The 124,600-nt window shown below is 46.6% G+C and overlaps 2 protein-coding genes across 9 annotated transcripts; one reads left to right on the forward strand and one right to left on the reverse strand.

The window, feature by feature from the left end:
- Positions 1-11,286: 11,286 nt before the first annotated feature.
- PRC1 (protein regulator of cytokinesis 1) lies at positions 11,287-44,612 on the forward strand. Of its 8 annotated transcripts, XM_077263556.1 has the most exons (16): positions 11,287-11,422; positions 21,235-21,367; positions 23,596-23,718; positions 25,396-25,629; positions 27,338-27,508; positions 27,594-27,743; positions 28,740-28,887; positions 28,992-29,128; positions 29,332-29,427; positions 30,540-30,686; positions 30,837-30,947; positions 33,925-34,032; positions 36,487-36,672; positions 39,747-39,773; positions 41,162-41,176; positions 42,253-42,476. In XM_077263556.1, the coding sequence occupies exons 1-16, from the start codon at positions 11,412-11,414 to the stop codon at positions 42,322-42,324; spliced, it is 1,869 nt and encodes a 622-aa protein (XP_077119671.1). In that variant the 5' UTR covers positions 11,287-11,411; the 3' UTR covers positions 42,325-42,476. The 8 variants fall into 8 exon arrangements, with proteins under 8 accessions (XP_077119671.1, XP_077119667.1, XP_077119668.1 ...); XM_077263552.1 differs by lacking the exon at positions 41,162-41,176 and having other exon boundaries at positions 39,747-39,787; positions 42,253-44,443; XM_077263549.1 differs by lacking the exons at positions 11,287-11,422; positions 41,162-41,176 and adding an exon at positions 11,473-11,612 and having other exon boundaries at positions 39,747-39,787; positions 42,253-44,443.
- A 12,362-nt stretch (positions 44,613-56,974) lies between these two features.
- Positions 56,975-120,405, reverse strand: UNC45A (unc-45 myosin chaperone A). Its single transcript, XM_077263557.1, has 20 exons — positions 120,249-120,405; positions 118,008-118,166; positions 117,181-117,217; positions 116,744-116,919; positions 114,162-114,254; positions 107,996-108,163; positions 104,992-105,160; positions 104,733-104,903; positions 102,447-102,618; positions 95,768-96,068; positions 95,594-95,688; positions 95,364-95,505; positions 88,039-88,179; positions 87,819-87,946; positions 79,633-79,699; positions 76,519-76,632; positions 75,823-75,938; positions 75,589-75,706; positions 66,273-66,428; positions 56,975-59,623 (listed from the first exon to the last, which is right to left on the reverse strand). Exons 1-20 carry the CDS (start codon positions 120,270-120,272, stop codon positions 59,351-59,353), a joined length of 2,820 nt encoding a protein of 939 aa, XP_077119672.1. The 5' UTR covers positions 120,273-120,405; the 3' UTR covers positions 56,975-59,350.
- Between the last annotated feature and the right edge of the window lie 4,195 nt (positions 120,406-124,600).

Consider the following 124,600-nt stretch of genomic DNA (forward strand, 5'->3'; position numbering starts at 1 on the left):
AGCAGCAAAAACAGGAAAACAAACAGTTAACTATTTACAGTTTCAGGTTTCCGAGGTTTATTCTCATAATTCAGGAGGCGGCCTCCACCAGGGCCTTACCGGACACGTAGCCCTCTGCTGGTTAGGAAGACTCGCATCCAAGTCTACTCCTGGCGCCAGGTGTACTCCATGCGTCTGTTCTTTCTGCACGACCAGGTCGTGCGCGACAATAAAGGTCTGGATGGTCCGGTGAATGATGCCAGGGACGGTAGAGGTTGCTGCGGCGGCTTCAGCGGCAAGTTCCTCCTCCAGGGTCCTGGATACCGCCAAGAGGGCTGTGCACCACTGTATATCCCGGGCCCACCAACCGTTCCCCTTTTGGTACCGGCGGTAGGTGATGGCGTCTCCGGGTTTCACGATGGGATCCGCACCGCCTCCGCTCAGGCAGGACTCCACTTCCTCCCGGGTGATGTGGACCCTCACCGACGACCCGATCTCCTGCACGAACCCTTTTCCTCTCTGGGTTGGTATACGATCACGACACCCCACTTTGGCAAAGAGCCATCCAGCAACTCGCCTCGAACTTCCTGCTCCACTTCTCTCACGTACTCAGCAATCAGATGCCTCCGGTATTCCCCCCATGGGAAGGGCCCAAAGTCAGGCCTCCCCGGTGGTCTGGGGTCAGGTGACGGGAACGCCGGGGCTCCAGCAGTCACGGCGACGAATGGATCAGGTGCGGAGGGAAGACGGTCCTCCTGGTAACCGCGGCGCCTGGTACCCGCGCTCGAAACGGCTCCTTCAGCGCCACTCCACTCCTCTGAGGAAGGCGCCAGGGTCAGTCGCGATGCGGGCAGCGGAATCTCCGCAGGCAACTCCCAGGGGTCCAGGCCTTCCAGCGGTGGCATGTTGGAGTAGTCCTCTGGTGACGAGGGTCGGTGCGGGGCCATTCTTTTTCGGAGGTCCCCGCTGGTCTCCAGCCCCATTCCTTCTGAGTCATAGTTTTGTTTCTTCGGTTTCCGCCCACCATAGAGAATTAGGAGGCAGACCTCGGCTGCTGACGGACACGTCCTCAGAATACAGAAATATTTAGACTGGGCGGCCATTGTTCTTCGCGCCTCTCAGTTCGTTCACGCCCACAACTCCACACCCTTCTTCTTTTTCTGCGCTCCTCGTAGCGCTGTAATGGCGGCAGTTTTGGTGGGAATTTTTGGCGGCAAATGGCAATACACAGTCTTTAAGAAAATCACAGTTCAAGCACAATTCTGGCACAGTTCTAAGGCACACATGACCCGATTCTCGGGCTTAAGTAGATCCTGTTCGTGATGCCAAAGTTGGATCGCCCCCAGGCGCAGGGCAGTGGGGCACTCGGTAACGGGTCCCTCTGTCTCGGTTCTGGGGATGTCACGGTGGCCCGACCTGGTCCTTGGCCCTGCTAAGGGGCGCCCAATTAGAGGTGTAGTTTGTCAAGTGTTCGTGACGCCACCTGTGGTGTTCGGTCAGGGTGACCGACGCTGCTAGGGGTCCGCTGGGGTGATGGAATGGCAGCTAGATGTTATACCTTCCCACAGGTGAAGTATGTCCCCAGGGCTTCCCTTGAAGAGTAGGTAGTAATGGTGGATGTTGTAAGGCGCGATGAAGAACAAGGACACAAAGGTTGCAGTCTCTTTACCTTTTATTGAAGACTTCAGCGTCCGCAGTCTAGAGTACCACTCACAGGGCAGGCTAAGTCCAGCCGGTCCGAAGGCACATCCAGAGTTCCCTTTGCTGGTGGAAATCAGTAGCCTTCCTACTAACGCCTGTGTGTTGTAGTACCTCCCTGCTGAGCACCACGGGAAAGTCCTCACAACTCTCGTGTATATTTCTGATGTTCTCTCTCCTTCCCCCAGATGGTATGGCTAGGACGACCCGTATGACGGGGTAGGCCTGGAGCTATTTTATAGGGACCCTAGAGATGCCCCTCTCCCACAATTTGCCTCCGTTGTCTTCATTAGGTTAAAGGTCAGGCAGCCAACTTGGAATTAGCTGTCCTGCCGTGTTTCGAAGTAATGCGTAGAGCCAATTATTCCCTCGGTGTTCCGGCCACCGGCTACGCGCCTCAGAAGGATGTTGCCGGTCTTAAGGCAAGACTCCTCCTGGTATTATCTCCTTGTGCTGTGATCTCGTTTCTCACTTCTCCACAATATACTTCACTTCTTGTCCTTTCTTAGGATGCTGCCGCAATGAGGTGCAGGCGCAGCTCCGTAACGTTCTATCTCTTGCTATGTCTCTGTCAGGATCCCACCCCTGACAGGGACCTCTGTCTGCAGCTCAGATGTTCCTCCTTTTCTCTCTCTGTCTGCCTGACAGGTCTTCTCTGAGTCTCACCCAGGCAGCTTTCTCCCTAACTTCCTATCCAACCCCCAGTTTTACCCGAGTGTGAGGAGTGGCCTAATAGATAGAACCTTTTGCTCCCCCTGGTGGCTGGAGTGTGAAGTGTAGTGTGTGACTGTGATACCTGGTCAGGAGAACTCCTTTAGTACCATCAAACATACCATCACTCCCCCTGGTGGAAGACCGACAATACTGCAATGACCAGGACTCTGGGGCGCTGCACATCCATATTCATCACCTTAATGAGCGGTACCACGTGACCGCTCACACAGGACAAGCTGCCAGCGCTGAGACAAGGCATCGCTGGAGTAGGGCGAGTATCGGCGGTCGGTCGGGAGGTGCGATTATGTTGCAGCGCAGGTGACACAGCTGGCTCCTGCCTGCAGAAGGTTTTTTTTTTCCAGTATGTGCATATATTCCTTATGTAAACTGGGGGGCAGGTCAGTGAGGGAGCAGTGACCTGTCAGCAGTCTGCATTATGAATACCTAATCAGAGCACCACAAGAAGACCCCCCACAGGCCGCCCCAGAGCACGGGCATATCATTAACTAAAAACTGAAAATAAAGATTCAACAACAACCACAAGACGGATTTCATCAACCAAGGTATCATTTTAATCAGTATATCGGCTACGCCCTGACACTATCTGTAGGTTACTGTGCACAATCCTGCTGACAGGTTCCCTTTAATCAGGTCCTCCATACAGCCTGACTTTGTCTCTTGGCTTGTGGCCGTCTTTACCCAGGACATGTGGTTTGTCCACAGCTGTACACGTGCTCCTGGAAGGTTGCCCGCGATTGAAACACCACCTGTAGTAGATCGGCTCCCTCGGCTGCACACTGGGGTAGACACTCGTACAATGCCTCTTTAAATTGTCCTTTTAGTTTTATTATGCAACCATGAAAACCCCAACAACAAACCAGCAGGCAAAGTATCCAAAACATAACAGAAGGTGAACTCAGAGTGAAGTGTTCCCACTTCAAGTATGAATTCCATCATTATCAGCTGGACAAAGTTCTGGAGTAACAGTGTGTCCTATCAATGGCGGCAATTTGAACGTGTTTTTCCAACCTAACTGTCCCTAATCCTAATATCAGGACCAGTCCTCAATCAATGACGTTGGCAGCAGATTTACAATCAGTGAAACCTACTGGTTCTGGAAAAGTAATTTCACATTCAGCAGTACTTTATCTGAGGAGTAAAAAGGTACCTGGAAGTCTGAGTGACCTCCTCAACAATCACCCAGACTTAGGTTGTATGGAAAATGCCTGCTTGCTTGAGGGTGTATGGGAGCAGTCCTTTAGAAGATACCCAGCGTGACCGCAGTAGAAGTATTGTCCAAGATCACGCCAACGTCTCCTCTCAATTATCCAAGAGCTGGCATCTCCAAATTCCATCGGTTCTGCCTCTGCTAGGTGAACAGCTTGGGAGAAAATTACCAAAACCTCCTGTCGCATATTACGCCTCCCTGAATGCCGTGATCCAACCGAATGGCCTGAGTCATGGCCTCCCTCAAGGAACAGAGTGGAGTATGCAGAGCCAAGGTGTCCTTAAATATATCCAAAAGGCCTAAGCAAAACTGACACGAGAGCTGCATTATTCCACAAAATTTTAGTGGACCACTGCCAGAACTCAGGTTCATAATCTTTGCCTCTGCAACCTGGACTCCATCAGGTTCGTCAAAGATTAACCCTAAAGCGTATTAAAAAAAAGGCAGATTACCATTCTGGGATTTGGGGGGTGGAAACAAGGGAAATGCCCAAGTTTGAGGATCCCCTCGCAGTAAGGGCATGATTATTCCCACCCACTGGGACTCATTCCCTGATGAACGTGGGTCGCATGGTAAAATATAGCCTACAGCTCTACCTGAACACCCTAAACTGATTTTTCTCCACTGAAAATGTATCAGGAAGGGCCATTACTGGTTCGGGAGAAATTAACTGCACATCAGAAGATACAGGCGTCAAAACTACTGCCGGCAGTGCAGGGTCTGGGGCGCCTCAATCACACTAGAAAAGTGACCCTGCAACTGCAATGTTTCAAACCTCTGGTGTTTCCGGGCAAGATTCTGACCCACCTGGGTAAAGTTCGTCACCTGATCACACAGTGTATGAATAGGATCCATACTGGTGCGAAAAATGTGAGGCCAATGTGACACTAGTCACTACTGAGGCTGGATAGTCAAGAGGTCTGAGGTCAAAAGCGTACATCATGGTCAGAGAGTTGAGATGAACAAGGTCAGAAAACAGTCCGAGGTCAATATTCCAAGGTAGCGGACCATGACAAAAGGGCTAAGCAAATGGATGGTCAAGACAAATCCTAGGACAACCAGAAGCAAGGATCAGAATGTAAGGGGTTGTAATATATGTATCACCTTTTCCCCAACCCCTTTTAAGTATATTTGCCATGCTGCTATCATGTGTTACTACTATGTAAAATTTGTATAATATGGATGTTATATTTGGGGAAAGTGTGTTACTCCGGGTTGGCCACTAGATGGTGAATTATAGTAAATAGTTAAACATAGGAGGGGCATGGTGAATAAGACAGGAGAGACTTCCTGATAGTTCTCAGTCAGAGCAAGGGCGCCCATTAGCTCAGGACTCGGGCTGGCTAGCCCTGGGCAACACCGTGCCACGCAACGTTGTTAAGGCACAGAACCCAGCAGATATTCAGGACCTGGATTGTCACAGAAGGGAGATACAGCAGCAGCGCTGGAAGGCAATTTAAGTGGGTCTGCAGTTGCTACAAAAAGGATAAGCAGTACGGGCAGGTCGCTTATCATGTGGCAGATAATTGTGTAGGCTGATGCCCTCGGAGCTGGGGCGAAGCAGCGGTAGAGGGAACCCCCACAAGGAAGTGAGCTTAGCGACAGAAAGAGAAGGAAAGGGACAGAAGAGGAGTTAATTGCTGTAACCCCTGATGGTGATGATACTGTAAAGAATATGAATATGCTGTGCTCAAGTCCTAGAAAAGAAGTTCTTGTTAAAGTTGTAATGGACTTTGAATCTATTTATTCCAAAGTTGATCCAGAGAACCTCCTGAAACATGCTGAGGTCCCTGATGGAGTTGAAGAAGACGCTGCTGGTATGCAGGATGATGGGCAGCGTGTTTTTGCGATGGGAGGCCAGGGCACACTGTTGCAGATGCTGGTGGCCACGACTACTGCCCTGACCGTCCCTCACAAGAATACCAGACAAGGCGTACAGAGCAAAGCTACAACTGACAGCAATCAAAGGCAGAGAGCTGGTTACTTAGCCAAGTAATTACTCTGGACAAGAAACACATGGATGAAGTCCCGGTACACCCTACTCCTGATTGGATGGCTAAACTGTCACTCCAGACACAGACAGCTCAGCACACCCCAGCATCAGATTGGACGGCAGAGCTGTCCATCACCGCACTGACAGCTCAGCACATCTCATTCCTAGATTGGACGGCAGAACTGTCACTCACTGCGCCCAGATGCTCAGGAGGAATCATGACAGAATGGGCTAGAATGTATGGGCTCCAGTCAGGATGTGGCAGGAGCCCATACATTCTGGTGTCCTCACCTATACTACCCGGAGCCCATACCTTCTGCTGGCTCCAATACTGTATACCTGACAGGAGCCCAAACCTTCTGCTGGCTCCAATACTGTATACTTGACAGGAGGCCATACCTTCTGCTGGCTCCAATACTGTATACCTGACAGGAGCCCAAACCTTCTGCTGGCTCCAATACTGTATACCTGACAGGAGCCCATACCTTCTGTTGGCTCCAATACTATATACCTGCCAGGAGCCCATACCTTCTGCTGGCTCCAATACTATATACCTAACAGGAGGCCATACCTTCTGCTGGCTCCAATACTATATACCTGCCAGGAGGAGCCCATACCTTCTCCTGGCTCCAATACTATATACCTGACAGGAGCCCATACCTTCTGCTGGCTCCAATACTATATACCTGACAGGAGCCCATACCTTCTGCTGGCTCCAATACTATACACCTGCCAGGAGCCCATACCTTCTGCTGGCTCCACTATATACCTGCCAGGAGCCCATACCTTCTGTTGGCTCCAATACTATATACCTGCCAGGAGCCCATACCTTCTGCTGGCTCCAATACTATATACCTGACAGGAGGCCATACCTTCTGCTGGCTCCAATACTATTAACCTGACAGGAGCCCATACCTTCTGCTGGCTCCAATACTATATACCTGACAGGAGCCCATACCTTCTGCTGGCTCCAATACTATATACCTGCCAGGAGCCCATACCTTCTCCTGGCTCCAATACTATATACCTGACAGGAGCCCATACCTTCTGCTGGCTCCAATACTATATACCTGACAGGAGCCCATACCTTCTCCTGGCTCCAATACTATATACCTGACAGGAGCCCATACCTTCTCCTGGCTCCAATACTATATACCTGACAGGAGCCCATACCTTCTGCTGGCTCCAATACTATATACCTGACAGGAGGCCATACCTTCTGCTGGCTCCAATACTATTAACCTGACAGGAGCCCATACCTTCTGCTGGCTCCAATACTATATACCTGACAGGAGCCCATACCTTCTGCTGGCTCCAATACTATATACCTGCCAGGAGCCCATACCTTCTCCTGGCTCCAATACTATATACCTGACAGGAGCCCATACCTTCTGCTGGCTCCAATACTATATACCTGACAGGAGCCCATACCTTCTCCTGGCTCCAATACTATATACCTGACAGGAGCCCATACCTTCTCCTGGCTCCAATACTATATACCTGACAGGAGCCCATACCTTCTCCTGGCTCCAATACTATATACCTGACAGGAGCCCATACCTTCTCCTGGCTCCAATACTATATACCTGACAGGAGCCCATACCTTCTGCTGGCTCCAATACTATATACCTGACAGGAGGCCATACCTTCTGCTGGCTCCAATACTATTAACCTGACAGGAGCCCATACCTTCTGCTGGCTCCAATACTATATACCTGACAGGAGCCCATACCTTCTGCTGGCTCCAATACTATATACCTGCCAGGAGCCCATACCTTCTCCTGGCTCCAATACTATATACCTGACAGGAGCCCATACCTTCTGCTGGCTCCAATACTATATACCTGACAGGAGCCCATACCTTCTGCTGGCTCCAATACTATATACCTGCCAGGAGCCCATACCTTCTCCTGGCTCCAATACTATATACCTGACAGGAGCCCATACCTTCTGCTGGCTCCAATACTATATACCTGACAGGAGCCCATACCTTCTCCTGGCTCCAATACTATATACCTGACAGGAGCCCATACCTTCTCCTGGCTCCAATACTATATACCTGACAGGAGCCCATACCTTCTGCTGGCTCCAATACTATATACCTGACAGGAGGCCATACCTTCTGCTGGCTCCAATACTATTAACCTGACAGGAGCCCATACCTTCTGCTGGCTCCAATACTATATACCTGACAGGAGCCCATACCTTCTGCTGGCTCCAATACTATATACCTGCCAGGAGCCCATACCTTCTCCTGGCTCCAATACTATATACCTGACAGGAGCCCATACCTTCTGCTGGCTCCAATACTATATACCTGACAGGAGCCCATACCTTCTCCTGGCTCCAATACTATATACCTGACAGGAGCCCATACCTTCTCCTGGCTCCAATACTATATACCTGACAGGAGCCCATACCTTCTCCTGGCTCCAATACTATATACCTGACAGGAGCCCATACCTTCTCCTGGCTCCAATACTATATACCTGACAGGAGCCCATACCTTCTGCTGGCTCCAATACTATATACCTGACAGGAGGCCATACCTTCTGCTGGCTCCAATACTATTAACCTGACAGGAGCCCATACCTTCTGCTGGCTCCAATACTATATACCTGACAGGAGCCCATACCTTCTGCTGGCTCCAATACTATATACCTGACAGGAGCCCACACCTTCTGCTGGCTCCAATACTATATACCTGCCAGGAGCCCACACCTTCTGCTGGCTCCAATACTATATACCTGACAGGAGCCCATACCTTCTGCTGGCTCCAATACTATATACCTGCCAGGAGCCCATACCTTCTCCTGGCTCCAATACTATATACCTGACAGGAGCCCATACCTTCTGCTGGCTCCAATACTATATACCTGACAGGAGCCCATACCTTCTCCTGGCTCCAATACTATATACCTGACAGGAACCCATACCTTCTGCTGGCTCCAATACTATATACCTGCCAGGAGCCCATACCTTCTCCTGGCTCCAATACTATATACCTGACAGGAGCCCATACCTTCTGCTGGCTCCAATACTATATACCTGACAGGAGCCCATACCTTCTGCTGGCTCCAATACTATATACCTGACAGGATCCCATTCCTTCTCCTGGCTCCAATACTATATACCTGACAGGAGCCCATACCTTCTGCTGGCTCCAATACTATATACCTGACAGGAGGCCATACCTTCTGCTGGCTCCAATACTATTAACCTGACAGGAGCCCATACCTTCTGCTGGCTCCAATACTATATACCTGACAGGAGCCCATACCTTCTGCTGGCTCCAATACTATATACCTGCCAGGAGCCCATACCTTCTCCTGGCTCCAATACTATATACCTGACAGGAGCCCATACCTTCTGCTGGCTCCAATACTATATACCTGACAGGAGCCCATACCTTCTGCTGGCTCCAATACTATATACCTGCCAGGAGCCCATACCTTCTCCTGGCTCCAATACTATATACCTGACAGGAGCCCATACCTTCTGCTGGCTCCAATACTATATACCTGACAGGAGCCCATACCTTCTCCTGGCTCCAATACTATATACCTGACAGGAGCCCATACCTTCTCCTGGCTCCAATACTATATACCTGACAGGAGCCCATACCTTCTGCTGGCTCCAATACTATATACCTGACAGGAGGCCATACCTTCTGCTGGCTCCAATACTATTAACCTGACAGGAGCCCATACCTTCTGCTGGCTCCAATACTATATACCTGACAGGAGCCCATACCTTCTGCTGGCTCCAATACTATATACCTGCCAGGAGCCCATACCTTCTCCTGGCTCCAATACTATATACCTGACAGGAGCCCATACCTTCTGCTGGCTCCAATACTATATACCTGACAGGAGCCCATACCTTCTCCTGGCTCCAATACTATATACCTGACAGGAGCCCATACCTTCTCCTGGCTCCAATACTATATACCTGACAGGAGCCCATACCTTCTCCTGGCTCCAATACTATATACCTGACAGGAGCCCATACCTTCTCCTGGCTCCAATACTATATACCTGACAGGAGCCCATACCTTCTGCTGGCTCCAATACTATATACCTGACAGGAGGCCATACCTTCTGCTGGCTCCAATACTATTAACCTGACAGGAGCCCATACCTTCTGCTGGCTCCAATACTATATACCTGACAGGAGCCCATACCTTCTGCTGGCTCCAATACTATATACCTGCCAGGAGCCCATACCTTCTCCTGGCTCCAATACTATATACCTGACAGGAGCCCATACCTTCTGCTGGCTCAAATACTATATACCTGACAGGAGCCCATACCTTCTGCTGGCTCCAATACTATATACCTGCCAGGAGCCCATACCTTCTCCTGGCTCCAATACTATATACCTGACAGGAGCCCATACCTTCTGCTGGCTCCAATACTATATACCTGACAGGAGCCCATACCTTCTGCTGGCTCCAATACTATATACCTGACAGGAGCCCATACCTTCTGCTGGCTCCAATACTATACACCTGACAGGAGCCCATACCTTCTGCTGGCTCCAATACTATATACCTGACAGGAGCCCATACCTTCTGCTGGCTCCAATACTATATACCTGCCAGGAGCCCATACCTTCTGCTGGCTCCAATACTATATACCTGACAGGAGCCCATACCTTCTGCTGGCTCCAATACTATATACCTGACAGGAGCCCATACCTTCTGCTGGCTCCAATACTATATACCTGACAGGAGCCCATACCTTCTGCTGGCTCCAATACTATATACCTGACAGGAGCCCATACCTTCTGCTGGCTCCAATACTATATACCTGACAGGAGCCCATACCTTCTCCTGGCTCCAATACTATATACCTGACAGGAGCCCATACCTTCTGCTGGCTCCAATACTATATACCTGACAGGAGGCCATACCTTCTGCTGGCTCCAATACTATTAACCTGACAGGAGCCCATACCTTCTGCTGGCTCCAATACTATATACCTGACAGGAGCCCATACCTTCTCCTGGCTCCAATACTATATACCTGACAGGAGGCCATACCTTCTGCTGGCTCCAATACTATACACCTGACAGGAGCCCATACCTTCTGCTGGCTCCAATACTATATACCTGACAGGAGCCCATACCTTCTGCTGGCTCCAATACTATATACCTGCCAGGAGCCCATACCTTCTGCTGGCTCCAATACTATATACCTGACAGGAGCCCATACCTTCTGCTGGCTCCAATACTATATACCTGACAGGAGCCCATACCTTCTGCTGGCTCCAATACTATACACCTGACAGGAGCCCATACCTTCTCCTGGCTCCAATACTATATACCTGACAGGGGCCCATACCTTCTGCTGGCTCCAATACTATATACCTGCCAGGAGCCCATACCTTCTGGCATTTACCCTAGTGAGCGGGTGGTATGTGCAGTCAGGACCTGGCAGGGGCCCATACATTGTAGGCTCACCCCACCTGGCAGCGGCTGCGCACTGTACACATACACACGTCGCTCAGACAGTAATAATACCATACAGACTGGGAGTTTTGAATGAACACCCACCCGCCCAGTGACGCATGCGCAGTTTCCCATTCCTGACTGAGGCGTGGAGCTTTGTAGCTGTCATTCCAGCCGTTACCTTGGGAACCTGTGATGTCATCGTCACCCACCAATCACAATGCGGAGAGCTACGTTCTCGAGGCAAATTTGAAAAGTTAGTTACTGTCTGCGACTGAGGACTGGAAACGGTTGTGTCAGAAACGGCTGAGCCTCGTATACAGCGCAGAGCGGAGCGCCGCCGCCGCCATGAGGAGAAGGTGAGCGGTAATTGGCTCATTAACATTTAACCCGCTGGGTGCCGGCCGGTCCTGTGTCTGTATGAGCTGCCGGACACAGAGCATATAGGTGTACGGGCACGGTGCAGGTGTGGGACATGGTCACGTCTTGTGTCACCGACAGCTGTGATGGTACCAGGGGCCTAGTGCCGCCTCCCGCCGTGCTGGCAAGGTGTGATCATAGTACGGGGCTGGCATCTCCCGGTTATTAACTTCTGGTGGTCAATATTATCCGTGTATGTGGCCTCGAGTGGAACCACAAGTCCCAGCACGGGCACGCATCATCCTGGTGCAGGTTGTACGCTGTGGGGCTCCATGCCACTCCCCCGAAACCGGGGCATAAAGAGGTGATTGTATACAGGGAGGCTGCATTCTGTGCTAATGAGGCCGGGAGTCGCCACCCAGGCAAGGTACAAAGGGGGCTGGGCAGGAGGGTACAGTGTGGGGGTCACAGGGCAGGAGGATGCAGTGTGGGGGGGCACAGGGCAGGAGGGTGCAGTGTGGGGGGGCACAGGGCAGGAGGGTACAGTGTGGGGGGGCACAGGGCAGGAGGGTGCAGTGTGGTGGGGGGCACAGGGCAGGAGGGTGCAGTGTGGTGGGGGCACAGGGCAGGAGGGTGCAGTGTGGGGGGGCACAGGGCAGGAGGGTGCAGTGTGGGGGGGGGCACAGGGCAGGAGGGTGCAGTGTGGTGGGGGCACAGGGCAGGAGGGTGCAGTGTGGTGGGGGCACAGGGCAGGAGGGTGCAGTGTGGTGGGGGCACAGGGCAGGAGGGTGCAGTGTGGGGGGGGCACAGGGCAGGAGGGTGCAGTGTGGGGGGGGCACAGGGCAGGAGGGTACAGTGTGGGGGGCACAGGGCAGGAGGGTGCAGTGTGGGGGGGCACAGGGCAGGAGGGTACAGTGTGGGGGGCACAGGGCAGGAGGGTGCAGTGTGGTGGGGGCACAGGGCAGGAGGGTGCAGTGTGGGGGGGCACAGGGCAGGAGGGTGCAGTGTGGGGGGGCGCAGGGCAGGAGGGTGCAGTGTGGGGGGGCGCAGGGCAGGAGGGTGCAGTGTGGGGGGGCACAGGGCAGGAGGGTGCAGTGTGGGGGGGCACAGGGCAGGAGGGTGCAGTGTGGGGGGGCACAGGGCAGGAGGGTGCAGTGTGGGGGGCACAGGGCAGGAGGGTGCAGTGTGGGGGGGCAGGAGGGTGCAGTGTGGGGGCAGGAGGGACCAAGGGTTAGATGGCACAAGGGGAATATGGGCATGATGCCACTGTGCACAGGGGGAATATGGGGGGAGGGGGTCACCTGTTGCCCCGGGACAACATGGTCCCTGTGTGCAGAATGTAGAGGCGCTGATTGCAGTCCCTGCTCTGCCCTGACTTTCCCTGCAAACATTGACCACAGAGGCAGTCACCCAGCTTTCCCAGAGTCCTGAATCTGCTGAGGGCTGAGTCCTACAGAGGAGACCCCACTGTGCAGCTAACAGCACGTCTATAGGGGATGGCCATCACTGCTCAGGAATCTGACTCCTGGGTAAATATTAACACTAAAATGTACTTTGCAGCCTGGACACCTTGTGCGGCCCTGCACGGTGTTTGATCAATGTCATACTGCTTAAGGAGAACCTGTCTACAGATTTTGTCAGTAGGCACAGTGCTGCCACTGGTAATCGGCCCTCTGAGTGTGCCCTCAGTACAGTCACTCAGGTCAGGCTGGTACAATGTGACTTGTATCATTGTGTTGGGTCATGCCTGGAGTCACTGTGATGTAACCTGGGCCTAGATGTCATCACGAACTGCCCCGAAGTCCTGCACATGCAGTGAACCGTTGAGTATCTACCTAAGATCTAGTGGTGGTCTACCCATCAGTAGGTGGTGGTCTACCCATCAGTAAATGGAGGCACTTTGTTTAGGATGTCACTTTTGTCACAAGCGCCATCACTTTTCCCGGAAGTAAAAGCGCAACTTACAGCTGTTTCTTTCTGTTAGAATGATGGACAATAGTGATGAGCGAGTATACTCGTTACTCGAGATTTCCCGAGCACGCTCGGGTGTCCTCCGAGTATTTTTTAGTGCTCGGAGATTTCGTTTTCCTCACCGCAGCTGAATAATTTACATCTGTTAGCCAGCATAAGTACATGTGGGGGTTGCCTGGTTGCTAGGGAATCCCCACATGTACTTATGCTGGCTAATAGCTGTAAATTATTCAGCTGCGGTGAGGAAAACTAAATCTCCGAGCACTAAAAAATACTTGGAGGACACCCGAGCGTGCTCAGGAAATCTCGAGTAACGAGTATATTCGCTCATCACTAATGGACAACCTGAAGGGAACCACATAGACTCCATTATAGTCCATACAGCCCATCTGGCTCTGGTCCCATCATAGGACATATCCATTTTTTTTTTTATCAGTTAAAGAGAATCTGTCAGAGCGTGATTGTTCAAACCAAGCACAGCACCTTATAGGGGACATATCGCTAATACAAGTTCTACCCTTAGGGCCAGATTCATCAAAGCTTTCACTCCTGAATTCTGGGGTAAAAGTTTTAAAAAGTCACAAAAAAATTAGGCGCAACTTGGAGCTGCTCCTAAATTCTGGATCGTCTGACTTCAGCCCATCCCATCATCAAGAACGGTGTGAACATTGCCGGTCTGAATGAACGAGGAGGGTGGAGATGGGTGGGAAGGTGCACGGATCTGTTTGGCCATAACAAGGGTGCACTGAGCGCCTCATCACATCTAAATAAAGAACGATCTCTGGAAAACTCACCAACAGGTCTGGACACTAAGGCTATGTGCACACTTTGCGGAATTTTCCGCAGCGGAATTCCAAAATCCGCAGTGAAAACCCGTTGCGGTTTTTACTGCGGTTTCTTCGGCGGATTTTCATCTACAGTTTCCTATTGGAGCAGGTGAAAATCCGCAGAAAAGAAGTGACATGCTGCGGAATATAATCCGCTGCGTTTCTGCGCGTTTTTTTCCGCAGCATGTGCACAGCGTTTTTTGTTTCCCATAGGTTTACATTGTACTGTAAACTCATGGGAAACTGCTACGGATCCACAGCAAAATCCGCAAAGTGTGCACATGGCCTCAGGCTATGTGCACACGTTGCGGATTGGGGTGCAGAATTTTCTGCACAAAATCTGCATCTCCTGGCAGAAAATGCAGGTGCGGATTTGACGCGTTTTTTTATGCGGATTTTGTGTGTTTTTGTTGTGGATTTGACGTGTTTTTTACCCCTGCGGATTTCTATAATGGAAGGGGTCAGAAACGCTGCAGTTCCGCACAAAAGAAGTAGCATGCTACTTCTTTTGATCCGCTGCGTTTTTAATGTGGATTTTTCCGCACCATTAGCACAGCTTTTTTTTCTTCATTTATTTACATTGTACTGTAAATCACTTTGTGGAACTGCAGCGTTTCTGCGCGGAAAAATCCTCTGCGGATCTGCACTAAATCCGCATCGTGTGCACACAGCCTAAAGGTCCATAATTGTTTTATTTTTATTTTTTAATTAGGGCTATGTCTCTACAAGGTGCTGTGCTTGGTTTCAGCAGTCAGTTTGTGTTCACACACTCCACAGAACTCCTAGCATTAGTGTGAACCCGGCCTTACTATGGAAGCCGAGTGCCTCTGGGATAATGTGTTTTAGGAACGGTCTCTGTAGCCTGATAAACACTGTGACTGCCTGTAGCAGCCATTATTATGTTTCGTATCCCTGGTAGCTGATCCATCCATCCATCTGCTCTGCAGGGTTGGGTAGAGGAGCAGGGAGAGCTGAATGTCTCCAGCCTTGTGCATTGTCCCTGGTGAGACCCAGCACAAGTGGTTGGGGTGGGTGCAGAATCCCAGAGCTGACCTTACACATTGGCTAGCCATTCTGCAGCGCTGCCGCACCCAGGTACTGGCTTATCTAGGGTGAGATCCCACACTGCGGAGAAGAGCACACGGATGACATTTGATCTGTCTGTCATTAACATTGTCATTTATTTACTCTTTATACTAGAAAATGACTGGTGGCAAAAACTGATGAAAGTCAGCTTCCAAACACTGATGATCAACGGTCTGTGTTTTTTACCTATGAAACAAATCACGGACATCTGAATAAGGCCTCACTAATTAGAGATGCAGGTTTTTGTTTTTTTAATGACCGGTGACAAGCACACCCCTTCTTAAAGTGTGGACAAAGCCTGAGTGTTTTCCTGTAGGTTTCCCCAGGAGGCAGCCATAGATGCCACTTACAGGTGACACATCTGTAGCAGAAATCTCTGAAAGAAATCTGTTCCTTACATCAGAACAGGGATGTTTCTGCAGCATATGCACAGGTTTTTTGTTTTTTTTCTGCAAAGTTCATTCAGATGTATTTGAAAAACACCAGAAATTTCTGCAAATGAACCCTCGGACTCTGTTCACACCCTTATTTTTGAGCAGATCGTCTCCATAATCCTCCTCAAAAACAGTTAAAAAACACTTCCCATTCTTTTCTATGGCACATCCACTTTGCTTTCTTTCAGATATGGAGTTTGTTGAGGTTTTTTTTTTTTTTTCTTTTTGTCAAAGAATTTTTTTGACAAGTGCTTGGTGGGGAAAAAAAAATCCATATATTTTCATTGATGCGGATGGAACCTGCTCCCAGGTGGGCACTGGCCAATCAAAAGGCTGCACTAACAGATTCAGGAAAAAAAATCTTCTAAACCTCTTCAGGAAAAAAACAAACATTTTTTTTTTTTGGCTTCAAAAACTGTGAATATAGCCTAGGTCATAAGGATATTTTTTTTGGACAAGTCCTCAAGGAGCGAGGTGGTTATTGAGAATCTTGGCTATTTCTCATTTTACGTCTGGTCTTTTTTTATGTTTTCTGTGTTTCTCAGTAACTAAACAGTGCCTTTAAGTTCCAAACCAAAATCTCCATGCATTGCTGTATGTATGGTGGCACATAGCTCTTGTAGATCCTTACTATGGGCCTGTAGGCCTCCATGTTCTGCCATGTGGGGCCTTAGTTGGAGATGTCTCAGCAAAAAACTGTTCCCCTAATCTCTCCTTATTATGTAGTGCAAAGGTTTTAAAATGGTAATGGTTTCTTCCCTGGTTTTCAGCTTCGCTCTCGTGCTCTTTTGACCACGTAACCTGAAAAACTAGCCAGGTCACACAGTTTGTGTGTGGAGCTTTCTCAGTGTGAGCCTACAGCGCTAGCATTAGGTTCTCATAGACCTAAAACTGGAAAAGCAGCACTGACCTACACAGTGTGAGCTGGCAAAGCTGAAGAGTAGTCATGTGGGCCAGAAGAGGACTGGAGCGGTGCTGGAAACTGGGGAAGCGGGCAAACTGGAAGTACCGTAGTGTAATACTTATTCATCCCATACCTTACATACGGTAATTAAGAGGATTTAGGGGCCAAATGTCCTGATACTTCTTTAAGTATTTATTTCTCCTATATTCTATTATTTCTCGTATAGAAGAACTTTTTAGAATGTTGTGGTGCTGCAATTCCATGCATTTTAAGATCCCAACAATCGGACCCCCACCAATTAGAAAGTGATTACTTATCCTACTAGGGCAACCTCTACTCATTCCCCATGTTTGGCCCCGTTAAAACATGAAAAGCTTATACTCCCCTCCCATGCCAGTGGTGTCGGCACTTACATTCCCGGGTATCATTATGACCCGTGAGCCCTGCGCCCAATCTGCTCCGGTGTCGCTGTCCCTTCCTTCGGACAAATTGAACTTCGAGTGGAAGCGAGAGAGCAGCCGCAGCCCTGACAGCCTCTTGATCACCGCACTTATAAGTCGAGAGACAGGGCTAAACATGGAGAGTAAAAAGGGGTTGGCCAAGTAGTGAACAACCTCTTTCATAAAAAATAAAAATGAAAGATTATTGACCTAATAAAACTGCTTCAGTGCTCCCCGTTGGTCCGTCCTCCAGTGATATGTCTGGCTACCACTGGCACTGCTGTGATGATGTCCTGGACTACTTGCGTGATTATCACAGCTGCTCACTGGTCTCACGTGGTGCTGAGGCTGGTGATCGGATAGAAATCTAGGAAATCCGAGGCACCGACGCAATCTTGTGTGGAAAAACGTAACTTGTATTCCATCCTTAAAATTACTTGGCAGCAAGAAAAAGCAACCTTTCAGCCATATTTGGCCTTTTCAAGCCAGAGTTACAATGATGAAAAATACAGCCACTCATTGTATCTTGGGGCCTCCGGATTTCTACTGCGTCTTTTGATCTGGTGGGAGGTCAAACTGAGTAAGCAGAAAAACTCCGCAATAATGCCTGAGATCTGCCCAGCAGAGAGCACCGGGGTGTGGTGGATTTATCAGGAAAGCCATGTGTTACTGTTTTCTGTAAATTTCCGATCCTGCATCCTAATTGGGGGTCTCTGGGGGAATAGCTGACTCTGCGGTAAATGACTTTCAGCTCAGGCTTTAAGATCAATAACTCCCTTTTGACTTAACACGTTTACTCATCATGGCATTTGGCCCTTTAAGACCATAAGCTTCCAGTGTAGTCGGCCTTCACCTTCTGCAGTGGACTGTGAATAACCTGTGCATTAAAGGACTTTCCCAACCTTTCCAAATTCTGCTTCAATGAACGTTAAATAGTAAGTCAGATACCTACTGATGGATTTCTAATGGCTTTGGTGCCCTGTTGCCCTCTGAGCCTTGATACACTCGGTTGCCTTTCGACCATCCTGCTTATTTTCATAGCTAAGCCAGCACCTGTTCTGCAAGGTATAAACCATGAAGAAGGCTCGCCTAGCTATTGAAATTAGCGGTCAGCCAGCCCCCTTCACTCACTGCTTCTGTCACGTTCCTGCCCCTGTAGTGATCTCGCTTTCTATCCACGTTGGAGACAGGTTAGACCCGTGCTATGGCTGTCTGAAGGTGGCCTCACGTTGTATGGTAAGGGGATCTACAATGCTCCTTTTCCCAGGTTGAAAAATTGTGCGATGTGAAATTGTCAGCTCCAATGTGAGAGGTTATTTATAAACCTGAATAGATCCTTCTCTGTAAGACGTAATGAAAAGGGAATGGGAGATGACAGTTTATGTATTACAAAAATAAACTGGTGGAATATTCGGAACATGGGTAATTTCATTGTTTGGTCAGCAGAGGAGCCCTGAACAATGACTTTGATATAGCTTTTTTGCAGGAAAGTGGACACATATTCTCTCTCCTGAGGTTTGGTTGGTTCAGGTGTAAACTGAATATAAACCTTTCCAGACAGACAATGAGGAGTGACGTGACCTTGTGTTACGGGTGGAGCAGAGCGCTGTTACAGTGTCAGTGCGGCCGTTACATTCCTGTGTCATGTGCTCATGTTCTGTGCACAATGTGATTAGTGTGCGCCGTCTTGTATCATTCCTTCCATTACTCATGATCTTCACTATAGTTCCACTATTAATTCCTCATTCAGTCACGAGTCTCTTAAATATTTTCTGCACAGAATGTTTTGGTCCACACACACACAGGCATCCACCTGGCGTCTAACAGACTGCTTTCTTATATACAATATATCACCTGAGAAATGGCGATGTGTGTGTGATGTCGGCTCCGACCCAGATGTGATCATAGTCTGATGCAGGTCTCACAAGCAGAGACCTAAACGTTCCAGCAGGGCGAGCGCTGGCCCGGAGAGCTGACACTGAAGTATACAGGGAGGACACTAGAGAGATGGCAGGAAGAGGCTTTTTGTAAGGGAGGACTCTTCAGCCTTTTTCTTCTGTGGCCTCACCAGCCTCTCAGCATTGCTGATTCCTAAGCTTCACCATTGCCAGTAGGCCATGACAAAATAGTTACCCAGATTTTTCTTAAAGGGAACAAGTCGTGTAAAAATTAAATGCTAGTAACCTGCTGATGTGGGGTTAATCTGCAGGTTACTAGTGTTCTGAAGCTGCCCAGCTACCAGGAGATGAGCTTTAGGCTATGTGCACATGTTGTGGATTGGCCGCTGCAGATTTGCAGCAGTTTTCCCTGAGTTTACAGTACCATGTAAACCTATGGAAAACAAAATCCGCAGTGCACATGCTGCAGAAAAAAAAAGCGCGGAAACGTAGCGTGGTATATTCCGCAGCATGTCAATTCTTTGTGCGGATTCCGCAGCGGTTTACACCTGCTCCATAATAGGAATCCGCAGGTGGAATCCGCAAAAAAATCGCAGTAATTCCTCAGGAAATCCGCAGTGTGGGTTACCTGCGGATTTACCAAAATCAGTCCGGAAAAATCCTCAAGACTTTCTGCAAACGTGTGCACGTGGCCTTATTCTCTGTGCACACGTTCAGGATTTTTCACATTTTTCTTCGCTATAAAATGCAATAAAACCGCAAAAAAAACGCATACATTTAGCATCCTACTATTAGAATGCAATCCGCAATTTTTGTGCACATGTTGCATTTTTTTCCACGGCTGAATCGCATTCTGGAAAAATGCAGCATGTTCATTCTTTGTGCGGAATTGCGGGGATTCCGCACACATAGAAATGCATTGATCCGCTTACTTTCCGCATGGGGCTATGCCCACCATGCGGGAAGTAAGTGGATCATGTGCGGTTGGTACCCAGGGTGGAGGAGAGGAGACTCCTCCACGGACTGGGCACCATATAATTGTAAAAAAAAAAAAAAAGAATTAAAATAAAAAATTGTGATATTCCCACCTTCCAGCGTCCCCCGTAGGCTTCCAGCTCCTCGCGATGCTCCCGTTCCCAATAATGCCTTGCGACAATGACCTGTGATGACATAGCGGTCTCGCGAGACCACTACGTCATCTGGGGTCATTGCCTTGAGGCATTACTGGGAAAGGGAGCATCACGAGGAGCTGGAAGCCTACGGGGGACGCCGGAAGGTGAGAATATCACAATTTTTCTTTTTTTTTTTTTTTTTTTATTATTTTTAACATATCTTTTACTATCGATGCTGCATAGGCAGCATCAATAGTAAAAACTTGGTCACACTTGTCAAACACTGTTTGACAAGTGTGACCAACCTGTCAGTTTTCCAAGCGATGCTGCAGATCGCTTGTAAAACGCTAGCATTCTGCAAGCTAATTACGCTTGTAAAACGCTAGTGTTTAGCGGGAATGCGCATGCCAATTCCGCATGCAATATACCCCAGCGGCAGGAGTTGCGGAATTGCTGCGGCAAGTCTGCAACGTGTGCACTTAGCCTTATTCCTTCCGGCAGCATTTGGCTCTCAGTCATTGGGATGCGGCCGGCGTTGCTTCAATCACCGCGCAGTATACAGTGAGCAGCAGCTGTAACCGCAGCCCGGCACTGACTGACAGCCGGCGCTGATGCAGGAGTCCCTCTGTGTATAGCAGAGACTGTAGCTGCCATTCTCCTCTCACCAACTCATTCAGGTGAACAGATAAACTGTCATGGAGAGCCAAGGACCGCACATGATCTCTTTATAGCCAGTGTGCCGATGCACATGGACCGATTTCTGCCTGGAAACAATCAGCATGCATTACTCTTGTCCTTTTTATGCCCCAGAATAACACCTGCAATGTAAAGGCCGCTCGGGCACCCGTCCGCTGTGCACATGGAGCCAGTTCAGTACTACTGAATGAGCAATAAGGAGCCACTACGTGACGAAATAAGAGATTTGTAAATCCAGGGAAGGCAGCAGTTTTGATAAAGATTGACATATAATCCTATTCCTGGGTGTAGGCTTGTCGGAGGGTCATTAAGTGGGGCGAGTCCTGTGAATTCTGGCTGCCTTTCCTCTCCTGGTCACAGCACAGTTCTAGCTGCTCTTGGTCATGGCGCTGTCTCCACGTCGCTGGCTGACAGGTAACCTTCTTATCTCTTGTGTGTTGTAGCGAGGCGATTGCTGCTGAGTCTGTAGCCTGCTTAAATTCTGCATTAGCGCGTCTTCGAGATATCTGGGAAGAAATTGGAATACCAGAAGACCAGAGGTTGCAAAGGACAGATACCGTCAAGAGACACATAAACGTAAGGACTAAGTTCACTTTTATTAAGAGAGAATACTCACAAATTTATTGTAAATTTGTATCTTGAGGTTCCGACAGGAAAAAAAAAGTTGTCTTATATTTAATCATCGTATTACAGAGGATTCCCCCCAGGAGGATTATATTAGGGGAGGATATCTCCATAATACGGGGGTCATACAATCAGGTGTAGGGGGGCTATGCTGTTGTATAGGCTCCATGCCACTGCTTGGTCACGTTAGTTAGGCTGGAGTCACACCAGCGTATGGCATCGGATGCGATAAGCTAAGGACCCTCGGCTCCTGCTCTGCTGCGAGTGTGAACCGTGTGTCTGTGCTCTGAGCACAGGTGGAGGAGACGGAGAAAGTAATTCTGCGGTAATCGCACTGCACTCTGCTGACATCCGAGTGCAGTACGATGTTTCACACACCCACAGACTTGTATGGGTGCATGCAGTCCAATTCTCGCAGTATGCTGTGATTGTTTTCGTAGGCTGAATCAGCATGAGAACATAATTGCAGATGTGCACTGCCCCATAGTGGGCCGAGTGCAATCCGATATTTATTTTTTTTTAATCGGATTGCACTTGTCCGATTCATTTGCTCATGTGACCCATAGGGTGATTATCAGAGTTTGATGGATTAGTATTCTTATTACATTTTAGATATAAATCCTTTTAATGGTCATGACTGGATTTTGGGGAGGCCGTACTATCATGCGGAATTGTCGCCTCTCCTGACATGTCTGCTTAGTAACTACTTGTATTATTTGTGAGATAACAATTGTGAAGTCTCTATTCTCAGACCTCTGTGCTGTGCTGTTCCTCTGATTGTCCTCATAGAAATGTATGAATGAAGTGACAAGTTTGGGTCTGTCCAGCATAGCCTGACTGTGAAAATGAAACGGGGGAGGTAGGAAAGGATTTCATCCAGCACCATTTATATAAGAACATATTGTTTATTGTAGAGTTTACGCTATTAAAAATGGAACAACTAGTATTCAGTCCGAAACGCGCAAGGTTCATATGTTCGCTACTTTGACAATTTTTTTAATGGACCACTAAAATTCTGAAAAGAAGAAAGTAATAGGAAAAAACCAAAGCGCTATCTAAGTGTAGTGAGTGTGTACCGGTGTTAAGATAAATGCTTATGTATTTGCACTCCCCTATATCCATTGTGCTAATAGGCACAGATCTAGGAATGGTTTGAATGCCACATAAAATCCTTCATCGTATGCTGCCATTCCAGTAGGTTATACAGGTCATTATATTAATTTCAAAATATTTCCATACCATGAGATGATTAACAAGAGGAAAATTTTGCTAGGTCACACAGGCAGGTTCCCAGCAACAAGGATCGCCTTATCGTGGCTGCTGGGTACACGTGAATTGGCCAATTTATGCGCTAACCAGAATTTTTCCTCTTGTTAACAATTTTTTAACGGCGTAAGCTCTACAATACACATATTTATTTAACTGAGGCTATTTCTTCCATAGTGCTGGATGAAATCCTTTCCCATCTGCCTTGTTTCATTTTATCTGACCAATCAGTGCTGATAATGTTGAACTGTGCAGGGACAAGTCCATATGACAGGCAAAATGGTAATGCCCATGTGCATATTTATAAATAAAAACCAAAGAGGAATAACAGAGGAACAGCATAATGTAAAAGAGTACTTCAGAAATGTTGCTTCATAAATGGTCATTTCTTCTCTTTAAAGAGGACCTGTCACTTGCACAATTTCCTTGAGCTCTCAGATTCTCCTGTTCTTGTCCATTTTGTACTATATTGCTCCATTGCAGAGATGTTCACGTTTGTTGGTTCTAGAGTGCAATATGTGAAATCTCTGCTTGCGGTCCAACTGTCAGTTTCTTCAGTCTTTTCTTGGGGGCATGCCCTTTCAGCCCCTGGGGGGCATGCCCTTTCAGCCCTCCCCTGCAGATGCTGTCAATCACCGCATGGCAGATGATATAGCAATCCTAGACACTACCGAACTATGGCAGCATCTGGGAGGGAGCGGTGAAAGTGCATGTCCCCAGAAAAGTAGTAGTAGTAGAAGTACATAATACCCTGTCGGTTTACACGTAGTGTGATCCAAAAGCAACAAATGAGCAGCAGAAACGGGAGTGCGGGGATTTTAACTCAATATTTTTGAGCAATTGCAAGGTCCTTTAAAAGATTATTTCAGATGGCGGTAGAACAAGTGTTTTACAGTATGACCTCTATGTATTAGATCCTTCTAACACAAATGATTAAAGAAGAGGAAAGCTTGAAGGATCGTCTGCAAAAAAGCATCGATGTCTGCCGAAAAGAACTGAATGATCTTTGTGAGGAGCTGCACCTTCCTCCATTTGAAGTAAGTATATAATGTCTAGTATGGGAAATCTGTTCTTAAAGGGAACCTGTCACCCCCAAAATCCCCCAAAAACGAAGGTGAGCTAAGCCCACCGGCATCAGGGGCTTATCTACAGCATTTTGTAATGCTGTAGATAAGCCCCCCGATCTATCCTGAAAGATGAGAAAAAGGTTAGATTATACTCACCCAGGGGCGGTCCCGCCCAATAGGTGTCACGGTCCGGTACAGCGCCTCCTATCTTCATCAGATGACGTCCTCTTCTTGTCTTCACGCTCCGGCGCAGGCGTACTTTGTCTGCCCTGTTGAGGGCAGAGCAAAGTATTGCAGTGCGCGGGCGCTGGGAAAGGTCAGAGAGGCCCGGCGCCTGCGCACTGCAGTACTTTGCTTTGCCCTCAAAGTACTGCCTGTGCCGGAGCCGCAGCGGGAAGACAAGAAGAGGACGTCATCGTATGAAGATAGGAGGCCTTGGACCCAGACCGTGAAGCCCATCGGACCCGGACCGCAGCGGGAACGCCCCTGGGTGAGTATGATCTAACCTCTCTTTTTCTCATCTTTCAGGTTACATCGGGGGCTTATCTACAGCATTCCAGAATGCTGTAGATAAGCCCCTGATGCCGGTGGGCTTATCTCACCTTCGATTTTGGGGGTGACAGGTTCCCTTTAAAAGGATTGTCCACTACCTGGACGGCCCCTTCTTGTTCTGAATGTTTTGTGCCGATTAAAAAAAAACAAAACACATATACTCATTTTGGTGCTCGCGGCGTTCCAGCGGTGTCGGCCCTCGCACTCCTGGGGCTCATGTGGTTGTTATGACATGAGCCCTGCGCCCAATCAGCACTGGCATAACAATCCCCGCCATCTGACAAGTCGAACATCAAAAGGTAGTCAGGGCTGCTGCTGCTCTGACCTTATCGGCTCCAAACATTGATTGAGAAGAGTTTGTCCAGCAGTGATCAACCCCTTTAAGAAATTAATTGTAGACCTCAATAACATCAGCATGTATGACTTGTCTTGGGCTGACCTAAAGATCGTTTTGTATCAGCCCAGGATATGTGACCACCAATAAATAAAATTAGTACTGCAGAAATCAAGGCCGCTTGCTCCATTTCCCCCTCTGTAGAGTTCTGCCATTCCACAGAAATGAATTTGGATACCACTGAAAGGTTTCCTCATTAAAACATTGCTATGTTAAAGGGGATGAACAAAAAAGTTTACTAGTGTTCTAAATATAAATATATAAAACTTGTATTATCAAAGCTGTCCTCAGTAGCTGCCATTGATGGATCCTGTCCATTCCACTTTATGCTTTAGCTCGACACAGGAGAAAGTGTCGTGTCCTCACATGATCAGTTCTGTGTGTGACGGGGTCGGCCTCCTTCTTTATTACCATGGCTGCATAGACAGAGACCGGTCCTGGCTTATTAGCCCCCTTCACAAGCAAGAAAGAGTTTTCTATGTCCTTGCGTCATCAGTCTGGGATGGGCAGAATATCCCAGATCAGGACATCTATAGATTATTAGCTTCTATATATTTTCTAGGTGCTGACCCTATTATTACAGCAGTCTGAGGGACACCTGCTCATGACGTTTCACATTTTTAATGGTTTAATTACATTTTGTTCTGAAAAGCATAGTTGTGAATTGGTGTTGAGACCTAGGTTCTTTCTTTTTTTTCTAGGAAGATGAGGAAAGCACCATCTTGCAGGTGGAGAAGGATTTACGTACACGAGTAGAAGTCATGCTGAAACAAAAGCAGGAAAGAATGCAAGAGCTAAAACAGTTAAAGCAGCGTGATCAAAGCTTGTGTGACATCCTGTGTACGCCGTCCTACTTTGTAGAAGGCCACCGCGTGCCAAGTCTGGACGAGCTGGATCAATTCAGGAGACATTTGTCAGCACTTTCTGCAGAAAAGGTTCACACACATACTTTATGACAACATTTGTATATACAGTACAGACCAAAAGTTTGGACACACCTTCTCATTTAAAGATTTTTCTGTATTTTCATGACTATGAAAATTGTACATTCACACTGAGGCATCAAAACTATGAATTAACACATGTGGAATTATATACTTAACAAAAAGGAGTGAAGCAACTGAAATTATGTCTTATATTCTAGGTTCTTCAAAGTAGCCACCTTTTGCTTTGATTACTGCTTTGCATTCTCTTGATGAGCTTCAAGAGGTAGTCACCGGGAATGGTTTTCAATTCACAGGTGTGCCCTGTCAGGTTTAATAAGTGGGATTTCTTGCCTTGTAAATGGCATTGGGACAATCAGTTGTGTTGTGCAGAAGTCTGGTGGATACACAGCTGATAGTCCTAGTGAATAGACTGTTAGCTGCTTTTTCTTGCCATAATACAAATTCTAAGTACAGAAAAACGAGTGGCCATCATTACTTTAAGAAATGAAGGTCAGTCAGTCCGAAAAATTGGGAAAACTTTGAAAGTGTCCCCAAGTGCAGTGGCAAAAACCACCAAGTGCTACAAAGAAACTGGCTCACAAGAGGACCGCCCCAGGAAAGGAAGACCAAGAGTCACCTCTGCTTCTGAGGATAAGTTTATCCGAGTCACCAGCCTCAGAAATCGCTGGTTAACAGCAGCTCAGATTAGAGACCAGGTCAATGCCACACAGAGTTCTAGCAGCAGACACATCTCTACAACAACTGTTAACGAGGAGACTTTGTGCAGCAGGCCTTCATGGTAAAATAGCTGCTAGGAAACCACTGCTAAGGACAGGCAACAAGCAGAAGAGACTTGTTTGGGCTAAAGAACTCAAGGAATGGACATTAGCCAGTGGAAATCTGTGCTTTGGTCTGATGAGTCCGAATTTGAGATCTTTGGTTCCAACCACCGTGTCTTTGTGCGACGCAGAAAAGGTGAACGGATGGATTCTACATGCCTGGTTCCCACCGTGAGGCATGGAGGAGAAGGAGGTGTGATGGTGTGGGGGTGCTTTGCTGGTGACCCTGTTGGGGATTTATTCAAAATTGAAGGCATACTGAACCAGCATGGCTACCACAGCATCTTGCAGCGGCATGCTATTCCATCCGTCTTGCGTTTAGCTGGACCATCATTTATTTTTCAACAGGACAATGACCCCAAACACACCTCCAGGCTGTGTAAGGGCTATTTGACCAAGAAGGATAGTGATGGGGTGCTACGCCAGATGACCTGACCTCCACAGTCACCAGACCTGAACCCAATCGAGATGGTTTGGGGTGAGCAGGACCGCAGAGTGAAGGCAAAATGGCCAACAAGTGCTAAGCATCTCTGGGAACTCCTTCAAGATTGTTGGAAGACCATTCCCGATGACTACCTCTTGAAGCTCATCAAGAGAATGCCAAGAGTGTGCAAAGCAGTCATCAAAGCAAAAGGTGGCTACTTTGAAGAACCTAGAATATAAGACATAATTTCAGTTGTTTCACACTTTTTTGTTGAGTATATAATCCCACATGTGTTAATTCATAGTTTTGGTGCCTTCAGTGTGAATGTACAATTTTCATAGTCCTGAAAATACAGAAAAATCTTTAAATGAGGTGTCCAAAGTTTTGGTCTGTAATAAATATATAATTATAGAATTTGTGTTTTTATGATTATTTTTAACTCCTAACACCATAGGACCTGCGTGAAGCTGAATTTGTGAAAACCAAGAAACACATAATTGTGTGTATGGAAGAATTGGATCACTTACCTGACACAAGTTTCGAGAGGGATGTGGTGTGTGAAGAAGAGGAGGCCTTCTGTCTCTCCAAAGAAAATCTTGAAGCTTTACATCAGCTACTTTTTCAGGTCAGAGCCTAATTTTTCCCTGTTTTCTTTTAAATTCCAATTATCATTTTTATGGCAAACAATGGTAACAATGTCTTGTTTGCAGTTAGAGGAACAGATCCAACAAAATAAGTCCTTATGTGAGGAACTGCGGGCCAAAATAACTGAATTATGGGAAAGACTTCAGATCTCTGAAGAGGAAAGGGAGGCTTTTTCAGTTCATATGACTGGATCGAAAGGAAAAACCATAAAAGCGGTAAGAATTCTTTCTATAAATGTTGTTTTTAATGTGTTAGGTTAATAACTCCTATCTTTTGGCCAAATATGGACAGTACTTTTTATTTTATCGATTAAAGGGAATCTGTTGCCAGGTTTTTGCTATGTAATCTGAAAGCACTATAATATAGGAGCAGAGACCCTGATTCCAGGGATATCATTTTCTAGACTGTTTGTATTGAAACAGCAAATCGGTGTTTTGTAAGCAGTAGATTACTACTACAGGACAACTGCCTTCATGCCTCCTAGTCCTGCCTCGCCCCCCCAGCACTGATTACCAGCTCTCTGTCACTATGCATTGTACACAGAGAGCTGTCGGCCAACAACGGAGATCTGCAGCAGAGAAAACTGTGACTCTATCATTACGGCTGCACCTAGTACACTAAGTGACACATTACTGGAATTGGGGTCTCTGTCATTACCTAATGTTACTGTCAGATTTCATAGTAAAAACCTGCTGACTGATTCCCTTTAAATAGAACCTGACAGCTGGTAAATACTGCCTGATCCACGGGATGCATATATTGGAAAGTAGCTGCGTGATTTCGGCTATATATGTTTAACTCTGAATTACTAGCCGGACATGCTGTTCCCGGCAGCTAGTCTCCTGTCAATCACTGGCAGCAGGCGGGAGAGGCTGCCGCCTGTCCGACATGTTTTTTGTGCGGCTCCGTGTCAGAATTAAACATGTGGCTCAAATCATACAGCCAGTGATACATGATGCCCAATCCAGCTGTCAGGTTCCCTTTAACAATTTGAGAAATCTATTTGCTCCATTTACCCCTTGTGTACCTGCTTTATCTTCTTGGCAGAACATGTTCCTCTTTACAAATTGGTTTCTTGCATCCATGATCCTTCTGTATTGAAGAGTCTTGTGCCCAAGATGTTAAAAATTCGGGAAAGTGAAACCACACTGCAATTGTACACAAAGGTTTCTTCGCATAGATGAAATGTAACGTGGTTGTGTGTTTTCCAGTTACAAGATGAAGTGGATCGTCTACAGGAGCTGAAGCTGCAGAATATTAAAAATGTCATTGAAGTCATTAGAGCTGAGCTGTCGTCCTACTGGGATAAATGTTTTTATAGCAATGAACAGAGGCAAGCCTTTGCTCCGTTTTATGACGGTGAGATTGCTCATCTTGTTGTTTTCCCAGCTTTTTAAAACTATTTTAGTTTTGGATTATTCTAATTGCTGGCAGAATGTAACTGAAAGCTACTTGTCTCTTAGAGGACTACAGCGAAGAACTATTGTGCCTTCACGATGCCGAGATCGAACACATCAAGCAGTATTATGAGACGCACAAAGAGATGTTTGAGGGGGTTCAGAAATGGGAAGAAAATTGGCGTCTATTCCTGGAGTTTGATGTAAGTAAATTCTGCTACTTGTTTAATGGTGTTTGCACTGTTGATCCCCTTATAGATCATTGATGCATTTATATGTACCCCCAAACTTGTTATAGTTTTGATGGTTTTTTGTTTGTTTTATGAGAGATTTATAAGTTTAGTAGCTAATGTAGCTATTAAGATGGATATTGATTATTCAGTTTTGTTTTGTTTTTTTAATTTAGAAAAAGACGACAGACCCCAACAGGTTCACAAATCGGGGAGGGAACCTCCTAAAAGAAGAAAAACAGAGGGCAAAGTTGCAGAAAATGCTTCCAAAAGTAAGGAAACCCACATTAACATCTATTTAGTCCAGTAGTCTTTCTCATGCACCGTTGGCACTCCGTGCTGACTTGGTTAGACCTCCCCCACACACACACACAAGGTCCAAAGCCATAGAAAATGCCAGATTTTGAAACACCAGAAATTCCAGCCTTAAAAATCACATGGTGAAATACAGTTGAGGTAGACAAGTGATGCAACGTTTCGGCCCAAAAGGGTACTTACAATTGCTCATTTTGCCTTTCTACCCAGATAATTCTCTTTTTTTCTCTGATTTATGTAGATATGCCTGACAACTCATACAGGCAAAATTGACCTCCTGTTTCTACATAGAGCTTAGAAGGATTCAGCTAGTCAGTTCTTAATCACGTGATGTCATAGACCTAAAGGAAAAGAGAAGAATTAGCTGGGTAGAAAGGCAACATGAGCAATTATAAATACACAGTGCTATATAATATTATGATTTCAATTTATTAAGAAGATAAAAACTTTGATGGGAGTGCTTATTTAAAAGGAAGTTGTCATAAAGGATATTAGACCCCATAGCCAAAGGAATGTGTGTAAATGCCCTTTCATGCTGACTAAATCCATACCTTGTTTGTAGTAGTTTTAATTTGGAAATTCTAGAGAAATCCAGGCTTAAAGGTTTAATTGCAAGTGCAGGGGGAGTGAGCACTACACTCCCAGCTCTCCTGTCTCTCTCCCCATTTCCCTGCCGGCCTTTGGTTTCTGGAGGACAGGTCTCTCGTCTTACCAGAAGGGACAGCACATGACAAGTTCCCTTTGTGTCTTCTGAGGCCAGAATTAAAATCAAAACAGAAGGAATCCGTTCCCAAATGATTTACTGCTGTGGCCATGGATTGGCTGCAGTGGTCATGCGCCAACCTTATTGAAAGAGGAAGGGGGGGAGACTGACGGGGAACCTAGGCAGTGCTGGGGAGGAGCAGCAGAGGATCGGTATGTAAGCATGTGTTTTTGTTTGTTTTTCTCACCAACCACTCGCTGTGCTAGCTAGTTTGTGAAATTAGAACAACTAAATGTACAACCCCTTTACTATAAAGCACATATATCATTTATAAAATATCTAACCATCTGGCTTGTTTCCTCTTAGCTGGAGGAGGAGCTGAAAGGTCGCATTGCAGCGTGGGAGGAGGAACAAGGGAAGGAGTTCTTCATGAATGGAAAGAAGTTTATGGACTATGTCTCAGAGCAGTGGAATCAGCTTCACATAGAGAAAGAAAGAGAGAAGCAAGAGCGGGTGAGAAGACGTATTCCTCAGCATAGTGCGCCCATGATAACGTGGCTTCTCCATACCTTTAGTATCCAGCATGCTGCAAGGCGCCATGTACAGAACATAGGTGATTTGTTTAGGTTCATGTGTTTAACAATGTGTTTTGTTTTGATGCAGTTAATGAAAAAGAGTCGTCAGCTAGAAGAGGAAATGTATTATGGAAGCGCCCCGAGAACCCCGAATAAGCGAAGAGTGCTTGGGACAACTACACCAAGTAAAGTGCGCAAGGTCCGCTCCGCGCTGTACTGCGCTCATGATAGTGTAACCTTCCGTGTAGTGACATGTAACACTCTCCATACAGTGTGCAGTGAAGAGAAGGGTTTTTTTATCTGGATGAGATTTTCAATGTCCAATTATTCAAATCCTATGAGAGGATTATTATTATGGTGCTTGAACCTCCTAGGTTCAAGCAACATATTGTAATCCGATTTCTTATATTTTCTTATTCTTCGCCGCGTTTTCTGCAATTAATGCGGCCCGAACCGCTCGGCGCAGAGACCCCGTTCAGGCGGCGTTTCGAAGGCCTCGGTGGGGACAGGTGTGCTATGACTTTTATAGTCGATTTGATATGTAGATTTTATTTAAATCGCATTTTTTTAAAAAAAATTCCCATAGGAAATAATGGCGAACTTTCCATTACCTCCAACTTGACCTTCCAAAGATGGCAGCTATGCAAATGTACGGTGTCCATTTTAGGACATGATCATTTATCAAAGTCAAACATCAGAATAAAGTGACTGACACCCTCTCGTCCCGTGTGTGAAAAGTAAGTGCCCCCCCCCCCCCCCCCGGCCCCGTGTGTGAAAAGTAAGTGCCCCCTCGGCCCCGCCCACCAAATCGGAGGCCGAGGGGCCCCGCCCACCAAATCGGAGGCCGAGGGGCCCCGCCCACCAAATCGGAGGCCGAGGGGCCCCGCCCACCAAATCGGAGGCCGAGGGGCCCCGCCCACCAAATCGGAGGCCGAGGGGCCCCGCCCACCAAATCGGAGGCCGAGGGGCCCCGCCCACCAAATCAGAGGCCGAGGGGCCCCGCCCACCAAATCGGAGGCCGAGGGGCCCCGCCCACCAAATCGGAGGCCGAGGGGCCCCGCCCACCAAATCGGAGGCCGAGGGGCCCCGCCCACCAAATCGGAGGCCGAGGGGCCCCGCCCACCAAATCGGAGGCCGAGGGGCCCCGCCCACCAAATCGGAGGCCGAGGGGCCCCGCCCACCAAATCGGAGGCCGAGGGGCCCCGCCCACCAAATCGGAGGCCGAGGGGCCCCGCCCACCAAATCGGAGGCCGAGGGGCCCCGCCCACCAAATCGGAGGCCGAGGGGCCCCGCCCACCAAATGTAAGTGCGCCCCCGGGTGCAAAAGTAAGTGCGCCCCCGGGTGCAAAAGTAAGTGCGCCCCCGGGTGCAAAAGTAAGTGCGCCCCCGGGTGCAAAAGTAAGTGCGCCCCCGGGTGCAAAAGTAAGTGCGCCCCCGGGTGCAAAAGTAAGTGCGCCCCCGGGTGCAAAAGTAAGTGCGCCCCCCAGTCCCCTGTGTGAAAAGTGCTGCTGTAAAGCTGGCAGCGCTGTTCAAGCACCATGTATTTCCTTCAGGAAATGCCCATCTAGTTATTTATTATTATAGCGCAATTTATTCCATGGCGCTTTACATGTGAGGAGGGGTATACATAATAAAAACAGGTACAATAATCTTGAACAATACAAGTCACAACTGGTACAGGAGGAGAGAGGACCCTGCCCGCGAGGGCTCACAATCTACAAGCATCCCTTTTAGAAGACTCCATTTTATTTTATATTTTTTCCCCAACAGAATTTTCTCAATTTGTGGCTATGACCAGACTTAACACTGGCATGAGTTATAGGGGAGTTTCTGGAGATAAAAAATTATTAAGTTTTCACATGGAAATACTTTTAGAAATCTAAAACTGACATCCATAGCACAGTTTCCTATCATCTGCTAACTAGTGGGTTGCTGGTTTTGCTCCTTAAAGGGGTATTGCGATCATATCCCAATATGTAGTAGATGTAATAATAATATTAGCAAATACCTCCACTTAGGCTAGGTTCACATTTGCGTTCAGGATGGCTGCATACTTCCTCCCTGAAGCTCCGCCTATGCCCTGCCTACTTCTGTATGCGTCCTGCATACCTATCTTTAACATTGGGTACGCAGGGACATGCATTGTATGCGGATGCATCCATAGTTACATAGTTAGTAAGGCCGAAAAAAGACATTTGTCCATCCAGTTCAGCCTATATTCCATCATAATAAATCCCCAGATCTACGTCCTTCTACAGAACCTAATAATTGTATGATACAATATTGTTCTGCTCCAGGAAGACATCCAGGCCTCTCTTGAACCCCTCACCTGAGTTCGCCATCACCACCTCCTCAGGCAAGCAATTCCAGATTCTCACTGCCCTAACAGTAAAGAATCCTCTTCTATTTTGGTGGAAAAACCTTCTCTCCTCCAGACGCAAAGAATGCCCCCTTGTGCCCGTCACCTTCCTTGGTATAAACAGATCCTCCGCATGCGGCGATTTGACGTGTGTGGCGACCACATGGAAACGCAAAATTTTGTAGAGCAGAGCTGTGTCATTGCAAGCACCTCTGCAGCTCTCATCTCACAGCACTGTCTGTTCAGGTCTCACACAGAAAAAGCCAGGTCTGACCATCTCTAGAACAATTTTTTTTTTTTTTTAAAATCTCCTTAATGATGCCTCCTGCTTTTGATTGGTCATACTCCTGCTGGGACAAACGCAAACTTTCGCTGGTTGAAGGGGAACTTAGAATCTAAACTTTACAAGCTAAAATCTCTACAAAGGAGATGAGGGAAAAAAAAATAAAAATGACTTTGTTAAACTCTGCAGCCAGTATTCCATGATTTGGTCAGTTTCACATGCTCAAACTGGTAAAAGACCCTCTTTTTTTAAAGAATAAGGGATCCACAGCACTATTAGCCACCTGATGTGCTGGGAAACGACATCACAACTCTTTTTAAGAAAAGTGTATTTTCAGGTTATAAGAAGCCCATTAATTAAACCTGATACCTAAGCTGCGTTCTTGATGCTGACAGAATGCTCGCACTGCCATCCATCCTCCACCAGTGTAGTGAATACGGAGTATGACTATATATTAACAAGTCACGTTGCGATGCATGTGCAGTTTGTTCCTACCTATTCTTTGCACTAACTTGCTTGCTTCTTCCCCCTCAGCTTAATGGCACATGTGTTACCAATTCTACCAACACCACGCTACGTTCTGCATTCGGTGGAACAGTGTGCCACTCGCCTGTGTCACGTCCACCTCCCAGTGGCGGGAAGGTCAGTTGATCTCATTAGTATAATTTTAGAGTCTTATTATATTTATCTATCACCTTCAGCTGCCTAGCTTTGCATGTCTGCATTTCACGAAGCTTATGCTGTGTTTTTACATATATATGTGTGCCTATCCAGTGGTGTACCTCCATGGGAGGCCTGTGCCAAATGGCCCTGCCCGACTTCTGCCCACTTCTGTAAGCCTGCTCCTAACTTCTAGCCCAGACCTCCCTTGTGGTCAGCAGATTTAGTTGGCCAGAACATCTGATTCTTGGCCAGCCAAGTTTTCTGATGTTTCTTTTGCAACCTGTTCTGTGACCGCTCCACTCCTTGCTGTGACCCTAACGACTCAACATAGCTCTGCTGAAAAACCTCCACTCTCCAGACTAATTTAGTGATAAGCAAGACAAGCCACTTTAGATTTGCACCAAATAGAATTTTCTGGAGGAAAAGGGATGTCATCTGTTTATATCACCTCTCACCTAACAAAAATATTCAACCTTTCCCTCACTTCCGGTATTTTTCCCTCCTCATTTAAGCATGCCATCATACATCCACTACTTAAAAAGCCCTCCCTCGATCAAAATTGTGCCGCTAATTATAGACCTGTCTCTAATCTTCCCTTCATCTCTAAACTCCTGGAACGCCTGGTCCACTCCCGTCTTACCCGCTATCTCTCAGATAATTCTCTTCTCGACCCTCTTCAATCTGGTTTCCGCTCTTTACACTCTACTGAAACTGCCCTCACTAAAGTCTCTAATGACCTACTAACAGCTAAATCTAATGGTCACTATTCCATGCTAATTCTCTTGGATCTCTCCGCAGCATTCGACACTGTGGATCATCAGCTCCTCCTCACTATGCTCCGCTCCATCGGCCTCAAGGACACCGTTCTCTCTTGGTTCTCCTCCTATCTCTCTGGCCGATCCTTCACTGTTTGTTTTGCTGGTTCCTCCTCCTCTCACCTTCCCCTTACTGTTGGGGTTCCTCAAGGATCAGTCCTAGGCCCCCTCCTCTTCTCTTTGTATACTGCCCCTATTGGACAAACAATCAGTAGATTTGGTTTCCAGTACCATCTCTATGCTGACGACACCCAATTATACACCTCTTCTCCTGTTATCACGCCGACCTTTTTAGAAAACACCAGTGATTGTCTTACCGCTGTCTCTAACATCATGTCCTCCCTCTATCTGAAACTGAACCTGTCAAAAACTGAACTCCTCGTGTTCTCTCCCTCTACAAACCTACCTTTGCCCGACATTGCCATCTCTGTGTGCGGTTCCACCATTACTCCAAAGCAACATGCCCGCTGCCTTGGAGTCATCCTTGATTCCGAGCTTTCATTCACCCCCCACATCCGATCACTGGCTCGCTCTTCTTATCTGCATCTCAAAAACATTTCCAGAATTCGCCCTTTTCTTACTTTCGACTCTGCAAAAACTCTTACTGTCTCACTTATTCATTCTCGTCTGGACTATTGTAACTCTCTACTAATTGGCCTACCTTTTACCAGACTCTCCCCGCTCCAATCTGTCCTGAATGCTGCTGCCAGGATCATATTCCTCGCCAACCGTTACACCGATGCCTCTACCTTGTGCCAGTCATTACACTGGCTACCCATCCAATCCAGAATCCAGTACAAAACTACTACCCTCATCCACAAAGCACTCCATGGCTCAGCACCACCCTACATCTCCTCTCTGGTCTCAGTCTACCAACCTACCCGTGCCCTCCGCTCTGCTAATGACCTCAGGTTAGCATCCTCAATAATCAGAACCTCCCACTCCCGTCTCCAAGACTTTACACGTGCGGCGCCGATTCTTTGGAATGCACTACCTAGGTTAATACAATTAATCCCCAATCCCCACAGTTTTAAGCGTGCACTAAAAACTCATTTGTTCAGATTGGCCTACCGCCTCAACGCATTAACCTAATTATCCCTGTGTGGCCTATTAATAAAAAACAACAACATAATCACGTTCCTCCATCATGTTCTCATACACTTTATGCAGTTAATAGCCTCTGTGTCTGTACTGTTACATACTTAGGCAGTTAACTGGTTCATGCAGCTTTACATGAACACCCGAGCCTTACACTATGGCTGGTCCAAATAACTAAAGCAATTGTTACCATCCACCTCTTGTGTCTCCCCTTTTCCTCATAGATTGTAAGCTTGCGAGCAGCAGGGCCCTCATTCCTCCTGGTATCTGTTTTGAACTGTGATTTCTGTTATGCTGTAATGTCTGTTGTCTGTATAAGTCCCCTCTATAAGTTGTAAAGCGCTGCGGAATATGTTGGCGCTATATAAATAAAATTATTATTATTATTATTATTATTATATTATACAAGATATTACATAAGATAACTGGGTGGATTGAAATATGCTTATCTTAAATTATTTTTGTGTTTAACACGTACAACATACATACAACTTTGGTTAATGATATCACTTCTTTTTAGCCTGGACTGCCTATCCGAACTCCAACCAGATCGTTCAAGACTCCACAAGCAAGGAGACTGGAAAAGAATAAAGAGAACATGTCGCAGTTAAATGGAACCGCCATGAGCGGTGGGTGCCAACTCACAATTCCTGCCCAGCGTAACCTCAGCGTTAATTCTGTTGCCAGCACCTATTCTGAGTTTGCGGTAATTCACCTTTTCTTAGACAAAACACAAATAACAGCAGCAGAACACAGTCAGGGAGGGGGGTCTTAAAAAGAAAACTAGCATCAACCAACTATTTAAAGAAGTGCAGAGTTGTCTGTGATACCCTAGCCAAATTTGTAGATTTCTCACCTTCGAAGGGGTATTCTTATGTTATTAAATTGCTTATAGTTAGTTAGGCAGCATGAAAATAAGCAAATTTCAAACCGACTTGCTTTTTCTGTCTGCTGTCATTCCCCTGCAATGAGAGCTTTTATCTTACGTAGTGTACAGTTTGTTTCCATGGAGGTCGGCCACCAGGGTTTGGCCATTGTGTGCACTAGCTACATTACAGGAGAGGATAATATTGAAGCAAGCATATTAAATAAATGTGTAAATTACAAATCTACCATAATAAGAATAGTAAGTAGTAAATATGCATCAAGGACAAATGGGGGCCAGCTGCCAAACATAACTCAAGAAAAGAAGAAAAACCAAGCAGCCATAAAGTCCCATATAAAACTATAAATTTTATTAAACAGCATTAAAACCACCAGATAAGGTACAGTGATGCAACACGGGGGAACAGACATGCATTCCTATTGGCCATAATTAACAGGCCAAGGCACCAACCCATAACCTGCCTAGATATAGCAATATGCCTCTATAATGAAAGACCCATAGCTGCTAGAAAAAATAATAATGGAGCAGTGCCATAGCATGGGAGAGGGTAGATTACAGCTCAGCATGAGTACATACTCGGTATAGGCAGGATGGGTAGGTGAAATTTGAAACCGACTTGCTTTTTCTGTCTGCTGTCATTCCCCTGCAATGGGAGCTTTTATCTTGCATAGTGTACAGTTTGTTTCCATGGAGGTCGGCCACCAGGGTTTGGCCATTGTGTGCACTAGCTACATTACAGGAGAGGAGTTAACTCCTAAGATCCCAGTTAGCTTTCTCCAGCAGTTAGATGCTCCCCACCCTCTCCCTGCATTTCAGCTCCTGACCAAACTGCCTTTTTCAATCCTGCATAATCACAATCCCTTTTCCCCAGTCTGGCCAGTTTCCAATTTTGTAATGTAAAGTAAAGACATGATTGTAATGACTTTTATATACAGATACAGATTAAATGGATACCCTTGTTGAAGAATTCCACTTTGTTGTTCTTTAATCACCATTTGACGTTTTCTGTTAATTAGATTTCTGTGCACAGGGGCTGGAGTGTACTCCTCCATGTCTGTGCTTCCCTGGCCCCTCTACCTGCCTCAGGTCTTTGAATGACAGGTCACTGCTGAGATTTCAGAGGAGGCAGATGGTTCACAGACTGTACGCAAGCTGATGGGATGGGGAATCGCAGACAGGAGAAGATCCAATGCACAGTCCAGACTCTGCACCGAAATCAAATTAGCAGAAAATGTCAAAAGCTGATTTAAAGAACAACAAAGTGGATTTCTTCACCAAATATATCAATTTAATCTGCATTACAGTGCTATTACAGGCATGTCTTTACATTGCAAAATCGTGGTGATAGGTTTTCTAAATGTACTGTAATCTCTATATGCAAATTTAATGATAACTGCGTAGACTCAGAACAATGAAAGTAGCAGCAGGAAACTGACCAGAACTGTCAGTCAGGGAGGAGTGCCCCCCAGCAACCAAGAAGTAGGGGGACTGCAGAGCCATGAACGGCACAAGAGACAACTCGAGAATACACCTTTTAAGCATTTATAATATTCACAAAGAAGTAGTAAATATATTGAGCGGTCATTGTGATATTGCCCTTCTAATGTAGAGCAGTAAGTGTTTTACTTCTAAAATGCTCCCTTTTCTGGAGAGAATCCTACAGACCCCGGAAACACTGCTTACATTCTTGTATACTATTTGGGTAGACTTGCTCTTAAGTCCGGCTTGCTACTGTATTACTTAGATATAACTACTTTATGAAGGTTTCATAGTGGAAAGGAAAATATAAACCAATGGCTATTGCGACCTTTTAGAGGGGGTTTCTGGTATTTACCAAAATTAGGCTAAAGATAGTATTTGATATTAAATAACAAGAATCATTACATACGTGGTGAATCCTGCCTGGTTCTCCTTGCTGATCCCCGTTTATCTCCGCTGCCGCCAATCATTGGTCTTAGAGAAGGGCACTAAACCACCAGGATCAATGTTTGGCTACAGTGGAAGACTGCATTTGTCTGCTGTAGGGAGGTGAATAGAGACCGGTCAGGAATGGTGGAACAGCAGGGAATTCACCAGGTAGGGAATGGTGCTTTCTGCCATTTTTCTACCATTTATTTAAATTCTACCTTAATAAATTTATGTTTTGTTGATCCCTTAAAACCTATTTGAAATGATAAAACAATGTAAAAAAACACATTACTATTAGTAATACAGAAGTTAGGGTAGGCCACTGATGACCACCTCCGTTTTACCGTAGTATGTTCACTCATGGCCCCGCAAATTAGTCATCATTCAGCAACATCCACAAAAATGTTTTGCTATGGAGCTGATAATTTTCACGTTTCATTATGTCGGCACATGTTGTAGCATTGTCCTGTCCTGGCACATTATGGACTGATGACTTGGAGCAATTCCTAACCTTTCTGGTGCCATAAATCCATTTTGAATTTACTAGGAATGTTTGAGGTCACAGACCGAGCTAAATGAGAAATCAGTCCCACAGAGTAGACCAATGCTCACAGCAATGGTAACAAGGGGTAATCAAACGTACAATGGGGATGAATTCAATGTCCACCGTCCATAAGATAACTGTGCCCCCTTAGGGTAAAGGCCCGGGGCACTGCCATAGTACTGTGTATTCTTCTATTAAGGTAGTTCTACCCAGCATAATAATGGCGATAATGTAAATCACATAATAAAATAACAGAACCCTTCTATAGACTAATAAAATGGGCGAGGGCATTGGCACGTAGGGGTTCACAGACCTGCACGTTTTACAGTTGACATCAGGTATAAGGATATTACATTATCACACAGAAAACACATTGTAAATTCACAAGACCAAATGTGTTGGCTAATCTCTCCATGTTCTCACCCGTGTTCTGTGTTTATAGAGGGACTCCACACATATTGACTCCACAGCCATAATCTCCAGGTCTGTATCCACCACATTACACATACCTGGTGCATGCAGGTGGGATCTCCCTGTCCTCGGAGCTGCTGTTTCCCCCGAAGGTGTCATCTAACCTGTCTAACCCCCTCTCTGGCTACCCACAGTGGTGGAGGGATATTAACAGTGACCTCCATCTTTAACTCCAGGCACATATCATATAAGGCAGCACCCCACCTCCTCTGCTCACCGCAGTGACCTTCATTATATTGTATGGAATGTAGATTATTTCTAGGCAGAGTCTCGGACCTGACTGTGTCGCTGTTTTTGTACCATGAGTTTTGTTTGCTGTAGTATTAACCTTCTGTGTAACGGCTCTATTAACATGACTACCTGTGTTACTGTGTATTAATACCGCTCTCTATTGTCTTATCTCTGCTTTTCTAACCATCTTTCACGTCATCGTTATGTCCATTTCTCTTTTTGCTTCTTTGCTACATTGCCCCTAACCCCCCTTACCACATAACCAACTCAGTGTATTAAACCTGCCCTTATAAAGGAATCTGTCAGGAGGTTTTTGCTGCTGATAGATTCCAGTGATGTTACTTAATCTGATGACAAAACACATTTTATATGGAAACAGCGACACAGAGCACGTTGTCACTGCAGGACTAGTTGTCTGGTGTCTCCTAGTCCTCCTGCTGTGTAGCCCCGCCTCCGCCACTTATTAGCAGCTTTCTGTCAATGCGCGTTGTGCACAAAGCTGCCAATCAGTGGCGAGGGCAGAGTTATCTAGTTCTCAGCATTCAGAGCACTGCTAGATCTGCAGCAGAGATGCGATGGCATGCAGACCAGCCAGTGAAACATCACTGGAATCGGTTTCTCATCCCCTACATTATCTTGCTTTCAGATTACATAATATAAAACCTGCTGATTGATTTCCTTTTAAGCACTGTTTTCCATTTTTTACCACCTATATTATTGGCCTAGGCTTATATATATATTTTTTTTATGTACCTATTTCTTTCTCATCAAATTCATTGTTAGAATGAACTGTTGTTAGCACCACCGCCATATCATTGCTTTTGGTAAAAGTGACAAATCTGCAGGGTGCTGGGTTTTAGAACGGAGTCATCACCATGAAACTCAACAGATCCAATCATGTCATTTGTCATACAGGGGATCCTCCAGATCCTCAGGCCTTCTCTTATAAGTAGAGTGAACACAGTCTTGGGCTGCATTCACGCGCTGTGTATATTGTTATTATATATTTTGTTATTGGGCAGCACACCGATCCATTGAGTACATCATATTCTGATCTCCAACAACAGATCAGTATAGCGCCTGCCCCATGCTCGGAGTTTCCCAGATCTCCTTCTCGGGTCCATCATTTTTCCAGACATGTGATGGATTTGTGAGACTCTGGGTCTGAGAGTAAATGCTCCATAAGAGGGGAATTACCTGTGACCTAATAGTGCTGACATCAGTGTTATCTGGAAGGTTTGTTAGACACGTGTGACCATTGTGTATGTTATTTCCCCTTGTCACATTGGTACATGGCTCTGCAGGATTTGATCACAAAGTCCTACAAAATCTTTGATGTAAAGATGGTGGCAACATCTGACCTCTTAATACACATGCCTGCTTTACTGTACTGTCTATAGTCCCTGGTCTATTACAGCAAATAATCAGTAAGACTGCAAGAAACGGAGAGCCTTATAACATTCCTGAAAGGACTATCCAGAACCGCACATTTCAGAAATGTTTGATGTACAAATCCCCCAAAAGAAATAAATACAAAGAATCTTTCTGGAACAGAAAAGTTAGGCTCCGTTTACTCTGCTTTTGGATGGTCCGAATATCATTCAAAGAAAAAAAAAACACTCAGACTTGATGCACCTGTATGGTTCGATGGGACCTTTACCGATTGTTCCATTAGCACATCCCTAATATCAGAAGCCACGACTGCAGGGTAAACGGAGCCTAATTCCTTCTTGATATTTTATGTTTCTGGTAAGCTGTTACCAATAGCTTAAAAGGGGTTGTCTCATCTTTGAAATTCGAACCGCTTGCAAAGTGCTTCTTATTTTACTCTTAATTTTATAATTTTCTGATTGTTGCCTAGGTTACCGGCCTCCCCTGCATTCTCAGTGGTAGCCGGCCTGCTAGGCCCTTTCAGCCGCTTTGCTATAAAGCGTTCTTGTGCGGCTGTGACGCTGGGGGGCTGCTTCCTGCCGGCTTCAGTGCCCCCGGATCCTGTAAAGCTGGCTTTGCTTGCAGGATCACAGAACCAGCAACTCAATCATATACCGATGGTCCAAACTGTCAGTCGTCAGGAGCGGCCCACCCCGGCAAGCAGCTCCTGGAGATAGATGAGAAGACCCCTTCTAAGCACCTGACCCCAATTTCATGAGCATTTTCCTATACCTGCTTTGCATGCCCCCTTCTATCATGGTGCTCTTGTACTTTTTGTTCAGCAGTAATTTATTTTTTTTCCTCCTCTTTTACAGCGAGAACTTTCAAAAGCTACAAGACCTAACGCCAACCCCCGAGTTCTGAACTCCACCATAACACACATGTAACATGCTGTCCAGACATCGGAGGACTGAGCTGGCCCTAACGACACGTGTACATTCTGCATCGCTATGAGGGGCCACAGTGTATATATTAAGGTGGTCTCCCAGGATGAAGGCTGCTTCCCAGGACTCTGCTTTTGAGGGGGAACCTGCGCCAAAGTCCTTGCTAAATTTTGCACTGTAAATTCATCTCTTTAGCTTGTGTTAATAAATGGCGTCTGATCTTTCGGTGACCTCAGAAGATTGGCCGATCTCCCAGCCGGTAGTTAGCAGTGATATATTCTGTACTCCGCTTCTGCTTCTGCCGTCACCACGAGGTTGCATATTATATTTTGTTTGTATATACGGTTCTTGGTTCGGCGACTATTATGAACACTTTGCACATGTATTTTCTTTTTCACTACAGAGGTGTCACAACATGGTTTTTATTTTTTTAAATGTTAACGTCTTGTGGAAATGGCGTCTTTGGACACTTTAACACTACTTTATATACCGTTTAATTTTTACCTCTCCCCCCTCGGTGCCGGGACAGATCTAAGCTAGAAGTGACAAAGTAATACTACGCTGATCGAGAAGTCCATAGAGATGACTGGACCTAATGGGAATATACAATACAAAAACATTGAATAGTCTAATTAATTTTAATCCTTTTTTTATTTATTTATTTTTACCGCAAATGATCCCAGGTTGGCTGCAGCAGTGCGCTCAATATGTGAGAGTCCAGGTCCCATAGGACCGTGATCACGGCTGGAACAGATCAGCGAGGGCCGTCCATGATCACCAAGGACCTTTATTTTATAAGCTGGCTTTTTATACAGCAATTTTTAACTCTGCAATACTCCTGATTTGTAACTCTTACACATTGTTATCTAGAGCTGATGCTACATTAAGAAATGTCTGACGCTGGGTAATGAATGTTGGAACGCTTATCAGTGCAGGCCCTGATCACATCTGTTCAGAGTCTCCTTCACAGATCCGGCCATAAAACTGGTCAGAATAGCGGAGCATGACTGGTAGAACAAATGAAACCAGACAGACCCCTTTTATAGTCGAGGGGTCCAGTACTTTGGTTATTTTTTTATATTTCTGTTCCCATAATGGAACAAGAATACAGAGATGTGAGCAGAGCCTTATTTTACACTTAAAGGTATCCTGTCAGCCCCCCAACACAGCAACATTCACCTATGTATGAGCAAATTCCCAGCCTGACCAGCCCTGTATAGGTTATTACGTGAAAACAAGGTATAAAAAAAATATAATGTCTCCGTTTGCCATGATAATGAGGGCTGTGACTAGTAGATGGGGTGTTGGTTGCTGCAGACTAGTCAGCCCTCTTTCCATGTTATCACGCCCCTGTAGATGTGATAACATTTTGCACAAGCGGCTTCATTGCCACTCATACTAATCTCACACATGCACGACGCTTATTCCAGCAGCGCCATTGTGTCTCCGAAGTCAGGTGTATGCTTCTCCGCTTCACACTGTGCCTGACCGGAAGCCATCTTCTAAACTTCCGGACAAGCACCGTGCGTCAAGCCCTCATTCTCATAGCAAATGGGGACATATACCTTGTTTTCACGCAGTACCATTATACAGGGCTGGTCAGGCAGGGCACTTGCTCATACATGGGTGAATGCTGCTGGGTTGGAGGACATGGGGGGGCTGACAGGTTACCTTTAAACAGAGTTTGTTCAGACATTTCTTAAAATCCAATTATGAGAAATCATGTGCGTACACCCCCCAGCCGGGCCGGATACCTGGCGCAGGGTGTGACGTGACATTGGGACTCTCTCTAATTGGTGTTTTCCATTCTCTGGCGTACAGGTTCTTCATAAGGCCTGCACAATGTGTCCACTTCGCCCTGGGTTTTAATGACACATATAGAAAAATGTAAATATCTGGCCCCAGATTAGGCTTTCTATATCAGTAGGGAATAAGTTACAAATGGCAAAACTTGGAAATGTTATATAAAAAAAAAAAAGCGTATTCTTCATGGCTTTGAAGACCCATTCCACAGCATCATTTAAGGAAAAAAATACCTATCTTGGGGTAATGTGCCTGATGTATTGCTTTGGACATTTTGTACAGGTCTTGTATAGTAAATTAAATGTACCATGTTAAAGCGATCTCTGGTGATGAGCATTTGTTTCCTGTGTGTACGGTCTTCTCCCATTACCGCTGCTCTTCTTTATTATCGGTGTCTATGGGTATTTAGCCTTTTAAAGAGCTTCTGTGATCAGGTCAAAAGTGACCCGCTCTTACTTTATTCCTGCTACTCCTCCGAGTAATACTTTAAAAAAAAAAAAAAAATTTAATTTTAGCCTTCTTACTTACAGATCATTTTTATGGTCTTTACCAAGGGAGCGTGGCTCACAGGGCTCTGGGAACGTCTTTAGGTTGCTCTGCATAATTAGAAGAACGCAAACATTAGCAGCAAATAAAAGGGTCCATATCTCTGGAACAGTATGGCAGCACTCAGGGGGCAGAGGGTATACAATAAAAACTGGCCTGTAGACCTGATAGCAAGTCCGTTGTAATACTAACAGATACAGATGTCATATCTGATTCCAGAATTGCTCGTCCAGAACTGCCACCCCTTTTACATGTTACCCCGGGGCGTTTGCACTGCCCCCATATTGTATAGCAATCTTTACTAACCTTTAAGTTCAGTAGTAATGCAGAAAAGGTTGTTATCTTTCTATGTTATACTTGTATCATGTCTGAACTAGTGCTGAGCCCTCAGTTTTTGGAAGCTTTGTGCACGGTAAGTGGAGCACAATCCGACTATTCGGGATGAAACGATGGCACTCACACATACAATATTCATTAGGAGCTTTCCATGTAAAATCTGTAGTTACATTGTTTCAGAGCAGCCACTCTGCAGAGCAAAAGTTTAGTGTCTTGATTGAATTTATCAAAGACCAGATCTAAGCTTTGAAATCTCTTGTGAATTGTGCATCACAATGAAATAAAAAAGGGGGAAGGTGGATGGGATAATTCCATCTCTTGGGGTCTCATGCTTTAAATAAAACTGAACTGCTTTGTTTTTGTTACTTTTTGTTACTACTTGGTATTTGGCTGTGACAAACCTTTGATATAGGTAGGTGCGGATTACATGCTTTTTTTTTTTATGCATTTATGCCACGAAACACGCATGTGTGTTGTTTTTTTTATATATAAACCTGTGGACTTCTGTGTCTAATGCAAGTCTATGGGGAAATTTACACAGAAAACTCGGCGTAACTGCAAGAGAAATTGACAGATTTAAAACACGCACCACAGGTCAGAGGCTCCCTGAAAAATCCCCACAGGAAAATTGCCAATTGCAGCATCACAAAGTTTCAGCTCTATGATATTTGAGGTGCAAGGTGAGGATGTTCACATGATGTGTGACACATGATGTGTGATCAACTTGTGATTTACAGCTGACCTAGTGCAAAACTGCAAACATGCTGAAGATCTGTGGTTTGTAGCAGTCTGTCATTCTCAGCAATAGATAGATCTAGTCTGCTCTCATCTCTCACTGATTCTGCCTTACTCCTCCCACCAGCCCAGAACAGCAGCACATGCAGAACCAGCAGCAGTGTGATCCAGAGGAGCCATCACTGCTATCAGTACCCGCAAAAGAATCACTGTATTATCTCTGGAGTTACATGGGACTGCAGGTCAGATCTAATACATTATCATCTCAGTGGGTGCCCACCAAAAGCGGGGTGCTGCGGGCTGAGATAGATGGTCCTGGAAACCCAGAAGGCACCGCAGAAAGGTGAGATTCTGTCAGAGGAGCCAGAAGTCCCATAGCAGTGCCGCTCTCCCATTGATTTCAGTGGCAGTGAAACTGGCGCCTGCACTTCCTTCCCTGTCCACTTATGGCTACCAAGAGTAAGAGTGAACAGATCCCACCTAGTTATGTATCATACACATATACTGCAGGTGCAGGCAGGCATAGGATGGAAGGAAATGCAGAGTGGATTGGAATAAGGGTCTCTAGGCCCAGAAACACCACAATGAGAGTGGAATAAGGATCTCTAGGCCCACACAGAGTGGAATAAGGGTCTCTAGGCCCATACACACCACACAGAGTGGAATAAGGGTCTCTAGGCCCATACACACCACACTGAGAGCGGAATAAGGGTCTCTAGGCCCACACACACCACACTGAGAGCGGAATAAGGGTCTCTAGGCCCACACACACCACAATGAGAGTGGAATAAGGGTCTCTAGGCCCAGACATACACTGAGAGCGGAATAAGGGTCTCTAGGCCCACACACACCACACTGAGTGGAATAAGGGTCTCTAGGCCCAGACATACCACACTGAGAGCGGAATAAGGGTCTCTAGGCCCAGACACACCACACTGAGTGGAATAAGGATCTCTAGGCCCACACACACCACACTGAGAGTGGCAATGCTTTTAGCACAGTGGAATGACAACTCCTAAGAACAGAATCCGTACTCTGGGACTAGGGATGAGTGAACCGAACCTGGAGAACCTGCATTTTCTTTGCTGCCTGTGTTGTGCTGTATTGTATTTCAATGGAAGTCAAGGACAATCACCCGGCAGCTAGTTATTTGCAGGTTTGCAATGATTGTTTAATAAACTTAAGTTATTGTTGTTATTAGAACTCCTTAATAAACTGTTCTTAATAAACTTGTGGATAGTTTTCTGTGTGGGCAGTTTTCGCCGCCATTCTGTGCTGCAGAGCATCTCACCTATAATTCTATACTATTCTCTGTTCTGCAGAGCATCTCATGTATACCTGCATACTATCGCCCTGTCCTGCAGAGTATTTAATCTATAATTCTATACAGGGCTGGTTTTAGCACTGCCCGCATAGTATATAATGCAGCCTGCATAGTATATAGCACAGCTGGCACAGTATATAGCAAAGCTCGCACAGTATATAGCACAGCCCGCATAGTATATAACACAGCCTCCCCCATAGTAAATAACATATGAGGGTGTATACATACAATCCACACTGAGGTGAAAAAAAAATTTTGCACTGGGGTCCAAAAGACGCCAAGGTAGGAATGCATACAGTGTGCACCGACAGGCAATGAGATTGATATTTGGTTTTGAAAAAAGGACATGTCCGTGTTTAAATGGAGATACAGTGCTGGTCGGCATTGGTGATACAGTGGAAATGCTGAGATATATACACTCACTGGCCACTTTATTAGGTACACCTGTCCAACTTCTTGTTAACACTTAATTTCTAATCAGCCAATCACATGGCGGCAACTCAGTGCATTTAGGCATGTAGACATGGTCAAGACAATCTCCTGCAGTTCAAACCGAGCATCAGTATGGGGAAGAAAGGTGATTTGAGTGCCTTTGAACGTGGCATGGTTGTTGGTGCCAGAAGGGCTGGTCTGAGTATTTCAGAAACTGCTGATCTACTGGGATTTTCACGCACAACCATCTCTAGGGTTTACAGAGAATGGTCCGAAAAAGAAAAAAAATCCAGTGAGCGGCAGTTCTGTGGGCGGAAATGCCTTGTTGATGCCAGAGGTCAGAGGAGAATGGGCAGACTGGTTCGAGCTGATAGAAAGGCAACAGTGACTCAAATCGCCACCCGTTACAACCAAGGTAGGCCTAAGAGCATCTCTGAACGCACAGTGCGTCGAACTTTGAGGCAGATGGGCTACAGCAGCAGAAAACCACACCGGGTACCACTCCTTTCAGCTAAGAACAGGAAACTGAGGCTACAATTTGTACAAGCTCATCGAAATTGGACAGTAGAAGATTGGAAAAACGTTGCTTGGTCTGATGAGTCTCGATTTCTGCTGCGACATTCGGATGGTAGGGTCAGAATTTGGCGTAAACAACATGAAAGCATGGATCCATCCTGCCTTGTATGGAGCATCTTTGGGATGTGCAGCCGACAAATCTGCGGCAACTGTGTGATGCCATCATGTCAATATGGACCAAAATCTCTGAGGAATGCTTCCAGCACCTTGTTGAATCTATGCCACGAAGAATTGAGGCAGTTCTAAAGGCAAAAGGGGGTCCAACCCATTACTAGCATGGTGTACCTAATAAAGTGGCCGGTGAGTGTATATCCAGGCAAGGAGGATTTATAGCCAAAAGAGGGTTCGGAAACCAGTCTGTTGGTGGCCCAGCTGTGCCTGCAGATCAGGCAGTTTCCCTGGAGTTGCTGCAGGAGCCAGCGTTGGTGGCTAAGTGGGAGATGCTGACACAGACGTGTCTGAGCAGAAGGAGCAGCTGTGCCACCAACAAACTTGTTTCCAAATCCTCTTTTGGCTATAAATCTTACCTTGGCGTCTTTTGGACCCCAGTGCAAAAAATTGTCTTTTCCCTCAGTGTGGATTGTATGTATACACCCTCATATTTATCTACCTCAAAGATGCTGCATGTTCAAATTCTAGAAAAGAACCTACGAAAGGCGACATTGTGATCAAGGCCACTGATTGGCCGAAACATTAATATTTTCCTGTCACCTCACTTTTCACCAATAAATTATCCACTTGAAGCAAACCTCCTGTACGAGTGCAGTGATTATAAATGTTATTATGGATGGGACTACTGGCTCCATTCACTAGCACCGTCACCTCCACAGAAGTCGAGCGCTAGCCTTCGTTTTCCGTATAGTATACAGCACATCCCACGCTCCCCTCCCCCCCCGAATGACGTCATCGCGCGTCCGCAGTGTCAGAGGCAGAGCAGGGAATGATGGGAGAGGGAGCGTCAGGTGACGTTGTCCCCTCCATCATTGCTTTGAACTGTACCGGCAGACGCCGGTATATTTCAATGCGGGGGAGTCGGTGCTGGCGGCAGGTGGGCCCCCCGACTCACAGGGGCCCCATAGCGGCTGCGTGATGTGCCGCTAGCTGGGGGGAGCGGGGACCTAGGCAGCCGCCTGGTCTGCCTGCCCCTAACACCGGCCCTGATTCTATACTATTCTCTGTCCTGCAGAGCATCTCACCTATAATTATATATTATTCTTCTGCCCTGCAGAACATCTCACGTATACCTGCATACTATCCCCGTCCTGCAGAGCCTTTAACCTATAGATCTTTGCTAAACTCTCTACCCTGCAGAGCATCTCAGCTATAATTATATATTATTCTTCTGCCCTGCAGAGCATCTCACGTATACATGCATACTATCCCCCTGTCCTGCAGAGCATTTAACCTATATCTCTTTGCTATTCTCTGTCCTGCAGAGCATCTCACCTATAATTCTATATTATTCTTCTGCCCTGCAGAGCATCTCACCTATACATGCATACTATCCCCCTGTCCTGCAGAGCATTTAAACTATAATTCAGTCTGTGGGCATTTTTCATGTGAACATCCTCACCTTGCACCTCAAATATCATAGATCTGAAACTTTGTGATGCTGCAATTGGCAATTTTCCGTGTGGGCAATTTTCTGGTCACCCAGGTCAGATTATACTTAATAAAATAAAAGCGCAGAGGGTAGGAGAGGGCAGGAGATTTCTATAAATCCCATCCACTTTACTAGAACTATTAGGCTGCCGTCACACTAGCAGTATTTGGTCAGTATTTTACATCAGTATTTGTAAGCCAAAACCAGGAGTGGAACAAATAGAGGAAAAGTATAATAGAAACATATGCACCACTTCTGCATTTATCACCCACTCCTGGTTTTGGCTTACAAATACTGATGTAAAATACTGACCAAATACTGATAGTGTTACGGCAGCCTAAGGATATGTGTCCACTTTCAGGATGGCCAGCAGTTTGGACGGAGCGGCAGACTTGCTCCGGCGAAAGCTCCGCCCCCTTCTGGAGACGCGATGATGCCGGATGTGTTCATTGCACACATCCGGGATCATCGCGCCCCACACATAGGGCCCTGTGATTTACCTTGCGGCGGCGCAGCGTCGCCGCAAGATACACGGACATGCTGCGATCTAAAAAGACGCGCAGCATGTCCGGAATCGCAGGGCCGCCGGGTGCATGATACCACGCATAGTGGACACGGGATTTCATAAAATCCCCTCCACTATGCTGTAACATCCCTCTGTTCTTTCCCGCTCGTACCCAGGGACGCTACCGGCCGGAGCTGTCCCTGGCTCTGCGCAGCTTCCGCACTGCACGCTGCTCTGCGGTTGTTCTTCCCTGCTCGTCCGTTTGTCTGCCTGCACACCCACCCGACGGATCCCACCATCTAAACCGGACCACATCTATCACTCCACACCGAGCTACAATGACATCACGGTGAGTCCGCAATTTTTATTTACTGGTACTGGTTTTCTAGGCACATTTACATCCCTGGTTCTAGGTCCAAGTCTGGATCAGCGGAGGTCGGTTTACTGTGGTTCTGTGTTGTGCTGGGGAGTACAGTATTCATTTATATTTTACTGTTACATTGTGCATTATTCGAGCAGAGTACTCTGAAGTCATTTTGGTATACACTCAGTGTATATTCCTATATGTTTCATTATCACTGTAGCGCGGATCCAGTTGTTTTTATATTTATTGTATTTTCTATTTGACAGTATCAGCTCCTATCTGTCCTGTTTCCTGCGGCTCAGTGATTCTGGTGAGGTAGCGCTGGTGTATTCTTTTATATTATATGCTGACAGATTCCCTTTAAGAATCCATTGAAGGTTATTCCATAAGGGTACTGTCTCACAGTGGCACTTTGATCGCTACGACGGCACGATCCGTGATGTTCCAGCGATATCCATACGATATCGCTGTGTCTGACACGCAGCAGCGATCAGGGACCCCGCTGAGAATCGTACGTCGCAGCAGATCGTTTGGAACTTTATTTCGTCGCTGGATCTCCCGCTGTCATCCGCTGGATCGGTGTGTGTGACAGCGATGCGTTCGCTTGTAACCAGGGTAAACATCGGGTTACTAAGCGCAGGGCCGCGCTTAGTAACCCGATGTTTACCCTGGTTACCAGCGTAAAAGTAAAAAAAAAAAAACAGTACATACTCACATTCCGGTGTCCGTCAGGTCCCTTGCCGTCTGCTTCCCGCTCTGACTGACTCCCGGCCGTAAGGCAGTACAGAGCACAGCGGTGACGTCACCGCTGTGATCTGCTTTCACTTTACGGCGGCACTCAGTCAGAGCGGGAAGCAGACGGCAAGGGACCTGAAGGACACCGGAATGTGAGTATGTACTGTTTGTTTGTTTTTTTACTTTTACGCTGGTAACCAGGGTAAACATCGGGTTACTAAGCGCGGCCCTGCGCTTAGTAACCCGATGTTTACCCTGGTTACCCAGGGACCTCGGCATCGTTGGTCGCTGGAGAGCGGTCTGTGTGACAGCTCTCCAGCGACCACACAACGACTTTCCAACGATCACGGCCAGGTCGTATCGCTGGTCGTGATCGTTGGAAAGTTGCAGAGTGTGACAGTACCCTAAGACCACATTACCCCCATAGAAGTACTAATAACCACACTGGTATTTACAGCAGCAAGGCTGAGAACATGAAAGCTTGTGAAAATGTTGCTACTTGTCTTTTACTACTGTGCACACTGATCATACACACAGTAATGTCTACTTATTTAGTTAATGAAACCAAGTAACTGAGTGATCTGACATAACTATTAGTGATGAGCGAGTATACTCGTAAACTGATGAACCTTTGACTAAACTGTCAGATTTTCTCGTACTTGGCTTCTCCATTGGGTAAAATTATAGTATCAGTGGCACTGCTCCTATATTGTCACTTATGTGTTTTGTGCATGTCTTACCAAATTAGTTAAATCAGCAACATTTCTAAAGCAGGCTGTATAGACATTTAGAACTAACATAGGAATATACCCACCAGTAGGGTTGAGCGACCTTTACATTTATAGGATCGGGTCGGGTTTCACGAAACGCGACTTTTTCAAAAGTCGGGTCGAGTGAAATCGGCCGATCCTATAAAAAAGTCGGGGTCGGGGTCGGCCGAAACTCGAAACCCAATGCAGTGCATTGGATTTCCAATGGTTCCCAGGGTCTGAAGGAGCGGAAACTCTCCTTCAGGCCCTGGGATCCATATTTAAGTGTAAAATAAAGAATTAAAATAAAAAATATCGCTATACTTACCATCTGATGCGCCCTGGTACTAAGCGGGAACCTTCCTTCCTTAGAATCAGCCTTCCAGGACCTTGCGGTGACGTCGCGGTGACGTCACGGCTTGTGATTGGTCGCGCGACCAATCACAAGCCGCGACGTCATCGTGACGTCACCGAGGGTCCTGGAAGGGCTGATTCTTAGGAAGGAAGGCTGCCAGAAAGAAGCCGAGGGTGAGTATATTCCTATTAGGTATATACTCACACTCGGACGCGCCCTGCTTCTTTCCGGCAGCCTTCCTTCCTAAGAATCAGCCCTTCCAGGACCCTCGGTGACGTCACGGTGACGTCGCGGCTTGTGATTGGTTGCGCGAGCGGTCACATGGGCGGCCGCGCGACCAATCACAAGCCGCGACGTCACCGCAAGGTCCTGGAAGGCTGATTCTAAGGAAGGAAGGTTCCCGCTTAGTACCAGGGCGCATCAGATGGTAAGTATAGCGATATTTTTTATTTTAATTCTTTATTTTACACTTAAATCTGAATTCCGATACCAATTCCCGATATCTTAAACATATCGGGAATCGGTATCGGAATTCCGATTCCAGATTCAGAAGATCGCCGACTTCATGGCCGACCCCACACAGGGGTCGGGTCGGGTTTCATGAAACCCGACTTTGCCAAAAGTCGGCGACTTCTGAAAATTGCCGACCCGTTTCGCTCAACCCTACCCACCAGCATAATGTTGGCCCAGTGTTGCCTGGGCGTAGTAACTAACTGTGGTTAGTTATAGCACCTCACTTCTCTCATTTTCCCCCTCACACCTGTCATTTTCCGATCACTCCTCATTTTGCACTCACACCTCTCATTTTCCCCTCAGTGTATACCTGTGTGTCATCTCCCCCTGTATATAGTATATCCTGCTCTGCGGCTTGTGTTGCGTCTCGCAGGTTTAACAGTGACATTTTGCTGAAGCAAAAGTTGTTGTTTTTTAACACAATATTAATCCCTTAACGACTGCCGATACAACTTTAACGGCGGCAGTTAAGGGGCCTTATTCCTCCTGCACCTCATGCTCCTTTTTACACAGCCTCCTCCTGCACCTCACGCTCCTCCTTTATACACAGCCTCCTCCTGCCCCTCACGCTCCTCCTTTATACACAGCCTCCTCCTGCACCTCACGCTCCTCCTTTATACACAGCCTTCTCCTGCACCTCATGCTCCTCCTTTATACACAGCCTCCTCCTGCACCTCACGCTCCTCCTTTACACACAGCCTCCTCCTGCACCTCATGCTCCTCCTTTATACACAGCCTCCTCCTGCACCTCACGCTCCTCCTTTATACACAGCCTCCTCCTGCACCTCACGCTCCTCCTTTATACACAGCCTCCTCCTGCACCTCACGCTCCTCCTTTATACACAGCCTTCTCCTGCACCTCATGCTCCTCCTTTATACACAGCCTCCTCCTGCACCTCACGCTCCTCCTTTATACACAGCCTCCTCCTGCCCCTCACGCTCCTCCTTTATACACAGCCTCCTCCTGCACCTCACGCTCCTCCTTTATACACAGCCTTCTCCTGCACCTCATGCTCCTCCTTTATACACAGCCTCCTCCTGCACCTCACGCTCCTCCTTTACACACAGCCTCCTCCTGCACCTCATGCTCCTCCTTTATACACAGCCTCCTCCTGCACCTCACGCTCCTCCTTTATACACAGCCTCCTCCTGCACCTCAAGCTCCTTCTTTTTACACAGCCTCCTCCTGCACCTCACGCTCTTCCTTTATACACAGCATTTTTCTGCAGCACAGCTTTTCTCCTTTATAGTCGCCTCCTCCGGCAGCACCTCACACTCCTTTTCTTCTGCAGCGCCACACTTTTCTCCTTTAGACCTCGTTCACACATTATTTTGACAGTATTTTTACCTCAGTATTTGTAAGCTAAAATTTGGAGGAAAAGTTTATTAGAAACACGTCACCACTTCTGTATTTTTCTCCCACTTGTCGTTTTGACATATACTGAGCTAAAATACTGACCAAATACTGAACTTGTGAATGTGGCCTTATGCACAACCTCCACCTACAGCGCCTCACTCTTCCCTATACAGAGCCTTATACTGCAGCAGCAGCTCACGTCTCTCATTTTCCCCCTCACATCTCTATCCATGAGGCTTCTCCCTTTCCCTTGACATCATACTTCACAGGAGCAACTCCATTCTAGACACGACGGAGCTAGATGTGGCCTGTGCCTGCTATGTGGAAGGAAAAAGTGGTAGAAAAAAGTGCACAAGCAACCAGGATAACGGCAGCCTTGAAAGGATTAAGAAAAGGCCATTCAAAAATTTGGGGGAGATTCACAAGGAGTGAACTGCTGCTGGAGTCATTGCTTCAAGAGCCACCACACACAGACATATCCAGGACATGGACTACAAGTGTCGCATTCCTTGTGTCAAGCCACTCATGACCAATAGACAACGCCAGAAACGTCTTACCTGGGCCAAGGAGAAAAAGAACTGGACTGTTACTCAGTGGTCCAAGGTGTTGTTTTCAGATAAAATTACATTTTGTATTTAATTTGGAAATCAAGGTCCCAGAGTCTGGAGGAAGAGTGGAGAGAGAGGCCACAATCCAAGCTGCTGGAGGTCTAGTGTGAAGTTTCCACAATCAGTGATGGGTTTGGGGAGCCATGTCATCTGCTGGTGTAGGTCCACTGTGTTTTATCAAGACCAAAGTCAGCGCAACCATCTACCAGGAAATTTTAGAACACTTCATGCTTCCCTCTGCCGACAAGCTTTCTTTAGATGGAAATTTCATTCTCCAGCAGGACTTGGCACCGGTCCACACTGCCAAAAGTACCAATACCGGGTGTAAAAACAACAGTAACACTGTGCTTGATTGGCCATCAAACTCTCCTGACCTTAACCTATGGGGTATTGTCAAGAGGAAGGTGAGAGACACCAGACCCAACAATTTTGATAGAGGAAAGATATATATCTCGGTACCGTGTTAGCCAGTAGATAGAAAAATATTTAGAATTGAGAGTCCTCAGTGGTTGATACCTTTTAATGGCTAACTGAAAAGATGGTAACAAATTGCAAGCTTTCGAGACTACACAGGTCTCTTCATCAGGCAAAGACTAAAAGAAATTCTGAAGAATCACATATTCAACCACTAAGGACTCTCAAAACCCAAAACTGTAACAATAGAAAGAAAACAATACAATTGTCTAACATGGTGTCAGGACTCTGAACATTTTTTTATTACCTTTTGAGCATTACTGCCCTTTTCCAAGATGGCGTCTTTGGTCTCATGTGCACTGTGTCTTCCTGCTATAAAACTCCACCCCAGCCTTCAGTCTGTGCTAGAGTATTCTGCCTTGCATCCAGCTCCTGACCTCTGGTTACTCCCTGGCTATATACCTGCTCCTGTGAACCTGTGGGGTTATCCTGCAACTCTGCTCTGAGTTCCTGCTGCATACACCAGTTCCAGTAATCCTCCTTCATCTGCTGCTCGTGTTTACTTCCATCTGCATTTGCTGGACATGTAAGCTGTTGCTGCTCTGCAAGAACCTGAGACTATTACCCAGGCCTCCCTGGTTGAGCTAAGATATTATTTGAACTGCCTTATAAGCATATCTATCTGTGTTTTGGACTAAGCAAGGACTTATTCGTGTCAAGTATCCTCAAGAATTGCGCTTCATAGACTTTCTGCGTGATTGCATTTTCCTCTGAAGTTTCCTATAGACTGCTGAGCTGCATTTGATATTTGCACCAAGTGTTGTGGACTTGAGTTTCTCTCTGCACCGGTTTGAATCACCGTGTGATAATATAGACTTTACCACTTATAAAACTGTGTCCTGTAGTTGTCTTGTTCCACGCAAAGAGTCTCCTGAGTTATCCCCTATAATTATTACACATGGGTGGGTGCGGTGTCCCCCATTGAAGGCTCCAAGAAACAGATCTTATGGTGAGTAACCCAAAAAGTCCTGTTTTCTCTATCACTTCATTGGGGGGGACACAGTAAACCTTGTGACATCCCAAACCAGTCCATGGAGAGGGAAAACAGTACAAACTTCATTCAGATCGGAGAATTCACCACTGATGCTTGCAAGATTGTCCTACCTAAGCTGGTATCTGCCAAGGTGAGGGTAGAAACTCTGTAGAACTTGGCAAATGTGTGAATAGAAGACTATGTCGCCGTCTTGGAATGCTCTAAGGTGGATGCCCAATGGCGAACAGCCCAGGAGGCATCTACCACTCGGGTAGAGTGGACCTTACTCCCAGGGGGAGGCGCGTTCTATTCTTAACCTGGTATGCCTCCAAGATAGCCACCCAGAACCAGCAAGCAATCGTGACCTTTGATCCCGGAAGGCCTCTGTTACTGAAGGTTCTCAAAAAGATAATCTGTTTTCCAGAAAGGAGTGGTTCTGGAAAGGTGAGGGCGAATCATCCTGACCAGGCAAGTCAATAGTCCAGGCTGCGAGACCAGAGACCTGAAAACCTACTAGTACCTGTCCACATACGAGACGCCTCTTCTGATTAGTAGGCCTGGCTTCACTGTTGTAGTGCAATGCAAATATGACAAGGCCATAGTTCTTTTTTAAATAGATAATTCACAATTTTTTTTTTTAAAAAGTAACAAAATAACGAATGTGATTATTTGATCAGAAATAGATTTATTGATTTAACATCATAACACAAATGACAAAAATCGAAGGCACATCCTAGTTCTGCTTGAATGAAAAGAATGGAATATAAATAAGCTGTGAATGGAAACATGAAGAAAGAAAACATGGAACAAGTCAAATGTGAACAATTGCGGACAACACAAGGAATGTATAGAGGCCAGACAGTGGAATAGTAAGTGCAGTACGTACATTTCATGTTTTAAAGCAAAAGGAGTCATTTTATAAAATGCAAGGTGTATGAGGTCCTGCAGCAGCCAATAAGTGCACGTGGCTCTCAGCATTACACAAAGACAGCCCCTCGAAATGTGTCACGCACTAGATGCATTTATTCTTGGTACACCCTAAAGCAATGCCGTTCCTGTATAATTATTCGAGAGTGCAGCGAGTTATCTGCATACGAACTGTCTGAACTTGACATATGGGAAAGGCACAATACTGAAAGTTAATTTATTTACACCAATTTTCATTTCCCAAAAAGATGTAATCAACCTGACAATACATCATGTGTGTAAATAGTAAATTCTTATGATCACTCTAGTAATTATCATAATGATTGGGATAAAATAGTTAAGGGTGAACCTTGATTAACAAGTATTTGTAGGAAAAAAAAAAAAAAACTCTTCACATTGCTTCTCTTCCACAACCAAAGCATTTAGTGCATTAAAAAAATGGGACGACCATAAAAATAGACAAGTAAAAAAATAAAATGTGATCCTGGCATTATGTATTACACTAGAGATAAGCAAAAAAGAGTCTCGCTGAGCTGCTGCAGAAGCCACTTTTGTCCCCCTTGGCAGTCAGTCCAGGGCAATGTGACGTCCTCAACGGCCACTCATATGCTAGCATCCTGGGTATCTCTTGTAACCACCAGATCCCAGTGACATACATTATGACTATGCGGGGGTCCTAGTAACCACAAGACCAGGATAGTGTCAATCTTTTTCCTTATCTCTATATTCACCACTATCTATGCTCTCTCCTGTTGCTGGTTATATTGGATAGGTGCCAATCTATTCATCTTATACAGGTGCATGCCCACCCATAGGGATACGTGTTCTCACTGGTGACAGGGAAATTAATCAAACACCAAGGGTGGCAGCTAGTCTCCCAGAAGAAAATGATTGGGCATGTTGAAATCCAATCGCCCAATCGTTCTGGCAAGTCTTGTCAGCTGAAGAGCCTCATACACATTATTATTGGTCTCACAAAATTCGGTGGGTTTGGTTACCATTAATCCATTGTATATGGCTAGCTTACACTATAGCCTGGAGGGACACCAGGTGGAGGTTTGAAAGGCCTGTGCAAACCTCTTGCAAGGGCATCTTTTATGCAATTTTGCTGAATATATATTGATATTGTAATTAGCTTGTCAGCCAGTAGAGCAAGCACTATTCAAACTGCGTGACTTGGAAGGTTATTTGGAAAGGAAAAAGCTTGGAAGAAGGGCTTGACTGCGCCCACCCCTTAGATTCAACAGAATGTATGTCGTATATTTTCATTACGCTGGCGCATGCCATCTGAAGGATGCACAAAGCTTATTAAGAGATGCACGTCTCTTGATGAAAAGTTTGATGGAGTAAGATGTGCCAAATTTATTTAGATTAGCGAACAAAACAGCCATCTTGGATGAAATCCATAGTCCTTTGTACTAAGGCAGCCTATGGTTTAGGTGGCATGAACCTGCTGACAGTTCCCTTTATTTATCTCTTCTCTATTCTGCAGTTATTACCTTGGAGCTGTACAGCGTTTAGCCAGTTTGGACTCTTTCCTGCAAAAATAAAACCACTTAAAAAAAAAAAAAAACATCTAAAAGTTATTTCCATTCCTGACTCATAACAGGGCCGATTATTGCTGACATTTTAATGAATAACCCAGACGGTACAGCAGCAAGAACTGCCCTAATGTGCTCAAAATTGCTGCAATTACATTAGCAGAAGGTACAATTTAGAAGAAAGAATTCAGAATTTAAAAAGTGCTATTTCTTGGGGGGGAAAAAGCCTTTTGTAAGGTAACAAAACTCTGTATATTAAGACATATATTTGTAAACCATGGGTAAATGTTTACCTCCGTGACCGCAACAAAACCACTCCGCCTTCAGCTAGGAAATTACTTGGTCACTGATTTTCATTTTACTGCACAGATTGGATTAAGTCAGAATGACCGAAGTACGTAAAAGGGTTTTTATTCATGTAGAGTTGAATAATGAAACCATTTCCAACTTTACATTGCACTGTGGGTTTCAATCCCTTGATGTTTGAGATCACGGCTTGCTGTCAGTGAATAGCAAAATGTAAAAAATCTCTGCATAGAATGATAGAGTAAACCAAGAGCAAGTCTTGAAGACTTAGTCCTTACTAGTCAGGTTGGGCTTAATAAGTCCATACTCAACCGCTTTGTTTAAAGACTCTTGTGCAGCTCGAGCCACAGGCCGCTTCTTTTCGTCTTCTTCGTTTTTTGCAAGAACAGTAAGAATTTCAAACATTTCGCTCTCCATCAACTTCTCTGCCAACTCCTTGTCTGCAGTCATCATGTTTAAGACAGTGACAGTTCCACGATGCTGAAGCTCTGTATTCTCACTTAGAAGCAGGGTCTGAAGAATCTCTAACCAGTGGTCAGTCTGCAATGAGAAAGTTCACCAGTGATCGCAACATAAATAGAGAGCAAAATTTGTGGGGGTAGTCATCTACACTAGAGTTCTACAGTCAAAAAGTCACTAAACCAGTTTGCCCCTTTAGTGCCAGCCCCTAGAAAAATGTGTGGCTTGGCAAATAAAGCCGGGTCAACTAACTCATGTCCAATTTAGTATAAGCTATGCCAGAAAACCGAACAGTGTAGAGAAAAGCTCTACCAGCTTACTGCTAGCAAAGAGTTCACATTCTGGTGGATGGACAGTCCCAAAAATGCATCACAATCATTAAATAGGTTGTCCACTACTTTCCTTTGGAAATGTGCAGGCGCCCAACAAAGTGCAGGCGCCCGATGCACCATGGTGGGGCAATTCGTTTAACTACACCTTTTCACCTAATTGTTTTCCAGCTATTGCTGGCTCTAGAAAGCTCTGTCAATAAAAGAATGGGAAGGTGGGTGAAAATAGAGGAAAAATAAGTACGTGGGAAGGTGCAGTTAATTGTTTCTCCACACAAGGGTGCACCGAGCATCTATACTTGCTTGGAATAGTAACTGCACTAATACATTTGGTGCACCCTATTCCAAACTGCCATGTTGAACACCAATCCTGGGAAATACATCTGTGCACCTTGTCTACAGATGTGACATAAATATGTGCACATGTTCAGTATTTGCAGCAGAACCTTCTGCACCAAATGAGATTTCTAAAATCTCAGGCACAAGCTGCTTTATTTTTCCTTGCAGATTCTGCAGCATGGCACTTCGTTCAGCGTTTTTGCAATGTTTTTCAATCATTCAAATGAACGGAGAAAAAAAGCACAACAACCAAAAAGATTTTATGCAGCATTTTTCCTGACAAAAGATGCATTTTTAGTGCAGTCATTTCTACTGCAAATATTTAACTTGTGCAAATACCAACTAAGGCTACTTTCACACTAGCGTTAACTGCATTACGTCGCAAATCCGTTTTTTTGCCGAAAAAACGGATGCGTCAAAAAAGTGAAAAACGTATGCAACGCATACAGCATTTCGACGGATCCGTCGCAAATCCGTTAAACGTTTCCGTCGAAAATACTGGATGCGTTGCATACGTTGCATCCGTTTTTACCATCCGTTGCATCCGTTTTTACGACTGATCCGTTTTTAAAATGGGAGGCTCCCAAATTTGATTGGCTACTGGAAAATATGGAAAACTATATAGTTACTGTTTTTACAGCTCATCTTTGAGGGTTTTAGTTTTGTGGCAGCGATGGAAGGTGTTCTTGTGAGCATTGCTAGTTTGGTTACCGACATTATCTTTGAGACGAATCGCCTGGATATCATAGTGCGGGAGGAGGCGGCAGCGGAAAAACGGAGGATGCTTCTGCAGCAACGGAGACGGAGGCGACTCTGGATACATCCGATTAATGAACTACGGATGATGATAAAGGGATCCAAACCCTAACCCTACCCCTAACCTCACCCCTAACCGTTTAATGAACATTTTCTGACAGTCATAGTGCCACGTATTTCAGTGCCACGTATTTCAGTGCCACGTATTTCAGTGCCACGTATTTCAGTGCCACGTATTTCAGTGCCACGTATTTCAGTGCCACGTATATAAGTGCCACGTATATAAGTGCCACGTATTTGTGCCACGTATTTCAGTGCCACGTATTTCAGTGCCACGTATTTCAGTGCCACGTATTTAAGTGCCACGTATTTAAGTGCCACGTATTTAAGTGCCACGTATTTAAGTGCCACGTATTTAAGTGCCACGTATTTAAGTGCCACGTATTTCAGTGCCACGTATTTCAGTGCCACGTATTTCAGTGCCACGTATTTCAGTGCCACGTATATAAGTGCCACGTATATAAGTGCCACGTATATAAGTGCCACGTATATAAGTGCCACGTATATAAGTGCCACGTATAACCACGTAGTTATAGTATTTATAGTACGTGGCACTTAAATACGTGGCACTTATATACGTGGCACTTATATACGTGGCACTTATATACGTGGCACTTATATACGTGGCACTTATATACGTGGCACTTATATACGTGGCACTTATATACGTGGCACTTATATACGTGGCACTTAAATACGTGGCTGGCTGGGGTCTTGTGGCTGGCAGTCTTCTCTCTGGGTCTTGCTGGCATATGTGGGGTTGAAGGCCCAGGCCAGGTTTATATAGATTTGGGGGTGTCTGGCCAATTGGCAACAAAATCCAGCTTCTGAGCATGCTCAGTGTAAAAAAACGTATTGCAGCGCTGCATTGCGTCGTACGACGTGTCCCGACGCATCCGTCGCTCATAGGCTTCCATTGTAGCCAACGACGTATGCCGCAGGATGCGTCGCGACACGTTTTTTAGGCGGAGACAAAAAACGTTACAAGCAACGTTTTTTGCCGACGACGTGTGGCCAAATTTCGACGCATCCGTCGTAAAACGGACACGACGTATGCCAATCCGTCGCAATACGTCGCCAATACAAGTCTATGGGGAAAAAACGCATCCAGCAAAAACTTTTGCTGGATGCGTTTTTTCTGAAAAAAGACGTTTTGAGACGTAATGCAGTTAACGCTAGTGTGAAAGTAGCCTAACATGCTGAAAGGCAGGAGGAATACATCCAATAAAGATGTGTTACAAAGAATCAATTTTACATTTGCCAACTATAGGGCCGAGATTTAATTTTAGCCTAAATCTTCAGCTTAATCTACTGTAGAATCAGCATTAAAAGCTTTAGCTAATCCTTCAAGGTAATTATGGTTTTGTATTCTTTACAGCTACTACACACTGGTCTAAGAACAGATCGCTCACATGTAAAGTTCACCATCTGCTTTGCTCCTCCAAGTGCAGCAGATAATACTCTACATATTAATCTGTGAAAGGTAAAGAAGCCAGGGGTTACACAGCTAGCATCCCGAAAACAACTCTCTGTGCTGGTTGTCATCATGTCTAGAGTGAGACAAGACCAATATTTGTGCAGCACTGAAGCATCTAAATTCCTATTTTGCATCTGTGTTCTCTGAGAAAGCAATTGTAACATCAACTGAGCATCATGGTGCCATCAAAGGAATAAAAGAATCCACACTATCCATAAAAAGAGAGATGGTCAGGGAACTGAAAAGAGTTAGTGGAAATTGCAGAACCACTAGCCAAAATCTTTGAAAAAATCCTGGAGAACAAGATAAGTCCCAGAAGATGAGAGAAGGGCAAATGTTGTCCCTATCTTCAAAGAAAGGAAAGAAGAGGAAGCCAGAACTCAACAGGCCAGTGAGCCTTACTTCTATACCAGGAAAGATCTTTGAACAAATTATTAAACAGTACTTATCCAAGTAAGTACATGGATAAGAATAAAAGTAACCGGATTGAAAGTGTTTCTGCGCTCTCTGGAATTACCGTATATACTCGTGTATAAGCTGAGATTTTTAGCACTTTTTTTGTGCTGAAAATGCCCCCCTCGGCTTATACACGAGTCACTGTCCAGAAAGCTAGCGGGGGAGGGGGAGCCGAGCGGTGGAGCAGCGGGTGGAGCCGGCAGCTGTGACATCATACGCACCCTCCTCGTGCCGTCGCTGAACGTCCCTGCATCTCCGTTGTCCCGGTGCTGCAGCACTTCTTGTGCTGAGCAATCACGTGGTACCGCTCATTAAGGTAATGAATATGCCTGCGTCTTCACTCCCATGGGCGTGGAGTGCATATTCATTACCTTAATGAGCGGTACCAAGGGAGATGCAGGGACGTGCAGCGACCATGCGAGGAGGGCGAGTATGACAGGGGAGGATGGGGGGGGGGCCAAGCCAAGCCATGCATACAAGGAGGGGACAAGGGAATGGGGGGGGGGGGGGGTCCAGCCATGCATACAAGATGGGAAGGGGGGAGCCATGCATACAACAGGGGGAGCCACACAGAGCAGGACGGGACGGGGGGGGGAGCCACACATAGCAGGACGGGGATGAGGGGACAATACATGCCCGGCTTATACTCGAGTCAATAAGCTTACCCAGTTTTCCGTGGCAAAATTAGGAGCCTCGGCTTATACTCGAGTATATACGGTATGACACAAGTTATAGCAGATAAAATTGCAGGTTTATTGTTGACGTGTTTCAGAATCCACTGACTCCTTCCTCAGGATAACCATACAAAAATATTGACTTTTTTTTTTTATGGTTGTCCTGAGGAAGCAGTCAGTGGACTCGTTAACAATAAACTGGCAATTTTATCTACTATAACTTGTCATAATTCCAGAGAGTGCAAAAACACTTACAATCCACTTACTTTTACTGACATTCTATAGAAGCTGCTGCACCTGGTCTCACACAACCTTACAAGGTGAGCGGTTTTACCTTTCATTAATGTAAATTCTAACCTGGATAAGACCCTATTGCGCTCTTGCATTTCTTTACAGTACCTGGATAAGAATACAGTAATTAACAAAAACCAGCATCGGTTTGCAGCAAACAAATCATGCCAGACCAACCCAATTTCCTTCTATGATGGAATCAGTGACTGGGTGGATCAGGGAAATGCAGTAGATATAGTATATATCGATGTCAGCAAAGCATTTGATAAAGTATCTCATACTATTCTTTTGAAAAAATTACCAAGTATTGGATTGACAAGGCTATGGTTAGGTGGATTCATAACTGGCTTAGTGATAGTACTCAAAGAGTGCTAATAAATGGTTGCGCATCTAATTGGAAGAGTGTTTCAAGTGGGGTACTACAGAGCTTTGTCCTGGCCCCAGAGGTGTTCAACATTTTATAAATGATCTAGATAAGGGAACTGAAGTTAAACTAAGGGTATGTGCACACGTCAGGATTTTGTCAGGATTTTGTCAGGATTTTGTCAGGCTTTTTCATCAGGTTTTGTAGCCAAAACCAGGAGTGGGTGATAAATGCAGAATTGGAGCATATGTTTCTATTATACTTTTCCTCTAATTGTTCCACTCCTGGTTTTGGCTACAAATCCTGATGAAAAATCCTGACAAAATCCTGACAAAATCCTGACGTGTGCACATAGCCTCAATAAATTTGCAGACGATGCAAAGCTAGGAGTGATAGCGGACACTAGAGAAGACAGATAAAGGATTCAGAAGGATCTAGATAAGCTTGAACAATGTGCAGTAACTAATAGAATGGTATTTAACAGGGAACAATGCAAGATTCTACATCTGGACAAGAAAAAGTAAATTACATTAAAGAATGGGAGGAATAGAACTAAGCAACAGCACGTGTGAAAAAGACTTGGGTATACTAATAGATCACAGACTGCACATGAGTCAACAGTGTGATGCAGCAGCAAAAAAGGCAAACAGTTCTAGGATGTATTAAGAGAAGCTTAGAGTCTAGATCACATGAAGTAATTATCGCCCTCTACTCCTTGGTCAGGCCTCATCTGGAATACTGTGTCCAGTTCTGGGCACCACATTTTGAAAAAAGATACTGAAAAACAGGAGCAAGTTCAGTGAAGAGCTACCAGGATGGTTAGTGGACTGCAAAGTATGTCCTACAGGCAATGGTTAAAGGATCCGGGAATGTTTAGCTTGCAAAAAAGACTAAAGGTACCTTCACACTAAGCGACGCTGCAGCGATATCGACAACGATGCCGATCGCTGCAGCGTCGCTGTGTGGTCGCTGGAGAGCTGTCACACAGACAGCTCTCCAGCGACCAACGATGCCGAAGTCCCCGGGTAACCAGGGTAAACATCGGGTTGCTAAGCGCAGGGCCGCGCTTAGTAACCCGATGTTTACCCTGGTTACCAGTGTAAATGTAAAAAAACAAACACTACATACTTACATTCGCGTCCCCCGGCGTCCGCTTCCCTGCACTGTGTAAGCGCCGGCCCTAACAGCAGAGCGGTGACGTCACCGCTGTGCTCTGCTTTACGGCCGGCACTGACACACTCAGTGCAGGAAGCTCTGAGCAGCAGCGCGGACGCCGGGGGACGTGATAGACATCAGAGGGTGAGTATGTAGTGTTTTTTTTTTTACTTTTACAATGGTAACCAGGGTAAATATCGGGTTACTAAGCGCGGCCCTGCGCTTAGTAACCCGATATTTACCCTGGTTACCATTGTAAAACATCGCTGGCATCGGTGCTTTTGCTGTCAAACACGACAATACACGCCGATCTGACGACCAAATAAAGTTCTGAAATTTCAGCAACGACCAGCGATATCACAGCAGGATCCAGATCACTGCTGCGTGTCAAACACAACGATATCGCTAGCCAGGACGCTGCAACGTCACGGATCGCTAGCGATATCGTTTAGTGTGAAGGTACCTTAAGAGGATCATCCTTATTCTCATTTGCACATGGAAACACGAGAAGCAATAGAATGAAACTGAAAGTGAGAAAACACAGATAAGATAATCAATGGCCCCGTCAGCGCATAAGTCCAAATCCCGTTTGCTACTGAACGGGTGCCTAAACGCAATGTGAAAACACCATAAGAAGCAAACGAAACACATCTGGTCACTGGTTATCAAACAGTGTAACTAAATGTCTGTGTCAACAAAAAGGTCAACCTCAATCTAGTGGCTAAAGGATGAAGAGTGTTCGTTGGGTTAAAGGGTGTAAATATGAAATTGGTCATTAATGATAAATACCATGAGTCCCATTGTGAATACAATTTTTCCAGTCCCTTACCACTTGTGTGACCCTCTGGCAAATCTTTGGTTCCAAAGAAGTCAGCATTGCAAGAGTTCCAGCAGCGGCACGGCGTAGACGCTCATCATCTTCACCACTGTACAAAACTATTAATTTCAGTCGATCGGATCCCTCTACCATGAACAGTTCTTGCACCTAGAGAAAGGCCAGCTGCTTGTATTTAACACAGATCTGGGTACTTAATTCCAAAAAGCCTCAAATAATACAAGATGTTCAGGAAAAAAAAACACCACTTTTCTTGAACTGATTTTGGAGCAACATGATTGCTTCATCTTTCTTGTCTAAATCTAAATGCTGCTGCTTGCAGAGCTACTGAAAAGCTGCTCATACAGGGAGGTCAGATGAAAGTCACACAGTAAAAGGCATAATTTTTCTCATATGTGACCACATAAACAGTAAGACACAACATGAAGAGCAGACTCACCACAACCTTGTCAAATGACAAATGCACTCGCAGGGTGCAGCAGGCCCTCGATAATAAATGCTAAAGCAGCACAGGTGCAAATGCTGCTGCTTGCAGAACTACTGAAAAACAGGATTTTTGGTTGCTTACCGTAAAATCTGTTTCTCGCAGCCTTCATTGGGGGACACAGGAACCATGGGTGTATGCTGCTGCCACTAGGAGGGGACACTATGCAAATAAAAAAGTTAGCTCCTCCTCTGCAGTGTACACCCCACCGACAGGAAGTAGGATATTCAGTTAGTGAGAAAGCAGTAGGAGAAGCAACGTGTAAACGAGAAAGAATAATAATATTATAATAATAATAATCTTCAATTATACAGCGCCAACAAACTTAAGCAGCGCTTTATAGTCTAACAGTTTCAAACACTCAAAGAGCGTTCAAAGAACACAAACGTTAACAGTATAACACAATAAACAGAGCTGTTCAACTTGGGAGGGTGCTGTGTCCCCCAATGAAGGCTCCGAGAAACAGATTTTACGGTAAGCAACCAAAAATCCTGTTTTCTCTATCGCCTCTCATTGGGGGACACAGGAACCATGGGACGTCCCAAAGCAGTCCCTGGGGTGGGAACAGCAGAAAAAAACTCCATTCAGGCCGGAGGAATCACCACTGCCGCCTGCAAGATCTTTCCGCCCAGGCTGGCAACTGTCGAAGCACAGGTATGGAGTTTATAACCCTTGGGAAAAGAGTGAACGGAACACCAGGTTGCCACCTAGCAAAGTTGTAGGGCGGATGCCCCATGGTGTACCGCCCAGGAGGCGCCCATTGCCCGGGGCAGAGGGAGTCTTAATACCAGGAGGAAACACTCTGTTCTTGACCCGGTGAGCCTCCAGAATGGCAGGTCTGATCCAGAGAACAATCATAACCTAGGAGGCCGGCAGGCCTCTTGGCGTACCGTCTGGAATGACAAAAAGACAGTCCGTCTCCCTAAAGAAGGAGGTCCTAGACAAATAGATCCTCACCGCCATGACCAGGTCTAGCCTGTTCAGCGAACGCCCCAGAGAATCAATCGGAGCAGGACAAAAAGGTGGGAAGGACGATCTTATTCAAGTAAAAGGAGGACACCACCCTGGGAAGAAAAGGCGATGAAGGCCGTAAAACTACCTTATCCTGGTGAAGAACCAAGAAATGGGGCGACAGGAGAGAGCCACCAACTCCGAGGCGCGCCTAATGGAGGTGATGGTCACCAGAAACGCCACCTTGCGGGACAGAACAGACAGTGAGGCCTCATGGGGAAGGTCAAGGGGGGAACCCCACTGAGCCTCCAGAACAAGATTGAGGTCCGGTACGAGTCTGGTACGGGAGAGCCGCATGCGCCACTCCTTGAAGAAAAGTTCTCATCTGAGAACGGGACGTATATAAATCTTTGTACCGTGATAGCCAGTAGCTAAGGACCTCTGAAAGGGACTTCAGAAAAAAAGGCTGGAAAGGGTTGCTATCTGACCCTTTAGAGAACTAAGGGCAAGACCAGCATCCAGTTCTGCCTAGAGAAAACTGCCAAAATGGAAGGTTTCAACAGCAAAGCTGTTAACTTGAGCCAACAAGAACTCCGCGGCAGATGGGTCCCTGGTACAGAAGATCTGACCAGACTGGGAGCCTCCAGTGGGAGTCCGCGAGGAGATGGACGATCTCAGCGAACCAGAACCTTCTGGGCCAATGTGGTGCGGTCAGAATGACCGGCACCCCCTCTGCATTGATCTTCAACAGCCTGGGAAGAAAGGGAAGGGAGGAACAGAAAGGGAAGTACAAATTGCGACCCAGGAATGGACACAGTATCGGAGGATCGCGGACTTGGAAACAAACGGTGGAACCTTCCCAAGCAGTAGGGCCGCCAGGAGATCCATGTCCGGAGTTCCTCATCAAAGGCATATTTGAAGGAAGACCTCCTGAAGCAGGGACCCCTGTCCTGCCGCAAAGGCCGTCGCGGCAGAGAAAACACCGCGGCCTAGTAAAACACGCCGGGGATATGCACTGCAGATAGTGCAGAAACCGTCGCCTCTGCCCAGAGGAGGATATTGGATACCTCCGCCAATGCCAAGAGACTGATTCCCTCCCTGGTGATTGACATAAGCCACAGAAGAGGCATTGGACGTCTGGATTCTGACTGGCATACGTCAGAGAAGCCTTTCCCAGAGACTCAGGGATAGAAGAAAGGCCCCTATCTCAAGGGTATCGATCGGCGGAGAGGACTCTTGCTCCGACCAACGCCCCATTCAATGACGGATGGCGAGAAAAAGCACCCCAGCCGGGAAGGCTGGTGACCGTCGTCATCACCTGCCTTGGGAGGACCGGACCTGGGGAATGAGAAGGGATGACAGCCACCAGTTGAGAGGCTATTAGAATCGGTCGGATTGGAGGAACCAGAGACAGTACAGACGTGTCCCACTGAGGAAGGATTGCAGAGAGCGAACTCCGTATGGAGAATTGCCCGCTCTCGAGAAGAAAAACCCCCGGCGGTGTCGAACAACATGCCTAAGAGGACGAGACGCTGACTCGGAACAAGACAAGACTTTGCTCTGTTGGCCAGCCACCAGAAACGGGACAGGGAGTCGAGGACGATGGTCAGACTCTTCTGGGCCTGAGGCCTGATGAGGAGGACTTCAAGGTATGGAATGAGCACTAGGCCCCTGATCCTCAAGGAAGATCAGGACATGGAGCAAGGTATCCTGGATATCCATGGAACACAGGAATTCCTGTGGATCCATGGAAGCCAGGACTGAACAGAGGAACTTCATCCTGAAATGCCGCAGGCGGAACCTTCTGTTCACTAACTTCAGAGACAGAATGGGTCGAACCACGCCGCTCTTCTTCGGCACTACAAGCAGGTTTGAATAGAAACCTGTGAAGCGTACCTGCAGTGGGACGGAAACAATAACCTCCGATCAAAGAAAGCAGGAAATGGACGCAAAGAAACCTGAGATCAGAGGAGGATTTATAGAGGGCGGGATTCGAAGAGGCAATTCCGGCCGCGAAGCGAACTGTATCTTGTATCCGGAGGATACCACCTCCCTGATCTAAGCGTCCTCCACCGAAGCCAGCCAAACATCCTTGAAAAAGGCAGGAGATGCCCGCCCAAACTGGAAGAAACGCTGGGCCGTTAGCACGAGTTATGCCGAGGAGGATCTGCCAGGTGTAGGCCTGGCGGACCAACCATGGGAGTTGCGGGAACGCCGGGAAGGGATAGGCGTAAAGGAAGCCTTTTCTCTAGTCAGACGAGATCGCAGTCTGTGTTAGCTAGAGGAATCTTCCGACGCCGCAAAACAGCGAAAGGACAAAGGGAACTCGTGCCTCCCATGGCGTCATTGATAATTTGATCCAGCATGTAGCCAAAGAGACAGGCCCCCTGGACGGGGAGGCCGGTAAGCGACTTCTTGAAGACAAGTCCGCCTGCTGCGTCGGATGGCCACCATATTGCTGGATGCGTGAGCTGCACAAGCCGCGCATCTAGGGAAGCAGATACCAAATATTTCCGTGCATAGGAAATTTGGTCCGTCAGGTCAGCTAGCTCCCCCGGAGGAGAACCAGCCGGGGTGCTCTTACAAGGCTGTTTGGTCCATCTATCTATGGTCCCTGAGACCCAGGTAGAGGCAATGGCCGAGGCACAAAGTAGAAGCAGCCGTTTCAAAGGCTGATTTATCCAGCGGATCTATAATTGTATCCTTTGAACCCATGCCAAATTGGTAGACAGTCTGGGAATTGCCGAGGAATCAGTCCAGTTAGCGATGAGCTCAGGAGAGAAGGAATATAGGATGCCGAGACGCTTCCCTGTCTGAAAGCATCTGGTATGGCTTACATTTCCCCTGGTAAGTGCCACTATAAATTCAGTGTGTGGGGCAAAGACCTTGGAAGGTGGTTTGACCGTCTAAACGAAAACTGCCTATTCTGCGGGTTCCATAGAGGTATCCATGATGCTTAGGGTCTGGTTGATCGCATCTGAAACTTCCTCTGCAGACATGACCGAGGAAGCCCGTCTCTCTCTCTCTCGAGAGGAGGATCAGGAAGAGGGATCTCACCGGTCCAGAACAGAGGGCAAGATGGAGCGGGAAAGAAAGGTGTCAGACGTCCATGGGGCTGATGGTGGACGTCCAGGTCTCCTCAAACCGACAGGCTCTGGAGGGCGAGTGGGTGGGGAATGGAGCTGGGACCGAACCTCTAAGCACGCTTGTGTGCTAGGATCATGGTCCTGCTGTCGGATCTATGAGGATACGGGGGGCAGTACACGCCGTACTCATAGTCCATAATGTGGGATTACAGGTGTGACTGTTCACCCTGTATCCCTGCTCTTGTGGCCTGAGTTGTACAAGGCTGGACGGAGAATCCTGTGACCCACTAGCAATTGCGGTCAGGCACGGACACCAAGGACGTGACATCCTGGTGAGGTCCGCCCCAGACTGAGACAGAGGAAAGCCCATCCAGGTCCAGGGATAGTCATGGGTCTCGGTCTCACTCGGGGTAGGGGCTCCTGGACAGGGAGTTCCTGCAGCTGAAGAGAGGAAGCAGGAGGACGGGAACGCTCTCCTTATAGTATTAGGCCTGGGAGCAGACCCACTAAATGATGCCCGAAGGTTAGGGGAACAGGAGAGGGGAGTAATAGACTGCATAGCAGAGTTACTCACAGCAATAGTAGAGTCCTGTAGACTGCTCCTGGCTGTAGCTGCGACCGGCATCATAGCACAGGCCCAGGGCACCAGAGATGAGACAGCAACCTAAGGAGGATGCGTGTGCTGTCATGGTAAAAAAGGGACCCGGCTGCAGTCTGGATGAACCGCCGATGATGACCGCTGAAAAGGCGCTGGAACGTGCGCCCTGCTGCGATGTGGCGCCAAGCAGCGGCGTAGAAGTCATGGGCCTGGGAGCACCAAGATGGCGCCGGTGGGCGGGGAGTAAAGAGACTGTCGGGCGGGAGAAAGCCCGCCCAAAAAAAACAACAAAAAAAACAACGGAAGTGGAGGAGCGCGGTGCCGGGACCTAAATTAGAGGCTGGAGCCGCCGGAAAGAGACCGCGGCCCCGGAGCAGTGCGCCGCAGAGCAGCGCGGTCAGAGGGAGCGAAATTGCCAGGGTCGCGGTGCCGAAGTAGGCCCCAGCTGAAGCCGGGGCCTAAATTAGAGGTCGGTGCCGCCGGATAGAGGAGACGCCGCCTTGCAATGCCGAAGCCCGTAGAACATACGTAGCGCAGCAGCCTGGCAAGGCCGCCGCGCAGGCACAGGATGCATTGCAGCCGCAGTGGGAAGCGGTGCCCCTGTAAGAGGTGACATTGCGGCCGCCGAATAGAGCGGCCGCAGGAATGAGGGGGATAGCTAAGGGGGAAGCGCGGTGGCCTCCACCGCGCGAGATAAGGGAAAATACTCACCTAAACATCCCACGTCGTCAGCTACTAACCTGAGTGGAATGAGACGTCCACGGAGCTGTAATGGACGTCCTCGTCTCCTCCAACCGACAGGCTCTGGTGGGCGAGTGGGTGGGGGACGGAGCCAGGACCGGACTTCTGAGCACGCTTGTGTGCTAGGCTCTTGGTCCTGGAGAGGGATCTATGAGGATACGGGGTGGCAGTACACGCCGTACTCATAGTCCGCCTTGTGGGACTACAGGTGTGACTGTTCACCCTGTATCCCTCCGGAAACCTGAAAAGAAACGACGCACATTGAGGTAGATAAGGGTCTAATGAAAGACCCGTGTCCACCTCCTACCAGGGTGGATAAAAATCAATGTTTTTTAAAAAAAATCAAAAAAATCGGATTTTTTTGATTTAAATCGGATTTTTTTGATTTAAATCGGATTTTTTTCAATAAACTGCTTTTTGAGGAAAATATTTTACCATCCAAAGGTTCTTCCATCATGAGATAAAGCTGAGTTGTTTAACTCAGTAGAATAAAGGCTGTATATGTGTAACATTCACAATGCCATGCTCTTCCAGAGGTTTCTGTAGGATGCTGACTATCCAACAAGTTTGGGCATGTCAACTGAATGGAAAAAGAAACTAAACCAAAAGTGAAACCAAGCTAGAAGTGTGGAATTAAAGGGGCAGTATGAACAAAATGTGGAGGCTATTAATAGTTTATACAATTAAGACATGCTGCTTTTAAACACCTACCTATTGCCATATAGTAAAACAAAAAAGATTTTTACTTACTTTGGGGTCCCCCCCTCACCCTGGCGTTAGATCGTTGCCCCTAGTTTCGTCCGTGTAACTATGGGCGCACATGCGCACTGCTCTCACTTCTCATTTTAATCGTGATTTATATTTAAAAAAACCTTTTGATTTAAATCAGTGATTTAAATCATGATTAAAATCATGATTTAAATCGATCCGATTTAAATAGAAAAAAATCTTTTGATTTAAATCGTGATTTAAATCATGATTTAAATCGGCGTGATTTAAATCAATCCACCCTGCCTCCTACTGACACTAAGCTAAACTGAATATCCTACTTCCTGTAGGTAGGGTGTACACTGCAGAGGAGGAGCTAACTTTTTTATTTGCATAGTGTCAGCCTCCTAGTGGCAGCAGCATACACCCATGGTTCCTGTGTCCCCCAATGAAGCGATAGAGAAAGCTGCTCATACAGTGAGGTCAGATGAAAGTCACACAGTAAAAGGCATAATTTTTCTCATATGTGACGAGATAAACAGTAATGCAAAGAATATGGAAAGTTACTGAACTGGTGCAAGTTTAAAGAGAATCTGTCACCCCCAAAACTTAAACCATTTCTCCAATGCAGGCAGCGCTCCAAAGCAAGCGCTATCAATCAGAATAAGAGCACACCTCATTACTTACTTTTAATATGAAATTAAATTGGTTAAAGTGGTTTAATTTGAGTTGTAGGGGTGACAGACGCCATTTATAACTATAGCAGCATTATGTTGCCTGAACCATGAGCAGCATGAATCTGAGTACGCCTACCTTATTGCAGCTGTGTACGTGTTACACTGGAATGCTGTAGTGTTTCAGAGAAAACAAACTGAAAAGCTGTCTCTGTGTTTCAGAAGACTAGTCCAAAGCAGGTCCGAGGGTCCTCTGCCCTAGACCGACAGGTTTATCACTATACCACACATAGGCAGACACTAGTGATGAGCGAACGTGCTGGGATAAGGCATTATACAAGCATGCTCGGGTGATAACGGAGTGACTTTGGCGTGCTCGAATAATATGTTTGAGTCACCGCGCCTGCACGTCTCAAGGAGGTTTGACAGCTGCAACACATGCAAGGATTGTCTAACAAAGAGGCAATCCCTGCATGTGTTGCAATTCTCAAACACGCAGGTACGGGGACTACGAACATATTTTTCAAGAGCACCGAAGACACTCAGCACACGAGCATGAGCAGATAACACCTTATCCCAGCACGTTTGCTCACCACCAGCAGACACAGGTCAGTTATTGGAAGTAGAGAGAGAAGCTGCTGGGACCTGCGTGCAAATAGTCATCCAAGACACAGTCCGTGGCCGCCTCTTGATAGTACAATGGAAAGCATACAGGGCTGCAATAAGGCCGTTATCTCATTCATTCTGCCCCTGGCTCGGCAGCATGAGTCATCTGCTAGGATTCCCTATATAATAAAGCTCTGTAAACCATGAGAAACTATGGTGGAGATTTAATAAGCTAAGAGCACTAGAATTCTGGGCAATCTGCAGCAAAAAAAACGGCTTCTTTTGACTAGCAACATATTTATGATCTGTTCTGAACACTGTTCATGCCTTTTCCGACAAAGGGAAGTGGTATCACCATAAAGATTTGGCTTAATGTGCAAAAATATGCCAACATTTTGGAGTAAATTTCTGGCACAAAGTAAGCCAGTTAGGAGACTAACTGGGATAAATATGGAGACTAGTCCAAGTTTGCCCTGGGTAACAATTAGTCAGCATTGATGAATATGACTCCTCATGTAAAAAAGGAATAACCCATTACAAATCCATATTCCAGAATTCCTATATAACGGTGCTGAATCACAAATCATCAGCCAGTGTGACCAGACACATACGAGTACGTGGTAACTTACTGGGGCCTCTGTTTAGGGGAACATATCAGAAACTGCAACCTGCCTGGAGTCATCTACAGTATATAACTGAGACCCTCTATAAGATAGGCCAGTCAATCCCTTTACGACCCCAATGTGCTGCTCCAGCAGCGAGAAATCACATTTTGAAGATGTCTAGAAGTGTTTTTTTGGCATGAATTCACTCACAGCTCCTTAGACTCTGCTGTATTCCCAAACTGTTTATCTTCAGTTTTGTCTGTGTAGAGGCCAGTCTGAACATGTACTTACACGCTGCATGCATACCAACTTAAATTCCAGGTAATTTCTTTTGATTTTTGTATAGCCGCACTAGCAGCACCCTGGCTAATTGCTCCAGTACATGGCCACTGACCTGCCAGTCAGCCAGGGAGGGTGCCGCTAGGTAGGAAGTACAGGGTGAGGCTGAAAAACTAGAAGTGTATTGTCATCATGCTCCATAGATCTTCCAGGAATAACTCCAAAATGTAATTTCTCGCTGCTGAATTCATAAAGGAATCAACTGGCTACTCTTTTAGAAGCTACACAATCGTAACAATGGTTTGGGGATGGGGGTGACAGGTTCCCTTTAAATAATTTTCAAACGGCTCTTGCGTGTTTCCCCACAGTATATGTCAGGAGGCCTCTGCTGGTGAATGGGGCCTGGGGGAACCTTTACCATATACAATGAGAGCTTTCTGAACATATTCAAAAAACACAATGAGACCAGAGCCTTACAAAAGGGCTTGAACCATCTGTGCCTCGCAATAATATATGTGCACGGTATTCATCCTCAGCATGAAATAACATAACTTTTGTCTGATGTAAGAAGATCCTACCTCTTTGCTCATGGCCATGTTACACATACACTCAGTAGCAGCTACACGAATCATTTCATGCTCTTCAAACATATAACCCTCAATCATGGGCACTGCCTTCTCCTTTATGATCTTACTCCTGCAGAAAACATTGCAAACCAGTAATCATCTGTTATTAAGTGCTATGACATATTGTACCACCCATTACAGACAAAAGTGGTCTGTGACCAGCGATAAATGTTACACATTACCCACCTCAGTCTTTCACTGATCCCTGCAAGGTTTGTTAATGCCATCAGGGACTCAAAATTCTGCAAGCCGGTGTGATTAAGGTGAAGTAGGCTGACCAGGGGTCGAATAATCTCATAAATCTGTTGGAAAAAGGAAAACGGATGATGAGGAATAAATAATGCACCCAATAGTACTTGTCCTGTATCTCCTGTGGGAACTAAGACTAAGACTAGGCATGTTGAAATCCAAGGTTCAGCGGACCGTCATCTATTGGGTAGGGCCCCTTTGTAGTGACTTGCTCCTAGACTGCTGTGTTACGATTAGTATTGGCAATACACACATATGGGCTAAATTATAGTCAAGCATGTCTGCCTGACCACCAAACATGGACAAACCAATGGCACTTGTAATCACTTTCTCATTTTACACATATATTGTGAAGACCCCAAAAGAAATCATTTCTTTTATGCTTTTTCATCATTGATAACAGCTGGGATACACCAGCACATATAACTTCATTGCCAGCTCAATGTAGCAAGTGTCAATGCAAATATCTATCAACATTTATAAACACTGGAGAAAATAATATATTGAGGTTAAATGAGGCCCCCGTGCATTGGGTACCTTTCCTTGTCAGATACAGAGGTGTTCACACATACCCCCAGACCAGATGAATTGAGGTGCAGTCCAATTGCTTGGATGTTGTCGGCAGCTACCTACCCTTTCCCCTGGAAATGCAATTTCGGGGTTAGAGGTGATTGTTATCTTAGCCAGCGCTTGTGCCGCCTTTGTTTTTCCAATTTCTGTTCCTTCTAAAGCCAATGGCAATAAAGCCTGTAACAAATCAAGCATAAGAGATTCTATCCAGTAGTGGAGCATATCTACTAACAGATTTATATATGCGACCACAGGGTTAACCAATACTTAGGCCTCGATTCATCAAGTGCATTGTTTATTTTTTTTAAGGAAATCTATGGAAAATACTCACTCCACCCAAACTGTTTACATAATTATGTTGCTTCCTGAGAGATAAATGTCAGACAACTTTACTTTAGTAATCTCTTACTCCCTCAACAAAAATAAAAAATAAAAATCACTGTTTTAAGTAATATGCAAATAAGGCTGAAGTGCTCTGGGAGCGATTGGAGCACTCCCGAGTTTTTGCCTCCCTGGCTCTTTTCCTTGCCTAGCGCTACCTTCTTCAACTTGACTGACAGCTCACTGAATCTGTAGTCAAACAAGTGAGCGGTCAGTCAAGCAGAGAAAGATGGCAGGTGGCGAAAATAAAGCCAGAGAAGCAGAAGCTTGGGAAGTGCTCTGATCATGCTCAGAGCACTTCAGCCTCATCTACATATTAATTAACACAGCAAATTTTCAGTAAGATAACAAAAGATTGCAGAAATAAAAGGTATGGATTACAATTATTTTTCAGAGGGCAACATGGCCATATTAACATTTTTTAGGGGAAAGCAGGCTCTCTGCCAACAGGTTAAGATGTTTTTCTGTCTTTCAGCTTTCAAAGAGGAGTCTTGCTCCAAATTAATCAAAGTAGCATACAATGTTTTATGAATTTGGCACAAGTTAAAATATGTGGGTTTTTTAACACTTATGCTTTTTTTTCTAAATACTTTAAAGATAAAGCCACCTCTGAGACAGCCCGGCTCACTCTCATCTGGCTCTTCTCAGCGCTGCTAGAGATGATGGACAGGTCTGTCTCTTGCCATGTACACGCAAGGGAGGGACCTGCGAATCATTTCTAGCAGGGCTGAGAAGAGCTAGCCAGGGGCAGAGCCAGACAAGTCATCTCCAGCTTTGGTCCCCAGGCAGATCTTTACAGTACTTCTCTTCTCTGAAGCTCTGGAGCAATTCATAGAATAATATACCTGCCTACAATCGTGCTGCAAGGCTGCCTACAGATTAGACATGAATCAGAGCCAATTAAATAGGCCACCACACCTGTTCGTACAAGTGCAGTGTGTAGGTGTACATTCACACTGTGGCCAATAACAGACAAAATACATATAAATAACAGGTCACTTAGGCTACTTTCACACTAGCGTCAGGAACAACCCGTCGCTGCGCGTCGGGCCGACGTTCCCGACGCTAGTGTGGTCTCCGCCGCACAACGGGGGCAGCGGATGCATATTTCCCACGCATCCGCTGCCCCATTGTGATGTGCGGGGAAGTGCGGGGAGGTGGGGGCGGAGTTCCGACTGCGCATGCGCGGTCGGAAAAAGCGGACCGTCGGGAGCAAAAAACGTTACATGTAACGTTTTTTTCTCCCGACGGACCGCTACCATACGCCCAAACGCCGCCAAACGCATTCACCGTTTGGAAATGCGTCGCAAATGCGTCGCTAATGTTACTCTATGACGAAACAACGTATCCAGCAAAAACTTTTGCTGGATGCGGCGTTTCGCAAAAACGACGCATTTGCGACGTATTGCAGTTAACGCTAGTGTGAAACTAGCCTTAGTTGACACTATTTTGATCAAAAGAGAGTAAAGGCCATTCCACCGCGACAAGGTGTACCCAATGATGGACCCTAATGCTAGTATCTCACCTTGCTATGTGCAAGCGCCCCAGAATAAACGGGGAAAGAGCAGGACCCAGACTTGACTGCTTTGCAGCTGCCGTGGAAAGTTAGGTATACATAGCGAAGAGAGATGCTAAAGTTAGGGACCATCCTGTTTGGGTACACCTTGTCGTGGCGGGATAGCTTTTACGCTTTTTTGATCAAAACAATGTCAACTAAGTGCACTGTGTTATTTACATACACCATTACGAATTATTTACTTACTACAGGATATTTGCTCATTGTACTCATCATTGGTTTAGGCCAGTGTTCCACAACTCTAGTCCTCAAGAGCCATCAACAGGCCATATTTTCAGGATTTCCTTAGTATTGCCCAGGTGATAATTGCAATATCTGGGCAGGGAAGAATTCAATCACCTGTGCAGTATTAAGGAAATCCTGAAAACGTGATCTACTGCTGGCTCTTGAGAACTGGAGTTGGGGGAACACTGGTTTAGGCAGTATGAATCGCCTGACAGGATGCTTTTAAAATACTGGACACTGGTCTTCAACTGCACAAAAAAGGCCAGACTGATTTTGTACTGTAGTGGAGTGCTACATAAAAAAGGCACTGGAGTGCTACATAAAAAAGGCACTGGAGTGCTACATAAAAAAGGCACTGGAGTGCTACATAAAAAAGGCACTGGAGTGCTACATAAAAAAGGCACTGGAGTGCTACATAAAAAAGGCACTGGAGTGCTACATAAAAAAGGCACTGGAGTGCTACATAAAAAAGGCACTGGAGTGCTACATAAAAAAGGCACTGGAGTGCTACATAAAAAAGGCACTGGAGTGCTACATAAAAAAGGCACTGGAGTTCTACATAAAAAAGGCACTGGAGTGCTACATAAAAAAGGCACTGGAGTGCTACATAAAAAAGGCACTGGAGTACTACATAAAAAAGGCACTGGAGTGCTACATAAAAAAGGCACTGGAGTGCTACTGTGCAAAAATTAAAGAAAAAAAAAAAGAATGATGAATCTGGGCCATAATAGCACAAAGGGTTCTTGCTGGCATCATAATAAATTGTCTACCATTCATTTAAACTTCTGTAGTCATCTTGTTTTCTTTTGGGTGTTCAATTGCTGATCAAAATCTGAAATGTTAGAATCTGCGCGATTGCGCCTTTTAGTTGCTTTACATCTTTTGGGGACACATTACTGAAAACTATAATACAATGTTCACTTTCCTAACGAGAACACAGCAGCAGATCTATTCCCAGTCACTTTAATTATAATCAGAATGAGAGAACGCATTACCTTTCCTCCTCCTTGAGCTACTACATTCCCTCGGTCTTCCGATTTTTCCACTAAAGCCAAGAAAACCCTAGAGGGAAGGGACAATTATTTTTTAAGACAGATTGTCACTCTATCACAGACTTTGCAGACATATTTACGTTGGATAGTATGATCGGTATACAGCTTAGATGTAATCGTTTAGTTGCTACCAGGGAAGCAGACTGTGCAGGCAGCCGCCTCAGGTGACACTGAGGGGCTGGGGGGCAAAAATTATGTATTTAGTCCAAATTTAATTTACCGGTAGTAGAATCATTAGAAGTTGTTTTTCTGTAAACCTTTTGTATGTGCCATAGAAGGAGATTTGGCCCAGATGTGACACTTGTATTTGAATCTCATGGAGGTTATACTCGCTTTCCCTGTACATTATCAATTGCAGTCATTTAATAGGAACAATTATGGTTTGCATCCATAAAAAATGTCCTGGTCATGGAGAGCTGTGTGGAGTACCGATGTAGAAGGATAGGACTTTATTTCCTAAAAGTGAGCAATAACTGCAAGCAAAAATGTTGAAAATAGGGTAATTGATAAAGAATATTAGAATATTGTTGAACCTTCTTTTATACAATATAATATTTCTGCTAAAAAGGCTTCCAGACCAAAGACTTATCCATGCTGTATAAACAATAAAAGAACTTTCTTATGCATTTTGTGTATGGATTCCTCACCATGTCCAAGTTACAGGTTCAGGGAAGGTGATTCTAATATCTCCAATATACAAGGGTGCTGTGATACAAGAAAAACTGTTGTTCTAGGCAGGATTTTAGGGGAGTGATTTTGAAAAGTGTGCGGTTGTGAAGGGAAAAGGACAGGTCAGTACATCTCCAAAACAGGAGATCTGTCTATGCATCTGCACTGACTGAGAAGGGGGCTGGCTTAGCTACTGAAATGAGTGGTCAATCACCCCCCTTCACAAACACTGGTCATGCGCTAACACCAGAAACTCACTCCTTGGCAGAGCACAAGCCGGAAGATGAGCAGCTGAACAAGAGCGATCTGGGCACCAGGTTTACGTTATATAATTTACCTTTTTATTTAACACATTTCTGAATATTTTTTTTTTAGAAGCTGCTACTGTTTTGGTGCCAGATACCACAGGACATTAGCGGTCTTGTGGAATCCACGGCTCACAGTGTTATTGTGGAGACCTACACAATATAAGGAAGGTTATTTTTTTCTATGGCAGCTTGGTTTACAATGATCACCTATATTGACATAATACAGATAAAAACCTTTAGCTCATTTTTTTTTCTGTTTTGTTTGTGACATCTGTAACGGGGTCTTCAGTGCTGGAGTACCTCTTTAGTACAACCCCGTGTTTCAGGCGGTCCACTCTGCTTTAGGGTACTGTCACACTAAACGATTTACCAACGATCACGACCAGCGATACGACCTGGCCGTGATCGTTGGTAAGTGTTTGTGTGGTCGCTGGGGAGCTGTCACACAGTCAGCTCTCCAGCGACCAACGATGCCGAAGGCCCCGGGTAACCAGGGTAAACATCGGGTTACTAAGCGCAGGGCCGCGCTTAGTAACCCGATGTTTACCGTGGTTACCAGCGTAAAAGTAAAAAAAAAAAAACAGTACATACTCACATTCCGGTGTCTGTCCCCCGGCGTTCTGCTTCTCTCCACTGTGTCTGCGCCAGCCGGAAAGCACAGCGGTGACGTCACCGCTGTGCTCGCTTTCCGGCCGGCGCTCACAGTGCAGAGAAGCAGAACGCTGGGGGACAGACACCGGAATGTGAGTATGTACTGTTTGATTTTTTTTTTACTTTTACGCTGGTAACCACGGTAAACATCGGGTTACTAAGCGCGGCCCTGCGCTTAGTAACCCGATGTTTACCCTGGTTACAAGCGAACGCATCGCTGGATCGCTGTCACACACAACGATCCAGCGATGACAGCGGGAGATCCAGCGACGAAAGAAAGTTCCAAACGATCTGCTACAACGTACGATTCTCAGCAGGGTCCCTGATCGCTGCTGCGTGTCAGACACAGCGATATCGTATGGATATCGCTGGAACATCACGGATCGTACCGTCGTAGCGATCAAAGTGCCAATGTGTGACAGTACCCTTAGCTGGAGTCTGAATGAAGGACGCTGGCTGGAATTCCTTGATTACATGGGCGCATATAAAATATCACTGCTTCTCCACGTATTTCCAGTATGACAACCCTTTACTCACAGGACACAGAATATATCACACAGGTACAGAGGGCAGGCCTATTGAAAACCGGCAGGCCAGACATACATTACAATAGCCGCAGGGGGCCGGAGCCTGCCGATATTTACTGTGGGAATTACAAAGGTGGGAGAGGTCAGAAGGGGGATATCTTGTCCCCTCTGCCCAGGGGTGCAGCCTGTGGGCTGATGCATTAGGGACATGCCTCTTACATGGAAACTACTATACATACACATAACTGCACAACATAATCTGGGTGCTGAGGGGTTCCATAACACGGCTCCCCCTTTTCAGCGACGCGACCGGCATACACAGTCTGATCCTTAAAGGATCGGTTTGGGGATGACCGAAGTTTATGGGGTTGGTACAAGTCCGTTTGTCGACTTAGTCCATCAGCGTTACCGTTTTGTTTGCCGGGTCTGTAGTGGATGATGAAGTGCAGAGGTTGTAGGGCTAAACTCCACCGCAGTAATCTGGCGTTGTCTCCGGAGACCCGATTAAGCCAGACTAGAGGATTATGGTCCGTTTGGAGGGAAAACTGTCGTCCATACAAATATGGTTGCAACTTTTTGAGTGCCCATACTACCGCCAGGCACTCCTTCTCGATGGCCGCATAGCTTACTTCACGGGGCAGTAATTTCCGACTCAGGTAAGCTACCGGGTGTTCTTGGCCGTCCGGCCCGACTTGGCTCAGTACTGCCCCCAATCCAAACATAGAAGCGTCTGTGTGAACCAGGAAACGTTTAGTTGGATCGGGTGCGGCCAATACAGGGGTATTGGTGAGGGCGTCCTTTAGCTGGCGGAAGGCTTCCTCACACTCTGGGGTCCAGGTTACCTGGCGGGGTTGGTTCTTACGGGTCAGATCAGTGAGGGGCTTGGCTACGCTGCTGTAATTGGGAACGAATTTCCTGTAATACCCCACTGTCCCTAGAAACACCATGACTTGGGTTTTAATGTGTGGGGTGGGCCATTTGGCTATGGCCTCAATCTTGGCTGGTTCTGGTCGCTGTTTCCCACTTCACACCCAATGCCCTAAATACTGAACCTCTGCTTTGCCCACTTGACACTTGTTTGGGTTCAGGGTGATTCCGGCCTTGTGGATCCTGTCCAATACGGTCTCTAGGTGATTTATATTCTCTTCCCATGTCGCGCTGTAGATGGCGATGCCATCCAGGTAGGCACAAGCATAGTCCTGGAGACCATCCAGAAGTCGGTCAGCCAGCCTCTGGAAGGTCGCCGGGGCAGTCTTCTTCCCGAATTGCATAACTCAAAACTGGAATAAGCCGAACAGGGTGACAAATGCCGACTTGGGAATAGCGTCAGGACTAAGGGGAATCTGCCAGTAGCCTTTGCATAGATCGATGGTGGTCAAATACCTTGCCCTCGCCAGCCGGTCTAACAACTCATCCACACGCGGAATGGGATACGCATCCGTCACCGTTTTCTCATTTAGCTTACGATAGTCTACAGAAAACCGTGTAGTCCCATCCTTCTTGGGCACTAACACTATGGGGAATGCCCAGGGACTGACTCTTCAATGACCCCTAAACGCAACATCTCTTGTATCTCTTGTCGCATCCCTTCTCGTACAGACTCAGGGACGCGGAAGGGGGGGTTGTCGCAGGGGGGTCTGATCCTGGGTCTCAACCTTGTGTTGTGCCAGGTGAGTGTACCCTGGTCTCCCCGAAAACATCCTCTGTCGCTGCCTCAACAACGCCTCCGCCTGCTGTCTCTCCCGGGGACCTAGGTCTTCACCCCAGTGTACCTGGTCCCATGTTTTAGACTGAGTCCTTTCCCCTAAGACATCCGGCAAGGGAAGTCCGGCTAAATCCTCTGCTTTAGGTGCACAGATAGCCACTACCTCTTCAGGGCGCTCCCGGTAGGGCTTCAGCATATTCACGTGGAACATGCGGATAACCCTGGGGTCGTCACAATCGGCGACATTATAGGTGGTGTCGGCTATTTTTCCCCCACTACTTGGTAGGGCCCCTGCCATGCGGCTTGGAACTTGTTCTGCCTAGTGGGCTCTAACACCAGGACCTTCTGTCCTATTTCCAAGGTGCGTTCTCTGGCCCTCCGATCGTACCATACGCTCTGGAGCCGCTGGGCCACCTGCATGTTCCCACGTACAGCCTGGTCAGCTCCTGTAGGCGGTCCCAGAATTCCAGCACATAGGGTACGCTAGGTACCCCTTCTATGATGCCCTCCCCTTCCCAGTGTTCTAGCACTAAGTCTAGGGGTCCCCTTACCCGCCTCCCGTATACCAGTTCGAACGGGGAGAACCCCGTGGATTCTTGAGGCACCTCCCGATAGGCAAACAGGAGGTGTGGCAAGAATTTCTCCCAGTCCCTGTTGGTCTTGGTAAAAGTCCCAATGAGTTGTTTTATCGTCCCGTTAAAGCGTTCACACAACCCTTTGGTTTGCGGGTGGTACGGGGCGCTTCTAATGGACTTTACGCCACACAGCTTCCACAGTTGGTTGGTCACCTCTGCTGTAAACTGGGTACCCTGGTCCGAGATAATCTCCCGGGGAAATCCAACCCGTGAGAAAACCTGGAGCAGGGCAGCCGCCACCGTCTCTGCCAGTATGTTAGGTAACGCAACCGCCTCTGGATACCGTGTGGCATATCTACCACTGTCAATATATACCTTTTCCCTGACGTACTGGGTTTGGCTAATGGCCCTATCAGATCGACAGCTACTCGGCTAAATGGTTCCTCCACAATGGGGAGGGGGCGTAATTTGGCCTTGCATCGATCTCCCCTCTTGCCAATGCGCTGGCAACTGTCACAGGTCTGGCAGTACTGACGAACATCATAGGTTACCCCCCGGCCAAAAGAAGTTTTGTGTCAGACGATGCTTGGTGCGACTGACGCCGAAGTGCCCGGCCAAGGGTATGTCATGAGAGATTCGCAGTAACTCCTGCCTATACTTCTTGGGAACTACCAGCTGTCGTTTTATAGTGGGGCTCGTCCCTGTGTGGTGCTGCTCTGTGATCCGGTAGAGGAGTCCCTGCTTCCATACAAACTGTTTCCCTTCCAGTACCCCTCTCCCCTCCTGTGCCTTCCCACGATATCCCTCCAATGAAGGATCCTCAAGTAACTCCCTCTTAAATTCAGCTGGGGTGGCCCAAGAAATGTGTCTGGCTATGGGAATACGTGTAGGGCTGGGATGTCTTACCTGGGCCTCCTCTGAGTGTGACTCCGCCTCCGCAGCTCGAGCTTGTCTCCGGGAGGTCACAGAATATGTCTCAGCCAGAGGGGCAACCGAGAAGGCAGACAACATGGGCCCCAAGTCATTTCCCAGCAAGACGTCTGCAGGCAAATCCTCCAGCCTCAACAAGGCCATCCCCGACTCCCCAGTTCAGGTGAATCCTGGCAGTGGGCAGTGTATGTATGGCTCCCCCTGCTACACGGACTACCACTGTCCGGTCCGTCTTCTCTTGGTCCCAGAAGAGATGAGGCCTCACAAGGGTCAAAGTTGCCCCGGAATCTCTTAGTCCCTGCATACGTTTCCCATTAACCCACACGACCTGTCGATGCTGTTGTCGATTATCTGCCCGGGCTGCCTGCACGGGGTCTACTTCATGCAGCACTTCCTCCATCACTTCCACCCCCTAGTTAGTCAAAGCCCCCAATGCCGGGACAGCTTCGCCTTGGTAGCAGTGTACAGCGGCCCGGCTGAAGGTAGCTGTTCCCGCCTTTGGCCACTGGGTATGCTGAGTCCGGTTGGGACATTGTCTTTGCAGGTGGCCCAGCTGATGGCAGGTGTGGCATCGCGCCCCAGGGGGACTGTAGTAGGCCAGGTTTTTAGCTGGTCCCCCTACAATCTTCGGTGATTTGGGGGCCTCCAGGTCCATGGGCGGACCCCTAGTGACCATCTTGGATCTGGACAACTGAGGCCTCCTGGCATCATGATGTTCATCAGCCAGACAAGCGGCCTCCTGAAGAGTCGTTGGCCGCCTGTCCCGAAGCCATCACTGTGTCTCGGGGGTTAGTCCACTAAAGAATCGTTCTAACAAGAAGAGCTGTAGGACGTCCTCCTTAGTGGTTGCTTGGCTCCCTTGTACCCACTGTAGCAGTGACCGCCGTAATTTACAGGCCCATTCAGCGTGGGTATCGGTTACGCGTTTTATAAGTCCGCGGAACTTTTGGCGGTATGCCTCTGGTGTCAGTGCATACCTGTCATGTCGGACGCTGTTCAGACCAGGTCGTTCGACAGACAGCGGTAATTCCGCTTTTGACCACTATGCGCTCATTGGCGTCGGCTAGATTTTATCTAGCTGGTCCAGGGTTAAATTACCTGGTGCTCGGATTGGAAGCTGGGCCATGCCCACTGCCTTTAAATAGTTCTCCTGAACATTGGGCGTCGCCGATTATAGCTTCTGTCTTGTGCATGTTATCTCGGTCTGGAGTGGTGAGCTAGTAGTTGGAGTATCGTTGCTGGTGGTGTATTTCCCTTTGTCTTATTTTCTCCTTCCTATATTTGTATTTGTTTTGCCCTTTGCATTTATAGTGTATTCCTGAGTGACTGCGGCGTGGTGCTTATTTTTACGTTATCCTTGTCTGTGCTAACTGTGGGTATTGGAGTGTGGTCTCTTCACTGGGTGGTGGGTTGTGGTTTCAGCCTAGGGTTGAAACAGGAGATAGGGCGAGGGTGGAGGCCCAGACATGCACACCATCAGTGTAAACTCTGGGAGAGGGTCAGTCAGGGTTTCCCTAGTCTGAGGGAAATCGCAGGGGCCCAGGTTATTAGCTCTTTCCTGCCTAGGTCTCCCGTGACAATACCGGGCCAAGATCACTTCTTTGATCCGCTTATAGTCCATACAGTCCTCATCAGGTACCGTGCGATAGGCGTCCGTTGCCCGGCCGGTCAGCTTGCTGGCCAGAATCTGAACTCGTTCCTCCGGCTTCACTTGATGAAGGGCACACTGCCGCTCAAAGTCCTGCAGAAAGCCATCAATGTCTTCCTCTGCCTGCCCCAACTGTCAGAAGGCATTATACTGGATCTTTTTGTGGCTTACTGTTGAAGGTACCTGGGAGGAGGCCAGAGCTCCCCCTGCTCGCTGACTCTCCTCTCTCCGCTCTACCATCTCCATCTTGGCCAGCTCCACTTTGGTCCGCTCTGCCATCTCCATCTTGGCTAGCTCTATCCTGGTCCGCTCGACCATCTTTTCCTTCAGATCAGTACGCACATCAGCCATCACCTCTCGTATGATCTCTACTGCAGGGTTTGGGCCATAGAATGCCAGTCTGTTCTTTACCTCCCTCTGGAATTCAGTCTCCTCCACGTTCACATTGGAGGGCGCTGCACTGTCATGTTCCATGATGGTTGTTATCAAATCTGCTTTTGTTTTGTTGCTGGCGATTAACCCTCGGGCTTCCACCAGATCTTTTAATGTAGTCCTCTTTAACTTCTGGTAGTTGTTTTTTCATTCATTCCTTTCCTCCTGTAGACGGGGTATCACATCCCGCTGTCAGCCACCAGTGTAATGGGGTCTTCAGTGCTGGAGTACCTCTTTAGTACCACCCCGTGTTTCAGGTGGTCCACTCTGCTTTAGCTGGAGTCTGAATGAAGGACGCTGGCTGCAATTCCTTGATTACATGGGCGCATATAAAATATCACTGCTTCTCCACGTATTTCCAGTATGACAACCCTTTACTCACAGGACACAGAATATATCACACAGGTACAGAGGGCAGGCCTATTGAAAACCAGCAGGCCAGACATACATTACAATAGCCGCAGGGGGCTGGAGCCTGCCGATATTTACTGTGGGAATTACAAAGGTAGGAGAGGTCAGAAGGGGGATATATTGTCCCCTCTGCCCAGGGGTGCAGCCTGTGGGCTGATGCATTAGGGACATGCCTCTCACATGGAAACTATTATACATACATATAACTGCACAACATAATCCGGGTGCTGAGGGGTTCCGTAACAACATCTGATAAAGAAGTACAAGTATTACCTTGAGATCAGTTCCCTTGATGAATCTGTTAATGCTGGGCTTTCATTCTTCACCATGCAGACTAAAGCAGACACCACCCCGGCTACCAAGAGCTTGCGGACCCTCGCCTCAACAAAATCTTTCTTGTCCTGACATTGCGCAGGAAAAAAAACGTTGTTACATTATGTAAAAGGGTCACTGATATGTCATAGTATGTTTACAGCAATGATTGTCTCCTCACCTTAGGATGCTCCTCAGGAACATGCTGTTTGGCATACTTAGCCAGCTCTAACATTTGGGGGTCTATTTCCTCTCGGTCATAGCTGTTTGTACAGTTCACGAGGGTGGATGCAACAGCAAAAATCACAGTCTTGTCTTGTGACTAGGAAAGGAAACAAGTGTGCTGCATTGTACATTTCTAAAAAAAAAATAAAGTGATTTTTCTCTATGAACAAATTTCACAACCCACTGAATTAAAGACCTTCCCTCTGCTCTCAAACTAACTAAACTCCTTAGTCCTTGCACCATTTTTAGGGAAAATAAACAAAAAGTAGCATTTTTAAACTGTTGTAAAAAAAAAATAAAAAATTAAAGGTTAAGCGATTTTTTTAATAAGAATTTTTGGTGGCATTTTCAATTTTGCGCTTAAAATGTGGGATATTTCTTCAATTTTTCCAGCACTGTAGAAAAATGGCAAAGAAAACAAGATTTTGGGTACCCACCATAAAATCTTTTTTTTTGGAGCCTTCTTTGGGGGACACACTAGGCCGAAAAAAATTAAGTTCTCCCCAGCAGTATATACCCATCAACTAGAACCGAACTGAGCAGTAGGAAGGAGAAACAGAGATAACATTAAACGTTAACCAACAAGGGAACAACTAAGGGTGGGTGCTGTGTCCCCAATAAAGGCTCCGAGAAAAAGATTTTACGGTGAGTATCCAATTCTTGTTTTCTCTATCGCTTTCTTGGGGGACACAGTAAACCATGGGACATACTAAAGCAGTCCCTCTGGTGAGAGAAATAGCTACTCACAGATCTAAGACTAGTCCACTGCAGCACACAGAACCTTCCTGCCCAGGCTGACATCAGCCGAGGCATAGGTGTGAACTATGTAGAACCTGGAGAAGGTATGGATCGAAGACCAGGTGGCGGCCTTGCAGACGTGCAATGCAGAGGCCTGATGGTGAACAGCCCAGGAACACATGTGGAAGTGAGCAGGGACCCCAAGTGGGGGTAGTATTCTCTTCACTCGGTATGCTTCCAAGATGGTAGAATGAATCTACCAGGCAATGATAGTAGGGAGACCTACTTTAAGGAATCACAAAAATAAGAATCCGAACGTCTGAAAGATGCAATCCTGGAAATGTAGAAACGTAGAGCTTTGACAAGATCCAGTTTGTGTAGAGACGGCTCCAGAAGACAAGAGGGAGATGGGACAGAAGGAAGGATGATGCCCTCATTGAGATGAAAAGGAGAAACCACTTTAGGAAGAAAGGATAGAACCAGACATAGGTCAACTTGTCCTCGTGGAACACAAAGAAAGGCAAACAACAGGAAAGAGCTGCAAGTTTGGAGACACGTCTGATGGAGGTGATCGCCACAAGGAACGAAACCTCCCAGGAGAGTAGGGAGGGAGGAAAGTCCCAAATACATTCACAGGGTTAACCCTTAATAACGGACAAGACCAAATTGAGATCCCACGGGTCTAGGGCAGGCCGATAAGGAGGGATGGAATGAGCAACTCCCTGCAGGAAAGTCTTGATTTTGGAGCTAGAGGCCAAGTTCTTCTGGAAGAGGATTGAAAGATCAGAGCCCTAACCCTATAGAGAGCTGAGAGCGGAGACAGAATCCAGGCCAGACTGGAGGAAACCAGTAAGGACAGCGATGTGACCCGACTGGTCTCGCACCATCGAAGAAATGCTTTCCAAATGCAGTGGTACACGAGTAGGATGCCTGTTTTCTCGCTTTGATCATGGTCTGAATAACCTAGTCTGCGAACCCTGTGGCTTTCAAGAATGCGGCTTCAACAGACTTGTTAAATTAAGAGACTGTGAACTCTGGTGGAAGAGGGGAACCTAGGGAATAAGATCTAGATGAAGTCAGAGCTTCCAGGGGATCTCTGCGAGAAGATTGATTATCTCCACGTACCAGGCTCTACGGGGCCAGTCTGGGGATGTGAGGATGACTGGAACACCCTCCGGTTTTATCTTCTTGAGGAGCTTGCGAATTAAAGGAAGGGGGAAAACAGATAAGGGAGCCTGAGCTGAGCCCAGGCTATTGCCAGAATGTCTGAGTCAATCACTAGGGGATTGCAATACCTGAACAAGAACCACAGAACCCTGTTGTTTATTCTGCAGACCATCAAGTCAACGTCATGAGTGTCCCACCGGAGACAAATCTGTGAGAAAACAGTCGGGTTTAGAGACCAATCGCCAGCGGAGAGACCCTCGCGGCTCAGAAAATTAGAAGCCCAGTTGTTCACCCTGGAAATGTGTACTGCGGAGAGATGGTACGTTCTGCTAGGCTCCAGTATGCACTACAGCTCTGACATAAATGGTCGGCTCTGCGTCACGCCCTGATGGTTGATGTACGCCACAGCTGTGGAGTTGTCACATTGGATTCAGATGGGGCGGCCCACAGGTCCTGCCAAGGAAGGAAGCTAGGTAAATGGCTCTGATCACCAGAAGGTTCATGGGAAGAGAAAATTTCTGGTCCTTCCAGCTGCCCTGAGCTATGAGATCCTGAAAGACCGCTCCCCAACCCAGGAGACTGGCTTCTGTCGTCATGTCCTCCCACCAGATCAGTAGAAAGGATCTTCAGTGATGGATGAGGGGAGAGGAACTCCACCAAGTCAAGGATTCTCTTACGCAAAGTGGGAGAACAATAGTCTGGTCCAGGGACTTGATTGACTTGTCCCAATGTGAGAGAAGAGTTAGCTGAAGAGGATGGGTGTGGAACTCCTGGGTGTGGAACTTCTTTACTGTAAGAGCAGTGAGACTATGGAACTCTCTGCCGTATGATGTTGTAATGAGTGATTCATTAATTAAATTTAAGAGGGGACTGGATACCTTTCTGGAAAAGTATAATGTTACAGGGTATATACACTAGATTCCTTGATAAGGCGTTGATCCAGGGAACTAGTCTGATTGCCGTATGTGGAGTCGGGAAGGAATTTTTTTCCCCATGGTGGAGTTACTCTTTGCCACATGGGGTTTTTTTGCCTTCCCCTGGATCAACATGTTAGGGCATGTTAGGTTAGGCTATGGGTTGAACTAGATGGACTTACAGTCTTCCTTCAACCTTAATAACTATGTAACTATGTAACTCAGCAAATGGAATTACTGCCATTGCTGCCACCATCTTGCCCAACAAGCTCATGCGGAGCCAAAAAGAGCAAGGGTCTCCAAGAATACCGAGAAGGGGGGCAGAGACCTTTTCCTTGGGAAGAATGACCCTTGCGCAAACGGTGTCAAAATCAATGCCTAGGAATACTAGGTGTTGGGTCTGGATCAGAGAGAACTTTAATCTATTGATGATCCAGGATGAGAAGGGACAAGGTTTTGTCCAGATAAGGAATGGATATAATTAGTGATGAGAGAGTGTACTCGGGTGGTCTCCGAGTATATGTAACTGCTCGGAGATTTAGTTTTTGTTGACACAGCTGCATGATTTATGGCTGCTAACCAGCCTGAGTACATGTGGGGGTTGCCTGGTTGCTAGGGAATCCCCACATGTATTCAAGCTGTCTATCAGCTGTAAATCATGCAGCTGAGGCAAGGAAAACTAAATCTCCGAGCAGTTACAAATACTCGGAGTTCACCCGAGCGTGCTCGGGAAAACCCGAGCAACGAGTATACTCGCTCATCACTAGATATAATCCCTCTGATGCATAGTATAGCCATTACTGCGGCCATAACCTTCGTAAAAACCCTGGGAGCAGTGGCTAGGCTGGAAGGAAGGGCCGTACATTAGTCATGGGAGTCCTGCACCGCGAACTGGAGGAATCCCTGGTGACCTGGAAAAATAGGAATGTCAAGGTAAGCATCCTAAATGTCTAGCAATTAAAGGAACTCCCCTGGTTCCATAAAAGCTCTCAGAAAGCGGAGAGATTACATCCTGAAATGGCGGATGAAGATGTACCTGTTCAATAATTTGAAGTTCAGTATGGGACAGACTGATCCGTCCTTCTCCAGAACTACAGATAGGTTTTAATAGAAACCTTTAAAATGTTCTGTCACGGGAACGGGGATGACGACGCATGGTTGGAGAAGGAAGGAGATGACCTTGAAAACCCGGAAAGCAAGGGATTTTTTCTTTGGTGGTTGAGACATGAAAAAAACAGTTTTGAGGGAGAAAAGATCTATTTTGTAGCTGAAGTAAATTACCTATCTGACCAGGCGTTGACGACCACATAAAGTGAAGCGTCCTGGAACAGAAGCAGACGGCCGCCCCCATCCTGAGAGAAACTCCAGGTGGGGGAGGCAGGTCATGCGGAGGACAACCTATTGGATGTAGAAGACCTGTGTTGTTGAACGCAGGAACACCTGGAAGGCACCAGTTTGAAAGAAGGCCTTTTCCTCGCTTGCCGTGCAGGGGCCTTTTCCTGATGGTTGAAACCTCTGGAATTGGGCAACTAACAAAAAGAGCGAAAATATAGTGTACGCTGATTGGCAGATGTCTGGGCTTTTTGCTGGGGGAAATTATCTGATCTAGCATAGCCCCGAAAAGGCACAGGTCCAGAAAGGGAAGACTGGTGATGGACTTTTTAGACGCAGAGTCTGCGTCTCACCCTTTAAACAAAAGGACATACAAATGGCCACGATGTTGCTGGATACCAGAGCAGCACATCCAGCGGCATCGAAGCGGTGGCAAGATTTATGCATGGGCAATCTGATCTGCCAGATGGGCTAATTCGTCAGGGGGGGCCCAGACACAATAACCTGATGAAAGCCTTTAGCCCAAGCAAAAAACCCTTAGACACCCAGGTGGCGGCAAACGATGGACAAAGTGCCATTCCAGAATCCTCAAAAATAGATTTAGAAAAAGACTCAACATGTCAGTGTGGTCCTTGAGAGAGGCTATGTCAGGGAGGGAGAGAATAGTGTTAGAAAATAAACGAGACACAGGAGGTGGAAGGGGGGGGGGAGGAAATCTACCGCCGGAGGGTCCAACGAGACTATAATAAGGGTCAGAAGCAAAGGGATATTCAGTGGGGAAAATAAGTGTTTGATACACTGATGATTTTCCAAGTTTTCCCACCTACAAAGAATGGAGAGGTCTGTAATTATTATTGTAGGTACACTTCAACTGTGAGAGACAGAATCTAAAAAAAAAAAAAAAAAAAAAAAAAAAAAAAACACACATTGTAATATTTTTAAATAATTAATTTGTATTTTATTGCATGAAATAAGTATTTGATAAAATAGAAAAACAGAAATTAATATTTGGTACAGAAACATTTGTTTGCAATTACAGAGGTCAGACTTTTCCTGTAGTTCTTGACCAGGTTTGCAGACATTAAAGCAGAGATTTTGGCCCACTCCTCCACACAGATCATCTCCAGATATTTCAGGTTTCGGGGCTGTTGTTGGGCCAAATTGGGTTTCAGCTCCCTCCAAAGGTTTTCTATTGGGTTCAGGTCTGAATACTGGCTAGGCCACACCAGGACCTTGAAATGCTTCTTACGGAGCCACTCCTTAGTTGCCCTGGCTGTGTTTCAGGTCATTGTCATGCTGGAAGACCTAGCCACGACCCATCTTCAAGGGAAGGAGGTTGTTGGCCAAAATCTTGCGATACATGACCCCATCCATCCTCCCTTCGATATGGTGCAGTCTTCCTGTCCCATTTGCAGAAAAGTACCCCCAAAGTATGATGCGAAGTGTAGGATTACAGGAGGAGCAGAATGAGATTGAAAGGTCCTAATTAGACATATATGTAAAAAGGGTTCCAGGTATGAGGCTGGTGTGGGGAGGCCTGTATGTCTATAGTAGAAGAGCCTACCCTTTCCTGAAAAGGCGCAGACAAGATGAGAATGAAGAAGGAATTGACCACAGGAGCACACAAATGGAGCAGCGCTGGAGACCGGGATCTGATGACTGGAGAGTGAGGAGATGCAGGAGGAGGAAACCGATGAATACCGCTGAGAAATGGTGCCAGAAGAGGAGCTGAAAGTGCGCACCTTAAGCTGGATAGGCTGGAAAGAAGAATTCAGAAGAGGCGGCCCAGGGAGCAAGATGGGAAAAACGCCTGCAGGTGAGCGCTGTTCGCTGGCTGGGAGGAGAGGCCTAATGGAGGAGTAGGCCTTGGTGAAGCCATGGACTACAGTTTGACAGCAATTCACCAGAGAAGCCTGGGAACGCGGTTTGAAAAAAAAACAAACAAAAAGCTTCGGTGCCGTGAAAAACCTGCTGAGGTCTTCAAGGCCCGGAACCCCCACTGCCTGCACTGAAAGGAAGATTATGGGTTGAGCACAGTGCATTTCCATCTTGGTATGAGAGTACCTGAGAGCCGCTGTGCTATCATCTTTCGTTCTGACTACTTCACATCACAGAAGATGTTTATCGAGATCTCTTCGCAGGAGTCAATGGAATAGGTACATTTTCCCTCAGTACACGTCTCATTATGGTGGGTGAGCAGGCCAGAAATAGATGGCAAGGACCAGTCTGCCTGTTCCTCTGTGCAGATGCTCCAAACACTCTCGATGTGTTGGGAGTGGGGGGGGGGGGGAGGAGTAGTAGGGTCGTGCCTGCTAGAGGGTACGATGTGGATCAGACCGCACTGTTAACTCGGTCCCTAGGTGGCATGAGAATGTGAGCAATTACACCCTGTTGCTTGTATTCACAAGTTACAACTCAAAAAAAAAGAAGAAAATTAATAAAACACAACAAAAAGGTAAAGACGGGTCTGAGTGCAGACCTGTGTCTGCGTCGTTTGTACTAAGCAAAAATGAAAAAAAAACAAGGTATATCGATTTTTGAATAATTTACCGTAGACTTTGCCACATTCTTATAAAAAAAAAAGACACTAATCAGAATGGTACAAAAACACTTCAACGTGTATCCTGCCCAACACAACCCACGTGATCAATGCAGTCAATGACCATTATTTGACAGCAGTGATTATGTGTTTTCTGGTGGCCCACCCATTCAGAACTTCAGGCAGCTGTGGGGGATTACACACGTAAGTTAAGCTTATTGTAAAGCATTCGCTACCCCTGGCCTATTTAGTTTACTTTTTAAAAAGAACATTGCTTTTATGTTTTTTTGGCAAGAACTCACTGTACAATGGTGGGGGAAATAAGAGTGTTGGTACTTGTGAGGGCCACTTAGTGCTGGACAGCCCGCCTGATCTAACAGTATGGATGCAACTAATACCCTGTTGTTGCACTTGGCCTTTTCTCAGTGATGTGAAGCTATAGCATATGGCAATAGCAGATCGAAACGGATTTAAGCTGCACATCTCACATCTATAACAAAGTCATAGAACACCTTTGTATTCTGAAACAGCAATTAATGGGCCTACAGACATCAGTAATTTGGGAATAACAAGGGTATGGAAATAGCGTACCTTTGCCAGACTGAACATTGCTTGCATAGCTGCCTTGTCTTCTACAAACTCCTCTTTCACATCAGCATCAAATGTTAAATAGGCCAAGCCTTCCACAGCCCAGCGTCGGGTGCTGGCCTGGATGCCCTCATTGCACAGCCACCTGCAGGGTAGTACAGAGAATACAGACCTTTGTCTTACCCCTTATTCACATATGTGTTGTGCAGAAAAGTAATGGATATGTAACTCACTTCCGGCACTGCTTTGCTAGCTTTAGAGTGGAGCCTTCTGCAAACTGTTTCATGCTGAAGTCCGTTCCTCCTGCTGATCCCAGCTTACAGAGACCCTACACAGGAATATCACACAGCTTGTTATCAGACACTAAAGAGCAGAACACAGGTCCATCTTCAGTGTCACACACTCACCACCAAGGCTCGGATACGGATAGCATCATTTTCATTTTTCTTGTATATGTCTTTGAGGAGCGTCACCCCATTGGCAGTGATGAAGGAGGCTCTCTTGGCTTTTCCAGCGGCATGGATGAGCGCTTCTACGGCCACCTGCTGATCAATCTCTCGTTCTGAGGCGCAGAGAGATATGACGCTGTCCATTATACCAGAAAGCTCTAGAGTTCGGTTTCCAGCATCAAAAGGTCCTTGTAAGAGGCATGATACGGTCTGTATGGCACGCAGCTTTCCGTCCATACCATGCTTCTCAAACAGGCTCCTGGGTATAGAGAAATGCAAAGAAAAACTCATTCAGGAATCAAAAGAGGCGACTTTTGTAACATCCTATAAATTAAATAAAGTACTTAGGATTAAAAAAATAATGCCAATATATTTCCTTTTCAGTAATAAAGGGGTTGTCCTATTAGTGCAGATAGCTGTCATTGATGCGAGATGTAAGACTCTTGGTCAGCAGCTGGCAGAGTCTATGGCAAGGACAGATACAATTACAATGGTGAAATAGAAAACAGGCATGCTTGCTGGCACCAACCAATCTCAGCACAGTCTTCACTTCATCACCCCAGTATAAGGAAATAAACTGGAGCTCTGAAGAGTTGCTTCTAGCAACAAGGTCACATTTTATTAAAGGAAAGGTAAAACTTTTCTACTGAGCGATTTTGCCAAAAGAGGGATTTTACCGTAAAATCTCTTTCTTGGAGCCTTCATTGGGGGACAATAGGTAACCATGGGTGTATACTGCTGTCGCTAGGAGGCTGACACTATGCAAATAAAGAAAAATAACTCCTCCCCGGCAGTATACACCCTCCGACAGGCACCAGCCAACTCAGTTGGTGCAAAAGCAGTAGTAGGAACAAGTATAAACAACTCAACCTATGTACCAACCCAAAACAACGGCACGTTGGCCAATATGGTACAACATAAAGGGAGGGTGCTGTGTCCCCCAATGAAGGCTCCAAGAAAGATTTTACGGTAAGAACCAAAAATCCGTCTTTCTTTCTCGCTTCAATGGGGGACACAGGTAACCATGGGACGTCCAAAAGCAGTCCCCAGGGCGGGATAATAAGAATAGAGAACTAGGTCGGCCGGTGCGAAAGCGCCGCCTGCAGTATCTTTCTACTCAGGCCTGCATCCGCAGAAGCCTGAGTGTGCACCTTGTAGAATTTCACAAAGGTGTGGATGGACGACCAAGTTGCAGCCTTGCAAACCTGCGAGGCCATAGCTTGGTGACGAACTGCCCAAGAAGCTCCCACAGCCCGGGTAGAGTGAGCCCTCACCCCCGGGGGAGGCTATTTGTCTTGAACACGGTATGCCTCCAGGACCGCCGAACGGATCCACCGAGCAATTGTGGACTTAAGGAGGCGGGGAGCCCCTTCTGACGACCTTCCGAGACGACAAACAGAGGGTCGGACTGATGAAAAGGAGCAGTTCAGGCAAGGTAGACTCGGATAGCCCTGACCACATCCAAATTGTGGAGAGATTTCTCCAAAGGATGAACTGGGGAAGGGCACAAAGAAGGAAGGACGATGTCTTCATTGATGTGAAAAGCCGAAATCACCTTTGGCAGAAAAGAAGGGACAGGCCGATGGACAACTTCATCCTGATGAAGGACCAGAAAGGGAGAACGACAGGACAACGCCGCCAACTCGGAAACTCTCCTGATCAAGGTGATGGCGACCAAAAAAGCTACTTTCCAGGAAAGAACCGAAAAAGAGATGTCCCGAATCGGTTCAAAAGGCGTACACTGAAGGGCGCCGAGCGCAAGGTTGAGGTCCCACGGAGCGACCGGAGGATGGTAAGGAGATGCAACATGAGCAACCCCCTGAAGGAAGGTTCTCACCTGGGGAGAGAAGCAAGGTCTCTTTGAAAGAGAATTGACAAGGCAGAAACCTGACCCTTTAACGTGCTCAGGGAGAGGTTCGAATCTAGACCCGACAGAAGAAATCCGAGAAGCGAAGGAAGGGAAAAAACCATAGGGGATAGACCGTTGACGTCACACCATCGGAAAAAGGCCTTCCAACATCTATGGTAGATACGGGAAGATACCGGTTTCCTAGCTCTTATCATGGTTTGTATGACACGTTGAGAAAAACCTGCGTTCTTCAGGATCGTGACCTCAACGGCCATACCATTAAATTCAGAGACCAAGAACTCGGGTGGAAGAGGGGACCCTGCGATAGAAGATCCGGACGGTCTGGGAGCCTCCAAGGTACGTCCGATAACATGTTCATTAGCTCCGTGTACCAGGCCCTGCTGGGCCAATCTGGAGCTACTAAGAGAACGGGAACCCCCTCTGACTATCTTCTTTACGAACCTTGGAAGCAAGGGAAGAGGCGGGAACAGGTAAGGCATCTGAAACTGGGCCCAAGAGATCACAAGAGCGTCGCAGCCGACGGCCCTCGGATCCCGGGATCTGTATACGTACTGGGGAACCTTGTGGTTTGCTCGGGAGGCCATTAGGTCGACGTCCGGCATGCCCCACCTTTGGCAAATCTGGTCGGAGACAGCGGGGAGAAGAGCCCACTCGCCTGACATGAGCCCCTGACGGCTGAGAAAGTCGGCTTCCCAAGTGTCCACCCCTGGTATGTGGACAGCTGATATGGAGGGAACGTGGTTCTCCGCTCACTGCAGAATTTTTGCCACCTCCGTCATGACTTGCTTGCTGCGAGTCCCTCCCTGATGATTTATGTAAGCCACAGCTGTGGCTTTGTCCGACTGAATGCAGATCGGTTTTCCTGAGAGGAGGGGCTGCCAGCGGAGGAGGGCTAGGAAAATAGCCCTGATTTCCAAGAGATTGATCAGGAGGCGTGCCTCTTAAACAGTCCAGCGCCCGTGGGCTGTGAGGTGGAGAAAGACCGCACCCCACCCCTGGAGACTGGCACTGGTGGTGATGACCTGACAGTGGAGGGGGAGAAACGATCTCCCGCGCAGAATGGAAGTGGATAGCGTCCACCAAGTGAGAGACTGTCTCACATCGAGAGGGAGGCGAACTGGTCGGTCTAAGGAGAGTGGATTCCTGTCCCAAACTGACAGAAGGGCCCGCTGGAAAGGGCGAGAGTGGAACTGAGCATAAGGGACCGCTTCCATGGAAGCAACCATCTTGCCCAGGACCCTCATGCCGAGCCGTAGAGGTAGAGGGGTAGGACGCTTTAGGACTTTGATGCCCCTCCGGAGAGGAATTTCCCCCTTGGGAGGAAGACCTGAGCCTGAATGGTGTCGAATTCCATGTCAAGGAATTCTAGACGCTGGGTTGGAATCAAGGTGGACTTTTGTTCGTTGATTATCCAACCGAGGCGGGTTAACGTGTCCAGAGTGATCTGGAGACTGTGACCGCAGTCGCGGCGAGACGGACCCTTCACGAGGAGATCGTCGAGATAGGAGATTACGAGAATCCCCTTCGACCGAAGGATGGCTATGACCGCTGCCATTACCTTCGTAAAGACTCTGGGGGCGGACGCCAAGCCGAAAGGAAGAGCCATGAATTGGAAATGTTGGTCCTGGATCGCAAAAAGAAGGAACCTCTGATGCTGAACACAAACTGGAATTTGCAGATACGCATCCTGAATGTCTACAGAGCACAGAAATTCTCCCGGTTCCATGGAGGCGATCACCGAGCGCAAGGAATTCATCTTGAAGTGCTGAATCCGGAGGTGGCGATTCAATCGTTTGAGGTCCAAAATCGGGCGAAGAGAGCCGTCTTTTTTCGGAACTACAAATAGATTTGAGTAAAAACCGGAAAACCACTGGTTGGAAGGTACTGGGACGATTACCCCTGAGGCGAGAAGAGAATCGACCGCTTGAAAAAGCCCTGGGACATGGGAGAGCTGTTTGGGTGGGCGGGAGAGAAAAAAAACGTCTTCCTGGGAGCGACAAAAATTCTCTTTTGTAACCTGAATCTCCCTGACCCAGGTGTCGTCGACCACCGATAATCAAGGCTCTGAACAGAAGAAGCCTGCCTCCCACCCTGGATAGATTTCCAGGTGGGAGTGACCCGTCATTTGGAAGAAAATCTGTGGTCGCGAGAACTAGAAGATTTGGAGGAGCAGCCTTTAACTCTCCAGTGAGGGGTAGGCATGAAAGAAGGCTTCCTTCGGTCCCTTTAAGTGGAAGACCGGTCATGCTGAGAGGCACCACATGAAGAGGCGAAGGAGCGAAAGGAATGGGGTCCCTTTCTATTGAAGGGACGCCTAGGCTTAGATTGCGGAAGAGAAGTGCTCTTACCGCTCGTGGCGTCCAAGATCATTTGGTCTAGCTGTGCTCCAAAGAGCCTGGATCCCTGGAAAGGCAAACCTGCCTTTTTTGGAAGCGGGATCTGCGTTCTACGCCTTCAGCCAGAGGACACGGCGAATGGCGACAATATTGCTGTTTGCCCTTGCAGAGCAAGCAGCCACATCCAGAGAAGCATTCAGAAGGTACTTTCCAGCCAGTGAAATCTGATCTGCTAAATCCGCTAGCTCCTGTGCAGGAGCCGAAGGTACAATGCCTCTGCATAGGGTTTTGGCCCCGGCCGACACCGCTTTCGCCACCCAGGTAGAGGCGAAATTGGGGCAGAGAGAGGTACCAGAAGCTTCAAAAGCTGATTTGGTTAGAGCCTCAATTTGTCTGTCCGTGGGGTCCTTTATAGATGCCACGTCAGGAATGGACAGCACTGTCTGGGAGGATAATCTAGACACAGGTGGATCTACCTTAGGAGATTCGGACCATTTGCTAACAAGGTCTGCATCAAACGGGTATAAAATGTCTTAACGTTTCCTCCCTGGAAAACGTTTACCAGGGTGTTCCCAGTGTCTAGACATAGTGTTATCAAATTCCTTATGATTGGGAAAAACTCTAGAAGGACGCTTCATCTGTTTGAAAGAAACGGAGATGTCCTGAGAAGCTGCCTCTTCCTCCTTAAGCTCAAGCGTTTGAATAATGGCTGAGATAAGGCTGTCAACTATATCCTGCGTTGCGGAAGTCTGATCTGTATCTGAGTCAGAATCCAACTAAGAGGATACATCTGACCCGACGTCCGCCTGCGAGGAGGGGGAACGGATAGAGAGCGGTATTCCGGCTGATGCAGTTGGATCCGGAGAAGTGGATGAAGAACTAGACAGAAAACGCTTTCTGGTTCTTTTCTCAAGTCTGCCCCTGTGAGGGTCTTGGACAAGTGCGAGCGAATCGCTGTGAGAAGCGTTCGTGGCACTGGTGGCAGTAGCCAGCAGTGGAATATGTTCTAGTACCTGAACCAGGGACTGAGACACTTTAGTCAGGTCGGAGACTGAATGAGACATTGCAACAGCACACTCCGAGGGAGGGGGAGTGCACTCCAGAGTACGAGATGCACAGGAGGCAGCTGGCCGGGAAAGCGCAGGCTGCGAGCGTCTGCTCATGCAGAGAACGTGCCAAACAGTGGGGCGTGGCCGGCTGAAGAGAAACCAAGCGTCTGATAGGCCGGCAGGGAAAAGGGGGGTGTGGCCCACCGGAGCGCTGCCAATACCAGCGCTGGGCTGCAAGAAAGGTGTGTCCAGCGCTGCGGACGAGGAAGAGGAAGGGGCGCGGCCTCCCGGGGAAGAGACTGCCGGAAAGGAATATGGTGGAAAAAGTGCGTTGCAAGGAAAGAGGAGCAAGATTTAAATAAAAGAGCGCCGGATGGCCCCCGAATCCCCTAGCCCGGTAACGAAGCGCCCGTGCAGCGGCGAGTGCTGCTGGATAATAAGGTTAAGTGCCCCTGCATGGAGATTGCGACGATGCAGCGATGGGGGGGGGGCTGCTGTTGCTTGAAGATCTTCTTACGTGAAGATGAGGAACTCATCAGGATCCCTTGATGGCAGAAAGGGTCCTGGGAGATGTGGTCCTCCTTCCCGCACTATATCAACCGGCGCAGAAGACTGCGTCAACCCCTTAATAGGGAGGAGGTCACCGTCTTCCTCTCAGCCCACTCCGAGGAGAGGGATGGGGGGGGGGGCGAGGCAAGGACTGGCCACCGAAAGTAAACATGAACAACCCAGGGTGACATGAAACAAACTCCTGCCCAGCGGATCCGAGAGGGTGCGATTTGGGCGATACCACACTGCTCTCTCGGTCGCTTAATGCGGGGAATCAGGGTGAGAAGAACTGCACCCTGTAACCCCCAGACGTGTATCTGAAACGAAAGGGAAAATGATTAATAAACACACACACAATTCCTGAAAGAAAAAGAAATGCGGATCTGGTGTTAGATCCAGGTCCGCCTCCTACAGACACTAAGCAAAAACTGAGTTGCCTGGTGCCTGTCGGAGGGTGTATACTGCCGGGGAGGAGTTATTTTCCTTTTTTTGCATAGTGTCAGCCTCCTAGCGACAGCAGCATACACCCATGGTTACCTGTGTCCCCCAATGAAGGCTCCGAGAAAGAAAAGGTCTTTAGTCAATATCTGATTGCTGAGGGTGAAGGGTGTCCTTCTGCTGGGACAACAACTGACCGTTGGAACTGGCCGCTATTCTCAATGCACGACTGAGGTGGAGAACTTTGCATAAAGCGACAACATGGGACGCATGAGTTGCGTTTGGTGACTGTCCATCCTGTTGGCGGCTATGCAGAAAGTTCTTGCAGCCAGTTTGTGCCGTGTGTGGTCCAGTCATAGGCTTCACTTGTCATTACGAACCGACTACCTCCTTACCGGACATAATCCTCACACAGCTTGTGGAAATTCTCTCGTTCAGCGTCACATTTAAGGTCATCAAAAAGCTTGTTTAGCAATACAGAAGCGCTCATTCTTGTGGTCTCTGTAACCGCCAGACTGCCAGGGATCTCTACCAGTGAACCTCCGACTTCAAGGATTTTCTTTAAACCTAAAGCAAAGAAAAGATTCCTTTACAGAGCGCATAAAAAAAAAAATAAAAAAAAAATCAGCTGTTCAGCAAATGCATCCCAATATGTATAACAACATATCCACAGTACTACTTAAAAAAAAAATCCAAAAATACATACATATATATATATATATATATACACACATACATACAGTGGGGCAAAAAAGTATTTAGTCATTCAGCAATAGTGCAAGTTCCACCACTTAAAAAGATGAGAGGCGTCTGTAATTTACATCATAGGTAGACCTCAACTATGGGAGACAAACTGAGAAAAAAAAATCCAGAAAATCACATTGTCTGTTTTTTTATCATTTTATTTGCATATTATGGTGGAAAATAAGTATTTGGTCAGAAACAAACAATCAAGATTTCTGGCTCTCACAGACCTGTAACTTCTTCTTTAAGAGTCTCCTCTTTCCTCCACTCATTACCTGTAGTATTGGCACCTGTTTAAACTTGTTATCAGTATAAAAAGACACCTGTGCACACCCTCAAACAGTCTGACTCCAAACTCCACTATGGTGAAGACCAAAGAGCTGTCAAAGGACACCAGAAACAAAATTGTAGCCCTGCACCAGGCTGGGAAGACTGAATCTGCAATAGCCAACCAGCTTGGAGTGAAGATATCAACAGTGGGAGCAATAATTAGAAAATGGAAGACATTCAAGACCACTGATAATCTCCCTCGATCTGGGGCTCCACGCAAAATCCCACCCCGTGGGGTCAGAATGATCACAAGAACGGTGAGCAAAAATCCCAGAACCACGCGGGGGGACCTAGTGAATGAACTGCAGAGAGCTGGGACCAATGTAACAAGGCCTACCATAAGTAACACACTACGCCACCATGGACTCAGATCCTGCAGTGCCAGACGTGTCCCACTGCTTAAGCCAGTACATGTCCGGGCCCGTCTGAAGCTTGCTAGAGAGCATTTGGATGATCCAGAGGAGTTTTGGGAGAATGTCCTATGGTCTGATGAAACCAAACTGGAACTGTTTGGTAGAAACACAACTTGTCGTGTTTGATGGATGCAACTCAGTATTCTTTTTCCTCCAAACACCATACCTACTGTAAAGCATGGTGGTGGAAACATCATGCTTTGGGGCTGTTTCTCTGCAAAGGGGCCAGGACGACTGATCCGGGTACATGAAAGAATGAATGGGGCCATGTATCGTGAGATTTTGAGTGCAAACCTCCTTCCATCAGCAAGGGCATTGAAGATGAAACGTGGCTGGGTCTTTCAACATGACAATGATCCAAAGCACACCGCCAGGGCAACGAAGGAGTGGCTTCGTAAGAAGCATTTCAAGGTCCTGGAGTGGCCTAGCCAGTCTCCAGATCTCAACCCTATAGAAAACCTTTGGAGGGAGTTGAAAGTCCGTGTTGCCAAGCGAAAAGCCAAAAACATCACTGCTCTAGAGGAGATCTGCATGGAGGAATGGGCCAACATACCAACAACAGTGTGTGGCAACCTTGTGAAGACTTAAAGAAAACGTTTGACCTCTGTCATTGCCAACAAAGGATATATTACAAAGTATTGAGATGAAATTTTGTTTCTGACCAAATACTTATTTTCCACCATAATATGCAAATAAAATTATAAAAAAAACAGACAATGTAATTTTCTGTATTTTTTTTTCTCAGTTTGTCTCCCATAGTTGAGGTCTACCTATGATGTAAATTACAGACGCCTCTCATCTTTTTAAGTGGTGGAACTTGCACTATTGCTGACTGACTAAATACTTTTTTGCCCCACTGTATGTATGTATGTATGTATGTATGTATGTATGTATGTATGTATGTATGTATGTATGTATGTATGTATATATATATATATACACACACATATGATATTTTTATACAGCTGTGTCTCTGGTAATCAGATATAATCAGTAATAATGAAGAGAGGAGAGACACAAAAATTGCAGTCAATGAGTTCCTGGCATCCAGGTCAGTTGGCCTTGGAGGATAGTAAATAAAATGCAAGGTGGGCTTTTTTTTCCTTGTGGTACCCATCACACCATTCATCATAGACTCCCAGCCATGCACAACACTGCTTAAATTTCCAAACTGGTAAAAAAGAGCATGCGTACCATTGTCTATAACCCACAATGTCATGCCATTGTTGGGATCCCGTAGTGATTTTCGGGGCACCACCTTTATGAGAAGGTTTAGGGAGTTCTCTCTGCCATGTGACGAGACGCTTGCTTGGGTTAGCATTTCTAACAGATGATGAATCATTGACTTCAGCTCCTTCGAAGGATCTTCAATAAATAAAACATTGTGTCACCCATATTTAAGGGCAGACATATCTTCCTCTTTATGGTCATTGTAGCACTTAAAAGCCTTTACCCAAAACGACTGCTCCTTCCTTCCCACGAACATCCTTAGTCATGCCTTCTTTCAGAGCATCAAACATTGCATGGAGGACACTGCAAGCAGCAAGAGACACCGGCTCATTGTCCATGGCCATCACTGCACAGAACGTCTCCATTCCCACAGCGCCCAGGACAGATACTGTCTAGACATACAAGAGGACAAAACTATACAACATGACCAAGAGTCATAAATCTGTCTGCAATAATACAAGCATGTAGCAACAAAAATGAAGAATATGATTATTCCATATACATTGCATCCCAATATCTATCTAATAATACACTTCTTCATGTCAGACTAATAACCAATGTCAGACTAGTCTGCAGATATTTCTATATCACGCCCTCAATATATAATAAAACGGACTACACAATACACAGTTGATTGTAGCACTCTTATATTAGTGTGAATCATGTCATTTCAGGAGTGTGTGCACTTAATACACCATGGCGTAAAGAGCTGCAAAGACATTAATTATTAATGGAAATAAAAGCAGTAAGTGCAAACGCCAATCAGCAATAAAATCTTGACAACTTTAGGCTACGGGCATTTACAACTTTAGTCTACGGACACAAGCGACTATTCTCTCTTCCAAGAAAATCAGGTCAATAATGTAAATGCAACTCAGATACTCTAATCGAAGTTTGACCAGAGTGTGATCTGATTCTCTCGGATGAGAAGATAGAGAAAAAAAAATGTCTCTATCTTCTCCATTCTGTGAATTCGCAGAAATCGGACTGCACTCAGATGTCATCCGTATACAGTCCAATGTTTTCCACGCACTCATAGCGACTTAAATGGATGAGTGCATTCCGATTTGCGGAGCCAGTCGAAGCATGATGCCATTTTATTCTCATGCTGAATTGAAAAAAAGAATCGTGCTCCCAACATGGTCAGGCCAAAGACAACCACAGCAGAGAATAGCAGATATATTAATATTTATTTATTTAGTGGCGAAAATATCAAACCATAAAATGTACAAAAATTAATAAAGCATATAAAATCAAGATAATTTTTGTATGTATATACTTAAAGATCTGCTTGTGCACATATCATATGGCAGGCATATTATATAATATATTGTAAGGACTGCATCTAAATCCTACCAAGCACCCCATATAGCATGTGAGTGAGAATGCTAAGGATAAAAAGAACAGGAAGGAAAAAAAGAAAAAAGGGCGGGGGACCTTTTACTTTATAAAAAGTGCATAATACGTGCATACATCAATATTCCATCCAGTGTAAGAAAAAAGGGGGACACAACAAAGCGCAAATAGTGCAAAAATGTGCAATCTATAAGGTGCTATAGGTAGATAACATACAGAGCCACTTACTTCTGATGTATAAGATTTGATATAGGGTCTGCCAAGTTGATATGATGCACCCCGACGCACGTTTCGGACGCACTGTTCCTTCGTCAGGGGTATTAATATATCTGCTATTCTCTGTTGTGGTTGTCTTTGGCCTGACCATGTTGGGAGCACAATTCTTCTAGCTTTTTGTGGTGCTATCATCACACTATTGACACATTTGGTGGTCTCCGGGTATTGCAATACAATTTGGTAAAAATAACTTCTTATATCACTGATTTTATATAGTGCCTTGATATCACTAGTGTGTTTTATTAATCATGCTGAATTGGTATAATAAAAAAAAAAATGCTGATCAGCACTGCCACACTGGTCCGAGTTCTACACTCGTGTGAGCGAGCGTTTATGAGAAGTATTTGTTCAAAGAGCATGCGTCTTCTAGGGTAACACTGAATTACAAGACTAAACTTTAAAGTTTAATGACCAACAGGAGAAGAGAAAAAAACTCTTTCGAACATCTTCCATTCTACATTAGTATTTATAAGCCAAAACCAGACAAGGACCCGAAACACAGAAGAGGTGCAACTCTTCCCATTATCATTTCTCTCTATCAGTTTCCATGCCTGGCTTTCTTTGGTTTGCAATTTTTAATGCAAAATATTGACCAGAATGCGCTGAATGATTTCTACATATAACTTGGTCCTGTGTTCTCCTGGATACACAGCCCCATATTCTGGACCCCTGCAGCTATCTCTACTAATGAGTAGGATATGGTTAAACTGTCTCACACTGGCCATATGTGAACATACCCCGATGCCTATACTTATGTGATACTTACTAATATAGCACTTTAACTACACTTCCCGTAAATATCTTGAGAATAACCAAGTTGTGATTTATGGGACATTTGTTAACTAGATCTAAAAAAAAACCTGACGGGAGATTCATCCGGCCCAAACCACAGGCAGCAGGAATCAGAGGCTATTGCAGCAATGTTTCAGAAAAAACATACTTTGTAAAGACGGCTGGGGATTAGTGATGAGCAAATGTGCTCCGATAAGGTGCACCTCAACTAAAAGCCCAGATCCTTAGATCAGTAACAGAACACACATTGATAGGACACTTCATAACTTTCCCAAATTCCTATCAAAACAATTACAGCACATCCTGCACTGAACCAAATTTATTATATATTTTAGGAATCGGTCCATTTTATACCCATTGCAACTCCGACTCCACTACTCCCAACTTCACAGCCCTGATCAAAACATCGTATCTACCCCAAAATGGTATCAATAAAAATGTCAGCTCTGAAAAAATAAGCCCTTACACAGCTCCAGATCCCGAAAAATGTAGACAAAAGCAGAAAAAAGTTTGACAATTTTCTGATTTTTTTTTCACCACTTAAAAAAAAAAGCACATTGTGGAACTTTGAAAAATTGCCTGTGTTAAAATGAAGTAGTATTCTGCAATAAAAACTGTAGACATGAAGAGATTATATATCTCAAGCAGCATGTTCTTGATGCATAAATAGCAGATATACAGATTTTTGTGCAGGTGAGCTAGCGCTCATTTTCCCAAAACATTGTGTTAAAAAAAAAAAAAAATGCCAGCTGCATATTCTCAGAGTCTTACAATTCAGCTTGAAATTTGGAGTGAAATCTTACCCGAGACTGATGACCAGTGCAGAGCCCAACTAGTGTCCTCAATGCTGCCAGCACCATGTCTGATTTTTTAGTTTCTAGCATCCGCTGCAGAAGACGAACCCCATCACTCTGAAATATCTTCTCTGCTCCAGCGTCTTCTCGAGCCAAGACTACTAAATTTTGTGCTGCCTGCAAAAACAGGATTTTTGGTTGCTTACCGTAAAATCTGTTTCTCGGAGCCTTCATTGGGGGACACAGGAACCATGGGTGTATGCTGCTGCCACTAGGAGGCTGACACTATGCAAATAAAAAAGATAGCTCCTCCTCTGCAGTGTACACCCCACCGACAGGAAGTAGGATATTCAGTTAGTGAGAAAGCAGTAGGAGAAGCAACGTGTAAAGAAGAAAGAATAATGATATAATAAAAATCTTCATTTATATAGCGCCGGCAAACTCCGCAGCGCACCACAGTTTAACAGTTTAACACAATAAACGGAGCTGTTCAACTTGGGAGGGTGCTGTGTCCCCCAATGAAGGCTCCGAGAAACAGATTTTACGGTAAGCAACCAAAAATCCTGTTTTCTCTATCGCCTCTCATTGGGGGACACAGGAACCATGGGACGTCCCAAAGCAGTCCCTGGGGTGGGAACAGCAGAAAAACTCCATTCAGGACAGAGTACTCATCACTGCCGCCTGCAAGATCCTTCCGCCTAGGCTGGCAACTGCCGAAGCGTAGGTATGGAACTTATAACATTTGGCAAATGAGTGAACGGAACACCAGGTTGCCACCTAGCAAAGTTGTAGGGCGGATGCCCCATGGTGTACCGCCCAGGAGGCGCCCACTGCCCGGGGCAGAGTGAGTCCTAATACCAGGAGGAGTCACTCTGTTCTTGACCCGGTAAACCTCCAGAATGGCAGGTCTGATCCAGAGAACAATCGTGACCTTGGAGGCCGACAGGCCTCTTGGCGTGCCGTCTGGAATGACAAAAAGACAGTCCGTCTCCCTAAAGAAGGAGGTCCTAGACAAATAGATCCTCACCGCCCTGACCAGGCATAGCCTGCTCAGCAAACGCTCCAGAGAATCGGCCGGAGCAGGACAAAGGTGGGAAGGACGATCTTACTAAAGTAGAAGGAGGACACCACCCTGGAAAGAAAAGGCGAAGAAGGCCGTAAAACTACCCTATCCTGGTGAAGAATCCAAGAAATGGGGCGACAGGAGAGAGCCACCAACTCCGAGGCGCCCATAATGGAGGAAAAAAACCACCAGAAACGCCACCTTTCAGGACAGAACAGACAGTGAGGCCTCATGGGGAGGTTCAAGGGGGGAACCCCACTGAGCCTCCAGAACAAGATTGAGGTCCCAGGGATCCACGAGAGTCTGGTACGGGAGAGCCGCATGTGCCACTTCTTGAAGAAAAGTTCTGATCTGAGAACAGGACTGATATAAATCTTTGTACCATGGTAGCCAGTAGCTAAGGACTACTGAAAGGGACTTCAGAAAAGGAATGGAAAGGGATGCTATCTGACCCTTTAGTGAACTAAGAGCAAGGCCAGCATCAAGTCCTACCTAGAGAAAACGGCCAGAATGGAAGGTTTCAACGGCAAAGCTGTTAAATTGAGCCACCAAGAACTCTGTGGCAGATCCGTCCTTGGTACAGAAGATCTGGCCTGTCTGGGGGCCTCCAGTGGGAGTCCGCGAGGAAATGGACGATCTCAGCGGACCAGAAAATTCTGGGCCAATCTGGTGAGGTCAGAATGATCGGAACCCCCTCCGCATTGAGCTTCAACAGCCTGGGAAGGAAGGGAAGGGAGGAACAAATAGGGAAGTACAAAATGCAACCCAGGAATGGTCAAAGTATCGGTATCCGCAAGAAGAGGATCGCGGACCTGGGAACAAACAGTGGAACCTTAATAAGCAGTCGGGACGCCAGGTGATCCGTGTCCGGAGTTCCCCATCAAGGCAAATTTAAAGGAAGACCCCCTGAAGAAGGGACCATTCTCCTGCCGTAAGGCCCTCGTGGCAGAGAAAACACCTAGTTGGCCACGCCGGGGATATGCACTGCTGATAGTGCCGAAAAGGTCGCCTCTACCCAGAGGAGGATCTTGGAAAGCTCTGCCATTGCCCAGAGACTGATTCCCTTCCTGGTAATAGACATATGCCACAGCCGAGGCATTGGACGTCTGGATTCTGACTGGCAGACCTCTGAGAAGCCTTTCACAGTGACTCAGGGATAGAGGAATGGCCCCTATCTCAAGGGTGTCGATCGGCAGAGAGAACTCTTGCTCCGATCAATGCCCCTATCACTGACGGATAGCGAGAACCGCGCCCCAGCCGGGAAGGCTGGTGACTGCCGTCACCACCTGCCTTGGGAGGACCGGACCTGGGGAAAGAGAGGGAATGACAGCCACTAGTTGAGGGCTATTAGAGTCGAATGGAAACCCGGATCAGAGGATCCAGAGACAGCACAGACGTGTCCCACTGAGGAAGGAAGGTCTGCTGAAGTGGTCTCAAGTGGAACAGCGCAAAAAAGAGTGCTCCTGATGCTGTCACCATGCGTCACAGTACCATCTTTGCTGAACAGAGGGAAGGCAGCCGAAGGCCTTGCAGAGGGCGTATGTAGAATTGCCCGCTTCTCCTCAAGAACAAAAACCCCCGACTGACAACGTGCCTAAAATACGAGACGCTGACTCGGAACAAGACAAGACCTTGTTCTGTTGGCCAGCCACCAGAAACAGGACAGGGAGTCGGACAATGGTCAGACTCTCCTGGGCCTGAGAGAGAGGCAGGCATGATGAGGAGAATTGCCCGCTTCTCCTGACTTCAAGGTATGGAATGAGCACTAGGCCCCTGATCCTCAAAATGGCCATAAATGTGGCCATGATCTTTATGAAGACACAGGGAGCGGTCGCAAGACCGAGCGGCAGGGCGACAAGCTGGAAATGACCCTTCTGCATCGCGAAACGAAGGATAACTCAGGAGAATTGCCCGCTTGCTGGGAAAATCAGGGCATGGAGCATGGCATCTTGGATATCCATGGAGCACAGGAATTCCTGTGGATCCATGGGAGCCAGAACCTTACAGAGGAACTCCATCCTGAAATGCCGCAGGCGGAACCTTCTGTTCACTAACTTCAGAGCCAGGATGGGTCGAACTGCGCCGCTCTTCTTTGGCACTACAAGCAGGTTTGAATAGAAACCTGTGAAGCGTTCCTGCTGTGGGATGGAAACGCTAACCTCCGAACAAAGAAGGAAGGTGATGGACGCAAAGAAACCTGGGATCAGAGGAGGATTTGAAGAAGCGATTCCGGGCCTCGAAGCGGACCCTACCTTGTATCCAGAGGATACCACCTCCCTGATCCAAGCGTCCTCCACCGAGGCCAGCCAAACATTCCTGAACAAAACAGGAGACGCCCGCCCAAACTGAAAGGAACGCTGGGCCCTTAGCCCGAGTTCTGCCGAGGAAGATCTGCCAGATCTAGGCCTGGTGGACCAACCATGGGAGTTGCGGGGACGCCGGGAAGGAGTAGGCTTAAAGGAAGCCTTTTGTCTAGCCAGACGAGATCGCGGTCTGTGTTAGCTAGAGGAAACAGCGAAAGGACAAAGGGAGCTCGTGCCTCCCGTGGCGTCCTTAATAATGTGTTCCAGCATTAGCCAAAGAGACGGGCCCCCTGGAAGGGGAGGCTGGTAAGAGATTTCTTGAAAACAAGTCCGCCTGCCGTGTCCACCATATTGCTGGACGCGTGAGCTGCACAAGCCACACATCTAGGGGGGCAGATACCAAAAATTTTCCTGCACAGGAAATCTGGTCTGTCAGGTCAGCTAGCTCCCCCGGAGGAGCTCCAGCCGGGGTGCTCTTACAAGGCTGTATAATCCATCTATCCATCATAGAAGCAGCCATTTCCAAGGCTGATTTATCCAGCGATTCTATAATTGTATCCTTGGAATCCATGAGGGAAGTGGAGGGGCCAAGTTGGTAGACAGTCTGGGAACTGACAAGTCCACCATTGGCCGCATTCTGCCGTCAGTTAGCGATGAGCTCAGGGGAGAAGAAATATAGGATACCGAGATGCTTCCCTGTCTGAAGCATCTGGTATGGTTCGCCTTTCCCCTGACAAGCACCACCACAAATTCAGTGTGTGGGGCAAAGACCTTGAAACCAAGTCTGAAACTTCCTCTACAAACATGACCGAGGACGCCCGTCTCTCTCACTTGAGAGAGAGAGAGAGAGGAACATCAGGAAGAGGGGTCTCACCGTTCCAGACCAGAGGGCGAGAAGGAGCGGAAAGGAAGGTGTCAGACATCCATGGAGCTGATGGTGGACGTCCTCGTCTCCTCCAACCGACAGGCTCTGTTGGGCGAGTGGGTGAGGGACGGAACTGGGACCGAACTTCTAAACACGCTTGTGTGCTAGGATCATGGTCCTGCTGTCGGATCTATGAGGATACGGGGTGGCAGTACATGCCGTACTCATAGTCCATAATGTGGGATTACAGGTGTGAATATTCACCCTGTATCCCTCCGAGAAAAGGAACCTAGAATTTCGCTCCTGTCTGGATCTCTTGTGGCCCGAGTTGAAAAGGCCAGACGGAGAATCCTGTGACCCACTGGCAACTGCGGTCAAGCCCGGACCCCAGGGTCGTGACATCCTGGTGTCTCAGTCTCGCCGGGGTAGGGACTCCTGGACGGACAGTGGAGTTGCTGCAGCTGACCAGCGGAAGCAGGAGAACAGGAACGCTCTCCTTTTAGGATTAGTCCTGGGAGCAGACCCACTAAATGATGACCAAAGATTAGGGGAAACAGGAGAGGGGAGTAATGGACTGCATGGCAGAGCTACTCACCGCAATAGTAGGGTCCTATAGACTGCTCCCGGCTGTAGCTGCGGCCAGATCATGGCACAGGTCCAGGGCACCAGCAGGGAGACGGCGACCTAAGGAGGATGCAGGGGACCCAGGCGCTGGGGAATAATAGCCACCAGGTCCGGAAGAGAACGCTCCCCAGTAAAATAGCGGCGATCCCAGGCCGAATGGGGCGGCTGGGAGAAGTGGGCGGAGCTAGCTGCTCTGTACAGGAATGGGTACAGACTAAGCCGCCTATAGGGGAGCACCAAGATGGCGCCGGTAGGCGGCTATGACAGTCGGGCGGGAGAAAAGCCCGCCCGACAGAAGAGGAAGTGGGCGGAGTCGGCCCCGGAAGACTAGGCCCGAGTAGAAGCCGGGGGCTAAATTAGAGTCTGGCGGCCGCCGGAGAGGGCCGGGGGAAAAAGCGACGCGGCTGCCGTAGGGATGCCGCGCCAATAAAAAGAGGACAGTGCGGCCGCCGGAAATAAAGGGAACAGCGCGGCTGCCTGTAAAGGTAACCGCGCCGAGGCATAAGGCAGAGCGTCCGCAGCCAGGTAGGAGAAGACGCGTCTGCCTGCAAAGGCTGCCGCTTCGGAAGATGCCGGCGGGGAGCAGAACGGGCGCAGCCGCCTGCAAAGGCCGCCGCGCGGATGAGGGGGTCTGTCACAGCAGCTGCAGTGAGCAAATGCTGCCTGCAGCTAAGATCCCTGCTGCCTAGTAACAGTGACGACTGCCCAAGGTGAATCCTGCCTACTCTGGGATGGGTGGGGAAATACTCACCTCACACATCCCACGTCGTCCGTTACTAACCTTAATCCAAGGAAGGCATGAGACGTCCAGAGAGCTGTGATGGACGTCCTCGTCTCCTCCAACCGACAGGCTCTGGTGGGCGAGTGGGTGGGGGACGGAGCCAGGACCGGACTTCTGAGCACGCTTGTGTGCTAGGATCTTGGTCCTGCTGTGGAATCTATGAGGATACGGGGTGGCAGTACACGCCGTACTCATAGTCCGTATTGTGGGAGTACAGGTGTGACTGTTCACCCTGTATCCCTCCGGAAAATCTGAAAGAAAACGACGCACATTGAGGTAGATAAGGGTCTAATGAAAGACCCGTGTCCACCTCCTACTGACACTAAGCTAAACTGAATATCCTACTTCCTGTCGGTGGGGTGTACACTGCAGAGGAGGAGCTATCTTTTTTATTTGCATAGTGTCAGCCTCCTAGTGGCAGCAGCATACACCCATGGTTCCTGTGTCCCCCAATGAGAGGCGATAGAGAAAGTAAGGCATAGAATTTACTATCCTCCTAGGGCAGCATGACTTCCCATCATCTCCCAATCTATCACTACCTTCTGTTGCTTATCCACATCTTTCTCTTCAGGATCGAGCAAAATATGAAACATCTGCTCCACCCGGGAGTCTGTAGAGGACATGAGCCGCACCTATAGAAAATAATTTTAAGATTTATTAGAAAAAGCAAAGACGTACTTATAATCTAAGTTGTTCTACATAGGCAATATCAGCATATGATAAAATCAGACTTTTACAGCTTAGGCAGTATTCACAAGGAGGTTTATGAGTAGTGGATCTGCTCCAAGATTGGTACTCCGCAAAAGTGACTGGAAAAATCGGCCTATTCATTTCAATACTGTTCATGTGATACGTTTGAGTGTTTTTTTTACTTGAAAATGTTTTGAAAAGCGCCTGGTGGGAAAAAAAAAAAAAAGTGGGTATGACTTGTAAGTAGAGGAGGGCAGACACCTGGATGTTTGGGTCCACCTGAACACTTAAAAAGAAGTTTGGGTTCAGGTACAAGAACAGTACCCAAACCCCACGTCTTCGTGATTGGCAGCAAAATCATTACAGCTGGATAAATAGCAGCGGTTCCCACGCTGTCAAATGACAGTGTGAGCCTGCAGCTGTGATCGTAGGTAAAAAGTTTACATCCGGTCACTGGCGTTGGGCTAATGGGACCAAGATGCGACCATTGAGGCCGAGAAGCACTGAGGAATGAGCTGTTGGGAGTGCAGCATCAGTGAGTAGCGGTGACCTCATCGATGTTACCACGGGTCACGGAGGCTGCGTTCCCAGCAGATATGCATTACAGCATGGGACAGAACGACCGACAGGTGAGGGATATTTTTGCTTTATTACAGGAGACGAGGGATTCAATGGGATTGGCATTAGGTGAGTATAACTGTGTTTGTGATTTCTAAATAAAAATAAATAAATAAAAGTGTGTTTCGTCTTTATTTCATACAAATGACTATTCCGGCTGTGTGTTTATTTACACCACGCGGTATCTAGAGGATTTGTAATGGATAGGTGTCTTATAGACGCATCACCATTACTAATCCTTTACTAATCTATTCTAAACTCTGCTGCCCGACTAATTCAACTGTCCCCTCGCTATTCCCCGGCCTCTCCCCTCTGTCAATCCCTGCACTGGCTCCCCATTGCCCAGAGACTCCACTACAAAACCCTAACCATGACATACAAAGCCATCCACAACCTGTCTCCTTCATACATCTGTGACCTCGTGTCCCGGTACTTACCTACACGCAACCTCCGATCCTCACAAGATCTCCTTCTCTACACCCCTCTTATCTCCTATTCCCACACTCGCATACAAGATTTCTCTCGCGTATCACCCCTACTCTGGAACCCTCTACCACAACACATCAGACTCTCACCTACCATCGAAACCTTCAAAAAGAGCCTGAAGACCCACCTCTTCCGACAAGCCTACAACCTGCAGTAACCACCGATCAACCAAACCGCTGCATGACCAGCTCTACCCTCACCTACTGTATCCTCACCCATCCCGTGTAGATTGTGAGCCCTCGCGGGCAGGGTCCTCTCTCCTCCTGTACCAGTTATGACTTGTATTGTTCAAGATTATTGTACTTGTTTTTATTATGCATACCCCTCCTCACATGTAAAGCTCCATGGAATAAATGGCGCTATAACAATAAATAATAATAATAATCCGTGGGCTTGATGTTACCGGACAATACAAAGGTGACATCAACCCCACTTGCCACCCTCTACAGGGCAAGTGGGAAGAGACGGGCAAAGTGCCAATTCTAATTGATGCGCCTTTTCTGGGTGGCTGCGGGATGCTATTTTTAGATTGGGGGCCAATATCCATGGCCCCTTACCAGCCTGAGAAAAGCAACCCCCAGCTGTCAGTTTTGTCTGGCTGGTAATCAAAAAAATACAGGGGAACCTGCACCATTTTTTTTTTTAAATACCGTATTAAGTTAGAGCTCAGGCACAGGCTGATGAATACTCCCATCAGCCACCGCCTGCTCTCGTTGTTATTAATGGCAGCAGTAGTCCCATCAGCGGAAGCCAGTGACCGAAGGTACACTTTTTACCTCCGATCACAGCTGCAGGCTCACGTTGTCATTTCACAGCGTGGGAACCGCAGCTGTCTGATCGGCGATAATGATTTTACAGCTGAAGCAGTATTTGCCACGCTGTCATGCACATGAGAGCACAACAAACACCCGGTGTACGAGGGCCCAAACCCTAACATAGACTTCTGGCCCAAACAGCAGGTGTTTGATACAGACGCCGACCTTTACTGTTCGGATTCGTCCATCTCTACTTGTAAGGCTATGTGCACACAGAGTTCTTTAAAACTGGGAAAAAAAAAAATTTTTTTAATTAGAAACCAGTTCAGGAAATTCTCCTTCTTTGGGGCGATTTTGAGGTGTTATTTAATTTCATGAAATGGTTTTGTAGAGTTTCTCAAGAGTTTTTGACTTTTTTTTTTTCCTGAACCATTTGTTTTTGCAGACTTTTTATTGGACAGTGCCTAGTTTGGGTGGATTCCATCAGAAGACAGGATAAACCATTTTAATAAATGTTAAATGGATTACTTTCTTTATGAAAAAAGAATGATATTTGTCTGTAAACTGAATACCTTCTCCTGTGTCTGGACTCCTAAGTTCCTCACAGCATCCTGAAACACTTTATTTTTTGGTTCCAGAGTGAGACATCTCCGAAGATCAAGTATGGCCTGGTCTAATTTGCCTAATTTCTCCAAAGCTTGACTGCGCCTGAACAAAGCCTTCACATCACCTCCGTCCACCTCAATTGCTGTCAAAAGAGTAAACTAATGTTAGCGAAACTGTCCATGGACTCGTCCCAGACAACCAAAGCTCAAGAAACCAACAGAACAGGATATGAAGAGAAGATTGTGTAAGGATGAAACTTTAGTTGTGGGTGTCCAAAAAAACAAAAAACAATTCACAACAGACAATGAAGGTTTTGGTGCAAACATAAGGCCATTTGGGAAAAATAGAATGACATTGTATGAACCCACAGTATGTACATTTCTAATACTTCACTTCCACTTACCTTTTGATGCATCTTCCTCCGCCTTTGCATAATCCTCCTGGAAAACACAGACATCAATATAACTGCCAACAGGAGGAAAAAGTGATAAAGGAAGGATGATCCAACCCAACGGACATGCAATCTTCTTTATTCAAGTAGGTAATAGAGGGCGACTGGCAAAACATTCATAACTAAGGGTGCTGCGGCACCTGAAACACGTAGATGCCATCTTTGATTTTAGCATGAATGCTTCAGTCGTCCTCTGTACGATAATTACTTGAATAAATAAAATTGCATGTCCGTTGGGCTGGGTTATCCTTTATCAAATAAAAAGTAAAAGCTGTTACTATCAGAGCAGTACCCAGCAGTATGGTCACTTAACTACTCTCCACTGCAATCTCATCATACCCATCCTCCGCTGTGTACCCAGCGCTCACATTAGTGCATCAACTAGGAAGACACATGGTTGTTCTAACAATCTGACTAATGGCTGCACAATCTTCTGTGTAAAAACAATGGTGTAGAATAAGGTCCCTTAAAGGGGCTGTCGTTAATCTTGGTACTGATGGTGCTGGATTTGCCAGTTGATGATACACAGCACGAGTCATATGAGCACAGCTGAGTTGCATGCTCCATACACACCTACTATGAACGGTGTGTGCTGCCTGATTTTTGTAGCCATTTTACTCATTAGGCCAGATTAAAAAAAAAAAAGTTGGGGTGGGGCAGTATTGGGACACTTCCCATGGATGTGAGCACAACCTCAGTGTAAGCTCCATTTTCCCTGTGATGTCTCATAGAAGCATGCTTCCCACTCACCCCTTGGCAGGTCTTTGGTGTGTACATACCAGCTTCAGGTGGCAGGCGGCGCGGTTCCTATGTAGTACGGCTGCATCCTTCTTATCCGTGGATAGCTTCAGTGCTTTTGTGTAACATGACAGCGCTGTTTCGAAATCTCCAGATTTGAAGTGCATGTTACCATCTTCTCTGAGGTTTTCTGAATTCATCTAAGGAAAGAGTCCAATATCAAGACGTGACAAAGCCAAGTAAGATACGGTACATTATTACCAGATCAGGAATGGTTAGTGTGCAGTTCACTGACAGGAAGAGTAGTAAAGGATTTACATGGGTCTCCCAAGAACGGAGGTTTATTTTTTGATAAGCTGTCCAGAAAAAAAAAAGTCTAATTGGCAACTCTGGCCCTTAGTACTGATGGGTGAACTTGAACGGTAAAAATCGGGGTCCGTGCATGGACGTCTGTGTTACTATTCCTGTTTGGCAGCCCAAACAAAACTTGTTGAAAGGCTGCAAAGCAGCCAATGAACAAGCTTTACCTGTGTGGGCACTTCCAGCTCAATCACAGTTATGTCAAGTCTTGGCATGGCTGTGATTGGCCGGCACAGTATGTACAAAAGAAAAAGAAGATGCGGGATCTCTTCTATTCACGATTACCAGCCAAGAAAAACTTATCAAAAATAGAGGGGTCCCCACACACTTTTTTAAATTATTTAAATAATTAAAATAAAACGACATGTGTTTTCCCCCCAATTTTTGATAACCAGCCAAGCTAAAGCAGACAGCTGGTGGCTATTATTCTCAGACTGGGAAGGGGCCATGGCTACTGGCCCTCTGCAGCATTAAAATAGCAGGCCCCAGCCTCTCCAGAAAACGTTAGAGGGGAAACTAGGGCTGCTATTTTCATGTTGGCAATTCTAGCACTTTTCACGACTTGACCTGATGAATTGACAAGTGGGGTAATAGTTTTGGGGTTGATGTCAGCTGTTTTATGTCCGCTGACACTAAGCCTAGGGGCTAGTAATGGAGAGGTATCTAACTCACTGATATATTTATTAGTATGGACAGGCGGCGGCTGCTGAATACTCTTATCAGCGTTGTCTGCTCTCATTGCTATCAGAGAGACAAGGCAGGAAAGCAGTACTCCTCAGCGTATGCCTGACCAACAGTGACAGCTGCTGGCTCACACGCGGTCATCGGTGTGAGAACCACAGAGCTGTGACCGGCAGTAATGTGGAAGGTTACTGGCGATCAGAGTCGCTGTTTCTTGCATTGTCACACAGATGACAGCGTGGGAACCACCGAATGTTTGGGTCTCCCATTCATTTGAATGGGGTCTGTGTTGTGGTACCCGAACAGAACTTTTTTTTTTTTCTTAAAGTTCAGTAGAACCCGATGGACTCGAACATCCACAGGTCTACCCATCACCACACCCTCCCTGCAAAGTCACAGTATGGAGGAGTAGGAGCACTGGTGCAGCACATATACACTCTAGTCAAAGTCATGGATGGTAAAGGTAGAGCTGTGCGGCTTCCGTCAGGCCATGTGACTTCTTCATACTCCTCCTCACGGCGGCCATGGGCCAAAGTCCTACTTACTAGTGATCTTTGGGAATCTCAAGCTAAGTTCCCATGATGAGCATTCGGTGAGTTTTCGACGTTGCAGATCACTTGTGTAATCTAAATGAGTCAGATATATTTTTTATGCCCATACTACTATTATGATAAAGTATTTTTACTTTAGTGGCTTGAAAAAACTCTTCCTAATTACGTAACATCCCCTTTAATTTCAGGTCTATAAATGCGATAGTGACTGCGCTCTCCTCCTACTGAGTGTGTCGGTCAGGCTTCCCACAGGACTGCGGAGACCCACAATCTTCTGTCCTCGGGGGTCCTCACGCCGATCATTGGGAATGTGGCACAACCAGGAGCCCGTCACCGAGAAGCAATGTATTACTAGTGCCCCAGCCTATGTGGCTGATCTGTCAGCATCGCCCCATTAATAAGTGGGTGTCCGGCCATAATGGTGCCCGTGCCAATGCCGCAGGGAACATCACAGTCACTGGTGGTCTCACAGTAATAATGGGGCTGAACAGTCACCGCTCCAAAAAGTCATGTGACAAAAGTCGTATCAAAGTCGCATGTAAATCGCAGCCCCCGCCGAGTGCATGAATGTGAGGAGTCCAGGACATTTAGCACCAGGCTTCTCTATGGAGCCGGATGTGCAGGGACACAGCCGACAGCGCCGCACATTATCTCCACATCCGTCCTCGCCCACCGCGCTCCAGTTCTCACCTTGTCCGAGTTGGTCTCCCCCATCTCCAGGTGACGATGAAGGCCGCACCCGGAGCCGCGCTCTTTCCCAGCTGCCCTACCCCGCAGTCACCTCCCTGCAGCCGGCTCTCTGCAGCCCGTGCCTGGCTCCGCCCGCCGTGACGTCAGTACAAGCGCCTGCCAATACCTAATATGGCAGTGCTGTCATCTGCCCGGCCCAGATGTGTGAGAATGGCCGCACACACAACTGCGGGACAGTAGGGCGCGTGTGGGCCCCGCACATGCGCACTATACACGCGCCTTTCCAGATGTGACAGATGCAGAATTGCCGACATTCGCGATTGTATATCTGGAAGATTGTAAAGAAGGAAGCAAAAAGTGGCCCCAGCACCATGTACTATCTTAGGCCCCCTTCTCACTGGATTCTTCCCCACTCTCAGTGGCCCTGTCAGGGCTTGTATCTAAATCCCCCACTAAACAGGATTCAGACTCATGAGCCAAAGGGCATGTAATAGTATGCAGGTACTGAGTATGTCACCACCGAACAGACAGACCAACAGTTGTGGGGTTTAATAACAGGAATCAGGTTCTCCTCGCAGGGAGGAAGCAATGGAATATAACTAGCATCAAAACAGTGCAAAAATATGGGAGTCAAACAGTGTAACAAAAGTAAGCAAGATTTCTTGAGAAAAGAACACTTATCAGTCTGATGAGAATTTGCTTGAAGGGTCGTCTTCCCCAACGTAGGCGCCGAGATACAGCGGCACTTGTCGTCCCTCTGTTGTCCGTGGGCTGAGTAGTCTGTAGGAACCCGCTGTCTGGGGTTTCAGGAGTTAATGTGATATGCACAGGCTCTGAGTCTTTAGCTTTTACAGCACAGCCTATCCCGGGAAAACGATGGTCAGTCTAATATTAAGTCTCTCACCAGGAATCAAGGGCTCTGCACTGACACCGTGGGTACCAGGGGTCACAGTCTCTGTACTGATACCATGGGTACCAGGGGGTCACAGTCTCTGCACGGGCCAATGTCTCTGCACTGGTCTCAAAGCGCGCCTCTCCAGTCACAGCAGAGTCCGCTTTCATGTACTCACAAGATGCAGTCTTTCTGGGCAATCTCCCTGTATTTGTCCTCTGACCGGGAGCTCTCTCTCTCCCGGAGCGCAGCTGCGCCCTGCTCTGACCGCTGCTCACGCTGCTCTGCTCCTTGCACGCACCTTTCCCGCTCTCTGCCCGGCTTCCTTCCTGTCCCAGTCTCTAAGTCTGCCCCCTGGGGAACCTGTAGCACAGCTCAATGGTTCCAGGCACGGAGCAGAGAAGGTAACCGCCCCCGGACTCTTCTTGTGCTTCACCTCCTTACAGGCATATAGACGATAATGGTGGTGGTGGTGTTAGGGTGAACATGCTCTCTGTCATGCATCATTTTCGGGCTGTATACAACTACTGGAGGCGGACACACAGACATATTCCAAGCGTCCACCCCAGTAGGTGAATACGCCCGAAAATAATGCACAGTAGAGCGCATGTTCACTCTGCCACCACCATTATAGTGTATGGCCTGGTCACCGCATACGTCCGAATCCTACATGTGGAGTGTTCAGACACAAGCCCCAACAGGGCCACTGAGCGTGGGGAAGAGTCCAGTGTGAAAGAGCTCTATTTGGGCACACACCCAACCATCAGATGGGAAAGGGAATCCGTCAGCACGATCTCACTCCCAAAACTATTTATATGCACTTGTACAGTAGCTCAAAGACAAGTCCAGCATTACCTTTACATGGCCAGTCATAAGGTGCATCACGGGGATCTATATACTGGGATGGAGTCAGGATGAGAGGCATATACCAGGATGGAGGGCATGTAAAAGTTTGGGCACTCCCGGTCCAAATTACTGTTATTGTGAACCCCTTTACCCCCTAAGCCTGTTTGCACTTTCATGACCAGGCCAATTTTTACAGTTCAGACCAGTGTCACTTTATGGGATGATAACTCTAGAATGCTGCAACGGATCCTACTGATTCTGAAATTGTTTTTCGTAACATATTGTACTTCATGAAAGTGGTAAGATTTCTTCGATATGACGTGTTTATTTGTGGAACAAAAATGCAAATTTGGCAAAAATTTAGAAAATTATGCAATTTTCAAACTTAACTTTTATGCCCTTAAATCAGAGAGTTATGTCACACAAAATAGTTCATAGATAACATTTGCCACATGTCTTTTTTACATCAGCACAATTTTTGAAAAGTATTTTTTTTGTATAAAAGTTGACCAGCGGTTTCTAATTTTTTCAATAAAATTTACAAAAACCATTTTTTTCAGGTACCACTTTACATTTGAAGTGACTTTGAAGGGTCTATATGGCAGAAAATACTCAAAAGTGACACCATTCTAAAAAAAAATGCACCCCCTCAAGGTGCTCAAAACCACATTCAAGAAGTTGAATAACCATTCAGGTGCTTCACAGGAATTTTTGAAATGTGGAAGGAAAAAATGAAAATTTTTTTCACAAAAATTTCACTTCAGATCCCAATATTTTTATTTTCACAAAGGTAATGGAAAAAATAGACCCCAACATTTGTTGTGCAATTTCTCCTGAGCATACCGATACCTCATATGTGGGGGAAAACCACGGTTTGTGCGCATAGCAGGGCTCAGAAGGGAAGGAGCGCCATTTGACGTTTTGAATGCAAAATTAGCTGGAATAATTAGTGGTCGAGCTTGTAAAGCCCCTGATGTGCCTAAACAGTGGAAACCCCCCATAAGTTACATCCTTTTGGAACGAGACCCCTTAGGAAACTTATCTAGATGTGTGGTGAGCACCTTGAACCCCGAGGTGTTTCTCAGAAGTTTATAACATTGAGCCGTAAAAATAAAAAAAAAAAAAAAAATTTCCCACAAAAATGTTTTATAGCCCCAAATTTTGCATTTTCATAAGGGTAACAGGAGAAGTTGGGCCATACAATTTGTTGTGCAATTTTTCCTGAGTACTTTGATAACCAGTATGTGCAAGAAAGCAACTGTTTGGGCGTACAGCAGGGCTTGGAAGGGAAGGAGCACCATTTGACTTTTTGAAAGCAAAATTTGCTGATATAATTAGCGGATACCATTTCCCATTTGGAGAGCCCCTGATGTGCCTAAGCAATGCAAATCCCCCACAAGTGACACCACCTTGGAAACTATAAACCTCAGGAAATTAATCTAGATTTGTGGTGAACACCTTGAACCCCAGGTGCTTCTCGGAATTTTATACCATTGAGCTATGAAAATAAAAAAAATCACATTTTTCCCCCGAAAATGTTTTTAGCCCCACATTTTTTTTATTTTCATAAGGATAACAGGAGAAATTGCACCATACAATTTGTTGTGCAATTTGTCCTGAATACGCCTATACCCCATATGTGGGGGAAAACTACTGTTTGGGTATATGGCAGGGCTCAGACAGGAAGGGGTGACGTTGTGGAATGCAGACTATGATGGAATTGTGTGCGGGTGTTATGTCATGTTTGGAGGGCCCCTGGTGTGCCCAAACAGTGGAAGCTCCCCACAAGTGACTCCATTTTGGAAACTAGACCCCTCAAGGAATTTATCTAGACATGCGGTGAGCACCTTGAAGCCCCAGGTGCTTCACAGAATTTTACAATGTTGATCTGTGAAAATGGAAAAAAAATTCCCACAATGCTGTCGTTTTAGCTCCCAATTTTTTCATTTTCACAAGGATAGCAGAAGAAAATGGACCCCAAAATTTGTTGTGCAATTTCATCTTAGTACACCGATACCCCATATGTTGTCAAAACCACTTTTGAAGCGAAGTGCAAAGCTCAGAAGGGAAAAGGCGCCATATTGGAGTTGGAGATTTTGCTGGACTCTGAGGTGCCAGAACAAAAGAACCCCCCCCCCATATATGACCTCATTTTACAAACTACACACCCCAATTAATTCATCTAGGGGTGCAGTGATCATATTGACACTACATGTGCCTCACAGATTTTTCCATATTTCATCCCACAGAGTCAGGTGATGGCTTTTTTTTTGCATGATGAGTGGACGTTTTAATTTATACCATTTTCGGTCACATGACATTTTTTGATCGCATTCTATTCTGAGTTTTGGGAGACAGAATGAACAAAGACCAGCAATTGAGGAATTGTTTTTTGAGGGTTTTTTTTATGCCATTCTGCATGTGGTAATATTGATAAGGAAGCTTTATTCTTCCGGTCAGTACGATTGCAGTGATACCCCATTTATATTTTTTTGTTATGTTTTGGAGCTTTTACACAGTAAAAACTATTTTATAGAAAAAAAATTATTTTTGCATCGCTGTATTCTGAGAGCTATAACTTTTTCCACTTGGAAATCAAGGTCTCAGAGTCTAG

Source organism: Ranitomeya variabilis, chromosome 5 (genome assembly GCF_051348905.1).
Source record: "Ranitomeya variabilis isolate aRanVar5 chromosome 5, aRanVar5.hap1, whole genome shotgun sequence".
NCBI lineage: Eukaryota > Metazoa > Chordata > Amphibia > Anura > Dendrobatidae > Ranitomeya > Ranitomeya variabilis.

Bases quoted from the DNA above. Each gene is read 5' to 3' on its own strand.
- PRC1 (XM_077263549.1), top strand. From the start codon at position 11,539: ATGGTCACGTCTTGTGTCACCGACAGCTGTGATGGTACCAGGGGCCTA. The intron at 21,368-23,595 runs GTAAGGACTAAG...TCTATGTATTAG, and splicing joins CCGTCAAGAGACACATAAAC to ATCCTTCTAACACAAATGAT. The intron at 30,948-33,924 runs GTCCGCTCCGCG...CTTCCCCCTCAG, and splicing joins CACCAAGTAAAGTGCGCAAG to CTTAATGGCACATGTGTTAC.
- UNC45A (XM_077263557.1), bottom strand. From the start codon at position 120,272: ATGGGGGAGACCAACTCGGACAAG. The intron at 87,947-88,038 runs GTGAGGAGACAA...GCGCAATGTCAG, and splicing joins TTCCTGAGGAGCATCCTAAG to GACAAGAAAGATTTTGTTGA. The intron at 66,429-75,588 runs GTAGGATCTTCT...GCCTTTCTCTAG, and splicing joins ACATGGCCATGAGCAAAGAG to GTGCAAGAACTGTTCATGGT.